At 43.9% G+C, this 144,179-nt stretch overlaps 3 protein-coding genes across 6 annotated transcripts; 2 read left to right on the forward strand and 1 right to left on the reverse strand.

The window, feature by feature from the left end:
* Nucleotides 1-11,390: 11,390 nt before the first annotated feature.
* Nucleotides 11,391-23,809, forward strand: PROK2 (prokineticin 2; the record flags this gene model as incomplete). 3 transcript variants are annotated; one of them, XM_082848058.1, is made up of 4 exons in its annotated part: nucleotides 11,391-11,489; nucleotides 14,922-15,047; nucleotides 22,156-22,218; nucleotides 23,705-23,809. In XM_082848058.1, 4 exons carry the CDS (start codon nucleotides 11,391-11,393, stop codon nucleotides 23,807-23,809), a joined length of 393 nt encoding a protein of 130 aa, XP_082704184.1. The 3 variants fall into 3 exon arrangements, with proteins under 3 accessions (XP_082704184.1, XP_082704185.1, XP_082704186.1); XM_082848059.1 differs by lacking the exon at nucleotides 22,156-22,218; XM_082848060.1 differs by lacking the exons at nucleotides 14,922-15,047; nucleotides 22,156-22,218.
* A 12,163-nt stretch (nucleotides 23,810-35,972) lies between these two features.
* GPR27 (G protein-coupled receptor 27) lies at nucleotides 35,973-37,473 on the reverse strand. Its single transcript, XM_082848511.1, has one exon. The coding sequence runs from the start codon at nucleotides 37,172-37,174 to the stop codon at nucleotides 36,041-36,043; it is 1,134 nt and encodes a 377-aa protein (XP_082704637.1). The 5' UTR covers nucleotides 37,175-37,473; the 3' UTR covers nucleotides 35,973-36,040.
* A 24,536-nt stretch (nucleotides 37,474-62,009) lies between these two features.
* EIF4E3 (eukaryotic translation initiation factor 4E family member 3) lies at nucleotides 62,010-100,776 on the forward strand (the record flags this gene model as incomplete). 2 transcript variants are annotated; one of them, XM_082848512.1, is made up of 7 exons in its annotated part: nucleotides 62,010-62,188; nucleotides 76,841-76,913; nucleotides 86,076-86,170; nucleotides 87,767-87,827; nucleotides 90,434-90,500; nucleotides 94,227-94,382; nucleotides 98,802-100,776. In XM_082848512.1, 7 exons carry the CDS (start codon nucleotides 62,010-62,012, stop codon nucleotides 98,846-98,848), a joined length of 678 nt encoding a protein of 225 aa, XP_082704638.1. In that variant the 3' UTR covers nucleotides 98,849-100,776. The 2 variants fall into 2 exon arrangements, with proteins under 2 accessions (XP_082704638.1, XP_082704639.1); XM_082848513.1 differs by lacking the exon at nucleotides 62,010-62,188 and adding an exon at nucleotides 72,211-72,315 and having other exon boundaries at nucleotides 98,802-98,934.
* Between the last annotated feature and the right edge of the window lie 43,403 nt (nucleotides 100,777-144,179).

The following is a 144,179-nucleotide window of genomic DNA, read 5'->3' on the forward strand; positions in this document are numbered from 1 at the left end:
GACCCTCGGTAAATTTAAGAAAATTGGAATCATATCAAGGATCTTTTCTGACCACAATGTTATGAGATTAGAAATAAATTACAGAGGAAAAAATGTAAAAAACACAAACACATGGAGACTAAACAATATGTCACTAAATAACCAAGAGATCACTGAAGAAATCAAAGAGGAAATCAAAAAATATCTAGAGACAAATGACAACAAAAACACAATGATCCAAAACCTATGGGATGCAGCAAAAGCAGTTCTAAGAGGGAAGTTTATAGCTATACAAGCCTACCTCAAGAAACAAGAAAAATCTCAAATAAACAATGTAACCTTACACCTAAAGGAACTAGAGAACGAAGAACAAACAAAATGCAAAGTTAGTAGAAGGAAAGAAATCATAAAGATCAGAGCAGAAATAAATGAAACAGAAACAAAGAAAACAATAGCAAAGATCAATAAAACTAAAAGCTGGTTCTTTGAGAAGATAAATGAAATTGATAAACCTTTAGCCAGACTCATCAAGAAAAAGAGGGAGAGGACTCAAATCAATAAAATTAGAAATGAAAAAGGAGAAGTTACAACAGACACCGCAGAAATACAAAGCATCCTAAGAGGCTACTACCAGCAACTCTATGCCAATAAAATGGACAACCTGGAAGAAATGGACAAATTCTTAGAAAGGTATAACCTTCCAAGACTGAACGAGGAAGAAAGAGAAAATATGAACAGACCAATGACAGGCACTGAAACTGAAACTGTGATTAAAAATCTTCCAACAAACAAAAGTCCCAGACCAGATGGCTTCACAGGTGAATTCTGTCAAACATTTAGAGAGGAGCTAACACTCATCCTTCTCAAAACTGTCAAAAAATTGCAGAGGAAGGAACACTCCCAAACTCATTCTATGAGGTCACCATCACCCTGATACCAAAACCAGACAAAGATACTACAAAAAAAGAAAATTACAGACCAATATCACTGATGAATATAGATGCAAAAATCCTCAATAAAATACTAGCAAATAGAATCCAACAGCACATTCAAAGGATCATACACCATGATCAAGTGGAATTTATCCCAGGGATGCAAGCGTTCTTCAATATACACAAATCAATTGATGTGAAACACCATATTAACAAACTGAAGAATAAATACCATATGATCATCTCAATAGATACAGAAAAATCTTTTGACAACATTCAACGCCAATTTATGATAAAAACTCTCTAGAAAGTGGGCCTAGAGGGAACCTACCTCAACATAATAAAGGCCATATATGACAAAACCCCAGCAAACATCACTCTCAATGGTGAAAAAATGAAAGCATTTCCTCTAAGATCAGGAACAAGACAAGGGTGTCCGCTCTCGCCACTATTATTCAACATAGTTTTGGAAGTCCTGGCCACGGCAATAAGAGAAGAAAAAGAAATAAAAGGAATACAAATTGGAAAAGAAGAAGTAAAACTGTCACTCTTTGCAGATGACATGATACTATACATAGATAATCCTAAAGATGCAATCAGAAAACTACTAGAGCTAATCAATGAATTTGGCAAAGTTGCAGGATATAAAATTAATGCACAGGGCTTCCCTGGTGGCGCAGTGGTTGAGAGTCCGCCTGCCGATGCAGGGGACACGGGTTCGTGTCCCGGTCCGGGAAGATCCCACATGCCGCAGAGTGGCTGCGCCCGTGAGCCATGGCCGCTGAGCCTACGTGTCCGGAGCCTGTGCTCCGTAACGGGAGAGGCCACAACAGTGAGAGGCTTGCGTACTGCAAAAAAAAAAAAAAAAAATTAATGCACAGAAATCTCTGGCATTTTTATACACTAACAATGAAAGATCAGAAAGAGAAATTAAGGAAACAATTCCATTCACCACTGCAAGAAAAGAATAAAATACCCAGGAAGAAACCTCCCTAAGGAGGTAAAAGACCTGTACTCAGAAAACTAAAAGACACTGATGAAAGAAATCAAAGATGACACAAACAGATGGAAAGATATACCATGTTCTTGGATTGGAAGAATCAGTATTGTGAAAATGACTACACTACCCAAAGACATCTACAAATTCAGTGCAATCCCTATCAAACTACCAATGCCATTTTTTACAGAATGAGAACAAAAAATCTTAAAATTTGTATGCAGACATAAAAGATCATGAATAGCCAAACAATCTTGAGGGAAAGTGGAGCTGGAGGAATCAGACTCCCCGACTTCAGACTATTCTACAAAACTACAGTAATCAAGAGAATATGGTACTCACAGAAAAACAGAAATATAGATCAATGGAACAGGTTAGAAAGCCCAGAGATAAACCCACACACCTGTCATCAACTAATCTATGACAAAGGAGACAAGGATATACAATGGAGAAAAGACAGTCTCTTTAATAAGTGGTGCTGGGAGAACTGGACAGTTACATGTAAAAGAATGAAATTAGAATACTCCCTAACACCGTACGCAAAAATAAACTCAAAATGGATTAAAGACCTAAATGTAAGACCAGACACTATAAAACTCTTAGAGGAAAGCATAGGAAGAACACTCTTTGACATAAATCACAGCAAGATCTTTTTTGACCCACCTTCTAGTGAAATGGAAATGAAAACAAAAATAAATAAATGGGACCTAATGAAAGTTAAAAGATTTTGCCTAGCAAAGGAAACTATAAACAAGACAAAAAGACAACCCTCAGAATGGGAGAAAATATTTGCAAACGAATCAACAGACAAAGGATTAATCTCCAAAATATATAGACAGCTCATGCAGCTCAATATTAAAAAAACAAACAACCTAATCAAATAATGGCCACAAGACCTAAATAGACATTTCTCCAAAGAAGACATACAGGTGGCCAAGAAGCACATGAAAAGCTGCTCAACATCACTAATTATTAGAGAAATGCAAATCAAAACTACAATGAGGTATCACCTCACGCCAGCTAGAATGGACATCATCAGAAAATCTACAAACAGCAAATGCTGGAGAGGGTGTGGAGAAAAGGGAACCCTCTTGCACTGTTGGTGGGAATGTACATTGATACAGCCACTATGGAGGACAGTATGGAGGTTCCTTAAAAAACTAAAAATATAATTACCATATGATCCAGCAATCCCACTACTGGGCATATACCCAGAGAAGACCATAATTCAAAAAGACACAGGCACCCCAATGTTCATTGCAGCACTATTTACAATAGCCAGGTTATGGAAGCAGCTTAAGTGACCATCAACAGACGAATAGATAAAGAAGATGTGGTACATGTATACAGTGGAATATTACTAAGCCATAAAAAGGAATGAAACTGAGTCATTCAGTTTGGATGGACCTAGAGACTGTCCTACAGAGTGAAGTAAGTCAGAAAGAGAAAAACAAATATTGTACATTAACGCATCTATGTGGAATCTACGAAAATGGTACAGATGAACCAGTTTTCAAGGCAGAAATAGAGACACAGATGTAGAGAACAAACCTATGGACACCAAGGAGGGAAGGGGGGGTATAAATTAGGAGATTGGGATTGACTTGTATACACCAATATGTATAAAATAGATAAGTAATAAGAAACTGCTGTATAAAAACTAAAATTCAAAAAAAAATTCCTCTACCCAGATGCCTTATTATTTCACATCCTTTCTGTCAGAAGAAAAATAAATATGATTCACATTTAGGGGAGAAAAACAAATTGCTAAATGAAATTTAGTGTGGGATAATGAATAAATGTTGATCTAGAATAATAAAGAAGTAATGACCTAGCCCTGTCTTTTATCTTTAAAAAAACTCTTTACTATAGGAGACTTTCTCTTTCACTCTGGAAAGTTACCAAATATGCTACAGATGTGCATAAGATCCTTCCCTTTTGATGAAATACATGATATATAAGCTTTAGCCTTAGGCCCCTCTTCAAGCTAAAAGCGAATTTTAAAGACATTCAGCATTATAATGAATAAAACCTAAATATTTTAGAAGCAAATGATCATCCTGACCCCTCATATTATTTCAAATGTATTTTATACTAATTGTTTTAAGAAAACTCTTTCTCCTGGATTAATATTTCAACTATTTAAAAATAGGTAAACTTTATTGTCCATTATCACTTGAATAGACCAAATAATTTTAGTGCCTTCGTAGACAATTGGCTTTCAAATTGAAGCATAGTGATTTAAAAATAAAGAGAAATCATCAGCATTGAAATAGATTAAAATAGATGTCTACTTAGAATTGTAAAAGCAATTCCATTTTTCTTATGTCACATTTAAAGCATGGTTATTATTTTTAAAAGATATTTCAGACGGATATTATGGGTTTATTAACAAGAAAAGCCACCGTGTATAGCACAATGATAAAGGATGAAGGGTGAAAAAACAAGCAGAATACCTATTTTACTTTTTTTGAATGCATCTCAATGAAAATCATTTACACAAAGAAAAATGGGGCCGAGCTATTAAATTATCAGGCCCACCTATTATGCTGTGATAATTAGAAGTCATACGAAGATGATACACAAAAAAAGTAAGTTGTCAAGCAAGTTGGAATCACTTTTAAAAGTAGAACTTCACGTACAAGAGTAATGAAAGTGCTCTTCGTTTATATACGTGAGAAAAGGTTTCAGGCTCCCAGTTCAAGATGGCAGACCAAACACACATTTATTGCCCTTCTACCTCAAATTCTACCGACAAATATATATTGACCACCTACTACGTAACAGGCAACTAAGATGAAATTACATCTAACAAGGTGAACATGGTAGGTGTCCATCAGGAAGGTAGAACTTGGGGAAAATTCCCAAACTCAGGAAGCAGATGAATTAAACTGAAAAAACAGAGAGATCATCAAAAGTACAGCCTATAACAAGCCCAGGAAAATATGGTGGTAATGAATTTGCCCTAAAATAAAAGAAAAAGAAATAAATTTGCCCTGAAGGTCAGTAGAGAAACTCCAGACTCCTCTTCTTTATCACCTAAAGCAGGAGTCAACAGAATCTATAAAGGACCAGATAATAAATGTTTTTAGCTTTGTGGGCCATACAATCTTCCTCTCAAAAGCACTCCACTCTTCCCTTGTAGTCTAAAAGCAGTCACAGACAACACAAAATCGTGGTGTAGCTGTGTTCCAATAAAACATTATTTACAAAAACAGGTAGTAGATCACAGTTTGCCAACCCCTGGCTATATTGTATGAAGTGGACAAATAAAAAATAATTTCAAGGGAATATATCTGGCCAGAATTTTATCTCCAGCCCAGCCTCTTCTCTGCACCCCAGGCCTGTCTGGCTGCCCTTCCCCACATCCGGGTAATTTCCTGCACCCCAGCGTACCTGTTGTTGATCAGGTATACAAGGTGAATCCTGGTGATGAATCTTGACCTTTCCTTTTCCACTGTTCATCTCGATCAATAGTAGGCTCTGCCTGTTCACTGCTTGAGTGAATCAGTTCACTTCTCTCCCTCTTTACTGCCAGTAACAGTAGCAGAAGCCCCTTGGACCACTGCAGTAGCCTCCCATCAGACGCATCTTCATCCACCCATCCATCCATCCGTCCATCCATCTACCCGCCCACCCACCCATCCATCCATCCAATCTCTTCTCCACATTTTCAGTAATTTGTTCACCAAATGTTTATCGAGTGCCTGCCATGTGCCAGCCACTCTTCCAGGCACTGGACTTAAATTGGTGAACAGAAGATATTTTTTTTAAATCCCCAATTTTGTGGAGCTTCTATTCCGGTAATGTGTGAGGCGGGTGGAGCAAGACAGTAAATATAATATATAAGTAAATAACAGCACCAGAAGGTGCTAAGTGCTAGAGGAGAAAGCAAAATGTGAAAAGGAGTAGAGTGGGGGGCAACTGGAGAGCTGGGGCAGTTGCACGTTTATCAGGGTGGTTGGGAGAAGCCTCTGAGGTCAGGGTGGAAGGAGGGAGGGGTTCAGTCATGTTCCTATCATCGTGGGGAAGAGCAGTCCTGACAAAGAGAGCTTTCAGAACAAAGTTCGCAGTGTGGGGGCCTGCCTGTGTGTTTTGGAGCCTCCAGGAGGCTGGTATGCCTGGAGTGGAAGAGCTGAGGCAGCTGGAGGGATGATAGGGTGTAGAGGGCAAGGGTGAAAGGGTGAGGCCAGGGGGCCAGTAAGGAGGCGATGCTAGTCATCCAGGCTGGAGATGATGATGGCTCCAAACAAGAAGGGTGGCCCTGGGCTTCCCTGGTGGTGCAGTGGTTGAGAGTCCGCCTGCCGATGCAGGGGACATGGGTTCGTGCCCCGGTCCGGGAAGATCCCACATGTCGCAGAGCGGCTGGGCCTGTGAGCCATGGCCGCTGAGCCTGCGCGTCAGGAGAGCCCACAACAGTGAGAGGCCCGCGTACCGCCAAAAAGAAAAAAAGAAGAAGAAGAAGGGTGGCCCTGACAAAAGGAAAAGTGGTCAGACTCCAGATGGATTGGACAGGGGGTGTGGGAGAAAGAGAAGGTCAACGGTGGCCCCAAGGTCATCCTCAGAAGGTTGGAGTTGCCTTCACCCAAAGAGCTTCGGGGTAGGGGCACGAGGAGTTTGGTACTGGAAAAGAGTCTCCTTTCCAAAAGCTACTTGCGTCATGCCTGGTCCATCCTTACGTTTTCTCTCTTCCGCAGCCATATTCAGACTAAGATCCTCAGCGTGGCCTACAAAAGGCTGTGTATTGGGTCCCTACCACTGCTCTGGCTTCACATTTGTACCAGACTTCCCTTTAGACTCGTTCTTTGGGCAACACTGGCCTCTCTTCAGCTCCTTGAACACGGATGCTCTTTCCAGTCTCCAGTAAGCAATTCCCCAGCCTGGAATAATGCCCAGCCGCCGCGCATTCCTGCTGCCCGCGTTTATCTCAGTTAAATCCTGTTCAAGCTTCAGATCTCAGCTTTGACACCATTAGCTTAAGGAAACGTCCAGGTCTCCCCATATGCTCTCTCCTAGTGCTCTACATGTTTCCTGCAATTACATAATTGTATGATTATTTGATTCATGTCCTTCTTCCCACTAGACTATAAAGTCCCAGGGCGCTGGATTCACATGCTTTGCTCACCACCATACCTCCAGTGCTTTACACAATATCTGCGTATCGTAAGTACTTAGTAGATATCTGTTGAATAAATGAATTTCAGTTTACCACCCGCCTAAAAGAAAATCGTTTTTACATTTACTTTTTTTCAGAGTCTTCGTATAATTCTAGTATAGGGAATACTGAACTGGAAAAAACACAAAGGAAATAATACATTATCATTTATAATAATTACTAGTATCCTTCAAAGCTCATTATGCTATTACCAAGTCCAAAGTTGTACTGCTTGCCGCACAACAGGTCAATAAATCAAGAGATGCGTTGTTAGGACAAGGAATAGTGACTTTATTCAGAAAGCCAGCACACCGGGAACATGGTGGACTTGTATCCCAAAGAACCCTCTTGCCTGAGTTAGAATTCAGGCTTCTTTTATACTAAGAGGGGAGGGAGTGAAGTCAAACATTTCCTGGTCCCGGTCAGCCTCTGGGAGGGGATGTGTTAATTTCTTCCTCCCTGCAGTCATTCACGGGTGGGTCTGGTCAGGATGTTCCCTGAGAGCTAAACAAAGGTATTTCAGCTTACTGCTCATTACCTGGAAGGCAGGGTTCCCAGATATGGGCCGTCATGGATAATTTAAGCTTATAGGCAACATCCCTTTAGTGATTAACTTGTCATAGAATTCAAAGGTTCTTCCCTATTACGTGCTCATTAAGGAGTCCAAGCCATGAAGGATTCCTTTCCTGTAAAATATGGTGCTGCCCACCAGACTTCTGGTTCTCCTCAGAAACCAGAGTGTATTACAGACTTGCATTGTCTGTCACCTTGAAGACAGACTAAGTCCTTGGACTTCTCCTTGTCCATTAAAACGTGAGCAGAAGTGATAGGTGTCAATTCCAGGCAGAGGCATTTGAGAGCTGGTGTGCAACCCTCCAGCTCCATGCACCTGGATTAGTTTCCTGTGGCTGCCATGAGAATTTACCACCACTGGGGGGCTTAAAACAACAAAAGCTTAATCTCTCACGGTTTGGGAGGTAAAAGTCCAAAGTCAAGGTGTCGACAAGGCCGTGCTGCTTCTGCTTCTTCAGAAGGCTCTAGGGAAGAAGCTTTCCTTGGTTCTTCCCCGTTCTGGTGGTTGCTGGCAATCCTTGGGGCTCCTTGCCTTGTAGATGCATTGCTCCAGTCTCTGCCTCCATCTTCACTTAGCCTTCTGTTTGTGTGTCTTTGTGTCCAAGTATCCCTCTTCTTTCTCTTATAAAGACACCAGTCATTGGATTTAGGCCCACCCTGATTCGGTAGGACCTCGTCTTAAATTGATTACATCTGCAAAGACCCTACTTCCAAATAGGGTCATATTTACAGGTACTGTGGGGTAAGAACTTGAAAACAGCTTTCGGTGGGGACATAATTTAACCCATGACACCACCCTACGCTGGCAATCAGGAAGCACATGTTGAGATGGAGGCTTGGTCAGCCTGAGTCCCAGAGTGACTGTAATCAGAGGTTTATATCTCCTAGTTTGCCTCATTTCAGTCACATGTCCCCCGAGTAGAGTGGCAGGCTGAATCAACTGCCCCAGGTAAAGCATGTATCCTTCTAGTTTTTTGATGAGTAAATTTAATTGATTCATGTAAATTAAATGTGTCCACACTGTATATCTCTTTCTTGTAACCCGTCTCCAGACTGTCGTCCATAGGATATACTCTCAGTGGTCACCAGTTCCCGAGGGCCTGCCAAATGCCTGTGTGCCAAGAGGAGTGTGTGCTAAATTAGACGCGAGAATCCTTAGCCCAGCGAGTGTGTAATCTAGTCTGGTGGGCGAGATAGAAAAGACTATCAGTGTTGGCTGACATTATCAGAGGACACCGAAGGAAGAGACTTAATAAGAGGCAGTGCTTAACAGGGCTCCCAGTATGTTTTAAGGACTGTGCTAAGCACTTGAAGGTATTATAATCTTTAAACCCCATGGAGGTTGTATACCTTGAGGTTGGTATTTTTTTATCCATTTTATAACTAAGAAAACAGAGGCTTTAAAAGAGTTAAGCAACTTGTCCACTGGTCACTGAGAATTCCAGTCCAGGGCAGTCTGATTCACAAACCTGGCATCTGTGGACTTTCCTGTACTGCCCCTTCAATTCAGCTGAGCCTTGATGGTCTGCTAGAACACGGGAGGCTACACTCCGAACTACACAAAGTTGGCTTCTCCTTCTATAGTTATCCCACGGCTGCATTGACATGTGGCACACTTAACAGTAAGGAAGAGAACAGAATAGTTAAACTACTCATCAATTTCTAGTTCGGTAATGGCCTTCCTAGCTGATATTTATGAACTAATTAAACTCAGCCTTTCATCTTTCTAAGATGGAACTACCTTTCAGACTTCAATTTTCTAACTTGGCCATGGATGCAAAGATCTGTCCTATCAGAAGCCTTCATTTCTCCTCTAAAGCATTAAAACAATTAAAAGAAACAGCAGGATCAAAAGAATCAATATGAAACCAAACCAACCCTATTGTTAAGTGTTTCCAACCTTGTTTCAAAACAGCCTCATGAGGATTGTTTTCCAAACAGCAGTGTATGAAGACATCTACTTTTGAAAACTGATTTTCCTATGAATACGCATCTGGTTTTCTATGCTTGGAGAAGCAGGGAATACCCAAGCTGGCGTTCAGTAGTAACAAATATGAAATAGACCATTAAAAAAAAGTTGTAGGAATGTTAAAATCCTTGTTGACTGGTTTTTACGTTTACCCGGCAGCATTCCAATGCTAGCGTTGGCATGGAGACTGGAAAAGGAAACTTTCCATCAATCTGTCACTTGCTACTGTTCCCACTTATTTTACCGTGGATCCAATTTTAACAATTTTTTTAAAACATAAAAAAAAAGTTTGATGCTTTTTTGCTTTCTCTTTCAAGACATTTCTCAAGCATAAAAACACGCATGAAAAAGCTTTTTAAAATCAGTCAAAGATCTAGTTTTCCAAATACTCAGCTGTTTTCATTAGGATAATTGCCTGGTTTTTTTTGTTTTGTTTTTCCACGTTTAGTCTGAATGCTTTACCATGGGGGAGCCCCACAGTCTGAAAGTAACTTTGTCCCCAGTCTCCTCACTGCATTTATTACAGAGGCTGGAAGACGCATCTGCTTTTCAACAGTTTGTGGTCCTTTTGAGACCAGGGAAAGCTGAGGTTTCAGGAAGAAAGCTGGGCTTCCCAAAACTTCGGTGGCAGCAAGTTTGGTATGGTCACACCTAGGATTTCTTGAAATCAATTTCGTTGAGGAAGAACAGTCTGAGATTCTTGGAGCTAGGCTCGAGGTCACAGGTGGAAGGCAAATCTGTCACTGGTCCTCTCGTAGGTGGCCTAGAACCCAGTAGGCACTCAAGTCATGTTGACACAAATGAACGAATCCCAGTACCGCCCTATCGCATCTTACAAAGACTGAAGGGTGATTATCTTGGGCTAGAAAGTAAAAGAGAGAGCTGCCTACCCAGAGCTTAAGGGGCCTCAGGCTGGCATCCGAAGCCTGGCGATCTCATTCCGCTTTGGCATCATTCTGAATTGCTCTGCCTGAAGCTGGCGCGATGTTAAAGAGAGAAAATGCACGCGAGGAAAATCAGAGAGCAGAGGGTCGGGAACAGATGTGAGCAGAAAGGAACAGCATTTGAAATGAAAGAAAGAAATTGGACTCCCACAGCTGGAAGCACAGACCCCCTCAGTGTCGTCAGGGATGTGGGATAATTTTGCCCTCCCGTTGTTCTCCCCCCCGCCCCCCCCCCCCCCCCCCCGTCTTCCAAGTTCCCAGGGCGTTTGTTTTATGTCTTTTTCTGTTCGATTACTGGACCCTAAGGACGGACCGAGGGTCAGTAGGTGACATACAAAAATGAACGAATTGAGCGGTTCTTATCACCTCCCTTGCTCCCCCCCCCCCCGTGTATCCACAGCGCCTAGCACGTAGTAGGCGCTCCTTAAACATCTGGAGAGCAAATGAGCTGCAAGTTTGCGGCGCTGAGCACGTGGAACTGGGGAAACCAGGACAGCAAAGGAGGGTGTCCCCGACCACAAAAGCCATGCGGGCGCGTGCGGAAGGCTGCGGCGGGCGCTGCCTGCGTGGCGCCCGGGGCGGGGGCGCGGGGGCCCGCGGCAGCACGTGCGCCGTGAGGACGCGGGCCGGGCCGGGCCGGGCCGGGTGGGCGCGGGAGGTGTGCCCGCGCCGTGGCCCCCGCGCGTGCGGCTGCCCGGGTGGCGGTGTGAGTCACTGCGGAGCTTGTCTTTAGAGCCGCCGGCAGGCTCGCGCGAGACGCCGGCCCGCCAGCCAGCCGCTCCGCGCTCCAACCCGCGCGCCCCCAACGGCCCCCCAACCGCCGCCCAGGCCCGAGGGCGCCATGAGTAGCCCGCGCTGCGCCCCGCTGCTGCTCCTGCTGCTGCTGCTGCCGCCGCTGCTGCTCAAGCCCCCCGCGGGGGACGCCGCCGTCATCACCGGGGTAAGCGGCCCCCGGTGCACCTGTGCGCCCGGGTCGCGCGCGCCCTAGAGGCACCGGGTGGGGGGCGGGGTGGCGACCCCACGGGAGGCGGGGGCCACCGGGAGGGTCATCCCGGGTGGGGACTCCTGCTCCAGTCGCCCTTTGGCGCACTTGGAAAAGTGCCCTGCTCCCAAAGCCGCGGACGGCCGGGACATCGGGCGCTCCCTGGAAGAAAAAGTGACCACAGTCTCACCTCATCACCTTCATCACCACCGTCTCCCGCTTGCTTCCCCCTCTCTTCTCGTGTTTGGTCTGTTTTTCTCTTAAGCTGAAAGAAGTTTCCTTTCGCGGTTTTCTCAAGCACTTTCCCCAGACGTTCCAGCCTCTATCCTTAAAATTTTAGTGTCCTGAAATGCAGAGGGGCAAGACCAGTACCCCCAAATCCCGGGAGCCTGAATTCTGTAGTCAAGGAGTTTGCTCCCCGAGGCATCTTCCGCAAAAACCCTTGGAAATAACTTGGTCCGAGGACATATGTGCACTTTGAAAAGCAATGTGGACGCTGCCTTCTGGGTTCCAGGTTTTTTGGTTTGTTTGTTTTTGTTTTTCCAGCGTCCCGAGGTTCTCCCTGTAGAAGTTTTCCACTTCCAGTTATTGGTAAAGCACCTCCAGCGCTTTGGCTTAATTCTGGAGTAGGTTGCCATGTAGATGTTGCAGTTTAGAGAGATGTCTTCATCATTTGTACAAGCAGGAACTAGTTCAGGTCTCTTCTGCGTCCAGCAGTTTTCTTTGTGTGGATCCGAAGGATGAGTTTACAGCACAAGATAAAAATGTCTAGTCTACGTCAACAATGCAAAATCGCTACCATTTCCTGATTGTTAAATGCTTTACTCTTCTTTTTTAAGTCTGAAATTATTTTACACCTCCATTAAATTATTTCAGATATGTAAGTGCACACAATAGGGTTTAAATAAAACTTCTGTGTTTGAAATGATGATACGCAGATAATGAAATAACATTTAAATTTAAGGGAAATGTCATCGTCTTGAGAAAATTAAGCTCTATTGTCTCCATGTTGGTTAATAGGCTTATAGCACATTGAAAGTCCTCATACTAGAACAGTATGTGGTTACAGCCAATAGATATTTGGGTGACAGCCAAGAGATGCTTAATTATAAGCATTGTGATATTTATTAGAATAGTTTGTAGAGATTTTTACAAATGTATTTGAATTGCTTTGTCAGTCCCTGTGGTTGAAAAAGAGTTTTTACAGGTCTTTCGAATACATGAGAATTGAAACCTGATGAGTTTTTTCCCCCCCCCTTCCCCTGCTGGCTCATTTTAAATTTCTCCTAATCCTCTGAGTCCCAGATTCCTTTGTGATATAAGTATCTTTTTGTTCCATTCACAAGACAGCACTATTTGAACAGATCAGCAGTGGGTTAAATATGAAGGGCATTAGGAAACAGCTGTCTAATTAAAAATATATAAACCTATGCAATTCTTTGTATGTCTGAGAACTGAAGCTTTTTGTGTTACAAAATGAAATTTTATCACATTGAATGTTTATCTGTTAAGGTTTAGACTGGGCTTATTATATAATTATGTGTGCTGTTTTTCTTGTTGTTTTAAATCAGTGCTACCAAAAAAAAAGAATTTAAAAAATTTCTCTAAAACAACATGGCAATAAAGAAATGTAGTTATGTTTCCATGACAGGAACCATCTGGAGTCAAATAAAAAACTCAATAACTTATCTAGATATGTCATCTCTAGGCTGTTAAACGTCCAAGTGATTGGTTGAATTTTAAGAGATTTTGGCTGAATTTTGATTGTCTTATTAAAAGAGCTAGTGGGGCTTCAGAATTCCTGCTCTTGAGCATCTGTTGAAGTAAAATATTGCCTGAAACCTCCACCTTAAATATTTACTTTTTGGGGGGGGTAGTATATGCAGTTATTTTTAGATTGATTTATATGGCCACATAAATTTGTTAAGGCAGTATTGGAAAAGATCGAGTATTGAACGTCTCATTTATGGAATGTAAAATGGCTACATATGTGTGATTTCTGGCATTCAAATAAAAATTGGAAAAGTGGGAATGTTTATATATTTTCCTATAAATGTTCAAATACCCCAAGATGAAAATTGTAGTTTAAATCCAGATATTTGTTTCAAATAGCTCGAGAAAAAATTCTTACGGAGGAAGGAAAACCAACTCTAAAGCAAGATAGCTGATCACTTTTAACGAAAAACTAGTGAATAAGAGTGTGCCCATATATTTCCATTTTGAGAAGTTATAGCTGTCCGCAAAACCAAGAACTCTGAAGAAGTGTTTTAGTTGTTTCCATGAAATCTACATTTAAAATTTGTGTCTAAATTATACACTTTTTAGCTTCTTACGTATATAGTACAGGTTGCTTTTACCTTATCACTAGCAAAACGTTACTGCACACCATTCAGACAAAGCATCCTATTTATGGTTGGTTTAGGAGAGAAGAATAGTTCTTCAGATCTATTTTCATGCAAGTAAGTTTAGACTTCATTATTTACTTCTACTTAGTCAAGTATGGAAATTCTTCCATAGTTAATTCTTTGGTTATATGTATTTACAATTTTTTATATCAGGAACAACAGTCTTGCGTAATCACTGTAGATAATTGCATCTGTCGCTTGCATTTCTAAATCTGATGGCTCTTATAGGATAGTTCAGGTAATTTTGTAATGTACACATATGTATATCCTAAGCCAATAATTTCCTTTTTGCAGGTTACTCACCCAGAAAAGAGTAGTATAAGGCAAAAAGTCTTGGTCTGTCCATTCTCAACCTGTGAGATTTCTTTCTTTCAAAAGGAAATGGTGAAAATCAAGTCAGTGGTGTGAGAAACATCAAATCTCGTGAACCAAAATGCAAATATTTGAAAGAGAAAATGAGTAGTATTTCAAAAATCGACATCAGTGCCTTTATGGGTCTGGAGCATTTCATGCCAGATTTAGAGACCATTTAAATCCCTTTTTAAAATTGGGCCCAATGTATTCTGCACTTAATAGTTATAAAATCTTGTGATTCGATTTATGGAGTTCCTAATGGCCATGTATGGTAAAAGACTAATATAGACACGTTCTTCAAATTCCAAGCCGGTTCATCCATGAAGCGCAAGAAAGAGAGAGCTCATTTTGTTTTTTAAAAATCTTGTGGTTTAAGATTTTCATAATGTGTGGGCCATTATTTAGGTGATTTTTTTTTTTTAACCCAAGTGGGAAAATCACTCTGGTCAGATTTTGTTGTAAATATGTTCAAGCAAATGAAGATAACAGTTCTTTTTTTATATGTAAGATTCTTAAAATCATAGCGGTTGGATATTAAAAGGGCTTTTTTTTTTTTACTGCTAATTTTAGATCCCCTTAGCCTGAGTCAGTCCTGTTATCTGTATTTATGTGTTTGCTTATTACATTTCAGGCCTGCGACAAGGACCCCCAGTGTGGTGGAGGCATGTGCTGTGCTGTTAGTATCTGGGTTAAGAGCATACGGATTTGCACACCGATGGGCAAAGTGGGAGACAGCTGCCATCCGCTGACTCGTAAAGTTAGTATATATATTTGTGTTCTTGGTGCTTCTCTTACATTGCAGTAACTCAACTCTGAGCAAGGCCTGTGTGACATGAAGCCCAGGGTAACGTGCTAGAAGTTGGGAATCAGAAGTTGAAGTGGAAAACCGCTTCCTCACTCCTTTCCCTTTCCATTTGAGAGAATTGTATCCTTTACCATCCTTATTCTATTAATCATTTACATATCATGCTTCTCGTGGCATTAGAAGCATTTCATGAAAATAATTTCAAACACTTAAATTTGCTTAAAAAATTTTAGGATATATATATATATATATATATATATATATATATATATATATATATATATACTGTTTATGCTTCTTTGCAGAAATCAGAGTATGCACGCTCTTGAAAAGACGTTTAACATCAGACCTGCCCAAAGGCAGAAGTAAATAAGTTTGTGTTTTGGTTTTTGCAGAAAATCATCCATGATGCAGTCACTCTTGTATCTTAACTTGAAAGTCCTCTATTTTGACTCTCTCCGCAGGATGCCTTGTTCACAACCGTGGAGGTTCATGATATTTAACGTGCCAGTTTATTATCTAACAGCTCAATATCACAATGCCCTGAGCACCACTTTCGAAAAGTGATTGCCAAGAAGTGGCAGGACCAATGGCAGGACTGGACAGGGCTTTAGAGGTTGTGTCCCCAGGGGTTGCAGACTCTCCTGACTGCAGGGGTCGGGCAGCTGTACGTGACATCTGGAAGGGGGTGGGTGGCAGGCAGGAGAGAGCAGAGAAGTTTGTGGAGCCCGGAGAATCATTGCCCTTCAGATTCAAAACGTTTGAAATACAGTATGAGTACAGTCAGATCCCCCAGGCATGCCAGGTTGCAGGTGCCTTGCTCTTCTAGTGGTACGTCTTCATTTACCCAACAGTTATGTGGGGTGCAGGGGCAGGGGTGTGTGCTGAAGGACAAGTCCCAGGCCTGGTGGCTCGTTGGCGGCGAGTTCAGTCGCCTGCAGTGTTCTCTCTACACGTGGGATCCTCTCGTCTGAAAATAGGTTGAATGTTTTCAAAGCAAGCTAGATTCCACCTTCTGCTTTTTTTTTTTTTTTTTTTTTTTCCCCACATGCGGCTTAGGGCTTAAAACTGTAGTAGTGCCAAACATCTTCCCCATCCTCCAGAGTTACAGATAACAGCTAGTATTTTGACTCTCTTGGAATGAAATAAGGAAGGACGTATATTGGCTTGGGTTTCGCTCTGTGCGCTGTAGTGGGGACCCTGGTTGATTGGACCCATCTGAAGACGGCATTGGGCTCTCCTGTGGTTTCCTTGAGAAATACTTCCTGTTGTGTTTAGACCTTTCCTCCCCGTGAGCCGGTCTTGTCGTTTGTAAGCATGATATGCACCTTTTATTCTTGGCCATTTTGAGACGGGAAATGTTTTAAACCATTAGTTGTTTGGCTCTGTGCCAGACTCCACCCCTCCACACCCCAGGTGGGGAGGGATGGTGAAGCCCCAGCCACCTTTGACCTTGATCTCAGTTTTTATCATCTGCCTTATCCAACGAGAGTCATCTTTTGTCCATTGGAGTCGCTGTTGCTGAAAAGTTGACTCTTAACTCACCCTCCTTTAAGACTTACGTTGTCTTCGTACAGTGTTAGTATAACCTCACGTGTGCCCCAGGTACAAGAATCTTGGGGCCAGTTTGCTAAAGCGAGTGAAGAGTGACACATTCTGGGGGACTATTTTTGTATGAATCACAGTACTAGTTGCTGCTCGTTGGATGCAGTGGCGTACCAGACACTGGATACTAAGTGTTGTGGATGTGTTTCTCACGGTAGTATTCGCAGGAAGCCTGCGAAGAAAGATTTACTTTTGTCCTATTTTCCGTGCAACAACGTTCAGCTGCAGAGGGGCTCAGTGAGTGGCTGAGGTCCCAAGGTGATAGGTCAGAGGGCAGGCTGTGGATTTCACTTCTGTCTGATGCTCCATTGTCTGTGTGGTCTTAACCACTATATTCTTCTACTTCTGTGAAAGCTGCCGTCGTGTTTAATTTGAACATGTTTTTCAGTGCAGTTAACCCGAACTGGTTTGTGTGGGGAAGATGCTCACTGAGATGAGGGACAGTGGTCCAGAGTTGGCCCCTGTCTCATCCTGTATTTCCGATGAGTTTTCCAAATCTGAGATATTTTGACAAGAGAACCAGATTCTGCCTCCCCGGGTTCGTCTAGTTTCTAGTTGAGGTTTAGTGCAAGGTCAGTTCTGAAAGGAAACAAAGTCATTCTCCTGCCGTAAACCCAGGGACATCTCTGTGCTGTGTTTTTATCACACTTAATAACGAAGCCTATAATAACCGAGTAGGGTTTTCCTAATAGAATTAAGTGATAAAAGAACTGAAGTACTGAAAAAATAAGATTTTAATGTCAGATCTGAACTTACCCCCTTCTCAGATGCCCACTTGAAATGTGTTTCTAGACCTCGATGTTACAGTTTTTCATATTGGTTATTTTTCTGTCTTGAAAACACATTTTCATAGGTCATTTCAATGACCGAGTTCTAGTCCCAGAGTTGTTACTTGTCTTGGGCGAAATTTATCCCGGTGAAAATCTAGTTCTTCCAGAGTATCTTTCAATTATATTCTATTCAGAACAACTCAAGAACAAACATTTTTTAATAAACATATCCTGGTGAAACTCCACTCTGAAGTTTTAGAGCTCATTAGTAGATGGTAAAAACGTAGATAGAAAATTCTTTTTAATGCGATGTGTTTATTACTTTTACCTCCCTGTTTTCTTTTTCTTTGGTTAAAAAATAAAGTGGATTAACTCTGAATGTGGTCCCAGGTATTGGTGCTTTAAAAACACGGGCTATGAATAGGTGAGGACTACACCTACTCAAATTTTAAACTTTCCATTCTGGTTTGGTCTTGACATTAGCCACAGATGTTTGTTTATTTTGATAAAGTGAACAGTATCTGATGAATGAAACTGAGACCTTTAAGTAGAAACTGGTGGCCCCTGAGTTTATTTTACTGTTTTGTTTCTCAGATGTATCAGTTAACTTGTAGAGTTTACAGTCACTGCTAGGCTATGGTTTTGTAATTGTAAAGTTTTTAACTTCACATTTGATAATTCAAAAATAGAATAAAATATGTCTACTTAAAAAGAATGGGATGCCTGTTTTCTAAACACATTTTTAGGCAAATAATAGTTTTACCATGTATTGATTTTTAACAATTGGTTTTTTAACAATTAAGAATGCATTACTAAATCGTATGTCTACTGGGAATACTTTGCTGTTTAAGAAACATTCGTTTCTATTAATACCCACACTTTTAGAGTTTATAAAGATTAGCCATGTCCATCCCATTCTGATTACCCATTGGCTTTGGAAGTTTAGAATTATGTGACTAGTACTTTTATTCTTATTGCTTATTATTTTATCAAAAAATTTTAACAGCTATGTTTCCTTCAAACAATTAATCTTGTTTTTAAATTTCGTTCCATTTTTTATGTTAACATTTTTAGCCCTCATTTTGGTTTTCTATTTTTATTTTTGAGCTGCACTTTAAAACTTGACTAATACATTTTCCTTTCCTGAAGCAAAAAATTTCTGATTAAAACCTGGGTCTTGTTCATGTTAAAAAAAAAAAAAAAGGAAGAATTAAAAAGTTATTAGCTGTTTCTATTTCAGAACCAACTTATGGTGAAACATTATAATTTCCGAATAGAGTATAAATTTTTTTTTAATACCGGCTAAAATATAACTAATATAAGTGCAAAATTTAGCGAAAGATGGGTGGAAGAAACAAAGTATGCTCATTTGCTGTCACAGATGTCAAGAGCCACTGTCTGCATTTGCTCTCTCAGGACAGCTTCATGCCCATGATGACAGGTTCAGATTGGCAGAGAGACTCACAGGACATGAGTATGCTTTAGGTTAATACGGGGTTTCTCAACCTGGGCTCTTTTGACATTTTAGACTGGATGACTCTTTGTTGTAGGAGCTGCCCTGTGCATTGTAGGATGTTTATTAGCAGCAGCTCTGGCCTCTACCCCCCTAGATGACAGTAGCACCCCGTCCCAGTTGTGCCCACCAAAAGTGCTGCCAGACATTGCCACATGTTCCCTGGGCAGGGAGCACGGGGGTGTTGGAGGCGGCTGGAATCACCCCGGTTGAGCACACCTGCCTAATACTTCATTTACTTAGCCTTACAGGACACGACGTAGGAAGTACAGCATCTTCGCCTCCTTGGGAACTCACCAGCTCCCTGAGCACACAGCTCCTTTTGCCCTCTCGTCCACACAGGTGCTGTGGCTGCCATACGTGATTGCCAGGGTGTGTGTGTGTCGGGGGTGTCCTCTTGACTCATAGAAACTACCACTCATTTCTTGCAAATCTTTTATGATCGCCCTAGTTCCAGAGGCTCAAGGCTCCCCCAACTCAAGTGCAGTTTCACCCAACCAGTGAGGCTGACCCACCATCCCCTGCTTTTCTTTACTTTCTCTGGGGACACACTGCCGTGGGAGGCCCAGGCCCATGTCAGGTCGGCCTCCATCAACCCAGGCCCCAGGTTAACCCCCTACTCACAGGATGGGAGCAGATAACGTACTGCATGATTTAGGGTTATGTGAGTATATACCTACTCCAAAAAAATTAGAAGAAACAATTTAGAACGTTACCAAATTAAGATACGGTGGCACTCTGCATAGCTATTAAAACCAGAAGCTGTGGGACTTGTCATTTTTATTTTATGCACTGTTATACCATTTGAATTTTTTGAGCTGTGTACTTCTATTGAAAAAGTTGTAACAAGCCTGGTTTATTAAGATTAAAATTATAATAGGGCCAGTACTCTTTATGTCACGTGACTAGGCTTTTCTGCACGTGTCCCATTATGTTTCCTTCTTTTACACAATTGACTCTGTTTTGAGAGACAGCACGAATAATACTTCTGTTTCATATCAGGACTGCTTTCTCTTTAAAAGTGCTGCGAGTGTATTGGGAATCATGCCTTCTCGAGAGTGCTGAAGGTTCTGCCTCGGTAACTTCTAGAATTTGCTGGTTGGAAACCTAGACTATTAGAAACATTGGCTTGAGTGTATAGTTGATTCTAAAGTAAACCATCAAGTTGGTACTGAGTGATGAGCTCCTTGGCTCTATTTGTACATCTGAAGATGCATCTTCCATGAACACTTTCTCATGCATGTGTGACTGTCAGACACCTATTAGGTTTGTCACACAGTGAATGTAGAAGTAGCAGTGAATGGACCAGTCAAGAAACGGGCAAGTTATCTGTGGGGTGTATCGTGTCAGAAGTCGTGGTCTGTGTGGTTAAGAGCTCATAGATGGAGGAGAAAACTGCTACAGGCTGGTCCAGTGAAGAAGGGCTCAGAGGAAGGAGGGAGAAACACAGACTGGATCTTGAAAAAGCATAAAAATAAGAAAAGGGCATTCAGGTATAAAGGGACCTGCAGGACAATCTAATCATTATGTTAAGTTCAGTTGGAGCAGATCTAGGTTGACGCTTCCACAATCTTGGTGCTCTCAGTAAGAAAAAGAATAACACAAGGATATTTTTGAAGGTTTCACAAAAGCACACGACCTAGTGAGCACGTTGCCAGGGCCCCTCCTAGACCCTGGAGGGACCCTATGTAAGTGAGAGCCTTTGGCTTCCGAGTTTGGTGGCATTGATCAGTGCCAGGCAGGGGGGCTCGGGGTGAAGGGGGAGCTCCAGGACCTGAGAAGGTCACCCCTTTACCTTCAGGGAGGTCACAGCTTGTGGTGGGCACAGGAGATAGGACACACTCGAGAAAATGTTTGTTAAATGCCTGTGTGCCAAGCAGAGTGCTGTGTCCTCAGAGACAAGAGTCCCTTTCTTCCCAGAGCCTGGAGTCTGGGCCTGGTGGTATTTGGAAGAAGATGGAGCTGGGTTTGACTGTGACACGTTCCTTTTCTAGCTGGGTGACCTCAGTCAGGTGCGTTAATTCACCTCAAGAGGAGGCCACTTGGCTTGTGTCAAAGCGAGGCAGAAATCTGGCTCCCGCTTTGGTGTGACATTCATACATGATGCCTTGATGTGGCCCGGCCCGTGGCAGGCCGCCAGCGTTAATTTCTTTTTTCTGCTACTTTTGCTGAGGACGACCTACGTGACAAGCCAAAGAGTGGCCATGGTGTCGAGATGCACAGAGCACCACACTGAAACCAAGAGGACACTTCTTCTGAGTACCTGAAACTATCTTACTGGGTATCTGTCATTAAAATTTAAGTTCCATGAAGGGCAGAGGCCTTTCCTGTTTGGTTCGTCACTGTATCTGCAGCACCTAAAGTCGGGTCTGATATGTTGGTGACACTCAGTAAATGCCTGTTGAATGAATGAATAAAAGACACATGCTTGGCGTTCTCCATGGATACAGTTTGACACCCTTATTACAGTTAGAGCTCACTTGTTCCAGGCTCCTTGGATATCGCCGTCTGTGTTCATTTTTCTCAACCTCAGCACCGTTGACATTTTTTGGACATTTTTTTATACCAGATAATTCTTTGCTGTGGATACTGTCCCCTGAGTTGTGGGATGTTTAGCAACATCCTTGGCCTGTAGCCACTGGGGGCCGGTAGTGCTGCCCCCTCCCCTCATTTGTGACACACAAAAATGTCTCTGGACGTTACCAGATGTCCCCTGGGGGGCTGGGGGCAGAATCACCCCAAATGGAGAACCACTGGTTCGTGTAGTCGTTTGGGGCTCGGTGAAAGGAATCTCTCAGATCTCAGGGTCACGAAAGGATCATAAAGGTCATGAGTTATAGCATCTCATACCGTCCACTTGTAATTGTCCAGGCCATTCCTGCTGCCTCCACCTCCTCTGACATAGTCTCGGGGGCAACAAATGAGCCAGCTATCCGTGGGCCTTTCGACACACACAGTGACAGAACCATTCTAGCACGTGTCTGCATGGAGCCGATGGCCAAGGTGCCCCCGAGTAGACGCTGTCATTAGAGCCTTGAAAATAATGCTCTTGCAAAAAGACAGCGGAACTGGAATGGCTCTGCCTGTCCACCTCATACCTCCCCTGCCGTCCTACTGCTTCCCTTTCTTCCCTGTGTATTTATGATCTCAACCATCTCCCTGGCCCTTCCAGAACCATTTTGGAAATGGAAGGCAGGAAAGAAGAAAGAGGAAGAGAAGAAAAAGGAAAAAGGAGGTAAGAAGAACACGAGCATGGGAGCACCCAAAGATAATGCCCAGAGTAATCAGCCTTGACCGTTGTTGGACACCCATAGAATTGGGTCCATCCAATCAGTGCAACCTAACGATAAGGTTAGAATGGTTCTGCCACTGTCTGCAGACAGCCTTCTGTTTGATGTATAAAGAAGTGATTCAGAGGGCATCTGGAAGATGCATCTCAATTTTCTCCTAAGGACAGATTACTGGTGTGGGGCGGCCTCTTTTGGTGGAAAGAATAGGAAATACGCTAGAATGATACCGAAGAGTTGGGAGGCGGGAAGGATGCATTTCCGTGCCTTGCGGAAACTGTAGAAGGATCCCGGAGGCATGAGTCTGTAAGAGCTGGCCTCTCTCGTATTACCGTGGATCGGGTAATTTGTCATCCCATTTCATTGAATATCCATTGCCTCCAGGCCTGGGGTTAAACTTTCTCCCTATCCCTTGCAAAGCAGGCAGGTTCTCAAGAGAGCACCACCCCTACAGGGGGAAGAATGGATTTTGCTCTTTGCCTCTAGAAAGCATACGTGTTTTGAGGGTCCTCCACTTGCCGTGGCACAGAGAACCACCACCCCAGTTGCTGGTTGACCCTCAACCCAGCTTCACCCAAGACATGAGCAGGGCTCTTAGAAATAGCAATTGAACAGCTCTTGGAATGAAGCTGACCTTTCACTGCTGGTTCTCCCTAAGCCCAGGTTTGCTTTATTGCATTTCTGCAAATCGAGCTTGCCTCCTTCCCTAATTTTACTCTTATTATCCCCTTGCCCCACCCAGAATTTTGACTTCGTCTCACATCTTTTTTTTTGGTGGTGGCAGGGAGGAATGGTTTCTGGGGGTTTTTTTATAGATTTTTTTTTTTTTTTTTTGGGCCGCACTGTGCGGCTTGTGGAATCTCAGTTCCCTGAGCGGGGATTGAACCCAGGCCACAGCAGTGAAAGCACCAAATCCTAACCACTAGACCACCAGGGAACTCCCTCACATATTTGCACAAATGTATGAATTTATATATTTCTCATTATCAGTGAATTTTTATTTGCTCACTGTATACATGTGGTTGTGCCCATAATGTTATGTTCTTCTCAAGGAGCTGCAGTCACAGGACGCTCTAAAAAGAATTAAAATGAGAACAAGTAGAAGGCAGTGTAGCTTGCTGGTTAAAAGCTTGGTCCCTCAGCTCCCCCTGCCAGCCAAGCTTCAAGTTCTGGATATGTGACCTTGGTCAAGCTCCTAATCTCTCTGTGCCTCAGTCTCTTGTCTGTAAAATGGGTAAGTTAAAGTATTTGCCATCTTCACAGAGTGGTCGTAAGGATGGAAAAGGATAATACATAAAAAAATGCTGAGCCTGTTGTTTGATGAATAGTTAATACTCAGTAAACACTAGCTATTATTATTCAAAGAGATTTCTCAACAAAGTTTTTGTTTTTTTAACATTTCCTGCTCTGACTCAGTTTTCTTTTTTATTTTAGGTTCCATTTTTTGGACGGAGAATGCATCACACGTGTCCATGCCTGCCCGGCTTAGCCTGTTCACGGACTTCATTTAACCGATATACTTGTTTAGCCCGAAAGTAACCGCTTTAGAGGAGAAACTTTAAATGTGAACAGCCACACTATGTCCGTAAAGTCTGTTTACCTGTGATTGTGCCAAACAATTAATATGCCAGAAAGAAATGCTATTGCTTCCTCAACTTTCCAAGTAACGTTTTCCTCTTTGATTTTTTTTTTTTTTTTTTTTTTTGCGGTACGCGGGCCTCTCACTGTTGTGGCCTCTCCCTTTGCGGAGCACAGGCTCCGGACACGCAGGCTCAGCGGCCACGGCTCACGGGCCTAGCCGCTCCGCGGAACGTGGGATCTTCCCGGACCGGGGCTCGAACCCGTGTCCCCTGCATCGGCAGGTGGACTCTCAACCACTGCGCCACCAGGGAAGCCCTCCTCTTTGATTTTTAAGTGATGTGTTACTTTTCTTTTTTTTTTAATCGAAAGCAGATTTATGTTTTGAATAGAAATGTAAAGTGCAAGGCATTATGGAGCCAGTTCTCATTCATTTCCCTGTTTGTGTTTTGGTTTGGCTTTTTTTTAATGCCAACAACTTGTCCATTTTCACAGAAGTGTGGAGAATAGGAATTTGATATTTTGGTACAGAAACTTTCTTTTTCTTAAAACACCCCCTGCCCCACTGTGTGCGCACACATGCACGCACACGCGCGCGCGCACGCGCGCGCACACACACACACACACACACCTTGGTCTCTTTCCCTCACTCCTCAGTGAGTTTTAAGACTCTCATTTTATTGTTTGGCATTTCCCTCTGAGCCTCTAGCATTTTAAAGTGGGGATCCACATCCTTGAGCTTCCTGGCAGAATCACTGATGAGAATCAAGCTTTTTGCCTGATACTTAAACAGTGAAAAGAATGTGTAGTTGAACTAGACCCCCCCAAACTTCTCTTATATGGAGTGGAGGCAGGGGTGCTTCTGAACTTTAACTGAACCTGCTTATGCAAGTGGGTTTCAGGTCTGCAGTTTGACTAGTATGAGGACAAAAAGAATGGAAGTCAAATTAATTTAGTCCAGATTCCTAGATTTGGGATTTTTTAAAAGACTTTTCCAGTATAATATTACATTTATTTCTTTTCCTTTTTATAAAGTTGCTTTTTTTTTTTAATGAAAATCTCCTAGTTAGAGATGTTCTAGAAAATGTCACTTGAAGAGGAAGTATTGATTTTAATCCGGCATAACACTAGTTATCATTTTTAAATCGGTATTAAGTTGTCATTTAAACTTTATTTGTAACCCAAAGGTCTGTTGTAATGGATTGCCTGACATCCCGTCATTTGTACCTGTATCAATATTGCTGTGTAAAAATTCTGTATCAGAAGAATGATGGTACTATATATCATTTGATTTATTTTTAATATCATATGCTTATTTTTGTCACAGCTGTCAGTTGGTATTACAAGCGGATTTCTATATAGCCCACATTCTAAAATGGGTAAAGACTCCGAAGTCGGTAATATAGCACTAACAGTGTGTAAGTTTTCATTTTATGTACTGGAAGGTTCTGTTTGCATGAGTTTTAAGGTAGTATAAAAATAATGTGTTAAATCAGTGAGGTTTTGGAGCGTGAAGGAAAATTATGACGTGCAAAGCTGACTGTAATCAGGAATGAACTCACAGGACTTCACTGTCTTGATTCAGCAAATAGTAACAGGGTGTCGATCATGGGTGGTTAGGCAGGGTGCTAGGTGCTGGCCGTACAGCGATGCCAGTGTAGCCTGGCCTTGAAAAACCCACCAAGTATTGTAAATGGATTCAACGTTGCAAATAAACAACTTCTGGAATGTGTTTAACTGACTAAAGTGGCCGTGCTAACCCACTAACAGTTGCAAAAAAAAATTGTCCATTTTGTAATTATTTATTCATCCAGGGCTTACAAATGCACATTATGTGTAACTTTACCTCTGGAGTAACGTGCCCCATAAGTGTATGGGCTTTTGCTGTACTAAGTACCATACTTGGTCATAGAAGGATTAATTTTGGTTCAGTTTAGTTTGGGTTCAAGAAACATTCCTTGGTCAGTTTGTTGGATAAGAAAAATAGACTTCAAGTGGAATTATGGGTAATTTTGCTCAATGCTCTTTTTATATAACGTTCGACGTGTCCTTTTTCATAAGTGGTGAAAATTTGATTGGGTCCATCGTCCGTTTCCCCCCAGGTTAAAAGACGTATAGCTTTTATAAAATTTTGCTTTTATATATATCAACTTAATATTTTAAATCGCTACCTAAAAACTTAGACTACATGTACACAGCCAAGAGAACAAATGTGAAGCTTGTGTAGAAAACTTAGAACTGTACCTACTGACTCACTACGATCCAAAGAAAAACAGAACTTTGTCATTTGTTACCTCTCTCCGTCGTTATTATTTTTACTGAGGAGTGTACCCTTCTATTTGGTTATTATTTTTTAACTTGTTACCAAAGTTAGCACCTATCAAACCATTGTTTCAAAAACCTTGAGATCATGCTTCATGGAGAGCCTTTAAAATAATTCTGTGCAAAGCACACAAAGTCTTGGGCTATAAAGATGGTGGCGCTGTTTCTTCCAGTCCCTGGGACAGTCTCTCACTGAAGCTGGGACTTCGCAGGCCAGAATTTCTAAAAGTAAGGTGAAGTGAGAATTTATGCAAGAAAACTTAAGTCAACTATCTAGTCTGATATAAATATTGTGAATGGATCCCATCCTTTCTAAGGTAGAAATAGACCTTATGCCAGCAGCTACTGACCAAACTCAAATGGACCTTTGGATTTCTTGGCAAACATTGATTTTCATGAAAACCGTCATGTCTGACTTGAGCCTTTTTTTAAGAGCAGCACTTTTTTTAACTGTAGAAAAGTGTGTGCCAAAACTGTGCCCTTCCAAACCCGGTTATCTAACTGAAAACCTTCATCCTTCCCAGCATATCCCTGTGTCTTTTGTTTTACCAAACCAGACCAGTGATAGGTGAAACACATAAACAGACTTTACTCATCATTGGTTCTGTTATCAGAAATCTCACCCGACTCTCTTCTCACTTCATTTTTCACTAGATTATAAAGTCAGGCACCATTTTAATGGTTTTTACAAGTGGTGTTTTCTCACATGACTGGGAACAGGCCTGTTCCCTAGAGACAGTACTGAGGCTGGCATGAGTGTGTGTGGTTCATTCTTCAAAGCAAACAAGCAAAACAATAACTTCTTATGGAAATTTTTAAACATCAACAAAACTAAACCAAATTGTATGAGGAAGCCTCTATCTCCATCGTGCAGCTTTTTATCAATAATTATCTCCATGCCAGTCTTGTTTCACCTCTACCCACCTCCCGCCCCACCCTCAAACCTTCACCTCTCCTGTCTTGGCTCGAATCAAATCAGTTTCATCCCTTCTCCATAGGGTCCACTGTGAGATGGACAGGCACAGCCTTGTGTGTTGGTAGTAACATCAATCCTTCTTTTATGATGGCTCTCTGCTTAGATGTTGCCAAGGCCCTTTCACTGATCAGCCTGTCCTCCTAAACATTTCCTCTTAAGATATATTTTTGAAATCTCAAGTTGGAGTTCAAAATGGAGGAGCAAAATATTTTCAGACCCAGGATGTGCATATATGAATGAATATTTACTCTTGTATAAAATTTTAAAAGAAAATATTTGCTGCTCAAAGTAAGAAATTTTCACAGTAATATTGCTAACTATGTAGTGTGATTGGGTTCTGGGAGTTAAATGTTGTCTGCTATCGTTAGTCCATTGGACAACTGATGTTAAATATTCCCTGTTAATTCTCCTGGATTCGGTTAGGGAGGGGGAAAATGCGAGTGGAAGGTATGGCTGGTAGACTCCAGTTGTCTTCCACAATTCATTCATCCATTCTCAAATTCTCTCTCTCCCCCCGCCCCTCCCCCGTCCCGCTCTCTTTTCTCTCTTTCCTCCCTCCCCCCTCCTCCCTCCTTTCTCCCTTCTTTCTCTCCCTCCCCTTGCCCCTCCCCCAAGAGGTTTTGCCCGGGTACCGGGTCACTCATCTGGACATCTAGAGACTGCATTTACCAGCAACCCTTAGCCAGATGTGACTTAGCAGTGGAGCGTGGGCAGAAGTGATATGCCTCACTGCCTTAAAAGTAAATTGCACTCCCCTTCCTCTCCAGCAGGGAGATGCAGCAATGAATCTGGCTCCTTTGGACCCAGAGAGTGAAGGTAGGGCTAACCCACCAGTGGGTCACTGAACGACTTCCTGAAGCAGTCACCCAGCAGCCCAGAGAAGCAGTTCAGCCACTCCGATTCGAGGGCTCTGTTCAAACACTTCCGCTTCTCCCCTAATCAATATGAACGGAATCATTTTTTCAAAAGTGCATCATTTGGTTAATACCTCTTTCTGTGATCTTAAAAAGTTTGTTCTGGTGTTCTTGCACAGTGAGTGGTTGCCCTGCAGAAGGTGGACTCAACCCCCAACCCCCCAAATTGGTTTGGATGTTGGGACAGATGCTGCCACACACACTGGAAAGACGTGACAACATTGATGACTCACGTCGTGGGATTTTCTGGTGAGAACAGAGCAGGTGCACGTCAGCCCAAAGTGGCAACAGCGAGGCAGTTTGGTTCGTTTTAGCTTTTATTATGGTCAGGAGGCAGGGCTGGGTGAGAATTCCTACCTGCTGGGGTGGGGAAGAACAGAGAGGAGAGTGTGAGGCTGGCGTGTGGTCAGTGCTTAAACATCCAGAATGGAGTTTTCATGTTTATTGCAGTCCTGAAAAACTATCATAATGAGAAACTGATAACCAAATGGAAGAAGAATCTTCAAATCGGAAATGGTTAAATTCACATTCTTTGGTCACAAGAGCATTCCTGTTCCATACACTAGGAAAATGTGTAAATGTATTTTTTTTTAATTTATTTTGGCTGCGTTGGGTCTTTGTTGCTGCGCATGGGCTTTCTCTAGTTGTGGAGATCGGCGGCTACTCTTCGTTGCGGTGCGCGGTGCAGTGGCTTCTCTTGTTGCGGAGCACGGGCTCCAGGCACGTGGGCTTCAGTAGTTGTGGCGCACGGGCTCAGTAGGTGTGGCATGAGGGCTCAGTAACTGTGGCTCGCAGGCTCTAGAGCGCAGGCTCAGTAGCTGTGGCGCACGGGCTTAATTGCTCCGCGGCATGCGGGATCTTCCCGGACCAGGGATCAAGCCTGTGTCCCCTGCCTTGGCAGGCGGATTCCCAACCACTGCACTACCAGGGAAGCCCCTAAATGTATTTCTTGATGCTACTGTTTCAAACTCAAATATGTCATCTACCCACGGATTAAGAAATTTGGGAGACAGAGTCACTGAGGCTCATTACAACCGCACATTTTCTTATGACGTTTACATGAATTTTAATCTCACCAAGAGGTGCTAGGAAAAAAAGAATAAACTTCAAAAGACAGACTTTCAGTGAACGAAGCTGTTTTTCCAACTAGCAAAAAGTAAAGTAACATGCCGTTAGCAGAAGACTAATCACGCCTTTGTATAATTGTGTTCCTTTTAATAGAAGCAGGTATTAAATATATATCTAAAGGTGTTGAATTCTAATATCTTTATAAAACTTATAAAGTAACTTACAAATTAAAAAAAAATCTTTTGTCAGACCACATGTCACCCTACTCATAAAGGATTAGAACAATTATGCAAATCAAATTCTAGAAATAGCTTTGGTATCCCATAATTCCTCAAGATAGATATGCAAATGAACTGGATCGTGACTGTGGGTTAAAAGAATTACACTATACGGTTAAACTCTTTAGTATGTCACTCTCCAGAATGAATACCTGTGACAGGGGTTCTTTCCTATCTGTTCTTCCTTTTTTTTTTTTTAACATGTTCTTTTTTTTCTTCTGCTAAGCACATTGCAATGCAAATTGGTCAGGACTCAGGGACTATGGGGGAAAATATAACGGGGTGGGGGGGGAATAAATATGTTAAATGAAAAAGGCGAGGACAAGTTTCATCCCCTCATGCATTTTAAATTTTATGATCTCTAGAGAATATTTTAATAAGGCATGTATTAAGTCAGCGTTGCAACTTTAATAATTTTTCAAAGCCTTTCAAACTTACAGCACATCTACGTATCTTCAAGAAAGTGAAACCATTTATTGCACCCTCCAGGTTCCAACACAGGTTCTAACCGAAAAACAGTGTGTGCTTCTCAGATATCACATCCTGGCAGAAAGCAAGATTTTCATCCCAGAAAGCTACGCAGACTGGCATAACTCAGGTAATAAAAATATCTCGAGTGATGATTTTAAATATACACTTTCCTACCAGTTTACATCTTCTCTACCCAGAATAGGCTGGCCACTTAAAACTCAATTTGTAAATGACTAAATTATTCCTCCTAGAAGCTAAGTGGTAAAATAGCTTTAATTTACTTGTCTCCTTAATGTTACTGAGAAATAAGACAGTTGCATTTATGCCTTGACGTTGCAGCTTAAAACATTTGTGCATGTTTTCTCTGTGTAATTTGAAGTGACTTTGAGTCTTCAGGCTTTCAGATATAAATTTCAAGCTGTTTATTTATCTTAAATGCCTGCAACCAGTATATAGGGTGAATCGAATACTTACTAAGACTTTTCTTCTCCTTTTCCCTTGAGCAAAAGCTCGAAATACCTTTTTCTGTAGGGTGAGCCTGCTACTCCTCCTTCCTTTGGAAAGAGAGGAGAGTGGTCTCCCGGAGAGCTACCTGTTTGATTTCTGTTCGGTTCTGACATTTCTAATCTGACTTGCTGGCTCTCCCTGCAAAAAGATTTTAGGTAACAAACTTTCTCCATTCAAATGACCACATCCCTTACTGGCACTTGAGCATTCGCATAGAGTTGGAACAGAAAACTTTGAAGAGAGAATTATGTGGTTTTATTTCCCTTAGAAACACTTATTTTGAAAATGGACCCCAGAGTGAGGAGAATATGGGAATCAGAAAGATGGGGAAGGTGGAAACTGGACAATTTTTTGTTCCGTCTTCTGGTTTTTCCTGCTTTCCTCAGTAGGGCAACCAGAGATAGTCTGCCTAAGGGCCCTTTCCGGGCGATCAGCTGTGAGGTCTGTTCTCCTCATCATCCCGAGCTCTTTTTCTCGATCCCTCTTCTGGCGTATCTCATGTTCTGCCTTGATTTATGGTTTGGGGCACATTGGCCAGGTTTCTCCAATTACCTTGCTAACTCATCAGCAAGAGAACTGGACCTTTCTTATCCTCTGTGTTCCCCTGCACTTCCCAACACAGAAACTGGCTTCTTATTCACTTAAATACCTTTGTGACCACCTAGAGGGGTGGGATAGGGAGGGTGGGAGGGAGGGAGACGCAAGAGGGAAGAGATATGGGAACATATGTATATGTATAACTGATTCACTTTGTTATAAAGCAGAAACTAACACACCACTGTAAAGCAATTATACTCCAATAAAGATGTTAAAAAAAAAAAAAGAAAAGAAAAACAAAAAGAATCCTGGCTGCTTCAGTCATTCTTGTAAAACAATAAAATTAAACTTATTAAAAAAAATACCTGTGGATTAGATGGATTCATTCAGGTGGTTTTCCAGATATCTATAACTAAATTTGTCATACTAAAAGCTTAAAAATACACTGATCATGGTAACAGTTTTTATAAAGTGCAATTAAATAGAACCAGCCTTGTAATAGTTATTTTTAAAAATCTTCTCGATTTATTTCAATCTAAGAAATCAAGTCAAATCTATTTTATTATTTTTTTCCAGAGCCAGGTTAATCTGACAGTTAACAGCCGGCTGAATGATCTGATAACTGGAAATGTGAATTGAATTAAATAAGCCTAATTTAAAAAAATTTGTGACTACAGTTCCAGCATATCAGGCATATCTGTCAAGGGAGTGGAGAGGATGGAATTGTTTTAAGTATTGTTGCAGTTAATTGTTGCTTCAAATAACAGGCTTTCTGAATATCAGTGCCTGAAGCAATAGCAGTTTTTATTTCAAGACCAGAAATCTAAAATCTAGAGATATGAGGTTGCATGTTTGGGTAAGTAGATCAACAATGTTAAAACAGATGTCTGCTCTTTTTATCTTTCTGGTCTGCTATTTTCACCATGTTGACAGTATCTCTTCTCATGGTTGCAAGATGGCTGCTGTGGCTCCAAGCATTACAGCCTCATCAAAAATATCCCAAAAGGAAGGAAAAGGGAGGGGAAGAGGGCTCTGTTCTTAGGCTGAGGTAGATCCCAAAAGTCTTGTCCAAGTTGGAGAAAAAGCCTAAAGAACCCCGTGGACTCAGATCAAGTTTGCTTTTAATTTTGTTTACTCGAGAAACAGCTAATAAACAATGCAAAGGATAATGATATGGGTCTAGAATATGGATGGGTGGAGACAGTTTCCCATTACCTCCTTTGCCCCTCACAGAGGGGGTCTTGAAGTCCAGTGGTCTTGGAGGGTCACACAGAGTGGCACGTCTACCAGGTGAATGGAGAACAGTGTTTTGAGTCCACTGCATTTTACAACCTCAGCCATCTCAGTTCACGGACAACTTGAAATGCCAGTAAGCCTGCTACTCAGCCCACCGTGGCACTCAGATCTAATGACTGTGTTTGGAGACTTGGAAATTTTTCAGGACCTGCATGGGGACAATCTCCCCTTCTCTGTAGAGGTTAGTTCACCCTTTATGTCTAAGAGTTCAGCCTGTATGTTTGAAAGCTTAACAGCGGTTGAGTTGGGAAAAGAGGAAGTAAGGACTTTGGACGCAAGAAACAACACAGAAAGGCATGTTGGTGTGACCCAGTATGGTCTGTTCAGGGCACTGCCAGTGACTTGCAGTGGCTGGAGCACAGAGCCTGAGTAGGGAGTGGGAGGATGTGAGACCAGCGCGGGAGCCAGGAGCCCAGGTGTGCACCGTGCGAGCCCAGCAGAGGGGTGACTGGGCCAAGAAGGCCTTCCAGAAGTCTTGGATCTGAGTCCAGCACAAACCTGATATTCAGCTAAGACCCAGGGGTACAGCTGTACAGGTTAGTTATGCCCGTGTCATCCCAGTTATTACATATTGTGAATATTGCCTCTGCTCTAGAGGAGGTGGTGAGGGAGTCCCCAGGCAGAGGAGGGGGACGGGCTTTCCAGGGAGAGCTTATACAAAGGTCACCAGAGAAGGGAGAGGTGGAAATATAAGGGGAAGATGAGGCCAGGGTGGTGGAGGGGCCGGACCATAAAAGGCCTTCTGTGGCAAACCAGAATTTTGCACTTGTATGGGTCATGGAAAGACAGTGAAGGGTAGAACCAATCTTGCCAACCCAGTGATCCATCCTGACTCAGCCCCGAGACCTGGGACCCTGTTCCCTCTTAGGGGCAGGGCGTTTGAAAATGTAGATGGCTGATGGCGAGCCCAAAGCCTTGGCAGAAATGATTGTGTTGTATTTTTTTTCTTTCAAAAAGAGGGAGAAAGAAAGGAAGAAAGAGAGAGGGAAGGAAGAAAATAGAGGAGGAAAGGAGGGAGAGAAGGAATAAGAGAGGGAGGAAGGGAAGAAAGAAGAGGAAAAAGGGAAGAAAGGAAAAGGAAAGAAAAAAGGTAGAAACCAACATGGCAAGACTGACAAGGTCTGGCAAGGCTGAATGGTGCGTATGGAGGTTATTCTTCATCATCATGGTTATTGACTTGTTATTCGCCTCCCCACTTTGAGATATTTCAGTTTGTAAAAAATGAACATGGTCAGGTGGAAATCTAAAAGTAGATATAAGTCTTTCTGCAAAGCGATTTGACATATGGTGTCAAAAGACCTAAAGATGCTCATTTTTGACCCAATAATTCCATGCCAGGACATGCACAGATTTATAGACAAGCAATCTATTTTCTTTTGCTTCAAGTATAGACATAACCCATTAATTTCACCTGGGGAGGAGTGGCGGAGGAGTTGTGCTAAATTAACTTGTCAATGACAGAAAATGAGCTATTTTAATGGAAGTCTTCCCCAAATACATTGTTCCTGTTCTGGTACAAGAAGTAGAGTATTCTGAAATACAAGTAACCTTCTCTTGATGATTCTTTATTAATATAATTAACAATCAAAGTACAGGCTAATAAATTCAGTGATGAAAGTAGCTGTTGAGGTGCCAGGGGAGTTTTGCTCCTGCACAGTATTCCTCTGGACAGCTAGTTCCTCTGCATCTCTTGGTTCTTCTTTTTCCTTTACAGTTGGCCGTCATTTCTCATTACTTGTCACTTGAATTCTCATTAGAAATCTCCCATCCAGTCAGAACAAAGCAAAACAAAAAACAGGAGTTAGCCCTGACAGCCTAGTTCCTATGCCATGGCAGGTGCTACAAATTCTGACCATCACATAGGCTTAGTGACTTCTGTTTTTTGAACCTGGATCACTTGTGGCTGGTGGGGGGATGTTGGATGAGGAGAGATTTACTTCCTTGGCCTGTCTTTAGATAAGCTAAGATTTCCGATGAGTGGCCCTTGGATAATTAACGTCTACCCGGTCGTATGATTTGGGGAGAAACAGGCTGATAGTTACTCGTACTTTCCAAATAGGAGACTGTCTGCATAGACTGATTGACATTTACGGACAAAATAAAATAATGCTGACCATTCTCCTGCAATAAATTGGCCACACCCTCTTATTATGACTTATCCATCTTGGACTGAATATTTAACAGTTTATATTATGCGCAACTCAAATTTCAATATATTTACTGTACCCACTTTAATTATTATTTTATCAAAATGGTTACTTTGCTTACATTCATGTTTTCTATGTTCATAAAAAAGTTTTGAAGCAGTATATATATATACTGCTTCTTCCCTTGAAGAGAAGATCTGCAGATTTTTTATCTTGCGTTTTAAGTTAACAAGCCTCCAAATGTCTTAGAAATTATGGTCAGCCAAACAGCATGCACTAAAAGGATAATAAAAACATGAGTACCTTACTTAGACGCATATTACCACCTGTCACAGTCTCAAACAACAACAGGAACAAAAACCCACTCCAGAATGAAAATACTGGTATATTTATATAATGCAAAGAGAAATACAGATATAAATCCTCAAAACGGAAGATACGTTAATAAAAATGTAGCATTATAAGCGAAAAAATACAGTACTTGCAGAATTTAGTCTTTCAACTTAAGGTTACAACGTGTCTAACAAAGAAATAGTACTTAAAATTATAGTTCTCGTTATTAATTTAAAATAACCATCAGGAGAACAGCACAGCTTAACCTAGCAAACATTTTAAGGAAATGCTTTGTCTCATAGAAGAGTATCATTATATTCCATCCATTTATACCATGAACAAGAGAATAACAATTTTCAAAGTGGCAATTAGTTTCATAAGACAGAATAAAACTGGGCTCTTCAAAGCACAAACTGTTCCCCTAAAATTATTTTAATTTTTATTGGCAAAAATACCTAAACAGTTTTGATTTAGCACTCTGCTTGTCTCTGAGCCCTCCCAATCCGTGAACCACAATCAGTACATACAAAAACATGCAATACTGTATTTTCTCCACACCATTACTAACCAAAACACTTTTTACTCTTTTGAAAGGTACAGTTTTACAGAAATGTTTCCACTCAAGATTGGTATGATACAAAGAGCAGTTGTCGCTGATGGGCATTTCCTAGTAGTATAAAGCAAGGTAGGAAACAAATCTTGTGTTGTTACTGATTAAAAATGACTGCCTTGCTACTCGTTCCCATTTCTGCTCTTTAACTTCAATATCAATACTGAACAAAATTCTCAACGCCTTCAAAGAACCACAGCAGTCCAACTGACCCCACCGATGGCAATTCTGAGGGAACTTGAGACAACTTTCCCTCTTTCTCCTGCTGCCAACAGAAGACCCTCAAGAAATCAAACTTGTGAAGTCCCCCTGGGTTCCTCTACCTCAATGCAAAATGTAATGCCACTTGAGGTTGTCAAAAATAGCTTCTGTAGAAAACTGGCCATGGTCTTTAAGAAAGGTTGCATGAAAAAAATTAGTTTAGCCTTTATTGAAAAAAAAAAAAAAGAGTAACTCATGGAATAAAAGACATCAGTGCCAGTACAAAGACTCCAGGGCCTGCTGTCAGGATGAAAATATATTTAGGAGAACAATCGCAAGGAGCTGGGGTGGGGCTGGGACTTCGAAACCCTCCCCCCAAAAGGAGTCTGTACAATCCTAGTGATGATGCACTTCGAGAGCCGTTTTGAAGGCAGCTCAGAAAATTAAAAAGGGGGCAGAAGGGGGAGAAAAGACGTCACTGTCCAAGCCAAAGGGAGAAGCCGGGTTGCGGTGCAGGTGAAGGGAGAGCCACTTATAAACCGATGCCTTTCAAGTCGCAGGGGAGGGTGGCCTGGGTGGCCTGGGGGCTCTGGCAACAGGGGAACTGGGCTCGGAAGCAGTCCCTGAGCTCTCTGTTGAAGAGGAAGCACACGACGGGGTTGATGCCGGCCTGCGCGAAGGTCAGCCACACGGAGGCCGTCAGGTAGGCCTGGGGGACAGCGCCGGGCCGCACCAGGACCCGCATGTAACTGGCCACGACGTAGGGCCCCCAGAGGAACAGGAAGAGCAGCGTGATGGCATAGAACATCTTGCACAGCCTCTTCTCTGTCTTGAACTCCTCGAGCACGAGGAGGCGGCGCGCGCCACGGCCGGGCCCGGCCGGCCGGATGCCCACGAGCGCGGGCGGCGTGGGCCCGCGGCCGAAGCCCGCCGTCCAGTTGGCGGCCGCCTGGCCGGTGGCACCGGGGCCGTGGAAGGTCCAGTCGTGGCTGACGGCGGGCACGAGGCGCGCGGGCCGCATCTTGCGGCGATCGTGGATGAAGAAGAGCAGGCGGAGGTAGACGAGGTGCGTGGCGCCCACCACCACGGCCAGCAGCAGCAGGAAGCCCAGCGCGCCGGGGGCGCCGTCGGGCCGCTGCTCCAGGGCGCACGGCGCGTCCTCCTCGTCGCCGCCGCCGCCGCCGTCCAGCACGGGCGGGAAGGCCGCGGCCAGCGCCAGCGCCCAGGCGGCGCACACCAGCATGGCGGCGCACGGCCAGCCGGCCAGGCGCTCGGCGTAGAAGCGGTGGTGCGCTATGGCCAGGTAGCGGGTGACGCCCACGCCGAGCAGCAGGAAGGCGGCGTGGAAGCAGAAGAGCGCGGCCAGGAAGGCGAGCAGCTTGCAGCCCAGCGCGCCCGGCGGCGCCCCCGCGGCGGCCGCTGCCCGCCGCGCCGCCAGCATGACGGCCGGGAGGCAGGCGAGCGCGCGCAGCCCGTCGGCCAGGCACAGGTCGAGCAGCAGGTAGTACGGGGCGCGGTGCAGGCTGCGCTCCCGCACGATCAGCAGCGCGAACAGCACGTTGCCCGCGAGGCTAACGCACAGCAGTAGGCTGAGCGTGGCCAGCTTGAGGCCCAGGGCGGCCGCCTCGCCGCCGCCGCCGCCGCCCGGCTCGCTCGCGTTCGCCATCGCGGCCTCCCCGGGCCGGGCGCCGCGCTCCGCTCCGGGGCCGACCCCGGCCTCGCCGCTCCGCAGGCCTGCCGGCCGGCCGGAACTCAACCAAGCGCGCGGGTCTCCGGCGAGCTCCCGGGCCGGCGGGGCTCAGCCCGCGCCCGGGTGACCCCTCCTCGGCTCCCCGAGCTGCCGCCGCGTCGCCGCCATCTCAGGAATGGTGCGCGCAGGAGGCGACGGCCACTCCCTGCGCCTCGGGCGCCGCGGGCTTCACTGCGGACCGGGCCGCGCCACCGCCCGCAGCCCCTGCATCCTCCTCCTCCTCCTCTTCCTCCGCCGCCGCCGCCGCTGCGCCTCTGGGCTCTGCCCCCCGCCGGGTCAGCCGCCGCCGCCGCTGCTGCCGCTGCTGCCGCCGCCGCCGCCGCCGCCGCGGAGCCCCCTCCCCTCCGCCGGAGCGCGCCGCGTGGCCGCCGCCGCCAGCCCCGCCGAGGCTTCCCGCGCCGCCCGGGCCGGGCTGGGCTGGGGGCGCCGCCGCAGCAGCTGCGGGGCCGGGAGGCGGCCGGGAGGGAGGCAGGGTCCAGGACGCGAGGTGGCGGCAGGTCGCGTTTGGCCCCAGGTAACGGGGGTCCGGCGGCGGTGCCCGGCGCCCGCCCTGGGGTCACTGAGGTGGCCGTGCGCGGGGGGGAGGTTGCCTGGGATGGCAGAGTCGGGAGGCCTCGGGGCGTGGGGCCGGGGTGTGGGACCGGAGGGTCTGGGATGAGCCCTCTGCCCGCAAGCTCATAGTAATTCACAGTCATCGTCGTGATCACAGCCTTGTAACCTCTAGTATTCAGGTCAGCACTGATGTGGGCGGCAGTGTTCTGGGGAGCTTTACGCCCTCAGCGTTCACAGAAATGACAAAGTTGGTTCTATGCTTAAACCCGCTTTATATCTGAGGAAGCAGAGGCTTGGAGGTCAAGGGAGTTGAGAGCCGGTAAGCGGTAGAGCTGAGATTCAAATTTCACTCGGTCTGATTTCCACGGCTGGACTCACCAGCGACCCTGAAGCATACCCTGCTCTCTGCCCCATTCGTGGTCCCAGTGAAGGCATATGTCAGGGAAAAGAAATTCAGCATTTTCCCTTGATTTGGAAGGTGAATCCCATGCCACCTTCCTCCCAGGGTGTCAGTCTTCTGGGAAGCCCAAAAGGGCAGCCCCTGTTCTGATCCTCAGCTGCACCAGATTCTCTCCAGGCTTTGCGTAGTAGGCTGTTCCCTCTGCCTGGACCAGCCCCTCAACGGGCTCCCCATCCTCTGGGCCACTCTTCTGACCAGTCTAGCTTACTCTGTACCATTGCCCATTCATTTCCTTCTTAGCACTTAATATTTGGTATTATGTATTTTTATTGCTTTTGAAGATCCTGTCGTTTCAACTGATCTCTAAGCTCCAGGAAGGCAAGCGACTGTGTCTGGTTTTTCCTAACCCTGTATCCCCATGCCTAGGATGGAGAAGCCAGAATTAAGAAATATGTTCTTTCTCAGGTACACTCATGTTTTGCTTTGTTTTATGCAGAATATTATTTATTGGCATGGCAGGCACTGTGATGGGCATTTTTAGGATGACGCAAGATCACAGAAAGCCTTGTCAGACTGAGGAGTCTAAACTTTAGTCTATAGGCAGTCAGGAGCCCTTGGAGGTTTTTGAGGAAAGTGCTGTGATTAGAAAACGACTGATGTGCGTCAGGAAGATTATTTTGACAGTAGTGTTTAAGAGAAATGACAGGGCAGAGTCTGGAAGTCTAGTCCAGAGCCTTAGCCTTTAACGTGCCCAGAAATCACTGGGGATCCTGATTCAGTAGGTCTGGATGGGGCTGGAGATGATGCCTTTCTAGTAATTTCTTAGGTGACACTAATGCCTCTGGTCTACAGACCACACTTGGAATAGCAAGGACCTTGAGGGCATTTGGACATTTTGTAAAAATCTAAGTGATGGCCAATGAGGGCCTGACTTAGGGCCCCTAAGTGGCCAGGGACAAGTGGCTGACCAGGCAAGTCTACAGATATTTGTTGACAGAAAAGAGAAGTAGATTTTGGAGAGTGTTTTGGTCAGGAATTGCATTTTGATAATGGTAGCTCAAAAATGTACATGAGTTTCTTTTCTTCATAAAACAAGAAGTCTGGAGGTTAATGGCATGGAATTATTGGCTGTAAGTCTGAGTCTCTGAAAATCTTTTAGCCCTTTCCTCGTGATCAGTAGGCTGCTGACACCCCAGCCATTACCTCGGCATTCCAGGCAGAAAGAAGGAAAAGAAAAGAAGAGCAAAAGCGTCCTTGCCATCTAAGTGGGCCTCCTCTGAAGAGTTTTCTAGAAGGCCTACATGATAACAGACACATATTCATTGGGTACCACTATCAGCAAAGGATATTGGGGAGTGATTTCTTACTTTGATATTTTAGAGCCAGGCACATAGCCACAGACAGTGAGTTCCAGCCTTGATGTGGACCTTAGCACTTGGGCTGCTTCTGCCCAGAGGAAGGGAGGCCTTCTTTTAACTCACACAGAGATACCAACTCTGGTTCCTTTACGACACTGTTAAGGGCAGCCTGTGTTCGCTGAGCACTTGCTATGTGCCAGGCGGTGTGCTGAATACTTGACATGTGTTATCTCGTTTCATCATTCTAAGGGCCTTATGGGGTGGGTACTGTTATAATTTCCATTTTGCAGATGAGGCAGAGAGGTTAATTTGTTCAGGCTTTCACCAAAAGTAAGTGTGAGAGCTGGGATTGCAAGGCAGAAAGTCTGACTCTAGAGCCCACGCTCACAACCACCATACGTATTGCACCTTCACCATAACTGCAAAAAAAAGGTGCTACCTTTGTAAAAACAAAGAACCAAACACTACTGATGTTCACAGAATTAAAGCCGCTTCAAAGAGGGGAGAGATTTCAAAAGCATCTCATCCAGTGCTTTCATTCTGTGAACTCATACATGGCTGAGTGGGCAGTAGAATCTAGGTCTTCTCACTCCTAGGTCAGTACCCTTACCACTTAGATGAAATCTTCATATTATTTGTTCTAATGATCACTTGACATTTCGCTTAACCTCTTGGAATCTCAAATATTCCCATTTACAAAAGGAGAAATTGGGCCAAATGATTTCAGAGGGTCCTCACCTCTGAGGTTCACTTTGTATATGAGAAAATGAAAGGTAAATGGTTATACAATCCCGAATGGGGAGAGATTTATTCTGCATAAAAAGACCCATAAGGAGAGACATTAGTTCCTTATGATTTAGGTTTCTCTGAGGTTTCTACTTCTCTCCATGACTCAGTACGCTTCTCTTTGGGATTTGGTTTAGTCATCTTCTCAGGATCAAATAGCAGAAGCAGCAATAGAAAATATATAAATCACGGCTCTCACAGCAGTTATATGCCTGCTTCTTTCATTGTCACCATTTGTTCAGAAGATTAATACTTAAGGAAAAACTATTAACATTTCATTCCAGAATCAACTTATTTTCCCTTTATTGTTTCTAGGGAGCTTCACTGAAGAATTTAAAATAGTTTCTTAGGCACCAATTTGAGTGCTAGCATCTCAAAGCATAACAGCTCGGTGGGATTCTTCCCTCTAAGAAAAATTGCTTCCTTTTGCACATAGATAGAAAAGTTGGGGTTTCCACCCCAAATTAGTTCTGTTACTTCTTTGCTGCACATGTAGGTGATGTGAATGGTAATGGAAGTCTGCTGTTTGGAAGACTGGTTGACAGACCTTGACAGATTCAATCAAGGCCATGGTCCCCATCATCACGGGAGACAGTTTGGCTGATGTCTCCTGTCCAGCCTCAGGCTTCTGGCTAGTCATCTGCCAATGGGCATGTTGAGCATCAAGTTAGAGGAGGTTGGTTTGACTTAGTCTCATCCCAACTCTTAGAAAACAAAATCTATGTCCAATGGATGCTGAGTTATCAAAGGATATTACTTAGATTGGCCTCTCCATGGGAGGGAGTCATAACTTCAGGACTGCAAATGGACTTGGAGTTAAATATATCTCAGTTCATATCCGAGTCCCATCAATTACTAACATGTATCCTTAGCCAAGTCCTTTACCTCCTCTGAACCTCTGAGCCTCAAAGGCCTTTTGCGAGGAAGATTCCATTAAATTCGATCCATTTACAAAAAAAGAGTGTAACGCAAGGTGTGCACCCAGGTGGTGTGTAATAAATGGTAAATACATTTTTTGCTCTTACTAGACTATAAATGCCTTGGCTAACCATGGCTTGATTGACTTTTATATTCTCAGCCTAGCCTAGGAGGATGCCATACACACACACAGACACACACACGGACACACACACACACACACACACATATGTGTATATATATATGTCTCAATATTTGTGTGGCAGGTGTGAATGTCAGTCTATAAAATCAAGGGTGCCAGAAATATAACTGCTTCGTAGAAACTTAATTTCTGACTGAGTTGCCATTTTGCATTGATGGTGAAGAAAAACATGTAAACTTGGTGCTTCTGGCGTTTCATCATGGACCTTTGCTTCTTTGGGATGTGCTGTAATTCCAGGCTAGTGCCCAGATGGCCCGGCACACAGTCATTCAGGGTAGTGTGTGCGTGTGTATGGGAGGTCAGTGATGTTTGGTCAGTTGTAGCCATGTTTTTTCTGTCCTTATAAGCCATTGTGGTTTGGTGATTCTTAGCTGTCTCATGCCAGACTTGGGGTGTGAGAATAGGGGCTGAGAATATATATCGTATTAGGTGTCTCTCAGCTGTATGTCTGGGAAACCCAGTGCAGATCCCCTCTCTCAGTACCCTCTCGCTCCTCCCTTCTGCCTTCGTCTCTGGGGACTCCCTGTCTACTCCAGCATTGGGGAATACTGTTCTTTCTGTTCTTCTGGATAGTGTAACTGGTCAGTTCTCCTGGGAATCGGTGGTCCCAGAATTTAGGTGTTTGGGAGAACAAAAGTCAGGAAGCTACCTTCCGTAAACCTCTCCTTGGCGAGGAAGCCTGGACCCTGCTATCTGCTTCAGTGTGGGGAAGGAAAGGGAAAAACAGGAAGAAAAATGATCAGGTCATATCTCAAAATATTGTCCTTGCTGTATATGTTTGTTGAATGAGTGACTGAATATGTCATTCATGTGTACACGCATGGCATACTGTCACACTTCTAATAAGCAAAATATGGTTTAGTGAAAACTCTTTTAACAGTTTTCTCCATGTGCAAAAAAATGAAGTTGGACCCTTACCTCACAAATATAATGTACAAAAATTAACTCAAAATGTATCCTAGACATAAATGTAAGGGCTAAAACTGTAAAACTTAGAAGAAAACATAGGAGTGAATTTTCATAACTTTAGATTAGGCAATAGTTTCTTAGATATGACACCAAAAGGATGAGCAAAAAATGGAAAAGATAGATACATTGGATTTTATTAAATTTTTAAAGTTTGCACTTCAAAGAACACCTTCAATAAAGTGAAAAGACAACCTACAGAATGCGAGAAGGTATTTTCACGTTATATATCTGATGAGGGAATTGTGTCTAGAATATATAAAGAATGCCTATGAATCAACAGTAAAAAGCCAAACAGTCCAATTTAAAATTGGGCAAAGGATTTGAATAGGCATTTCTTCAAAAAGATACACAAATGGCCAATAAATACATGGAAAGATGCTTACCATCGTTAAACATTAGAAAGATGCAAATCAAAACCATAGTGAGATACCACTTCACACCTAGTGGGATGGCTGTTATCAAAAAAATAGACAATAGCAAGTGTTGACGATGATGTGGAGAAATTAGAACCTCATACAATGCTGGTGTATAAATATAAAACGATGCAGCTGTTTTGGAAAATAGTTAGGAAATTTGTCATAAGTTAAACATAGAGTTACCTATGACCCAGCAGTGTATACCACTCCTAGGTATATACCCAAGAGAAATAAAAACATGTCCACATAAAATTTAGACACAGATGTTTATAGCAGCATTTCTCATACTAGCCAAGGGGGGAGTAATCCAATTGTCAGTGGATGAGTGGATAAACAAAATGTGAATTCTCCACGTAGTGGAATATTACACACTCATAAAAGGGAATGAAGTACTGACATATGCTGCAACATGGACGAACCTTGAAAACATTATGCTAAGTGGAAGAAGTCAAATGCAAAAGACCATGTATTGTACACTTGCATTTCTATAAAATGGCCAGAGTTGGCACATCTGTGGAGACAGAAAGCACATTGGTAGTTGCCAGGGACTTGAGGTAGAGGGGATTGAAGAGTGACTGCAAATGGGTATTGGAGCATTTGTTTTGGGGGTGATGAAGTTGTTCTAAAATTAGGTAGTGATAGTTGCACAACTCTGGATGTCCTAAGCAAGTAAAATAATTGTGAAAAAAACCCATATTTCATATTAAAGTCAGGTCACCTCTGTAACCTTAGGAAGTATCCTTATCGAAAGAGTGCTGCCGGCCTAGAATGTGACATGGACTCCTCATTGCTTCCTGAGTGAATGTAAGCCTTTAAGGTGTGAACTTTCGGGCCCTTCCCTGGGGTTGGTCACAGAAATCAGTATGTCTTGCCATAAGGTTATGTGTACAAGGGTTGTGTTTTTGGTTTGCTTCCGTATTTACATGCTTTGATGCTGAAATGAACTTGGGAGGAGGGATTAAGAAATTCTTATTCAGTCACTAGCTTTACAGTACAGTGTCTACCCATTGGGAAAGATTTTTTTTTTTTTTTAGATCCATTAGTGCGCCAAGGTGTTTTGCATACACTGTCTAGTTTACTTCTACAAAACCCTGTACCCCCATTTTACAGATGAGGAACCTTGAGTCTTATGTTAATTACAGCAGTTAATTACATAGTCTATAGTGGTAAAGCCAGGTTAAAGTCTGGTCTACCTGGCCTGAAAGCCTGAATTCTTAATAAGTACACATACAGGGCTGCGTTGACTAATACATAATTGAGGGGAAAAAAACCTATCAACATCTTATAAATAAATACTAAACTGAAGGTTGTATTACTTGGTACAGAATTGAGACAAACCATTATGCTATAGGCGGTATTTTAATCGTTTGAAAATGAACACTTCTAACATTTAGAAGAAACAAAAATATACACTTGTCACCACTTAAAATCTCATTTTTGATATTTTGGTACTATATTTTTTTCAAAGAGTTACAGCCATGGCTGCAAGTGAGAAAAAAGCCTTTTATATGGCCCCTCTCTTTTCTATTATATAATGTTTAATAGCCGCTTCAACTCCCTCTAGGGTTAAATCATGTTGTGATCCTAAATTTTGCTTTCGAAAGATGGAATGCAACTATCAGGACAAGGGTGCTACTGTGAGTGCCAAAGATGATAGGATCAAACCTGTTGCTTAAACGTCCTCTTCCTGTGTGTGGAATCATGATATAATTAGTAGATATCAGAGCTACTACTTCTATAATCCTCTCCTCCCCCTCCTCTCTTATTTACTCAAAAGTCAAATAGTGCATTGATTGTTGTTATTTTCTATTCTAGAGAATTATAGAGACTATAATTTTTAAGATACAGATTTTTGGAGTACATCCTTATCTAATGGTCTAAGCTATGGTACTGAGGCCCATAAGACACACCTTTAGGGATGTACCTACTCTTTCTTGATTTTCTGTTTTGCCAGTTATCCAATAACTTTCTTGTAATGAAAAATGAACGTTTAACTCTTTAAAATACCCACCCTCTATACACATTTGCATCCACACACATAAATTCTTCCTCCGCCCGCCCCAAGCTTTGCACTGGGTTTTGATTTAGATGAAGTATAGAATCTTTCACTGGCCAGAATTCTTACCACTGTTAGGGAGAGTATCTGCAAAAATAAAAGGGGCTTACCTCGGAGACCAGGCAGACCGATTTTGATGGTGAAACAAGCCACATAAAAGGTATGACTTTGGCACATTTCTCCTTAGACTTCCACGTGATTTTAGGAAGGTCTGATTTCAGTGTCACAGACATTATGAGTTAACAGCTGCATTTCTCAGAGCCACCCCACCCCCTGTTCCCACCCTTCTGCCACTCTCCTAACAGACATAGAACTCTAATGAATACTAGTTAGTTAGAGTCAACTTGGCATCAGTGAGCTGTGGAATTGTAAAATTCCATCCTGTGTAGTGTAGTTCACAGCTGAATCATACATGATAACTACATTTTGTGAATTGTACACCTTTTTTGTTTTCCTTAGAGCTAATGATTGTGGTTTTTCCTCCCTGTAAAGTGATGTGTGCCTGTAATCCACTCAATTTTTTTTTTTTTTTTTTTTTTTTTTTGCGGTACGCGGGCCTCTCACTATTGTGGCCTCTCCCATTGCGGAGCACAGGCTCCGGACGCGCAGGCTCAGCGGCCATGGCTCACGGGCGCAGCCGCTCCGCGGCATGTGGGATCTTACCGGACCGGGGCACGAACCCGTGTCGCCTGCATCGGCAGGCGGACTCTCAACCACTGTGCCACCAGGGAAACCCCCACTCAAACTTTTTGACAGACCCATACAGTTTCACTCACTACAGCCAAACTCATCATCCAATCAGGTGGTTGTATTTTTGTCCTTGGAGACATCTCTCCTGGAACCTGCATTCTCTTCAATCTGATCTGAACAGCCGTCTGCACGACTGTTGCTCTGGCACTTCCCTTCAACATCATGTTTGTCTCTTCACTACCTTCCTATGTCAGAGCTCCTGTTTCCTGTAGCCCACATCTTTTTCTTCTTCTTTCCTTCTCTTTCTTTCTTTTTTCATTTCTTTATTTATAAATTTATTTATTTTTTGGCTGTGTTGCGTCTTCGTTGCTGTGCGAGGACTTTCTCCAGTTGCGGCGAGCGGGGGCCACTCTTCATCGCGGCGCGCGGGCCTCTCACTGTCGTGGCCTCTCTTGTTGCGGAGCACAGGCTCCAGACGCGCAGGCTCAGTAGCTGTGGCTCACGGGCCCAGCTGCTCCGTGGCATGTGGGATCCTCCCAGATCAGGGCTTGAACCCGTGTCCCCCGCATTGGCAGGCAGATTCTCAACCACTGCACCACCAGGGAAGCCCTTTTTTCATTTATTTTTATGTGGTGTATATATCTCAGTAAGATTTTGCATATCTGAAACCGCACTTTTTTTAACCTTCATACTTGATTGATAGTTTGGCTGGGAATAGAATTCTCCTAGGTTGGAAATAATGGCTAATGATGTTGAGCATCTTCTCATGTGCTTATCTGCCATCTCTGTATCTTCTTTGCCGATAAATCTGTTCAACTTTTTGCCCTTTTTTCATGATACCATTTGTATATATTTTTATTATTGAGTTTTGAAAGTTTTAAGAATATATTCTGGAGTCAAGTTCTTTCTCAGATATATGATTCACAAATATTTTCTCTTGGTCTGTGGCTTCTCTTTTTATTCTTTTAATAGTATCTTTTGACAAGCACAAGATTTTGATTTTCACCAAGTCCAGTTTATCATTTTGAATTATTTTATGCATCTGATTTTGCTGTCATATCTAAGACATCTTTGCCTAAGTCAGGGTTACAAAGATTTTCTTCTGCGTTTTCTTCTAGAGGTTTTATTTTCTTAAAATTTTATGTTTCATATTAAGCTAAGTCTTATAAACGGTATGAGGTATGGGAGGTATGGATTGAAGTTCTTTTTTTTTTTGCATATGGATAGCCAATTGTTCCATCCCTCTCTTGAAAAACTACTATTGTTCACACAATTGCCTTTGCATTTTTGTCAAAAATCAATTGTTCATAGATATGTGTGTTTGTTTCTGGACTCGCTATTCTGTTCAGTTTATCTATATCTGTCTTGAGGGCAATACTACACTGTATTGATTAATGTGGCTTTTCAATAAGCTTTTAAAATCAGGGAGTGTTATTTCTCCAAATTTGTTCTTCTTTTTCAGAATGTTTTGGCTATTCTGAGTTATTAGCATTTATATATAGATCTTAGAATCAGTTTGTCAAATTCTACAAAAAAGCCTGTTGGGATTTTAATTGGGATTGTGTATAGATCAATTTGGGGAGAATTGAAATCTTAACAATACTCCATCTTCCTATACATGATCAACATATATTTCTCCATTTATTTAGGTCTTTAATTTCTTTCAGCAATATTTTGTAGTTATCAGTGTACAGTTTTTACACATCTTTCATCACATTTATCCATAAGTATTTCATATTTTTGATACTATTATAAATGGTATTTGTAAAAACTTCCATTTCTCATTCTTCAATCCTAGTATATAAACATATTATTGAGTTTTGTATTGATCTTGTATCCTGAGATTTTATTAAACTCACTTATTAATTCTAGTAGCTTTTTGGGGTAAATTCCATGAGGTTTTGTACATAGATGATTGTGTTGTCTGTGAATAAGGACAGTTTTACTTTTTCTTTTCCAATGCTTTTTATTTCTTTTTCTTGCCTTGTTGCACTGGCAATAAGTACAATGTTAAATAGAAGTGATGAGAATGGACCTCATTAGTCTCTTCCCCCATATTAGAGGAAAAGCGTTCAGTTTTTCACCATTAAGCATGATATTAGCTGTGGGTTTTTGTAGATACCTGTAGATGAGGAAGTTCCCTTCTATCTGTACTTCCCTGAGAGTTTTTTTTTTTTTAATCAGGAATGAATGTTGGATTGGCAAATGCTTTTTCTGCATCTTTTGAGGTGATTTACTATTTCAGTTTGTTAAATGATGAATTATATTAATTGACTCCCAAGTGTTAAACCAATGTGCATTCCTGTGAGAACCTCTAGTTAGTCATGATGTATTATCCTTTTTATGTTTTCTTATATTCTACTTGCTATTTTGTTTGAGATTTTTGCATCTGTATTCATGAAGGTTATTGGTTTCTAATTTTCTCCTCTTGTACTGGTTTGTCTGTTTTTTGCTTCAGAGTGGGGCTGGCCTAATAGAATGAGTTGGAAAGTATTCTCTCCTTTCCAGTTTTTGTGTGTGTGTGTGTGTGTGTGTGTAGTTTGTGTAGAAGAAGAATTTATGTAGTTGGTATTATTTTTTCCTTAAATATTTGGTAGAATTCACGAGTGAAGCCATTTGAGCCTTGAATTTCCTTTGTGGGAAGGTATTTAACTACGTATTACATTTCTTTTATAGATATATGGCTATTCAAGTTAGTATCTATTTCTTGAGTAAACTTTGGTAGTTTGTGTCTTTCAGGGAATTTTTCCATCTCCAGTGTTAATTCATTTTCAGAGACTTATTAATCAGCCCTTTGTTTTCTTTAGAATTCCCTTGCTATCTGTAGAGTCTGCTTGATATCGTCTATCTCATTCCTGATTTTGGTAGTTTGTTTCTTCTCGATTTTTTCCTGAACAGTCTGACTAGAGGTTTGTCAGTTTTTTTTAATCTCAAAGAACTATATTTTGGTTTCATTAATTTTCTCTGTTGTTTTTCTGTTTTCCACTTTATTGGTTTCTACTCTGATCTTTACTATTTCCTTTCTTTTACTTAATTTGAGTCCAGTTTTCTCTTTCCAGTTTCTTAACATGAAGCTGAGTTCATTGATTTGAGACCACTATTCTAAGTATTCTTATTATAAAATTTTCCCTCAGTACTATTTTAGCAGCCTCCCACAAATTTGATGTATGTGTTTTCATACTTATTCATTTGAAAATACTTTCTAATTTCCCTTTTGATTGCTTTTTTGAACCATGGGTTATATAGACGTGTGTTATTAACATATATATTTGGAGATTCCCAGGGATATTGCTGTTATTAATTTTTAATTTAATTCCATTGTATCAGAGAACATACGCATGTGACTTGAATTCTATTAAATTTATTGTGATTTGTTTTATGGCCCAGAATATGGTCTGTCTTACTTAAATGCTCCTTGTGTACTTGAAAAGAATGTGTATTGTGTGGTTGTTAAATAGAATGTTCTATAAATGTCCGGCCAAGTCAGTCGATAATGTTGTTGAAATATTTTATACTCTTAGTGATTTTCCGTCTACTTGTTCTATCAGTTATTGAGAGAGGGGTGTTGAAATCTCAGACTATAATTATGGATTTTCATATTTCTCTTAGCACTTCTAACGGTTTTTTCTTCATGTATTTTAGAGTTCTGTTATCGTCAGGAGCAACATGTTTAGAATTGCTGTGTCCTCTTGATGAAGTAACTCCTTTATATTATTAATTGACCTGGTAATATTCTTTGCTCTGAAATTTAATTAGTGTGATAATAATATAAACACTCCAGTTTTCTTTTGATTAGAAGTGGCACAGTATATCTTTTATCTACTCTTATTTTTTTATTTAAAAAATTATTTCATGGTAGGATATGCTCATAAAATCAAGCTAAGGATCAATGTAATGTCTAATTTTGCTTAACAGTCTATGCCAGGGATTTCAGGATGTCTGCTTGTATGTGTGTGTTTACGTGTGTACATGGGTGTGTGGTTTCGAATGAATTCTTGAAGTTCTTTTATTTTCTTAACAGTTTTTCTCATATAGTCTTGGTTCATGGGAGGTGCTCAGTAAATATTTGTTAAATTGAAAGTTTTTGTGTATTACCTGCAGAAAGAAAAATAGACTTTCTATCCTTTTTACTTTTAACCTTCTTCTGTCCTGTTGCCTTTCTGCTCTTTTTGTTGTTGTTGTTAAGTTTTGTTTTATGTCCAGGATGTAATCTATATTAGTGAACATTCTAGAGCATTTGAAAAAAATGCGTATTCTGCTAAAGTGCGGTGTATCTCAGTTAGGTATTGTTGACTGATTTTGTTGTTCATTTCTTCTTTACCCGTGCTGATGTTCTGTCTCATAGTTCTATCAATTGCTGAGAGTGGAGTGTTTAAGTCTTCAACTATAATTGTGGATGGCCTTTCTCCTGTCTGCTCTTTCAGGGTCTGCTTTGTGTATTTTGAGGCTCTTTTGTTTGGTGCACACGTATTTGGAGTCATTATGTCTTCCTGGTGGGTTGATCCTTTCATCCTTAGGTAACGTCGTTCGTCTCTAGTAAACTTTGCTCTGAAATCTATTTTATCTGATATTAGGAGAGCCGCTCTTACTTCTTTGTTTTAGATTCATATTTACATGGTATATCTTTTTCCATCCTTTTCCTTTCCATTTAACCATGTTGTATTTGAAGTGAGTTTTTTGTATATATAGGATATTGTAGGATCACGGGGGTTTTGCTCGTGTCATTGTTTGTTGGATCCACTCTGCCTGGTGAAGGTAGAAGCCTAAGCTCCACTCCTGGCCTTGCTGGCTTGGGTAGAGGTAGGGTCACAGTCTTTCCCATGGTGTTTGGTTGGTGTAGAGTAGTTCTTGTCTAAAAGTTTTTATCTTGCTTGGCTACTCCTTTCCGTGTCCTTTGGTTAGGGAGAAAGGCTTTTGTTGGGGCTTTTCTTGTCTGTACCCATTGTCATTTCCAGGTTGTCAGCTTTTCCAGCTCCAAATCTGGGATATACATGGCCAAAAAAAAAAAGAAGAAAAAAAATCCCAAGGAACTCACCATCATGTCATTCCTTGGGTCCCAAGGTCCCTAGCTGGTGTGCCACCTTCTTTAAACGTTCTGTTTGTTTCATATATAATGTTTAGGAGTTTTCACTGTACTCTGTGAGAAAAACTGAGGAAAGCATTTCTACTCCATCTTGCTGGAAGCATATTTCTTCTCCATTGTCTCTGAAAAGATGTGTTACTGGACACAGAATTCTAAGATGACATTTTTTAAATTTCAGCACTTTGAAGAGATTGCTCCACTATCCTCTTGCTTGTATTATTTCCCATGAAAACTCTTCTCTAATCCTTATTTTTGTTTCTCTGTTCATAGCGTATCTTTTTCCTGGTATCGAACAATTGGATTATGCTCTGCTTTGGTGTGATTTTCTTCATGTTTTTGGTGTTTGGAGTTCATTGAGATTCTTGGATCTGTTGGTTTATATCTCTTAAACAGTCCCTCTCTGGAAGCAGATGGTTCGACCAAATTTACAGCCAGTGCAAAAACAGCTGTTAGTTTGTAGTTGAACTCTGATGTTTACTAGTCCTGTATTGTTTATTTAATAAGCATCTATAGTCTTTGTACACTTTTTCCACAGTGTTCTGTTTTTAGCATTTGGGAGCATAATTCGAATCCTTCCCTAAGTCAAAGGCCGAGCTCACTTTTCATATGACAGAGAGACGTCTTCAGGGAGGTGAAACTTGTCCTCAAGAGAAGAGTTTGTACATGTTAGGAGCACAGGCTTGGAACCAGACTGACTTGGGTTTCAACTCTGTACGTCTTGCTGTGTAATTGTGGGAATGTTCTTTAACCATTTTGAGCCTCCAGTGTGTAAAACGGAGATGATAATTGTATCTACCTCATAGGGTTGATATGTGGAATAGCTGAGATAAGTAAATGTGGAACATAGTCAAGCAGTCGTGCAATTGTAGCTATTATTGCTGTTGGTATTTTTTTTAAAGTAGTCTGTATTTTTTAGTGCAGCTTTAGGTTGGCAGTAAAATTGAGCAGAAGGTACAGAGACTTCCGTTACTCCTATTACCCTACATATGCACTTCCTCCCCTACTGTCAAAATCCCACCCAGAGAGGTCCATTTGTTACAATCCATGAACCTACATTGACACATCATTGTCATCCAAAGTCTGTCGTTTACATTAGGATTCAGTCTTGGTGCTGTACATTCACTGGGTTTGGGCAAATGTATAATGACATGTATCTGCGATTAGAGTACCATACAGAGTAGTTTCACTGCCCTAAAATTCCTCTTTTCCTTGTCTATTCCTCCCTCCCTCCCCGCTAACTCCTGGCAAATACTGATCCTTTTACCGTCTGGCATGTTTTTCCGTTTTCCAGAGTGTCATATAGTCGGAATCATATAGTACGTAGCCTTTTCAGATTGACTTCTGTCACTTAGTAATATGCACTTAAGCTTCCTCATGTCTTTTCATGGCTTGATAGTTCATTTCTTTTTATCCTTGAATAATATTCTAGTTAATCGTTGTACCATAGTTTATTTATCCATTCACCTGCTGAAGGACATCTTGGGTGCTTCCAGGTTTTGGCAATTATGAATCAAGTTGCTATAAACATTTATCTGCAGATTTTTGTGTGAACATATTTTCAACTACAGTACTTTGGCTAAATATCAAATAATACGATGGCTGGATCGTATGGTAAGAGTATGTTTAGGTTTGTAAGAAATCGCCACTGTCTTCCAAAATGGCTGTACCATTTGCATTACCACCAGCCATGAAAGAGAGTTCCTGTTGCTCCACGTCTTCATCAGCATTTGGTGTTGTCAGTGTTTTGGATTTTGGCCATTCTAATCAGTGTGTACTCACATCTTGTTGTTGTTTTGATGCGTAATTCCCTAATGACACGTGATGTTGAGCATATTTTCATATGCTTATTTGCCATCTGTATATCTTCTTTGGTAAGTTGTCTGTTCAGGTCTTTGCCCATTTTTAAATCAGGTTGTTCATTTTCTTATTGTTGAGTTTTAAGAGTTCTTTGTATATTTTGGAACTGTTGGCATTTTAGTTTGAATGATCATTGTCTTAAGTGCTTGGACAAAGGCTTTGTTGAGACCTCAGCATTCCAGGCTGCAAAACATGAAAAATCTTTTTTTTTCATCTTTTGGAAGGAGGTAGAGAAATTATCTTCACCTGAAAGATATTACAGGATGTTCCCAAAGGAACATCTTGATCAAAAAGAATTTCCAGCTACCTCTTAGATGTATTGTGACTTCATGGGCCTTCCATGCTGTGAATCTTTCCCCACAAAATTAGCTTGTACCATGTGTTTCTTGATGATTGCCTTAGTAAGTAGTGGGAAATGACTGCTCATCACAGCCTTGCCTTTCTTCTGTGTCTTTCTTACATGCATGTCACTTAACAAGGGCCTGTGCTGTAATCAGCAGCAGTGACAGTACACCTGTTAACAAATCACCCCAACTTCCAGAGAACTGGCCTAGATCATTCTGTAAAACATAGTCACTAATGCTATAGAAGAAAAATATGTCCTATTGTTAATGAAGGTGGTATTATATTGTCTGATTTCCATCCTTCACCCCTTCACTGTGCGTCAGTAGATTTATATCATGGGATTCATTTTCATTTTATGCCTTTTATTTACGCCCCAGTTCTTTTGCAAGTAATTTTAATTCTCCCTTTTATGAGAGTGAGGCTCTGTGTCTTTGTAGTTCTATATAAAATAAAGGGAGTGATTGTTTTTAATGCAGATTTGAAAGAAATATAATGGATTTCAGCTACAACAATTTCTCCCCATTTAGAGGAGATGAACACCTAGTTAGATGAAGAACGTCATTCCTAGTATAATTTGAATACATCCTGTTTCCATGACAACTTGTACTTACCAGCTTGCCTGCAAGAGAAGTGTTTACACTGGGGTTCCATTTCTTTTAATTCCAATAATTTCATTCCAGTTTGGGGCTATTTTTTTTTTTTTTTTGACATGGGCTGCTTCTCAGGGAAAGAAACCTAAAGACCATTTTGGAGGTAACTTCACCTTCAGAATAAAAGGAGGGGATGCACAGGGCAAATGTTAATGAGCATGGGAAATGAAGATATTTCTGCAGGTCATACTCATTTTCTCCTATCTTCCAGTTAAATTAAATCAACAGAGATGATGCAACAACTTATTAAGATGCTAGTTGATTGGACAGAGAATGATTCAGTTATTCATTTCCATCTGGACATTATACTCATTAGGCTTGTTTCCTTACTGCTAATATATGTCTTGCCTTTATAGACGGTTTGTGCCCTCTTACTGCTAAATTTCGATTCTTGCAAAGAATATGGTCTTATTAATGGTTTTCCCTCAGAATGAAAGATAGGAGATTATTTGCATCATTGACTATGCTTTTGCAACATATGAAAGAAATGATACTGTATTTTCTTGACATGATTATGTTTCATACAATATAAAAGATGACCCTTGGGTATTTAGGAATGATAGAGAATCAACTCAAAGTTAGGATAATTCAGAGTTTAGTTCTGAGGGATCTAGAAGGTTTTGAAAGGACAAAAATGATTCTTAATTATCTCCAAGATCATTGTCAACATAGTAAATATTTATGACACATGCAAGGTGATCTGTGGGCTACCATGTTGCTCATAACTCCCACTAGGGACCACATTTTGTAACACACTTTGTGTAAGTAATATGTGCATATCCTTCACTTCCCAGAAAAAGACACCATCTTACCATAAAAACCAAGAAACTGTTAAAGAAATACCGTAACGTGCAAATTAACATTATCTACAGAATATGTAACAAATGAAAATCAACAGGAAAGAAGTAAAAAACTGACAATATCTTTCTTTATTGGGAGCATGCAGTTCCTGCTGATGGTAAGAGATTGACTGTGTAAGGTTTCATTGGCCTAAAATGCTGTTTGAAAGCATCTTCGTGATTCCTAATGTAGCACTTTGCACACCGTAGTTATTGTTCTAAGAATTTTATGCGATTACAGGTTTTGGGGGTTTTTTTAGAAAATAAGTAATGTGGTTTCATTTCAAAAATTGCTTATTTTCCTTTTCTGATCGCCCATCAGTTGATAATAGCTTCTCAAATTTTAGACCACTCAGCTCTTAAGAAGTACATGACTTATAAAACATTTCATGAATGTTTTAATCACACAGGGATTCATCATCCCAATATTTATTGAGTATACGCTACACGAGCCATCTGTTCTGTGGAGACCACAAAGGTAGGCTTCCCACCCTCAAGGAACTTAGGCTAATATGGAAAATAAGGTACAGGTGGTCATTGCATAACATGGCTCATCACTTCCTAATAGTTTGCTGAGGAAGTTGATATTTTCTATATCAGGATTTCTTAAGCCATAGAATGATGTGATTATTTAAGTTTAAACATAAAGCTATAGAAAGCACGATGCCCTTCCTCAGAATACTGGCTTGCAGAATGCTCCCCTTAGTGATATCTGAGCCATAATTGACAGCTCAAAACGAAATCTTATCCATAAAGCAGTGAGCTTCTTAGCCGTGAAGAAGTGACCAGCTGCTTGCTGGTCACTCTACCAGCAATACACTCCCACTATGCCAGCAAGTTTCAGCCGCTGTGGGGACTGGAGGCCTCCATGATGGACGTGGCAAGCCACGTGCAACAGCCCGTGCTCCGTGGACGTGCCCCTAGCAAGACCAACCGCCCCGGTTTGCCGAGGACCAAGGAGGGGTTTTCCAGGACTTTCCGTGCCCCAGTCCCAGGCAAACCAGGACAGTCGGTTGCTCTACACATTCTTCTCTAACTCTCCAGAGTGCAAAGGAGAACACCTGTGTTCAAACAGGCACAGGAGGTGTGCGGCGCTCCCCGCCAGGAACGGTCATCAGGAAACAGTGCCCAGCACTCGCCGGGCACTTTAAGGGCTCACGCAGAGCCTCGCCTCCAGGCAGCACTGCGAGGCAGGGACTAGCGGGGCACTCACTGTTCAAGTGAGAAAAAAGGAGATGCAGAGAGCTTGACTCAGTTTTCCAAAATCACCCAGCTGTTAAGTGTGGGCAGCTCACCTTGCCTCTCTACTGTGCATCTTTTCCTCTCCTTTAAAAACTTCCAAAGACCATGTGGAAGCCTACTGGCCTTCCTCTTCAGGTCCCGTTTCTCATCTGAGTCATCCTCACCTCTCTGGCTGATTGATGGGCCTGGGGGAGCATTAATAACTAGTCTTCGATAAGGAGTCAGTGGTTTGCAGAGTATATTTATTGCAGGGAGGGGAGGGCACATAGTGGACACAAACCTTGGTAACAAATTAAATGCCCAACAGTAGGAGTTGCTTTTTAGGAAAACTAATGTGCTATCCCCAGAAGGATACACTGACCGGGGAGAAAGTCTAGAAACTGGGAGATGAATGCACAGACTGTTCCTTTCAAGCAGTAGCTGTTGTATACCCAGTTCATTTACTGAACAGCTTCTGGTGATGTGTCATATATATGGCCGGCCGTGGGCACAGAGCAGAGCAGAACAGGGGCCTGGCCCTCTGGGACCGGATGTTCTGGTGTGGGATGCGCTAGGTCAGTGTGGCTGGGACACATGCTGGGAAGGAAAGGATCAGGGGTGGAGGTGACTTGCTGTAGAGGAGGAGGCTGGGGAAGAGGCTGCCCGGGAGGCCTGCATGGGAGAAGGGACAGCTGTGCAGAACAGAGGGGCTGGAGGTTCAGGAGAGGAACCAACAGGGGCTGATGCCTCAATGCTGCCACGGACTTGAAAAGGCAGGAAGGATCCAGAAGATGCTGAGCCCTGGTGCCCGCCGGAAAGAGTCTGAGCTTTCTCCCAAGAGCTGTAAGAAGCCAGTGGAAAACTTCAGACATGGCCAAATGGGTGTTTGGGGACCATTGCTCAGGCTGCTGTCCCACAGTGGGTGGGAGGGAGGCTGGTGCCGGAAGCAGGGAGACTAGTGTGCTTGGCTGGACCTCAGCAGGTGAGGGCCGGGGGCGGGTGCCACCCCTGGGAATAAAGAGGAAGAGCAGTGCAAGGGCGGGAAGACAGGACAAGGACTCTGGGGCTGATGGGTGAGCAGGGAGGTGGAAGGTGGGACAACCGAACCTCAGTGCCACAATTTCCAAGCCCAGTGACTGGGAGGACTGCCGTCTCCTCATCACAAGGGCTTTAATAAGTGCTCTTTCCCTTAGCCCTCTCTCTTCCACTTGCAACCCTGAACCAGACCTTCAGGGGTCTTTTAGATTCTATAACATTGCTTGAGCTTTTTCGATGTACAGCTTGCAAGGTGCCTTAGACATGTTTTCTCATGCATGCCTCAAAGCAGCAACAAGAGGGAGCTCTTGTTATTACCTCTTTGTTCCACAGGAATAATCTGGAGCTCAGCAAGGTGAATAAAACTTCCCTGGGTCACACAGCTTACCTGGGGCAACGTCTTGGTGAAGGCAGGATTCAGTCTCACTAAAGCAATCACTCTCACACCACACTACAGTCTCCCCTTACACCCCCAGTGTCCCAGAGGCGTTTCTAGTCTCCCCCACTCCTCCTAGCCTTGCCCTGGGATGGACCAACCGCAGCCCTTGCCTTTGCTGGAAGTGTCTGTCAGGGTCTGTGCCCCTGGCCTGTGCCTCCAGGCCCAGTATCTGGGGAGACAGGTCTGCCATCTAGTGGCCACTGCCTTCCTTTTTCCTCCGAGCTTTTAAAAGAAAGGAAAACGTCGGGAGTTTCCACATACAAGACAGGCCTGCATATTTATAGCATCACACCCTGTAAACAGGAAACTTTTCAGTCTTAGAGAAGGAGCCCAGTAACATAAACATAGCATATTGCCAATGAGTTTCTCCACCCATTCAACAAACAAATAGATATATGTATTGTGCGTGTGTGTGTGTATCAAATATTCATTCCACTGCAAAGTGTGCTTCCTGAAATAGGGATTTCTTTTGTCTGTGTTGCTCGCTAATGAATCTCAAGACCCTAGAACAGTGGCATTTACATAGCAGACATGCCACAAATATTTACTGAAAGTGGAATAAATGACTGCTTAATATTTACTGCATCTTTACTGTATGTATACCAGGCGCTTGATGTGTACGTTTTCTCATTTAATCCTAATGACATCTCGAGAGGTAGGGACTATCAGGAGACCCATTTCTTAGATGTGGAGACAGAGGTGCAGAGGGATAAGAAGCTTTCCAGGTTTGGGGAGAACTGGCTTTTGACTCAGATGTTCTGACTTTAGAGACCCTGTGTTTCATACTGTGCGGAGTGCCCCTTGTGTGCCAGGCCTCGTGTGCAGAATTGCCACCGTTTAGACGAGCGGTAGAAATACCTCCTGGGGACCACTTGCCATTCCCCTGCCACGTTTTGTCTTTACTGAGTGAAGCTTCCCTTTCCACAGTGCTGTGACAGCAGTAAACGGAGTGAATTCAGGAAAGGCTGGCTGTCCAACGAGTCCCTGTCACTAGCTAGCTCTGTGGCTGTGTCACCTTGTACAGTGGCCCTGAACCTCAGTCAAAGGAGGAGACTGAGTTCGGATCCCTGCCTTCCCTTCCAGCTCCAACATTCAACTGTTCCTGTGACTCCCAGGGAGCCGGATGTGAGTGGAAGACAGAGGACCACTTGTTACTAGGCAACCAGTACCCACCTCACCCATGTTGCCATGGTGATGATGAAAGTCTGGCCGATGGGATTACCATCTCCTGTTAATTGCATATGAAAGCTGAAGGTCTCCGTCTCTTTCTTGCTTGCTCTCTCCATCTTACTTTCTTGTTCTTCTAGGAACTGTGGAGAGATCTCCCCTCCTCCATCTGCAATGTCCCTGAGGCAGCCATAGTGCAATGGAAAGCAACTAGAAATGGAGACTGGCTGTGCCTCTGAGTAGCTGTGTGACCTTGGGCAGGTTACTCGGCTTCTCTGGGCCTCTATTTACCCATTTGGAAAATGAAGGTGTTGGAGTAGTGGTCCCTGTCTAAGGCTCTTTCCGGCTCTCAAATCCTTTTTGATGCCTAGGGAGCATGTCAGGGGAGCAGACCACACTGTTACTAGGCAACCAGCAGGCACCCTGCCCAAGTTGCCTTGGTGACTGGATGCTGGAAGGGAGGGGAGTAGCTGCTGCAGCTCACTGCTTAATTATTTATGAGTGCCTCAAGTCTTTTTTGTTGCTTTCATTGCTAGGGGCTGTGGGGTCACCTTCTCTTCCTCCCTCCTGCCGCCCCAAGCTGTCTGAGTTGCGTGTTACGCAGTGGGAGAGCACATTGGCCTGGATCTCAAGCTACCCACGTTCTAGTCCTGCCTGTGTTATTTCCTAGAGCTGTGGCCTCGGGTAAGTCACCTCACCTCTCTGGGCCTCAGCTTCTCCATTTGTAATATGATGGGTGTGCGTAGGTAATCTCCAAGTTCCCTTTCTACCCTGAAATTATTGGAATTCCTGCTGCCCAGTTGCAAAGTGGGAAAGATGAGGGGAATTTTCCTCATTTCTTATCTTCTAAGGGTGATTCTGAAGAGTGATAGCAAGAGTTAAGTCTCTTACACATTTCAGACAGGAAGGGAACGAAAGTAATGCCCATTGTTCCCTCCTTGCTTCTCACCTTAGTCATGTTGCCTGACTTCTTTTATTAATCTTAAGGTGATTTAAATTTTATATTTTTTGTATATCACCTGCTTCCAAAATAGATTTGAGGGGTTCACGGTATAAGATGCACACGTGCAACTGGATCATTAACATAAAATAGGAATATATTAACATAAAAATAGTGATGCTTTTTCATTGGTTAATATTGATGTTGTGATGGAACAGCAGACGTAATTTCGAGCATCCTGGAAGCCAAAGCAAAAAGAGAGGGAGGTACATAATTGATATTCAATAAAGACAAATTGCCTTACTGTTCCTAGTTCTAAATTCTGAAAGTAATTTATCATGTGGTGCATACTGTCTTTTAGAAACTGCAGATAAAACTTTTAAAATATTCCTTTCTTGCTGAGAGTATTGTCACAGAACATAAGGGAGAAGCTAAACTTGACAGTTTGACTAGTTCTAATCAATAGAAAGCAAAAACTCCCTTTCTACCAATGCCTTAGAATTTTATATAAAGATTAAAGATGTCACTAAGTAAATATAAAATTTCAGAATCAGCCATTATTTATAAATCAATGATATATAAATGCATGTAACCATTTGCATGGTAATTTAGCAATGTAATTTAGCAATTTTAGACACAGGCAAAAATTCTTCTTCTCCAAACTTATTCTGAAATAAACTTGTGCAGTTGAGGAAAGACATTAAACATAAAAATGCTTATGGTAGCATTATTTATCAAAGAAAATGACTGCAAACCAAATAAATCTTGAGGGCTAGTGAATTAAATTACATTACTTCTTTAGAATGGATTACTTTGCAGTCCTTAAAAAGAAGTAGATTTATATGTTTTGATATGAAAGTCTTCAAATGTATAATGTCAGTTAAGATAAGGAGGTGCAGCAGTGGTATAAAATGCTTCTATTTCTTTATAAAAGATATAGGTAGTAGGTGTACAATTTATATTTGTAGATATATGCCTTTACAGGCATACTTGCATTTTTCCGGAAGGAAACTGTTAACAGTGGTTTCCTCTGGGCAAGAAGACTGATAGCCTTGGGAGGGAAGGAGACTTAATATTCATTTTCTTATTTTTACTATGTGGACCTGTTAGTTTTCCAGCTAGAGAGGCAGTAGAGACTGGCAGTTAGAAGCCTAGACTCTGGAGCCTGAATATGTATGTTCCAATCCTGGCTCTCTCACTAACTGGGTGACCTTGGGGTTAATTTAACTTCTCCACTTCTCATCTATTAAATGTGCTAATAATAGTATCTTCCTCATTGGATTTTGTGAGGATTAAATGAGTTAATAAGGATAAAGTGCTCAGAATAGCTGAAACACTGCCATATATGCATTTTCTGGAAAAAAATAAAAGGAGAAATTAACCAACCCCAAAAATGCATCTAACCGAAAGCGCCCCTTGTATCTCAGAGGTGCAAGGGCTTTTAAACATGTCACTGCTTGCAGCATCATACGTCGTATAAAAATTATGTTCGAAGCAGGGATAGCAAAGCAGCGGTTTTGTTTTCATTGTGGTCATTTTAGCAGACCTTGAATACCTTTTAGGGAAGGCACCTACCCTGGGACTCATAACAGGTGTTTACAATGCCTGTGAAACCCCCGAACCCATCTAGTTTTGTAGCTCCTCTTCTAGTCCATCCCAGAGTTGCTCAGGTTAAGAGCGGAATGTATGCTAGGCCACGGAGAAAATCTTTGAGGAGACAGAACTCTACATCCACAGTTGGTAAAGGCCAGAGAGGCACTATCCAGAAATTCAAGCTTAAGGAGGGTGTCCATGTCCACGCCAGTTATGACATGTGTGTTCACATGCCCTCATGCGTCTCCTTTTCTTTTGAAAGAGAGAATGATAGACACTTGCCAAGGGGCGGTGCTAGGAGGCTCAGGAATCTTAATGGCCATAGGGGCTTCCTCCGTATTCAAAGGTGCAGAAAGCGGAGGGCTGGGTTCCTGATGCTCAGTTTCCTCCTCCTTCCTTGTGGGTGCTTTGGGGCAAGTGTGGAGACCTTGGGCTGATTTTGGTCACCCTCATTTAAAGTTGGTCACACTCTGGGCACCTGGTGGCCCCTTCAAATCAGCTGAGTTAGGAAACATGCAAAACTGACCTGTAACAACTTCATCCCCCGGTCAGTGGTCCTGGTTCTGTCTGTCTGACCCTTTCTTTCTGCACTCTTGGGCACTCCAGTCTCTATTCATTTGGCCAGCGGTTCCCCGGGCATCTGTCTTTCACATCCAACTGTGCTTCCATCTGCCCTTCCATCCCTCCACCCCTCCTCCTACCATCTGCCAGCTTTCCCACCCATCCTTCAGACTGCTGGTATGTCTGTCCACCCCTCCTCCCCTCCCACCATGTGGGTCTGAGACTCCATCCACTGGACCATCCATCCCTCCATCCCTCCATCTTTCTGTAGCCCACCCATACGTCTTGCTCACCGCCTGTCTGGCTGCAGAACCCACCGCTTGACCCTTCCTCTGTTCCTCCCACCCCTGTAGCCTGGAATCCGTCCCCGCCGCTGCTCTGCCCTCCCCCAGACCCGCGAGTCCGTCAGTCCCCGCACGCTGGGTCGGTGCCTGCGCCGAATCGGCCCCCCACTCGCGTGGGCAGTGCTTTTGTTCGGCGGCCCCAGGCGGCCCGGGCCCGGGCGGCCCGGCGGCGCGGCTCCAAGGCCCGGCGGGCGAAGGGCCGGGCCAGGGCGGGGCGCGCGCGGGGCGGGGCGGGGCGGCCGCGGCGGGGCGGGCGGGGGCCTGGGTGACTCAGCCGCTGCTCGCCCCGCGGTCCGTGCGTCCGCCGGTCTCGCAGGCGGGGCGGAGAAAATGGCGTTGCCCCCGGCCGCCGCGCCCCCCTCCGGGGCCCGGGCACCGCCGGGGCCCCGCGCCGCCGCCGCCGCCGCCGCCGCCACCGCGCCGCCGCTGGGCCTGCAGAAGCTCTCGGAGCTGCGACCCGAGCCGGGTGGGATCCCGCTGCACTCGCCCTGGACCTTCTGGCTCGACAGGTGAGTGGGTCGCGGGGCTCGCCACCGCCGCCGTGCGCCCGCCGGGCCTGCGCCGCCGCTTTGTCTCGGGGCCCACCTCCCCTGCCCCGCGCCGGGTGAGCTCGGGCGGCCCGGCCCCCAGCCCCGGGCCCTGGGCGCCGGCCCCGCCGCGCGAGCTCGCGCAGAGCCGGCTCGGAAGCCGAGGGTTTTGGGCCGACGCGAGCGGCTGTCGGGCGGCCTCGCCTCACGACCGGGAGAGAAAACACGCAGTCGCCAAAGTTTCGGCAGCACTTTTCCTCTTTCTTTCCTTCCGTAGAAGAAACGCCTGCGGGCGGGTATCCTGGCTGGGCAGTGGGAGATGCTGGGCCTGGCGGGGGTGATCGGTCCTCGCTGTAAAGTGAGGCGAGTGATGCTGTCCTGGTCACCCCCCACGGGGCTCTTGGGGAACTCGGGACACGACCCTCGCCGTGACAGCGCTCGGGAAAGTCGACCAGCCCCCTGGGAAGTGTGCGGAGGTGGTATTACTATGGCACAGCGGGCGCCTACCCCCGTCCACCGATGCAGCCTTTGAATTCTTTCTCATCCACTGGGCGGCTGTTTCTTGAGCACTTACTGTGGACCCACACGCCTGCTAGGCGCTGGGGATTCAGTGGTGAGCCATGCCTCACCTTGTTGGTAAAGTGGGGACAATTATAGCTTTCTCAGGGGACAGCTCAGGTACCTTCTCAGAAATGCCTATATGACTGCCGCATCTAAGTTAGCACCCCTCCTCCCTCCCTTCACTCATGTCCTCCCTGTTTTTCTTCATAAAGTTCATAATGCTTCTGAGTTGTGCTGTGTAGGAAACTGTTTATTTTTCCATCTGTCTCAATCCCTCAACATTTTCCCCTCTGTTACGGGCCAGTGAGCAGGAACTTGTGTCTGGCACCTAGTAGGAGCGCAAGAAATTTTTGACAGATGAATAAATGGATGAATTGCAAAGTCCCTTCGTAGTATCTGTCACCCAGCCGGTGCCCAAGGATGACACTTCAGGGTTGTCCCAAGAGCTTATGGAACTTTTGATGACACTGTAACTCAATGGTTAATTGTTAGGGAGGCATGGGTGTGTCCGTTTGCTGTGAAATTTACTCAGTAGACGCAAATCTGTTTTTTGTTTGTTTGTTTTGGGGTGGTTTTTTTTTGTTTTTTTGTGTTGTTTTTTTTTGCCTTACACGGGCTTCTCACTGTTGTGGCCTCTGCCGTTGCGGAGCACAGGCTCCGGACGCACAGGCTCAGCGGCCATGGCGCACGGGCCCAGCCGCTCCGCGGCATGTGGGATCCTCCTGGACCGGGGCACGAACCCGTGTTCCCTGCATCGGCAGGCGGACTCTCAACCACTGCGCCACCAGGGAAGCCCGCAAATCTGGTTTTTAAAAGCCTTGCGTAAAATACCTGCAAGAATTTTAAAAAGTGATATTCATCTTTTCTTAGGGAGACAAGCTCATTCCTTTCTTCCTGTTGGAATTAGCACCCATCTACAAGAACTGACACTTGGAGTCATTGTCTTTTCTGGGGACACAGAGAAGTTGGGGGGTGGGTAAGATACAGTGAGTCTGTTGGGTTTTTTTTATTTTTAATATTTTCACTTTCGTTATGAGATGCTAAGAGCGTTTTACTGTCAAAACAAGAATGGTTTTGGCAAATTGTAGCAGAATGAAATCATGTGTGTCTTTGTTTTCAAAGGTGTGTTGTAATTGCTATTACCTGGTATCTGTTTTCAAGGTGTTAAATCTGGACCTCTGGACCATTGGATACTGGTGGGCTGCTGGAAACAGTATCAACAGAATGTGTTTATAAACGGGTCAAAAATTAATCTCCTTACAGGCACAACATTTTTGAGAATGGTCTAAGATACTAATACTATATAGCAACACAACTTTTAAAGAATATCTGGTATCTTTTTTTCGGAAGCATAGTTGATGTACAATATTATGTAAGTTACACAGTGTACAATATAGTGATTCATAATTTTTAAAGGTTATACTCCATTTATAGTTATTATAAAATCTTGACTCTATTCCCTGTGTTGTAAATATATCTTAACACAACTTTTAAAGAATATCTAATATCTTTTAAGTTAAAACCACGGTAACTCCAGTGAAGACAGACTGTAGCCTTCCTACTGTGTGTTTGCACATTTTTGTTCTCTGAAAGCCAGTAATCAAATGAAACATGTTCCTGCCACCATGTCCAAATCTTCAACAGAAGTGGCTGTATTAATTTCGAAATAATATTTAGTTCCAGCATTGCACATATGAGTTCATTTTTCCTGACCCGTCATCCCATAGCTGCTATTGAACTTTCTCCACGTCTCTGGAGATGCAGGGTGCCCCTCTTTCCCTCGGAGTTGTGAGCACATTGTGTTCTAGAGGTTCCCCTGTATCTTTTTTCCCCCCCAGAGAAATAAGATTGTAGAGAGGGTGGTAAGGCTCTCAGGAGAGCCCTCCAAGGGCAGCCTTCACCTCAGGTAGCTGCTGTCTGCCGCCGATGACGTCAGTCTTGAGAACCACACCATCCAAAGGTCTCCTGCTACTTGAAAGTCTTTGGCACCTGCCTCTTGGCCCGTCCTACCTTCCAGCCTACTCTGTGACGGTGAACAAATGTTCTAGCCTCACTAGGCCTCACTTGCATGGTTTGTGAAATGGGAATAAATAATCATAGGATATTCTGAGGGCTACATGAGTGCTATGAATGTAAAATACCAACAAGTGTCCTAGCATAGAATACGTGTACAGTAAATGCTGACTACTGAAATTATTATCCAGTGCTCCCGAATTACCACCCGTTCGCCCATCAGTGGTTCCCCAGAGCAACTTGTCTGAATTCAGTGTGAGGAAGCCAGCATCCTAATTTATTCCCGTCATGGATGAATTTGAGAGTCCCCCCAGTAGAGTTATTTGCAGTTTCAGTAGTAAACTCCAGTAAGTCTGTATTTGTTGTTTTGTTTTTTAATTAGACTTTATGGCTAAGGATCCAAACATTTGGGGGATAATTTTGGCTGGGGGTGTAGGATGAAGAGTGTTCCTCCCCTTTTCTGGCTGTGTAAAACTCGGACCTGTCTTGATTCTTGGAGGCCACTCTTGTTTGTGTGCCTCTGACTGCTTTGTTTTCATCTCATGATGACCCTCCCCTGTCCTCTTAAGTTTTATCCATGGGCTCAGTGCTCAGGCCTCTTCTCTTGTTCCCATCCACACCAGTGATCTCATCCAGTCACAAGGCTTTCAGCTGCGTCTGTACACTGGTGATTCCCAAAACCTTGCACTCACACATCCAGCTCCTCCTCTCCGTCTCCATGTGGATGTCTAATACAAATCCTTACTCAACACGTGCCAAACCACTTCCTCGGCTGCCCTCCCCACCTTGTCTCCTTCGTCTGTGTCATCTCAGACCAGAGCAGTTTACAGCCACCCCATCCCTCCAGTTGTTCATCGCCCCCGCCCCAAATCTTGGAGTCATCTGTGATTCTCTTCCTCTTCCTCCTTACCTCCCCCCCTTTTCTATCCCCTTCCCCATCCTTCTTCCTCCTGCTACATCCGTTAACAACAAATGCTATTGATTCTACGCTCAAAATGCATCTAGCATCCAATGTATTCTCACCACCTGCATCCCAGACCCTGGACCACACCACATCTGTCACCTGGATGAAGGCAAGAGCATCCTAACTGCTCTCCCTGCTTCTGCTCTTGCCCCATACAGTTCATTCCCATCACAGCAGCCAGAGCGGTCCCTTTAAATACCACAGTTCAAACATGTCACTTCTCTGCTCCCGGGTCCTCTGCGAGCAAAAGCCAGAGTGCTTATCGTGGCCCGTGAGACTCTGCAGCATGTCCTGCCCCCGCCTGGTACACCTTTCTCCTGCTGTCTCTCTGTCACTCTCCCTACTGCACATGCCCTTGTGGCTTGCTGGACCCCTTGCTCTTTCTCCATCATCCTAAGCATGGGCCTTTGCCACTGGGGGTCCTTCCTCCTGGGATGCTCTTCCCTCAGTCATCTGCTAGGTCTGCGCTTCCCTTACTTCCAGTCTCTGCTTGAATGTCATCGTCTCAGCGAGACCTTCCCTGACCATTGATAGAAAATGACCCGCATCTCCTGACACATTCCCTGAGGCCCTGCTTCTGCTTTGTTGTCTCTGTAGGGTTAGCACTGTTCGTCTGTCTTCTCTCACCAGAATGTACACTTCCCAGGGTTCTTTTCCCCGCCACTCTGTCCTCAGCTCCTAGATCAGAGCCTAGGACAGCTCAGCCCACACTAAATATTTAGGGGGCTCTTGAATTCTACCCACAGTGACTTTCCCTTCTCCTGTGGCGGCTGATTTTACTCTAATTATCAGTTGCAAATCTGCATCCTAGCCCTGACCTCTCTCCTGAGTTTTGGACACACATCACCTACCCTGTTACGGTCAACACCACCACCATCCTACCTGGAATCCCCTTCTGTCTCACGTACCCTTCCCCGTCCAGCTCTGTACTTGACGTTGCTCCAAGGCTAAGCCGTCCTGTCCTCTCCGTGTCCCTCCCTCTGCACATCCTGGGCCCCTCCAGCCCCAGTCACACTCTCTAGCGTCCTGCTCCCAAGCTTGTCTCTCCCCAAGCCTCCCCGACCTGGGCTCACAGCTTAGCCTTCTACACTACGCCTGGTCTCGTCGTTCCAAAACTCCCCTGTCCCTCTCCTCTGCCACGGCAGTGGATTTTGACTCTGTCTCTCACCACCTAAGGGTGCCTCTGTTGTGGGGTTGTGTGCTCCAGCCAGGTGGAATTGTGGGTCTGCACCCCTACCTTTACCAGCAGCTCTGACTGACTTTTGTGGTAGAAACTTCTGTATTGCTCTTTTTAATCTGAAACCCACCTCCTTTTCAGCTTCATCACCTATGTCTCCCCAACTCCATTATACCGCTCAGTCGGCCCATTCTCTCTGGTAACAACAGCAAACGCCTGGCCCTTCTGTTGGATAAACCATGGACTTGCCAGCCTCTGAGATTTGTCTTGTGAAGTTCCTTCTTCTCGGGTTGCCCTCCTCCCCTTCGTCTGCCTAAAAAGCTGCCACACATCCTTCAAGGCCTTCTTGAGTTGCCACCTCTATAATTGTCCTTCAAAGCGCTTGGCCCAGGCATGATTAAGCCCACCTCCTTTGTGGTCCTACCGCGTTTTTATAGCCTGTATTTGTATTAAGGATCGTTAATTCCTCCTCCCTCGCTCATGACTACGAGACACATAACTGCCTCGTGTCTGCTCCCGGAGTGCGCCTTGGTGTGCAGAGGAGGTACCTAGTGAGTATTTGTGCTCTCATGTTTTGAATCGCAAAGGTGGGCCCTCACTACATCGCCCACCGACCCCACCCCATCAGGACTTAGCTCCGCCCGGTCAACGTTAAAAAATACAGGCTCCTGTCCCTGCCCCAGACCTGCTCCATCAGACCTCTGGGGTACAACGTGCATTTGTAACAAATGCCTCAGGTGCCAAAACTTCACAGTTACTGCTCTGCTTGTTGGTGAGATTAACGGAACATATTAGTTGCCAGTCACTGTTGTAGGTGCTGAGAGTGCAAAGATGACAACATGGGCCTGGGCCTCCCAGGAGGTTACACACCATCTGCTTCAGTGGCATCAGTGAAGAGTTCAGCCAGGTACTGCATTCTAGAGGGACCCGCCTTCCAGGGTGGAGTACGTTCAAGTGTGTTCCAATGGTGTCTCCATAAGAACGCGTCTCATGGAGGCGGGGTGGGACCAGGCTTGACAAAGAGGATCCGCAAATCATCCTTGTTCATCCCAGAGCGGCCTGCTGGGTCTAGGTGAGGGCAGGGGGCTGCATGGAAGGCCGTAGGTGACAGGGAGAAAGTGGCTGGAGTTTCGACTTTTCCTATCCTTTTTCCCCATTCTTGCCTTTCTGCACCCACAAGCTCTCTTAATGGCCAGGATTTTGTTTTTTGTAAGAGGCAAAGGGGTTCTGGCTATTTCAGGCAGGGAAAGGCCCTGACCTAGGGGATTCCAGCCTGTCCAACTGTGGGTCAGTAGCTACTTCCTACAGACAGGCCTAAAGGTCCTAAACGTCCTCACGCAGAAAGCTTCCTAGTCCTTACCTGGTACTAGCTTCTCAAAAATATATTTTCCTGCTTTCAGGATTACAGAGGCCATTTCCTTATTTCCAAACCTAAGACAGCTGGCAAGACCTGGCCCTTCTTAGTTCCGTTGTCAGCTCTGGAACACTGTTAACACTTCTCTTTCACCCAGCCTCCGTGTACTAAAGGATTAATTAGATATCGAGATGAAAAGAGTCCCAGTTGCTACCGGCAAGGAGCTCACAGGCCAGGAGTGACAATAGACAAGAGAAGGGAAAAAAATTCAAAATCAAATAAACCTGCAAAAATAAAGCATTTAGACAGTTTCAATAGATGCACTATTAAATGTTATGAATAGGCCCTGGCCCGTTTTTGCAGGTGAGCCTTTCTCAAACAGGAAGCTGGCGTAGCCACAAGCCACAGATCTATTTAAAAGTGATTAAAATGAAATCATCTTTAATGGCGTGACTGATATACAAGGCACCCCCTTCATCAAGTATCTGGGCTTGTGCAGATTTTCTCTGTGGCAGCTGAGCCTGATGTTAGTAAATTCAAGAAGACGACGGGCTTTTAGGAGACGTATCCCTGGCTTTAAAATTTTCCCCGTTTAGGTTATTCTCTTGGCTGAAATGAACTGATCTCTCATATAAGGTGAAGTCATCATTCGTTTTTTCACCAAACGTTTATTGTGTGCATGTGCCCTGGGCATGTCTATCCATAACTTGGCTATCCTGTAACATATGTGAAGTTTTAAACATTTTTTTTTCACTTTAACCTATTAATGTTCACAGCTGTTTACTTCAGTGCACCGGGCACTAGACTGGAGCTGTACGTAATTATCCACAGAATCCTCACAGTACTGAAGTAGGCTGCACCAGCAACATTTTACACATGAGACAGTTGAGGCGCAGACAGGTAACTGGCCTGAGGTCACACAGCTAACACAGAACAGAAACGGGATTTGGAGTAAGGACTGTGTGACCCCAAAAAGCACTGGCATCCCTCACCCCAGTGAACACTGCTTCCCCGTGCATATGAACAGTGTATGGGACACAGTTCTCCCGTATTTCATATCCTCAAATATGGGAGCTGGGCAGGACTTGAGAGGTCATCTGGACCTGCCACTGAATTTCTCAAATAAGGAAACTAGGGGCCAGTGTCACAGGAGATAATTAAGCCAAGGACTCCCTGCTTTCAAATTGGCAGAAAAAAAGAGAGCCCCGCCTAAAACCCATGTTTAAGTGCCTTTATAGGATTGTCCTTCACATTTAATGATAACCCCATCTTAATCATCTCTTTGGGTGATGAAAAAAATGCATCTGTGAAAATGATTTTTTTTACATTTTTCTGATGATGCTGTCTATATTCCATTAGCTCTTATTTCCCATTTCTTATGGTGATTTGCTTTACGTGATATAAATCAACAAACCTCAAACTTTAAGGTATAGACAAATCACCTGGGATTCAGCAGGTGTCAGGCGTGGCCTGGAGACTCTGCAGGTCTAACAAGCTCCCAGGTAATGCTGCTGGTTGGTGGAATATAAGTGGCAGGGATGTGGGCAGGGTTTGGGGAAGCCTTTTCACCTTCTTTCCTTTGTAGGAAGCATCTCCAGAAATCCAGGTCCCTGGTAAGTGTTGCTGTGGTCTGCTAAGGAATGGTTAAGATAATTTCTGAGGTACTGACAAAGGCATCTGTACCCAGGAATTTTATTCCTGAGCTTAGCCTGCAGCACCCAGATGAGGTTTAATGGAGAAGGCACGTTTGGACTGCTGGGAAGTCAGGGTTGAGGGTTGCAAGGTGCAGGCGAGCTGAGAATGTATTTGGGGCCGCGTTGTGTTCGCAGCACCAAGCAGGGTAGGGCGTCCTGCTGGAAGTGGTTAGTTCAGGCTCCTGACAAAGAGCCAGGCTGCCAGGGACCCTTGGTTCAAGTACCAGCTCTCCTGTTAGCCAACTGTGAGCCTTTGGGCAAGTCGCCACCCTGAGACTTAGTTTGCTTATCTGCAGAGTGGGGTTGCAACCGTTATTTACCTGACGGTGTTTGATTAACGATGCATGCATGTAGCCCACGCTGTGTGATCTTTTCACCTACTGGGAGCACAGTAAGTATCTCTTGAATAAGAGAGAGGATAAAAATGCTTTGAAGCATCTCAGACTCAAATTGAGCTAAATGAGTTCTGTCTTGGCAAGATTCTCAGGAACCTGCTTTAATGAACAGATAAAGATGATTTGTAAACAACACATTGAATTATTGCATGCAAATGGTGGTTACGTGCCTGGAAACCGTTTAAGTTGAATAGTTGGTCCAACTTATTGAACTTCCTGCCTTCTCCTAATTCCCCAAATGAAAAGGGATTGTAACCAGTTTTGCATAGAGAATCTTAAGATGCATTTGCTCTAATTCCGTGATTAAATTGAAGACACACGGGGGGAACTATAAAGCTGGACTTGGGGATTTTGTAACATTAAGAGTTCCCCTGACATCTTACACTAATCATCTACTTGGCAGACCTCGGAGGATCCCTCCCCACTCCTGCCTTAACCATAACAGCTTCTGGATTCGCCAGGTCCAAATGGAAGCAGCTCCTGGAAGCTGTGGCCTTAAGCCCAGAGAGACTGGCACCGGATGCGCTTTCTTTCCTAAGGATGGACCCAGGGGTTTCTCAGCGCTGTGTCACTTTCACAGACTTCTTGGGATTTTTGCCCTTGGTCCCACAGATTAGAAAATGTGCTCGGTGTCTCTTAGTTGTGATGGCTTTCCCCTCTGTTCCTCTTGTGCTCTTGCTGCTGCCGCTGGTGACGACAGCCCCTGTTGCTTGTTAGATGCCAGTTGCTGTGTAAATACTTTATGCGCCTTAGCTCTTGCAGTCTAAGTAGCAGTCTAAGTAGGGATAGAGACCATTCTCAGAAAGGGGAAGCGAGGGTCAGGAGAGTCAGGCTTGTCACACAGCGGGTGGCTGGCAGAGCTGGAACTCAGTTCTGTCGATTTCAAAGACCATCCTCTCAAGCCCTCTGCTTTCCTGCCTTCCTGCCACAGCCCAGCTTGGCTTTTGTTTGGTAAATTATCTTCCTCTCATGTCCAGCCTCAGAAAATGATGACCTGTAAATGCGTTCTTCCCGAATTGTGTTCCTTGTATCACGTTTTGGGGTATCATTATTGCCAAGGGTTCTGGTGGCGTCTAACCCTGTCCCGCGTCTCTGCTTCTCCCCCCCAGCCCCTGCCCCCCCCCAGGCAGTGTGGCTAAATGGGTGGTGGTGGTGGAGGAGAGAGTGAGTGGCAAGGGCAGTGGGTGGGCCCAAGGATGGAGTAGATAACCTAAGAAGGGCTGAGAGGGGGATTTGGCGGAAGATGTGCTGTCTGTGACCACCCATGCTCACAGTGACTGCTTGGTGTTTTACTGAGAAGCGTCCTCATTCCAAGAGGAAGATCGTGGGCATCAGAGCCAGAGAGACCAAGGAAAGAACCCAGATCTGCTCCTCAAAAACACGCTCACTGAGTTTGTTTCCTAGTCTGTAAATGGAGATAATGATACCAACCTGGCAAGCTTGCTGTAAGGATTAGAGATCTATATGCAAACCCCTCTCATATAGTACGTGCTCAGTAAAAGGAAGCCATTACTATATTGCTATCATTAAATCAGAGGGGAAACTCCTAGTGGAACAATTCAAACTCCTTAACCTGATCCACCAGGAGGCGTTTCTTGTTCCACTGCTGTGTTCCCAGCTCCAGCTGTGTCCTGTGAGAGGGTGACATAGTATTCAAAGAATGTGAAAGTAGGTCCTGATTCCTTGGTTCTGTGATTGTCCACAGCTTTGGCCGTATAGCCTTCCAGGAATGGACACATTCAATGTTATATTACTGGTATATTCCTCCCTCAACTTTCTTTCACACTCCCTGCCTCCCAGGCCAACAAAGAGGAACCTAAACATTGTTTCTTTGCCTTCAGGAATCTGGGAAATTCAGAGAGGCAGGGGTGCCAGTTCTAGAGCATACGCTTCATGAGGACAAGGGCTTCGTCTCGAATGAACACTGCTGTCTCCTCGTCAGCTAAAAGAGGTGTGCAATGAATCTTTGGTGGTTAAATAGACTATAGGTCTTCTTAGGCTGTTTGTTGCACGTAAACGGCAGGGTTTCTCAGCATGGACTCTTGCCATTTTGGACCTGATCACCCTCTGTTGCGGGTGCTATCCTGTCCAGCCCTGGCTTCTGCCCACTCGATGCCAGCAGCACCCCTCAAGTGGTGATAACCAGAAATGTCTCTGGATATTGCCAGATGTCTTCTCCTCAGAGGCCCCATCACCTCTACCTAGATGAGCACCCTTGGTCTGCAGGGAGAGGGTTTGGTTAGGGTTCCGTTGAGAGGTTTGGGTTTGTAACATGAAGGAAGTCAAAAGATTTTTTTAAAGATGTGAGAATGTACTGTATGTATGATACCAGTAAAAAAAAAAAAAAAAAAAACAAGTCTCTTTCATTGAAATCCACTACACACACTTCCCTCCCAGTTGCTGCAAGTATCTGTTAGAGGAACAGGGAAGAGAGGGTTGCCGGCTGTCTGCTTCCCGGGGCTGCAGCTTTGCCAGCAGCTGCCCACACTGCTACTTTAAGAAACAGTAACTGTAGATGGTACAGTTCACTGTTGAATCAGCAAGTCCAGTACAGACTGACCTGTTTACAAGGCAGATCACTTACGAATCTCGGCTTGTTTTCCCTTTTAAAATCGATTTTGTGGATATGGCCCAGTTCTGTTTGCTAAGGATGGCTGAGGTTCAGGCACGAGGTATAGGCTTTTTAATGTTTTCTAGTGACTGTCTGGATCACATTTGGCTTGCAGGAGAATGGCTTTCCTTGCGCTGGCCAAGCCAGCCAACGATTCACTACTGTCAGAAGTTCCAACAGTATTTTTCTTATTTTGACACCTGGATATACATAAAACTGTCCAGCATCTGGAAGGAACCTTGAAAATTAGAGAATCCAACCTCCTTCATTAAGAAATGAGGCAACTCATGGCACAGGGAGATCACCTTGGTGCTTTGCGACCACCTAGAGGAGTGGGCTAAGGAGGGTGGGAGGGAGGGAGATGCAAGAGGGAGGAGATATGAGGATATATGTATATGTATAGCTGATTTACTTTGTTATGCAGCAGAAACTAACACAACACTGTAAAGCAATTATACTCCAATAAAGATGTTAAAAAAAAAAAGAAATTAGGCAAGTCATTTTCCATAGAAGCTGACACATTTCCTTTCAAACACCAATACATCAGCATCCTAAGATGTTAAGCAGAATAGAGCTATTGTTGAGCGTGATCCTGTTGGTTTTAGTGAGGACCTTCTCTGCCTTGATCTGATGGAAAGACTATTCGAAGAACATAACGTGGACACAATCTTGTATTAAAAGTAGGATTCAGCAAAAACGGCCACCTTGATGAGAACACACCAAGAGTCAATTATAAAACTCCATTAAAAAATGTAAGTGTATAGGGGCTTCCCTGCTGGTGCAGTGGTTAAGAATCCGCCTGCCAACGCAAGGGACACGGGTTCGAGCCCTGGTCCGGGAAGATCCCACATGCCGCAGAGCAACTAACCCCGTGCGTCACAACTACTGAGCCTGCGCTCTAGAGCCAGCAAGCCACAACTACTGAAGCCTGTGCGCCTAGAGCCTGCGCTGTGCAACAAGAGAAGCCACCGCAATGAGAAGCCCACACACTGCAATGAAGAGTAACCCCCCGCTCGCCGCAACTAGAGGAAGCCTGCGTGCAGCAACAAAGACCCAACGCAGCCAAAAATAAATGAATAAATAAATAAATTTATTTTTTTTAAAAAGTGTGTATATGGCTTGACTGGACAGTTTAGCAGTGAGGGGTAAAGAGCAGGAAGTCTCAGGTCACCTGTATGCAAATCAGGTTTTTGTGTCCTGAGGCCACACCTTATCAAACCTCTTTAGGCACTGGGCTGCTCGGCTGTAAAATGGTAAGAAGTAATAATGACATCAGAATACGCAGGCTTGCGAGGATTCAGTGCTGTGATGAAGGTGACTTGCTGAGCACACAAGCAAGAATTCAGTCCATGCACGTCAGCCCCTGGCAATGTTGTCCTACGAAGCGCTGCCTCCTTGTTACATGCTAGAACCCTTCTTGGACTCTGGAGACTACAGAGGTTTCTTCAGAAACCTAGAGCAGTGAAACTGAACAGACCTAAATGACTTTGTATAATTATCTGCTGCACTAGAATATGAGTAAAAGACCAGAACGTGGAGACAGAGGCATTTAAAAAGAGGCATATAAAGCAAAGATTTATCAGTGATATTTTTTTCTGGGTGAAATGGTGGTATTCTCATGTTTTATTTGCTTAAATTGACATGTTGTATGAGGTGAACACAAATTATACTCATGCTAAACCGTCATAAATTGAATGGTAGCTTTAAAAATTAGTAAAAATTCGGGCTTCCATGGTGGCACAGTGGTTGAGAGTCCACCTGCCGGTGCAGGGGACATGGGTTTGTGCCCCGGTCTGGGGGGATCCCACATGCCGCGGAGCGGCTGGGCCCGTGAGCCATGGCCGCTGAGCCTATGCGTCCGGAGCCTGTGCTCCGCAACGGGAGAGGCCACAGCGGTGAGAGGCCCACATACCGCAAAAAAAACAATTAGTAAAAATTCAAAATACACAGTTTTAAAAATGAAAAAGTGCAACGGACATTTCCTACCTTTGGATCCTTATACCACCCTGTCCCCCAACCCCATTAGGGAAAGAACCCTGTCTATATTCTGCTATATGCTTTGGGCAGCCAGGGGTATATCTTCTGGGCATATTTGGTGGAGAGTCAGCTAAACTCTTCAAAGGAAGAAAAGTCGGTATTAGCATAAATGCCAGTAGATTTTCATATAAAGGCAATAGACAGTGCATGTGAAAACCTACTCAGAAAAGGTTAAGGTTTGGGGTTTTTTTTGTTTAGTTTTTTTCCCCAATCCTTTTGTAATTTAAAGCCCCCAGACAGCGTAAAACCTGTATCAAATAGCAAATTAGTATTTATGTAAGTCAATACTGTAGTTCCCGGGGCAGTCCAGAGAGAGCGACGGATGCATCGTGGGTCAGACGCCACTGTCGCAGGTGCTGACCCAGCACCTCGCTCTTCCTCACGTTCTGCAACGTAGCTACTTGAGGCTTCAGGTCTGGCGGCAGAATGCAGTCATGGTGGTTATTGTGGGTTTGCGTTTGTCAGACAACGTCCGGCACACTCATAATAACTAGAAAAGAGTTGTAAACCTGGTGCTTTGGGGAAGATTGATTTATCAGACTCCACCTGCTTGTTTGCCTCCACACTAGTCCGTAATTATGCTTCCTTGTGACCTTCAGGCTAGGGAGCGGTGTTCAGAAATGGGTTTTTTATATCAGGTTCGACACCCACGTCCATAATGCCGGGACTGTAGTCTGCAGAGCTCTGCCCCTGGTGTCTGACGCTTGCCCCACACCTGGGCCTAGCCCTCTGCGCTGCCATCCCCTCCACCTCTGAGCTGGCTCAGTTTTGTGCACATCTCTTGCCAGGAAGCTCACCATCTTGAGGTCCCCTGGGGACTGTGTCTCGGAGGGTCAGGGGCTGGTAGAGAGCATTCCTTTTACAGATTCCAGACCCTGGTGGGTCAGCTGTGAGCTGGTGCTTGCCGCTCACCGCCAGCCTCTTAGTTCTTACAGCCAGACGTGGGGCTGTCAAGCATGACTTGAGTTTTTCAACCTGAGGCCTGATGTAGCTGGACCCCAACATTCCTGAGCAAGACCTGCTAATTCAGTATAGGGAGAAAGGAAAGGTAGCAAGGATGCAGAGGCTTCACTTCTGCAGATTGAAGACACCACGTCCTGTTACCCCCAGACCCAGGACATGGTGCTGGGTGAAGCCATTCTCAGTGGATGGCTCTTCTGGTGAATGAGCTGGTAGTATGTTGCCATCTAGTGGAACATATGGCAAACTAAAGATTAATGTACTCTGACCGCAAAGTTCAGCAGAGCTAATTAAATCAGCCCGAGAAAATAACTGAAAGTATTTTCTAAAGGCAGGTGATTTGGAAACACGTGCAAATTCAAGTGAGGCAAACGGTGACTTTTAGTAATCATGTTTTCTTAAAGTTTGCAAAAGGTCACCCAAGAGTTCTTGAATATTTACCACCAAGGAAGTAACAAATTTTTCAAACATATAACCAGGTCAAGGCCCTGCATTGTCATTGTCATCTATACAACAGGCCCAGTTTCCTATCCAGGGTCCTAGGCCCCAAAGGCTTGGCTATCACATGGTTATTTGTGTATTTTTTAAAATGTGATTTTAAGGTTTCCAATGTCTTTCTTACATTTCCAGTTTTCCTGTTAAACTTCCACAGGATAAATATGCTTATTTTTAGGAGACACGAGCACCTGACTTGACAAAGTAGGAGTTTCCCATTTTAAATTCTAGCTAGCATCCCAGAAGTGTCCACTTCTGTGGTTTCAGACCTGACTTGTGTGAAGACCTGCAGACTTACATTACACTGTGGAATGTTTCACGAACACTGAAACATTTTCCTTGTTTCTTTGCTCTTTTGCTTCTGTTTGCTTAGATCCCTCCCTGGTGCCACAGCAGCTGAGTGCGCGTCAAATCTGAAGAAAATCTACACAGTACAAACGGTACAGGTAAGATCAAGAAACCTGCTGTTCGTGGGACAGTTAATCATCCAACCTGAGACCTGTGCTGTGCTGGCAGCGCCCACCCGGGGCTGTGCCCTGACCTCAGCTCACATGCCCACTCTGGCAGAGCAGCCCTCAGCCACATCTACCCCAAAGGCCAACTGAGCACATGCCCGAATGGCCTGCTCTTCTCTTGGTGACGTGTGGAACCTTATCGTCTCCCAGACCCGCGTGACTCTGGTGTGGTTTTGACGATATCACTGTGTGTCCTCATTGAAGCACCAGCTTGGCCGCTCCCTCTCTGGGCTCTGTTTGCCGTTGGTGAGAGGCCCTGGTACCACCTGCAAGCTTACTGCAAGTCACAGGGCAGGATAGTGTTGAGCCTGAAAGTGGAAGGTCTCGGACCCATGTCCTGCTCCACGTTCAAATTCCATCATCCTAAACTGGGCAGGGATCAGCCCTTTAATTTGTGTAAGACTGGTATGATGGTAGCACCTGCCTCCATGGGTGGGTATGAGGACCGAACGAGATGATGTCTTTATCAGGCTTAGCAGGAGACCTGATACATGGTAGGTTGCCAGCAAATGTAAGCTCTTAGATCTCTTAGTTCTTTCTCTACCCAACTCTTAGGATGAACGTTAAAAAAACAAAACAAAACAAAAAAAAAACCTGGTTTATTTAGTTGATCACATTACTGTTTTCTTCCAAAGCAAATTCTATCAAGTTTCTTCCCCTCCATTGTTGTATACACGATAAGCCTGTTAAGGCTGCTTCATACTTGCATTGACTGTGTGTCCTGAATTTTCCAGAAGGGCCAGTTTTAAATTGTGTGTTCTGCCCTTAAGTCTTTTAATGTGTTAGAAATTCCAACAGATCGGTGTCTCTTCGGCAGCCTCTCACTTGCACAGGAGTTGCACAGAGATCTTTTTTCAGACACTTCTCCCAGTATCTGGTTCAGGAAATTTAGTACTCAGGGTTATGCAGCCCCAGGAATCTGATTGTCAAGTGCCTCGTGTGGCCACAGAGGGCCCTAAGCCGGGTGTAAAGACGCAGTCCCTACCACAGGCTGTCTCTGAACTATTTGAGAAAATGACCTAAGCGTGTGGAGAGCAGAATAACAGTGCTGTTGTAAATAAGCAGTCAGTGCCAAGTACAAGCAGTGTCACAAGACAGCACGTGGGCCACCGTCCAGAGGGACAGATGCTCTCAGAGTCCGGGAACGGGTCCCCTTCACTTCTCCCCGTGGTGACATTATGGACCTTGTTACCTCTTCCCAGCACCGCTGTGTAAACCTCAGAGCGCTTGATTCTAAAGCCTGTCCTCACGTAGAAGTTCTTAGAGCCCACTGATTTTTTTTTTTTTTTTGAGGTCCTCATTAGACTTTTCCCATGCTATTGTGACATTGGATCCACATCACAACTGTGCCTGGGTTTCCAGGAAGACGTTGGTAAAGTTACACCGAGGGATTGGTTTGTTTCCCTGCCCCTGTGTGATGACAACAGAGCATTGGCTGAGCCTTGGTATCTGGCAGCAAGTGACATAGGGTCTTCAGGGACCAATTTAAAGTACCCAGGCCGGCACATACTAGGAAATACCTTCTTCAAAACTTCATTGGGATATAATTTTTTCAGTAAATGCAGGTCTCTTAAGTGTAGAAGTTTAATAAATTTTGGCAAAGATACACAAACGTGTAACTATCACCCGATCAAGATTTTAAAATTCCATCCTGTCAGGAAGGTTTTCTTCATGCCCTTTTCCTACCAGTCCTTTACCGGAAGCAACCACTGTTCACATTTCTGTCACCATGCATTGGCTTTGTCTTTTATTGAACCTCATATAAATGGAGTACTGTATTGTGCCTGGTTCCTTTCACTCCATAAATACTGAAGGATCAAATGCATGAATGAGAAATTAATAAATGAACCACTTTTCTGTCACAGCAGACTGCTCACATAATGATCTGTTAAGCTGTAACCACACATTCTCAATGGCGGCAAAAATTGATTCTTGGTGTGGCCAAAAAAAATCATGATGTTTTTATGTAGAAAGCACAGATAGGCATACGGTACGTAAATAGATATACAGTCTCTTGGTGGTATTAAAGTTTCACAAGAAAGTGAGTAGGAAAAGGGCTCCTTCAACATAGGGGGGTGATAATGAAACACTGCCCCAAGGGGTCAGGAAGTTCTGTCGTATCTCCGATGAGTCTGTCCTCCTCCGTTTCTTCATCTGTAAAACAGATAGTAGCAGTTCCTCCTCCCAGGGTTGAGTGAGGGTTAAATGAGATCGCATAGTTCTTAGTAGTACTTGGTACTTAGTAAGCCCTCAGCTGTTGGCAGCTTTTACAGAAGGTTGCATTCCACACTTCAGCTTCCTCGGTTGACCGGGGAGGATGTGGGCCTGGGTGTAGGGTGGTCACACCGCCTGGGTTGGTGTCTCACATCTGCTACTTAGTAGCTCAGGCAAGTTGCTTAACTTCTCTGTATCTGTTTGCTCGTCTCTAAGATGGGAGTAATTGTGATACCAACTGCATCGTGAGGTTGTGAGAGTGAAATGGCACAAGGACGTAAAAAGCACCCAGTAAGTGCTGGAGAATAATAATGAATGCGTCTGCCGTTACTTGCCTACTTCTACTGGAACATCTTCTTGTACATTCTTCAGTCATGGTTTAAATCACAAAACTGTGTACCACTACTTCTAGATGATTTATTTCAAGCAGTTATTCCCCAGATTATACCACTGTGAATACCTCTACTTATGAAAATGTATTTAACTTGTCGATGAGTTTGGGGATTTCAGGCTGTGTCCTTAATACCTGTGAATAGTCCTTAGTATTTGAGAACTAGCCTGGGTGCTGATTTTAAAGTCATTTGAGGATATGCCTTTGCCCCACTGTCTTTTCATTTTGTGGTTATATGTGGATTCTTGAACTCTCGCTCCGTCAGCACTAAAAAATTACGTCCCTAATCGTGTCTGTTTTTCCGTCATCTGTGTTTAGATGCAGTGTAGTTATCATGTGGTATTAATGATTGTTTTCCATAAGGACACATTGAATAATATGTCTTTTTGTACTTTGAGGCCCTCAGCAAATCAGAGATGCTGATGGGGGTGGCAGAGGAATTGTTATCCCCATTTATTAGCTGGAGGGGCTGAGGCTGGGAGGTAAGTGGCCCGAAAAGTGGCAGAAACAGCCAATCGCGCTGTGCTCTGGGACCGGAACTCCCTCCTTTTCTAGGTCCATTCTCTTGCTTTTGGTCCACCCTGACGGAGGAGTGAGGGAGGCCTGTGTCTCCAGCCGGCCCACTGACCCCTGCTGAGGACAGTCTCATCACAGCCACCAGTAATGCCCTCTGGTTGGAGTTAAATTTGTTCCCTACTTACCTGCCTTTCTTGGAAAATTCCATGTTTCATCTAGATGTGTTTTCCAGGCACTTACTGATTCCTTTTACTCTTTTGTAAACATTTCAAAGTTTTCCACATTTCTTCTGTGTTTTTATGTCCTAAATGCATGCAGCGTGGAATAGAACACAGCTTCTGACCAAGCCTGATTTTACCTGTGGCAGAAGGGAGTTACCGGCCAGGTAACGATTTGCAGGGGATCCTCCCTTGCTACCACAAGACCAAAATTCCAGCCCTGAAAACTCATTCCTGTGTAGCATTCTAACCCACCTCAGGTATCACGTTCAAGGTTTTGCCACACTGTGTCCTGTTGTTCTATGTCCTATGCAGTGGTCCCATAAATTGACCGACTTTTTACTTAAATTTACGGAAAACAGAAGCTTCATATTTCTTCTGTAAATGGATATCCAGCATCATTTATCATAAACAGAAGGTCTTCAGAGAAACATAGATACAATCTCTTAAAATGAAGAGAATCTTCCTTCTATACTTGTGTATGGCCGGTGATATCAAGGCATCATCCCTTATCAGAAGGTTGTGGAGCTCCTGTGCTCTTGCAGGTCATTAAGGTAGGGCAGCAGATTGCTTTGCAAATCATTGGGAAAGGAGGGCTGTCCCTTTTGGGAGGAGAGGTTTTATAGGTCAGGACCGATAATGGAGAATGATAGAAAGATTGATTCAAAGTCGTCACTGCCCTGGAACACAGCAGGGCAGCCCACGGTGGGTGGCATCCTGCAATAGAATGACCTGCAGTGAACCATTTGGGTGAAGGGACAGGGTCCAGGGAAGAAAGAGAGAAACTCCCTCCTGAAAAAAGAGAGGGAAAGCCCTGCAGGCAGGTCTACTTCATAGTTCTGTTTAGTGAAGGTTAGTATCGAGAATAACAGGATTATGTAGCTGTCATTTAATTTATTCATGGGGTACGTGATGGGATCATCATTATAGTCACAGCCCAGTTGTGCAGAAACAGAAATGAAGTCCAAGTACCTGGATCCTGTCTGCTGGCATGTTGGCAGTGGAAGCCGCTGTGCAGGTGGGGTGGGAGATTAAATCTGGTAAACTGAAAGTGATTCAGTCACTTCAGATGTAAAACTTGGTCTCTCAAGGGGGATCAGAATATGCCACCCCAAAAACGGCACTTGAGCTTAAGAATTACTTTGAACTCAAGGCAGTTGAAAAACAGCAGAGCCAGGAGGAGCTCTCTGACCTCCTCTATCTGCCTGAAGTCAGGGCATAAATTACCCTTTTAAAGGTGACATAAATTTACATTTGTAAAGGTATCCCTTTTTCTTACCCCTTGAGTCTGCATAACAAACCTACTAAGCGAATACTAAGCTGTATTTCCTCAGCACAGTCACACCATATACCACCTCTAGGGGCCCCAGACCCCCTTTCCTTTGTCTGGTCACTCCACAATTTATCATTTTTTGTTAAAATGGTGTATAAGCTTCTGAGTCCAATCACGTCTTTGGGTTTTCACCAAAGTGAAAGCCCTGTGCACTGAAAAATATTAACATCAATAAACATATACCTATGGGCCTTACCCAGGAAGCCGAATACACACTGCTCTGCTGTTTCCCCCAGCTTTTCTCCTGTTCTCTCAATGTGTGAACCCCACTTAGCTCCCTGACTCAGACTTTGTTTTTCATTCATTGACTTAACTGCGTGGTGAGAAATTGCCCACTCCCCTATCAGTCCTCCAAACTTTTAAGACCTTTGGAATGCAAAGCAAAACCCATTTCTCTCTCCACTACCTGGCTCTCCCAGGTCAGAAACACTTTGCTTTCAGCCTGTTGTATCTGCTGTGAATTTAAAAACATCCATTAAGCTCTTCAGTTGCCTTTCTTCTGGGCTCTGCCCTTCCCATAAACCATTGATTTACTTGGTGGGATGCAAGCCCCAGCCAATTAGAAATACCTAAGGAATGAAAATGTTTGTTTAAAATTTCAGAAATACTTTCAAAGATTTATATGCTGTGACCTGCAGAAGAAATGCTGGATTTGTTGGGTTTTTTGGAGGTGTATTTGCTGCATGTTTTTCTTTTCTTTCTTTCTTTCTTTTTTCTTTTTTTTTTTTAACACCATGTTGTCTGTCACCACATGGCATCTTTTCTTCTCAAGTATTTTCAAGTATATTCTCTTTTTTTTTTTTTCCTTCAAAGCATTTAGTAAAAAATGAGGAAATTTGCCAGTTTGCCTGGTAATGATTGATTATCTATTTGGCAAAGGACTGTTGGGAGGAGCATAATTGCTTCAGTCAGGACTAGTAGGTTGGGGATTTGTTAAGTGGACACCATTGTCTAGTGAATCTAAGCACACCTGGGACTCACCACAGCGCCCTGCCCTCCTTGGTGTCCACACATGTTGACTGAATAAGTGATGCCTGACTTCCCTCCCTCTCCTCGGGTTGTCATTAAGGCTTTTGAAAAAAACACTTCATTATTATTAATAAACATTGTGCTTCGCTTTACTGCAATCTACTGTTTGCAGACCACTTAGAATTAATTATAAGTCTAAGGGCTTTTGAAATCTATTTGCAAGGTTCTATCTGTAGTAAAATTTAGATGATTTAACAAACATAAAAGTATGTTACAGAGAATATGACCAAGAATTATCAAGTTCCCAGTGAAACAGCGCTTTCGCTTCCGCAGGGGAGGAAGAAGGTCCAAAGACTGTGTGATGCCGGGTTCCTTCCTTCAGTTCTTTTGCCATCATACATGCTTGACGAGTATTCTACACACTGCGTGAGGTTTGCAATATGGAAACAGACCGACTTAGTGCCACGGACTTTAATGGGGGTCTTTTCCATGAGGTCACCGCATATTTCACTCTCATTTTGTGTTCATGCAGAAACATGCAGATATGCACTTGAATGAGTACATTAGGTCAGGGTGAAGTCTCTCACTGTACCTTCTTGGGCTGTAATCTCCTCCTCTCACATTTGCCAAGACTAACAAAATCAGTTGTCTGTGTTTTCAAGAGAAACTTCTAAAGCTACACACTGTAGCACGATCCTTAGTGTGATGTTCTCACCTTTGGAACGGGAGAAGCATTTTGTTGTGTTTTCCAAGGTGCTTCAAACACTGGGTGAAAAGTTAGGATTTGAGAACTTTGGCAAGGGTGTGAGGGCAGGTGCTCTGGCCTTTTAGGAGACTTGAAGTTTGCTGGCACCAAAGTCCTCTTGGTGGAAGCAGGGATGTATATTCTAGCATAAGTGTGTCCATAAATTCTGCACAGGTCATTGCCACATCATTGCAGAAGTCCTAGGCTAGAGCTAAGGCAGTGGCATAGTCAGTGTGATGAAGGGCACGTGCTGGTGGGAAAACATCTTCAACAGGTGCCCCTCACTCTGTGACCTCGTCCATGACCTCGTGACCTGGTCCATGGCTTCTAGGACTGGAGAAAGATGTGCCTAAAATATGTAGTAATATCTGCAGAGGAAATAGCTTAGTGGTTAAGGGTACAGGTTTTGGAATCCAACTGCCTGGCCTCAGATTCCAGCTCTGCCTATTCACACCCATACCACAGGCTATAACTGAAATATTGGAGTAATCTTATTATTTGCACTGATAGCAAACCATTTATAAGGCGGGTATCTCCACAAAGACAGATGTCTGAGCATCTACTGTTACTACAGAGCTATTTTCAGTTACTTCCTACATTAGCACCATTTTAGTATAAGGGACCCCAGGTATTCTTTTTGTTTGTTTATTTTTTTGTTTTTTCCTAGCATTTAAAAAAATTTTTTCTCCTCATATCCTTTTTTTAAATAACTTTTATTGGAGTATAGTTGATTTACAAGTGTTAGTTTCAGGTGTACAGCAAAGTGAATCAGTTATACATATATCCACTTTTTTTTTTATATCCAGTTTTTTTTTTTAAGATTCTTTTCCCGTGTAGGCCATTACAGAGTATTGAGTAGAGTTCCCCGTACTATGTGGCAGGTTCTTACAAGGTATTCTTAATAAATCTATTGTCAGGTGGTTTTTGTGGTTTTCTTCTGCCTTCAGTTTCATCTTATCATTCCCTGTTGCTGGCCTTGCAGTTAATTTGGCTCCAGTTTTCATACAACGTGGGCTCAAACAACCCATAAGGATTCTCATTCAACATCGATAAAATTTCATTCCACCTATGCCGCTCTGTTCATGATGCCCTTGGATTCATGTTTCTAATTGTCCTATTGCTTGTTCTGTTCTCCTCAGATCCACTAGGAGACCCAGACAACCACCCTTGACTTACTTCACCACACATAGTGATATTTTTCATTTGTATAGTAATTCTGTGCATAGAGTTGGTAGCGTAGAGATTCCTGGTACCGTTCCAAACAAGCTGGGAAGGGTTTTTCTTCTTTGTAAAAACTCATTTCTTGTCCTAATCCTCGTGGTCATAGCACACAGTGATGCTTGGGAGGATTAGTCCGTGTGCCTCAGTTTCCTTATCTATAAAACAAGAATAATAATTGTACCTCTTAGTTAGGTTGTCATTAAGATAAATTGCATAAACATGTAAAAGTCAGAGACCAGGGCTTCCCTGGTGGCGCGGTGGTTGAGAGTCCGCCTGCCGATGCAGGGGACACAGGTTCGTGCCCCGGTCCGGGAGGATCCCACATGCCGCGGAGCGGCTGGGCCCGTGAGCCATGGCCGCTGAGCCTGCGCGTCCGGAGCCTGTGCTCTGCAATGGGAGAGGCCACAACAGTGAGAGGCCCGCGTACCGCAAAAAAAAAAAAAAAAAAGTCAGAGACCAAATCCTGGCCCTATTACTGTTGCTGCTGTTACTCTCATTGTTACTATTACTCTATTATTTTTATGTAATCTGTTTCTGGCTACCAGCCACCCTGTGTCTTAGTTCCAGCTGTTATAACAGAATACCATAGACTGGGTGGCTTCAGCAACAAACATTGATGTCTCACAGTTCTGCAGGCTGCAAGTTCAAGATCAGGGGTGCCAGAATGGTCAAGTCCTGGTGAAGGCAGTCTTCCTGGGCTTATAGACAGATAGGCGTCTTCTCATTATATCCACACGTGGTGGACAGAGAGGGCTAACTCTCTTCCTTTTCTTATTGGGACACTAATCCCATCATTGGGGGGGGGGGGTGTTCCATCCTTATGGCCTAATTATGCCCGAAGACCCCACCTCCTAATTCCATCCTATTGGGGGCTTGGGTTTCACTATATGAGTTTGGAGAACACACAATCATGGAATTCCTAACACTGTGCATCTTGGGCAACTTGTGGCTTTGGCGGCTGAGCTATTTCCTTTTCCTCCTGGGAGAGGAAAGGAAGGGGGACAGAGCACATGAGGTGATTCCTCTTTGCCTCCTCTGTACCCCATCCCCCAATCCAAAGTGTAACAGACTCTTTCTAGGCTTAGAAAGAAGACAGAGTCAGTGTCATGAGGCAATATGGTTCAGTACACATATTCAGCACTATAGGCTTTTATTGGATGCCATATACCTGTCAGAAAAATCATTAGCAAGATCCTTACCCTGTTTTATGTGGAGATACATTGCATAGGAAGGTTTGCTAAACCATAGCTTCCTGAAGCATACAACTTAGCCTGACTTCAGAAAAGAACATTCTTTAATGTTATGTTACATTTTCTAGCAGAAAATTAGGAAGAATACTAAGAAAAATCTAGTTTGAATGGGTAGGACTTAATGAGATCTGATTTATTTTCTTTAATGCATGAATTTTATAAGCTTTAATGCATTAATTTTATAAGCACAGTAAGTCAATACTGGGTGTATTAAACAAAGTGTTTTTCTTTTAAAGATATTCTGGAGTGTGTACAATAATATTCCTCCTGTGACTAGCCTGCCTTTGAGATGTAGTTATCATTTAATGAGAGGAGAGAGGCGGCCACTTTGGTAAGTGTCTTCTGTATAGTTTGAGGTTAAGGTGGGAGGGAAATGGTTGTGAACTTAATAAAATAACATCATGCCAAATTGGAATGCCAAAGTAATTTTCTCCTGGTGGTGTCGCACAGTCATTTTAGCCATGATTTAATTTTGAAATAGACCCCTTCCCTCTACCCCTTTCCCCTTGTGCTCCAGAGTGATGAGCAGGTGTCTCAGCGTCCGCCCATGGAGGACCCCATTGCAGTCTCACAATACATAGGTCTTCATTAGCTCACTGAAGGTGCCGTGCAGGTCTTTGTATCGGGGTGTGGCATCATTTGGGTTTGTTCTTTCACTTGTTCAATAATGACCTGGACAGTGGAGTGAAAAAGCTTATAGGCTGGAGGGGAGATGAGGGAACAGATGTGGTACCCACATCTATTATATGAACAAAGATCATATAACCTCAGACATACCTCATGTGTAGAAAGCGTATGATACTGATCACGGCCCAGGGTTGAGGGGAAGGTGTCTTTCTTCTTTAATAGCTGGAGTAGTGTTGAGGGTGGAGGACAGTAAGCCAATTTGCCTAGGCTGGAGTCCCAACTAGTAGTAAATCCTTGCATCATGTCCCTCAACTGATCTAAGCCATTTACTCATTAATAAAATGGGAATATATCTTAGCTCTTTGGTAGCAAATGGCAGAAATGTAAACTGAGCCCAAAAAAGGAATCTTTTGGCTTCTGTAACTGAAACAGTCTACTGGTAGGGCTGATTTCAGGCAGATCTGGGTGCTCAGTTCTTCTTAGGAATCTGACACTCTCCGTCAGACTTGCTTTGCTTTTCTCTGCCTTGGCTTAATTTTCAGGCAGGTTTTCCCATTTGTGGTGACAAAATGGCTTTTATAAGCTCCAGTCTTAAGCCCTACAAGTTTGTCAGTGTCAGCATTCACCAGCTCCAGTAAAATGCCAGGGCAGGCTCTCATCGGCCCAGCGTGGGTTGCCTTTCCATCCTGGCCAATCATAAAGACTACGAAGTCATAAGTGTCTGGGTCCTAAGCCCACCTTTAAAGCTAGGATATGGAATCAGCCATATCAGAAAGGGTCTGGCATAAGAGTAGGGGACAAGTAGCTCCTTAAAGGGAAATTGGGGTGCTCTTGCCAGAAGAGGGAGCAGTTACTACACAGGGAGACAGCAGATGTCCTCTACCGGGGCTGAGTCCCCTATTAGGCTTATGACACAAGACTGAAATGCGAATCAGATGAGGCGATGTCAAGAGCATGACATTGAAATGTAAAGGCCTTCTCACATGTGAAGCACTTGTATTAGTTTGTCCACCCCAGGGGGTCTAGGGAACCTCTCCTCACCAGCTCCTTGAGGATGAGAACCTGGTAGCCCATCACCTTCCCTACCCTTTTGGCCACTGAATCCCACCTTCTTCCCTCCCCATCTCCATCCCCTTCCTTTTTCTTTCATCTGCTTCTGTTTCTAGTAAAACGAGCCGGGGAGAGTTTATTGCAGAATGCTCCATTGTTTTTTGTTTTTATTGTCATCCATTGTTGAACTAGATGTATGTAGAGCTACTTAATCCATGAGTGTAACTGTGAACATTGGTCTTTGATCCAGGGAAGAGGAGAGTAATGCAAAGGGTGGCGTATGGAAGATGAAAGTTCCCAAGGACAGCACGGTAGGTTTGCTCTCATCCTTTTCTAGAAGCTAAGTTCGGGGTTGTTGACAGCTTATGATGAACCTCTTGTGCGTTCTAGACAGTCCGCCTGGTAGAGTCAGAATGGGACTGGGGGTGAGAAGTTCTATTCTGACCTTGGGGGTTTTCTGCCTTACACTGTCACCTTGAAAATGCATTGTGAGTCTCTGTAGAAATGGTGTAAGAGTGTGACTGTATCATATAGTTCTGAACAGCTACATGCCTATAAACTTTACAGAAAAGCTGATTAGGGCTATCATGTCCTCCACAGCCATGACTGACATGTGGAAGTGGGTCTACGTAGTGAGAAGCAGGATCCTTCCCAGCAAAGGCTCGTCCCTTCCCCACTGGGGCGACAAGCACTTCTGAGAATGACCCTGGCACAGAGAGTGGGGATGTGTGGGAGGCCTTGCATCTCACCGCCCTTTGGGGTTTCATGCGAGGCCGTGTCCAGTCTCCCTCTGGGGCTGATGAAACCCTGGTTAATGGCACAGCCTGCTCGGCCGCTGGTTGGCAGTGGTCAAGCCTCAGAAACCTGGGTTTCCCGGGAGTGGGCTCTAATTCATTGTACCGACTGAAAAGAGCATTCAAATCTATTCTTAAGCCGCCTTTGAAAATGGATGAAAGGACACATGCTCCCGAGTCTCACCTTTTCATGGTTTCTTTCACGTGGACGAGCTCAAAAGATTGAAACATCTCCAGGGACCCATAGGCTTGACCTTGCATTGTTTCCTGATGAGCACACACCGAAAGATATGACCCAGTTTGTTTGTTAAAGGTGCAAACTATCGTTAAGATGCATAGCTGCGAGATTTGGCTAGTATTTGGCATCTATAATTTTTAAAACGTCAGGGGAGCAAACAAAAAAACAAGCAAGGCCTGTGAAGCTCTTCCTGCCCCCCTGAAAGGAGAGAAAGTTGTTTTGAATTTCCATAAGGACACCTTTTCCTTGCCATGTTCTGTATTTACTTGCAGTAGACATTGACTTCTGGTAGAAACAATCATGACGTCAGCGTTGGATGAAAGGTAGCTGAAAGACAAGTTTGTCCTCCCTCCTTGTCAGCTCACTTGACCACATTCAGTCGCAAATAATAACGCTTTCACATCTGCACAAGTGTCCTCATCCCAAGCAGCTCAGCCCTCTCTTTGTTGCTGACCGGTGGGAACCCGGTGGGTCAGCCTCCTCTGAATTCACAACAGGAGAGGGAACATCCCCTCCCCCTAACTTCCTCTCAACACCCTCATCTTTGTTCCTAATAGCGTAAGAGACTGCAGATGAGACAGATAAAAAACAGAAGGGATGGTTTCTAGGTGGGAGACAGGTAGACCAGACGGAGGGTCTAGGAAAGAGAAAAGAAAACCCTCCTTGAGAGTGAAAAGCCATGATGGTTGACTGCTGTGGTCTTGGTTAAAAATTCAGTGAGGCTGCTTTCAGCTCATTAGAACATGATAATACACACTCTCATTATAGTTAATACATTAGTGGGCGCCTGGTCCAGAGCAAACACGCAGCTGTTTATGGAATGGATCTTAAATCTCCAGTGCTGTTGGTGCAATCACAGTACGGAGCCCGTCGAACGCAACATTTGTTGACTAATTTCATGGTCACAACAGCCCTGGGAGGTCGGTCCTATTATTATTCCCTGTTCACTGAAGGAAACTGATGCTCAGAGAGGCTAATAAGCCTGCCCGGGGTACAGCTTTAAGCCGGCTGTCAGGAATCAAACCCGGTTCTGGTGGAGTTCAGGGCCTGTGAACCAAGACACGGAAGAGATACGGAACCAAGAACTTTTCGAGGAAGAGGAACTGGAAAGAACTTGGAGACCTCCAGTTACCTGTGCGTGGATGCTGGCTGTTGATTGGATGGCATTAGGGGGTCTTCAGCAGAAGAGGCTCCAGGTTTTCTCATAGGGAAGAGGTGGACTAGAGCGTGCACTGATTCTTCCAGGGAAATGCACATGTGCACGCACACGCACACGCACACACACCACAGTTCAGTCACTTAGCAGAAACAAAATGCCTTCAAGTGAATGGAGATCTGCAAGTCTCTGGTAGTCAGTAAACCAGAAATTTCCTTAAGTGTTCTTCACTTGTGTAACCTTGGAAGTACCTTATAAACTGCTGGAAAAGCAGGAAAGGGTATTGAAGAGAAGGATGGTCCTAATAGCATTCACTTATAACCAGCTGATACATTTTGAATCAGTGAGAGGCAAAGAAATTGGAAAAGTGTAGGTCGTTTGAGTGCATTTTCCCCACGCTGCTCTCAACTTCGTCAGAGGTGGCACTAGAGATTAGCTCTGTAGCTTCGGACCCCACAGCTTTGTGGACACAGAGTTTGTGACTTGGGATCCCTTGTATCTCTCTGTGCAAAGCGATGTGTAAAACAGTACAAACATACGCCACCACGTGGGTGTTTACGCCTGTGATTCAGCGATGTCTGCGGGCTCCAGATACGGGCGTGGAAAGGGCGTGAGAGGTTAAAGAAACTGTGACTTGGGTAGCTCCTGCAGATAATTGTTTAAAAATGTATATGTGTTCCTTTTCTTTGGTTTTCTTTTGCTTTGCTTTTTGTTCTTTTCCCACACCAGTCCACAGTCTGGAAAGAGTTGTTGTTAGCGACTATCGGGGAACAGTTCACAGACTGTGCCGTCGCAGGTAATGAGACCCTCAGCTCTGGCGTCCCCGCTCGCGCGTGCTTGGCTTCTGCTTGTTCCTTGCTGAGCCTTGTTTCTGTGTGTTTGCCTTTTTTACATATTTTGGAGTTGCTTCTTTTGTAACTATGAAGTTACTTAGCTTTTTCATGTGCTCGTGGCATTTTCATGTTACATGTGTATGTGCATATGTATACTGACATATGTGTATATTACGTGGATATACATATGTGTATACGCCTATATATTTTTTTGCACTTATAGCTCATCTTCATAGTGTCCGTGACCATCTGTCTAAAATAAATAGGCAGAAAAAAAGGAAAACTATTTTTTTTTAATTGAAGTATAATTGACATACAGCCTTATTATATATGTTCCAGAAGAAAATGAAATTTGACATTGGGCTTCTAACACCACTGGTGGTGGGCTTCCTTCGTCAGTTCCAGTTCTTCCAGAAGAGCCCAGTGGCTTAGTTGTCACCTGAAGTTTGTAGTTAGGTCGGCACAGTCCTTTCTGCCCCTCTCAATTACTCGCCCCTTCCTCCTGTCCCTCTCTTGGTCCCTTCTACTCCGAGTGAGAGATAAAGGGGAGGTGGGGATGAATCCCCATTAGCGTCTGTGATCTGACAACTGGGGCCGAAATGTAAAGTCTTCAGGACTTGACTTTGAAGACTTTACTTGAAGACTCACTCAGTTTTCAAATACTGAGTGAGTTTCTGAGAGCCCTGTGAATACATTTTTATTTTGCTTTTTTTGTTTGTTTGTTTAATTAAAGTATAGCTGATGTACAAAACCCATACGTTACAGGTACACAACATAAAGAGTCACAATTTTCAAAGATTACACTCCATCTGTAGTCATTACAAAATATTGACTCTGTTCCCCAGGCTGCGCGACACGTCCCCGTAGCTTATTTTATACCTAATAGTTGGTACCTGGTAATTCCTTAGCCCATTTTTATTTTGCTTTGTTTTTGTCGTGAAACCACTGAGAGAGGAAAATTGAATTGCTCGTTTAAAGTTTTGTTTTTTCTTCTTGGGTAGTTCCTTCTGAATGCTTCTGAGGTAACATTTAGAATCACATTTTTCCTGTTCAGCTTTCATTTTTTTTTTAACTCTTTGGTGTTGACTGATTTGCCCTCAGGCATCTTAACTGGTTCTGTCTTTCGGAACCCTTATAGGCCTAGCCGGTGCCAAGCAGGTTTCAGATTTACCTCACTAACAATTTCAGTCATTCTACTTTTGTTTTCCTTAATTCTTACACGTCTTTTTATTCACTGAAGACAGAACCTGGGTTAAGATGAAATTATCTTAAAAGTACAGATCCCTTCCGTTTAAATAGGGGGTAGGTAGCAACTTTACAATATGTAGTCAGAAATGCATCTTCGGTATAATTATAAACAAGTAAATCCCCGGGAGAGGAAGTTTTCTGTATGAATTATTCCTGTTTCCAGAACCAGGGAAAATAGTCTAAGTAATAATAAATAGGCAGGATTGAGCAAAGAAGACCTATTGTTCCGTGGTTGACTTTGGAACGAGAGCACCATTAAGTATTAACTGTTTGCTCTTAATTAACCCAGCTCCACCACTACAGCAGGTCAGCTCATCTCTCTGGTCCTCACTTCCCCCATCTTCAAACAGTGGCTCCTCCTAGCTCTGACGTCTTGTGCTGCCAGTACCCTAAAATAATCAGCGTTTTTGCTGGTTGATTCTGCTTATGAATATTACATGTTTGCTGATGGATCTCCTTTGCATACGGGCTGCAGCCTTTTTACCATGCCCTTTCTGAAAGTGCTGTGCTAGGAGGTTACACGTAGGTACCAAAAGCCAGACGAGACTGAAATATTGACAGTTCAGCATTTTCAGCACCCGTAAAGCTACAGTACCCTCTGCCCAATAGTGTAGAAATGGGCAAAACAAAAAGACTGGAAAATACTGCTCTTTTCCTGAAAGGCTGAGCTAGTGTCTTCACGACTGTTCTTGAAAGTGGTGAATGCCAAAGCTTCCCTCTTCACTTGATGATTTTTTGTTCACATAGAATTTAACATTGAGCTCTAGCAAATATACTTTGAAGGTAAATGAGAAAACAAGAAACACGTACATAAGACACATTTCTTGAGGGGATAATAAGTTTCTGTGGGTAGCCGTGATCAGGTACTGTTTACTCTTTTGGAAATTTTTGTTTAAATGTGACATGTATACAGAAAAGGACACAAACTGTTATGTGTGTACCTTAATATTCTCAAAGTAAACAGATCCCTGTAACTGGCACCCAGATCGAGGAACAGAATGTTACTGGCCTCCAGAATCTCTCCACACCCTCCCTTCCCCCAGAGGTGGCCACAAGCCCAACTTCTGACACCTTCGACTGATTTTGTCTGCTTTCAAACACTTCTATACGTGGAATTATTTAGTGTCACGTCATACACATTTAGCCAGAGTCAAGTTTATTTACAAAGGAAAGAAGGGAGAGAGGGAAAAAGGGAATGAAGGAGAGAAGGGAAGGACGGAGGAAAGAAAGGAATTATTTTACTGAAGATGAACTCCTTTAGTAATTGGACAGGTCCTCATTTAAATTGTATCTAAATGCTGGAACGTTTTAACCTCCAGAAGACACACGGGAAAACTGATAGCAGAACTATTGAGATGTACAGATTTATAGTAAATAAGGAAAATTAAGCAAAACATATTAACTAAAGCAAAATTTCCTAACTTTGATAATGCTCATCTTTCACATTTCACTCGTCGATGCTGAGTGTGCAAGGGCAGAGGGGTGACCCTACTTCAGTAATACGCTGCAAACATGTATACCAGGAGTCAAGTCTTTACTCCTGTCATTTTGCTGCAAATGACTGTACACAAAGTGGCTCCAGAGGACAGTACACAATCCTGCTTATCCAGCCACCATTCTCGAATGCCTACAGAGCAACCCCAAATCCAGAATTCAGTTAAAAAAAAAAAAAAAAAGACCTACATTAATCAAAGTAGATAAATGCTTTCCTGCCCATTTGCCGAAGTGCTCTAAGGACACGGCCACACTTAGAAGATACTTACTTTATACACAGAGCTAACAGATGGTCATTGATTCTCTAGCCTACAGTTAAAATGCCCAAACCAGAAGGGGGATGGCTAGGGAGAAACAGGCAAGAGCAGGGATGATTAATAAGAAAGGAGCAGACAAGCAAAACCACAGAAAGCAGAATGAGCAACTCGGAACACACAGTCTGGGTCCAGTTAGTGTTGGGGCCTGGAGCACTAACCACCCCGAGATCTCTGAATGGTTGGCGGGAAGTCGGGAGAAATACTTGCTGTTCTTCACAAAGACAGCCCAGCATCGAGGAAAAAGTTCATGTGAGTTCAGTTGGCTTTGGGGGGGCCGATCATTATGCACCTTGAAAAAGTCGTATCAAAACAGAGTAAGAAATAGTCCAGAGCTTCGGTAACATGTTAAGAAGGGTAACTCACTTGTCTGGAAAATTTGTTTGGCCGGGACACTCTGTTTACCTAAGTCGCCGGATAAATGTGATGTGACTGCTGCAGCTTTTGCCCACTAACTTGCTTTTTGTCCAACGATCCCCCTTAGAAACAGTATTTATCACGGGTTCTCTCGTGCCACCTTGTCTTGATCATCTTCTCTACAACTTACAGATAAAATGATAAGTGCTAAAAAACCGGCTCCCAGCGGACTTGAAATTATCACTCATTTCTTTCTTCCCCCTTCCTTCCGCTCAGATGACGAAGTAATAGGAGTTAGTGTCAGTGTCCGGGACCGGGAAGACGTCGTCCAAGTCTGGAATGTAAATGCCGCCGTAGTGGGGGAAGCCACCGTTTTAGAAAAGATCTATGAACTCCTGCCCCACATATCTTTTAAAGCCGTATTTTATAAACGTAAGTGCTTCATTTCCAGTTACTACTTTCTAGCTTATTCTATCATACTTTTAAAGACAGAAACCGTGTTGCCAATGAGGTGCAGGGAGAATCGCTTGAAATTCTATAATCCAATAAGTAATTCAATAAAATACATTTTAAGGGTGTTTTAAAAAAACTTTAGCCTCAGAAATTGAAGTGAGATTTCAGTTGTCGCCTAACCACACGGATCAGAAAAGGAGATACTTACTGTTTTTGTTATTTCAAAAATTCAAACCTGATCTCAAACTTGTCATTCTCAGAAAAAATTACCTTCTATTCGAAGCAACAATAACAAAAAAAGTTATTATATGAGCTGGCAGGTAGATTTTCAATCATCCCTTCATAAACAGGGATTTATAATGTATAACATCTGTATCCGTGGAGGAACTCGTTCTGCGCACAGGCAAGATTGAATGTTCTACTGAAATGGTAATACGTCCTCATTACGGATGACTGTGACACAGAAGAGAATGCACGCATAGTGGTGAAATGTTAACAGTATGAATAGGTGTGTGGACCCATTGTTTCCATTATGATTCATGTTCATTGCTTTTGTGTGCTCTTTTGAAAAAGTCATCTTTTTCATAATGAAAACAGCTTAGTGCTATTAAACCAATGTTTGGTAGATCAAACTGCGGGTTACAGTTTTAACAGTGAGTTAGAGCAAAGGATTGACAGCCCTACACGTATATGGTGAATTTCCTATTCCCCAGACTGTTCCAAGAGTCAGTAACCCAATTTTTTTAAACCACGGTATTTCATTGACTCTAAGATGCTCTTGATGATAAGTATTATTTTAGTATTTTACTAAGAAAGAAACATACAAGGCTCCTAATTAACCTATGGCACGTTCTTGATTCCGGGATCTTCATATGTGCAGTGGGGAGGCGGGGTGGGGAGTGCATCTTAGCATTGGTGAAATATACTCTATTACCGTTTCACTTTTCCCAACCCCTCGTCAAAAAGGGAAGAAAAAAAGTCAGATTTTGCTTTGTGATTGTCTTACTGTGATATGAAGACTAAGCCTCCCTCTAGGCACTCATATAGTCACAGGCCCAGTGATTTAGATTTTAAGCAGTGGGACAGATCTGCTGCTGCAGATACTCAGGAGATGCTTAGCGTCTGAAGTTTAAATGAAAGTTTCAGTAAAAGAGACAGAGGATGGCACTGCAGAAGGCACTTATTGATTGTGCCGTGCGGAAGTCGCACATTTCTAGATGCAGTTTTGCCTCCATAGGGAACATTAATTGTATTTTCAGCCCAGATATTCATTGAAAGTTCGCCGAGGGTCTTTTTTTTTGGTACTCCACGAGACTCACTCCAGCAGAAACTCTCCAAAAGGAAGTATGTTTCGCCGCCATTTATGAACGGGGCGAACATGTTCTTTACCTCCTTAGGACCTTCTCCACATTTGACTCCAAAGAGTAGAGAAGCGATTTGGAATGGTCAAGTCAGGCAGTCTGGACTTTTGTCCCACTTCAACACTGTGACCTCGAGCAAGTCGCGGTGTCTCCTCCTTCCACTTCCCCATCTGACTATTGAGAAGGTTGGTCTTAAATGATCTCCAAGGTCCCTTCTGCTTCAAAATTCTAACACGTAGGGTAGCAGCAGGCTCAACACATGATAGGAGTGTTTAGGCCACAGAGGTAATCGGGCCACTGAGCGGTTAGGCTAGTTTTTAGGCCAGTGGCAATAATGAGGTAAGACTAAGGTAAGACTAAGTGGCAATAATGAGGTAAGACTAAGCAAGGATGAGTCATCACTTCGTGATGGCTGGGGTTGGGGGAGGGTGGGGGGAGAAAAAAGCCAGACAGAGGAGGGGACGCTGCAGCTCCCCAGATCAGGCGCCCTTTAGGGCGTCTACATTTATGTGGAGGCCACAGTGACGTTCGTGAGTCAGGCAGAACTGGCTGTGGGTCTTAGTAGAAATGCATATTTTAAGGGCATAAACTGACATTTAAAAATTCAAAGATTATTCAAATAAAAATTGGAATTGGAAAAAACAAGCAATTGTCTTTATTTTATATAAAGCAGGCAGTCCTTTACTCAGTAGGGTTATACACCACGTGCTGCAGAATTGATTTGGAAAAATGAGGTTTTGGGCAGAAATGTTACTCACAGCTTGATAAAGAACAGGCAGGGTGTTAGGTAGGTAGGTAAAGAACAGGTAGGGTGGTAGGTAGGTAGGTAAAGAACAGGTAGGGTGGTAGGGTGAACTAGGTCAGAAATGGCCAACTCCATGGCTCTTCCTCAGTCTTGTTACAGGAGCCACGTGACAGGGGAGATTTTCCCGCATAGAAAGAGCCCTAATGAATCTGGGCAGGGCCTCCAGGCAGGTGGCTGAGGGTCAGGCTGTTGATAAGTTATCTGTGGGTTAGATACAGTTTGGTTACTTGACTGAGAAACTTAAATGAATGGAGACCCCCTCCCCCCGCCAAATTCTGTTGGGCTCTTCGGAGCAGCTGAATGACAAATGTCTTCTAATGTGAGAATTGTTTAGAGCAGAGTTTGGCAAACTACACTGTCCAGCCAAATCTGCCCCCTTCCCACCTGTTTTTGTATGGGCTGCAGCTAAGAATGGCTTTCACATTTTTCAATGGTTGGAAAAAAATCAAAAGAAGAACTACGCTTTGTAACATATGAACATTGTATGAAATCCAAATTCCAGTATTTATATATAAAGCGTATTGGTACCTAGCAATGCCTGTTTGGGTATATCTCATCTGTGGCTGCTTTAACGTAACAAGGGTAGGGTTAATAGTTGAGACAGAGACCCTGTGACCCACAGAGCCTAAGATGTTTATCCTCTGCCCCTTTCCAGAAAAAAGTTTGCTGACTCCTGGCTTTGACCTTTTCTATATTCCCTTTCAACCAAGGCTAACCCAAGGCCCACAGAACTTTTCCCTGTTCCCCAGAACTCTCCCGATTCTGAATGTTCTGTTCCCATCTCCATGACCCATCAGGATTGCACTGTCTTAACTATGACTGCCCCAAACTGTCCCTCCCACTGAGAAGTAATAAAAATCCATGGACAGTTCCTATCTCTTGATTTATCTTTTGGGGTCCAGCATCGCTAAGAGGTCTGTGCCCCCCCCCCCACTTGACCCAGTAGCAATGCTATACTTCATTGAAGAGCAGGCCACGTTTTGTTTGATGTCTGTCCTAAAAATCTTTCTTAAAAAGAAAAAAAAAACATACAAAGTGAAATATTTATAAAGTTCTACATGTGAGAAATGTTCAATTAAGTCAGCTTGGATTCCTGGCCACCCTTGGGAATTGGGCCAACCTGCGGTAACCCCGGGAGCTGCAAAGTGTGCTTCTCTCAATGTTTTATCCAAGTGAAGAGCAGGTTTGGGTGAATAACCATGATGATCCTAAAGGGCAAATGGTCCAGTTCCCCGCCTCACCCCTACCACACACTAGTCTGAAGAATTTAGTCCATCTTAAAAATACAGACTTAGGAGGGGCTTAGCAGGGGAGATGGGCCAGCCCATGTCTGCCCTCCTACGACATCCTTCCTAGGGGGGAGGGGGGATGGACAAAGCATGGGGGATCCTGAGTGGCCTTTGGCTTTTTCAGCCCTAAGTCAGTAACTTTTCCATTTGAGGGAAGAGGATCTGCCCTTGCTTCATGATGATGGTTTAACCAAGTCCAGGAAGTGGATTTTCAAACTGGGTCTTTCGCCTTGGAGGAAATATTTTATATTTCACAGGTCTCCCAATTCCCACCTCCACTTTATAAAAACTTAAGTCTTTGGAAAATATTTTTCATAGCATCATTTTTTTATTCTGAAGTTCCTAATTTTAATTAGTCATTTTGCAAGCCAGACAGTAGGGCTGGAAAAAAAGAAGAAAGAAAAAAAAACAAAACGTGATTGGGAAAAATAAAAGACCCATCCATTTAATGAAACTTCATTTCCCACAGAGGGTGTTTAAAGGTAGGGGAGGACCTAAGAGAATTGCTGTCCTCCTGGTGGTGTTCTCAGTTTTGTTTTACTTTTGTTTTGTTTTATTTTTGAAGATGAGCTTGTGAATGGCCCTGTCTTGGTTCTGTGAGGCCCCTCCCCAGCACTGCATTCTGCGGGGCGCATTTCCCTACAGAATTTGCTGGCAGCCCAGTGTATCCTCTTCATCAGCTTGCTGGGATTACTCATCCTCTCCGGCACAGCAAGAAGGAACAGGCAGCATGCCCATTGCTTGTTTATTCCTTGTTTTAATTTTCATTATTACGTTTCTCAGGAAATGCACGCCTTAGCTAACAGTTAGTGGCACACAAAGGTATTTGAGTTCTTGCCAACATTTGGGGAAACTGAATGAGATGCCTTAGAGGAGGGTTGCCCCATCCTTTGCTTAAAGTTTTCTTTCCTTTTTTTCTTTTTTGTTTTTTTCTGTCCTTTAGCCCATGAAGAGCATCATGCTTTTGAAGGTGGACGTGGAAAACACTAATTGCACTCTGTAAAGAATTCTTTGTCCTTTGCTGATTGGTTTTGGAAACGGTCTTAACAGGAGGGAGAGTGAAGAGAAGACTTGCCGAAGCCCGATGCTGGTCCATTTAGAGTGGGTTTCTGCCCTTGCAGATTGAGCAATTAGGATTCAAAGTGGCAGGTGGGGTGGAGGGAGATTGTGTGGGTTTTTACCGTCACATTACTTGCTTTTTTTTTTTGCTTTCTGAATTCTCTGTTCTTTTCACTCCAATTTTTTTTTTTTTTTTTGCCCTTTTAAACTCCTCATTCAGTCTAATTATTGTTTTCTATACTCCCCTTTCATTGAGGCACAAGAAATTGGTTTCCCTTTAAGTAGCTCTGCTGTACCTAGTTAATGAGAATATGCATAATCGTGACAATACTGCTTTTGAAAACCACACTGTCCTCGGAGGAATACTAGCTGGGTGAAACCTGTCTTTTGATTATTTGTTGTGACACATTCCTACATACTGTGCACTGGGCATTGTTTTTTCTGTCCCAGGGAAAAGAAAAACCTTACTTAATCTGATTTTTCACTGAGAGCACACACATCTTTTATTTTTCCTTTTTAAGAATTTTTTTTTTCCGAGATGAAAGGAAAGGAATAGTTGGGTTGCCAAACATGAAAACTATAACCACAGTTGAGTATCAGTATATAAATCAAACTGTAGATCTTTGGACCCTCGGTGGAAATCCTTTCCAACCAGAATTTCAATTTGGCCTTTTCAAAGGGAGGCGCTTGGAGTGGTAGCAAGGGGTTTGTCTCAATAGGAAACCTTATAATTTCTGATCTAAAGAGGAGGTGATATTTTAAGTGTTTGAATTAAGCTGCTTCTAAATTTTGGGTGTGTGTACCCACTTAGGGCTTTCCAAATGAATTCAGACACATTTTGTTAAATGATCCCCTTTTACCGTTCACATTGTGTGTCGTTTCCAATAATCAATCATTCTCCGGTGTGGGCAGCTTTCCCCTGCCTTTTTCATTTAGGAGCAGAAGTTAAATCTCATTTCCAGGATGAATGTGAACATTCACAAAGTTGAACTCTGAATGCATTCTGTTCACATTAATTTTTAGAATTGTTGAGATACATCGTATTACGTTACCAAATAAATACCGGTTTTAGTAGAAGGAAATGACCACCCTCTGGAACACTCAGAATGTTCTGATTTCCCTCCGTCGACTCTGCCAAGCCTCCTACTGCGTCTACCTGAAAAAGGCAGGGCCATTTGGAGACGCTTCCTCCTGCTGGCTTTTTTTTCTGGACTCAGGGGAGCTAAGGCATGCTTACACTTTTCACAAAAGGGCGGTGCATCCCAACTTCATTGCACCCAGGATTTTTAATTCCTCTTGCAGTACTGACCAGCAGAGAGAGGTGGGGCTCCTTGCAGCCCAACCTGTGTTTGTAAATAAAATCCTCCATTCAAACATTTTAAAGGATTTGAAACAATATCTTTTTACAAAAGTCATGCCCTTCACTTGCATCACTAACCACATCAACCATAATAACAATGATCATGGCTTTTCTTTTTTTTTTTTAATGCTTTGTTTCTAAACTTGAGTTTCTCCAGTGATTTCAAAATGAGGTATAAGGATATCAGACCCATTTTTCAAAAGCCTGGAACTTTTATTTTTTTAAACATTGTACTAACATCCAACTTGTTTTTAAATTATTGATCAAGGATTTAAAAAAAATATTCTGGGCATGAATTTAAATTCTTTTTTATAATATAAGTATTTTTCTGATAGAGTAGAAAAAAGGATATAATTGACTTATCTTCATTATAATTGTCATATATATTTCCACAAGTAAATGTTGAAGTATTTTTATTTTTGAACTTTATTTAAAGCATTGTGATGACATGTTCAACTTTTGCATGTATGTAGCTTTTGAAGTAAAAAAATAAAAGGAATAGGCATGTTAGGCTCCCATTAATGTTTTCTAGTTTCTATTGTTTATGATCACGAAACATGGTTTAACACACAAAGTAGGTTTTTTTGTCCCAGAGAACTTGTGCCACTCTTTCTGACCCTGTGGAAAATACCAGCTGTGAGAAGGGTTTAATTTGCCCAAGTTAAAAACCTATCATCTAAATTACCCTAAGAGAGGATTTTGTCAGATTTTGCTTTGGAAATTGTTTTAATTGACTATTTAGTTCTTAAGAGACAGTATATGAACTAAGCTGATGTAATCAGTTTAAAAAGCTCTCATTACCTTTTTGGATTAAAGAAGCTAATACTCTGGAGATACAAGGAAATGTTTTGTGGGGCACGTGACTTTAGTGTTAGGGTGGCATCCCCCCCTCGGCCATTGCTGGGTAAAGGGGGTACTTGCAGTAGAATCCGGGTGTCTTTCAGTGAAGTCTTTGCAGGTGTAGCCTGGACCCTCTGCATAGAGCCATCCAGAAGCCAGAGAGCTTGCTCTCTGGTCTTTGTCATTCCTATTAAATAAGGACAGATGGTACTCATTGAAAGTAACTTGTCTGTATTTCGGTTCTCTTTTGTAAGCGCTTTCTGAATGCCAGCTCACTCCATTTTAATATTCCTCCCACCCACAATGTTTCTGCATTTCTGAAGTGAGGGTGTAGTTTACAGAGGACACGTCCATTTAATATGACGTGCCTGTTAAATTGAGGGATACAGTTGATGGAGAAAAAACATGGAAAGGAAAACACAGTTCTGGTAAACTTCGAGTTTAACTTGACTCTGACCTTCACTTTCTTGAAGTTAGCCGATGTCTAGATCATACATATAGTCACAAGACTTTGTACTTGAAAGAAATTTTGAACATAATTGGGCCCACTAGACATAGTGTATAATCTACCCACAGAGAGATTGTCCTTTGTGAAAGGACAGGGGACTAGCCAGCGTGATAGAGCTGGGCATTGAAGTCTGCAGGCTACACCGCAGTCCAGGCTTCCGTAAACAGGGAACACTCCAAGTCTGTCCCCCAAATGCCAAAACATGTCACCCCGATCACGCACTAAATATCTGATCCAACCTGGCCATCGATACACCGATACATAATCAGATACCCCTGTTATAAGCAGCTCTCGTTCTCTGCCTGTCACACTCAGTGACCGAAGCAGTGTCACAGTGTGGTGTTAGAAAATAACCTTATTATCCCAGGAGGCGGGCATTTTGCTGCACGATGCCCAACTCTGAGAGGATCCCAACTTTTGTATTTACACAAAGCTGACAACGTTTGGAGCGACCACATGGTGGCGCTGCTTTCCCGCCAGCGGTTCTGCCTCAGCCGCATCGTGTAATCCAGCTCTGTTTGTATAATCGTTTTAAGGTTCCACTGCCTGTTGCTCTTGTGGTTTTATAAAAATTTGATGAGGTACTACCAGTAGAAGTTTAGCTCTCCTACACCTAGTAAAAATGTGTCAAAGATAGAGCACTCCGGATGTGCTTTAAAAAAAAAAAATCTCAAATCTTAGGCTCTCATTGAGCCTATAAGCGGTTAGGAAGAGAAGGAATGAAATAAACTAACATATAGGAAATACCAGAAATATTTCATCAAAGTGGGCAAATCTTGTGCCCAAAGGGAGAAGTAAAGTTAGAGTTTGATTCTTTTTTCTTTTTAAATATGAAACTCCCCTTTAAAAATGTATGTCTGCTGTTCACCTTTCCTAGATTGATGTTTCTGTCACGTTTCGCTCGTTACAAATGAAAGTAGAGGACTGCCTGTAGACAGTTTATTTCTTAAAAGAGGATATTCAGACCGATGACAAGTTACTTAAGAGTTTGGTGAGTCACGATGGTCAATGCCTGGAGAACTAACTGCTGCAACAGCAGAGAGGGGTCAGAAGGTGAGGAGGAAAAGGATAGGAATGGAAGTGCAGTGAAAGCCCCCTTGGGGTCTCTTCTCCTATGCAGCAGTTAGAGTGGGCTCTTCCTCTCCATCTCCCATGAGGACAAAAGCCCAAATAGATGCCTCACACATCTGATGATACTGTTCTGTTTTTGTTTTCTGCTTTTACATATGCATCGAAATCTAACAGCACTTCTTATTTAGGTTAACCCATTCAGCTCCGAGTCACTGTCTTATAGATCTGGCTGATATAACTCTACTCCTAAAACTCACAGACTCTTAGAATTTTAGAGTGGAAGGGACCTTTGAGATCATCTACCAGGGCTTCTCATCCCTTAGCATGCAGCGGAATTTACTGGGGTGCTTCCTTTCTCGACCCCGAACCTAGAGTTTCTGATTCAGATACCTGCCTTTTTAGCAAGCGCCCCAGGGATTCTAATGTGGATGGTCTTCAGACCCCCACTTTGCAAACCCCTGATTATATCCAACCCCTTGATGTTTCAAATGGGGAGAGCCACCGCCGCACCCCCCACCCCACCCCACCCCACCCCACCCCCGCAAGCTCTCTCAGGTGACCTGATTTGTGTGTACAATACCAACAACCTTCTGAAGGCTGGAGAAAGCCATTATTACTTAGACTTGAGAAGGTGATGTTCGTAAATAAGAACTTTATGGCTAGGACCACAAGCAGTAATAGGTAGCCCACCTCCGGAAGTCCATAATATAAAACCTTTAATACAGAATGGTGGCTTTTCTCTTTTCTAGATACCATTTCAGCCTGTTAAGAGAAAAGAAATTAATGTTCAGAAAAAGTAGGTACCCCATATGTGCAGTAACTCCTTTTCCATAATGTCTTATGGCATCTGGGGTTCAGCATCATTGAACGAGATTAAATGAACGTTACAGAGCTATAAAATTGCATGTAAAATAACTCAGAAGTGTTCAAATGACTATCAAAGTAGTCTGGGAGTGAATTTCCACTCAAATTAATTGTCACTCCTAGATGTGGCTTAGCAAAGCTGTTACTAAATTGGAAGGATCCTTTGATACGTGGAAGTATCCAAAAAAATCAAAGTATTCCCTAAACCACGTGAATGATAAGCAAAAGTCATTGTGAAGTCAGTATTATTTTGTTCATCATTGCTACGAAAATTGAGAGTCCCATTGTATATGTGTGTGTTGAATGTACCTTACTAGAATATCCAATACAACAGCCTTTTGGATATTCTATGCTCTTGTGTCCTTCGGAAATCGCAAGGTTGAAGAAACCTGTCTTAAATGGCTTTGTTTTGGTTGCTGCCTGAGAAAAGTGATCAACTCACTTAATGAAACGCACGATCTCTTTATGACAGTTTCAACTTAGGTTGAAGTCAGAGAATTTTTCTGAAACTTCTATGTGGGAACAAGTGTTTGAGATTTATTAACCTGGCAACTTTGCATGAGAGAAACAAACGAGGTAAATATTAGCATTTCTGAGTTCTCTATAGAACTTTTTTTTTTTTTTTTTACAAACAAAGAAGCGACTTTTGATGAAGGTTTAGGAGGTGAAAATTTTAATTTTAGCAGTTTACATAAGTGATGAATGGGGAATATTAAAGGACTTCGAGCATTTTAATTAAGTTACAGTGTTTCTAGTTTCAATTAGAGCTATTAGCTTCGTGAGTATACATTAAATCACCGCCCCCCCAAAGAAAAATTTCTCAGCCCTCAATCAGGTAATATGGCTGACAGCCACTGTATGGTTTTTCAAAAAGTCTTAACTATCTTCTCAGTAATTGGGTAATAACAAGTCACCATCCGTTTGCATGTCCCCCCACCGAGATTTCAGTTTCATTGACATTGTTACACAAAAGGATTTCTGAGCTTAAACTAGTGGGCACACTTGACCTTGGCACCGCCAGTACCCTTTGTCCCAAATGTAAAATCTTATCACTCGCATTCACAGTTATTCATTCTTTTGAACCGTGTTACCTGTGTAACTTGAAGCCGGTTTATTTGCCTGATGTTTTGGATCTGCCTGTGCCCCCTCCTCCCCGTGGTATACCATCTGTGCCCTGTGCGTTGGGGGCCCTTTCACATATGGCTACAAGCTGGTGTAATGCCCTTCCTTTTGATCTGGCTTCATCTCGTGATTTGCTCAGTATTTTTAAGGTCAGACTGAAAAGTTTTCTGTTCCAGTTATTTTTGATTTTATATTGTGTGTTGTGTTTGATGTTCAGATACATGTGAAAGTTGCTTCTCTAAGTCAGTAATTTTTATTCCAGCCTTTGGCAGCCATCAGGTAAGACTAGACTGTACTTTTCTTACTTGAAAAAACATAGTGATTTATGTGTTTAGTGCACATGTTTGGACTTTTCATGCAAAAGTTCTTGCCGTTTTCTGATTTGGGACTGTATTGCTGTGAGTTGGTGCTCCTTCCTTTTCTTAAGTTAGAACTTCGTGGGGTTTGTTTAAGTGTTCATTAATCTGTAGAGCTTTAGGTTGAGATCTTTCCTAATCTGTTGCCATGGATTCTCACGCTGTAACTGGGTTCTATAGCATAGAAATGTCGTTCTACTCCCTCAGGTTTAGAATTTCATGCAATGTTAGAAACCACACTGCTTCATCTTAATAAGGTTCCAGGTATATATATGTGTGGTGACTGTCAAACCCTGTTTATTCCGGCACCTACTGAAACTTTCTGTCCACCTGTTTGGATGCGTGTGAAGCTCCTAGCATGGTGTCTGACACCTAGTAGGTTGCTGTGCGTCCTCCGGCAGGAAGCAGCTATTCCTGTTTCTTCTGCTCCCTTCTTTTTTTTTTGCTGTACGCGGGCCTCTCACTGTTGTGGCCTCTCCCGTTGCGGAGCACAGGCTCCGGACGCGCAGGCTCAGTGGCCATGGCTCACGGGCCCAGCCGCTCCACGGCATGTGGGATCCTCCTGGACCGGGGCACGAACCCATGTCCCCCGCATCGGCAGGCAGACTCTCAACTACTGCGCCACCAGGGAAGCCCTCTTCTGCTCCCTTCTTGAATGTATTTGGTGATAGGGCTCACGTTGGTGTCTTAGAAAACACATTTTATTTTCATTCTTTTTCTTTACCCTTTACTAAGAATGGTTTCATTTTAGAGTAAGCCAATCATGCTTGTTTCTCTTTTGTCCCCCAATTTGCCCGTAAGATTCAGTTACCCCTTATGTAGCCACATAAAGTCGATTTACTCTTGCCTTCTAGCTAACATATGCCTTTAGAAACAAGCAAAATGCCAGCACTCTTATTTCTCCCATTCATCCGCAGACTCTTCCTAACTCTCCCTGTAAAAGCAGTCAGTTCAGGATTGTGTATATGATGCTCAATTAATTTTAACACAGTGAATTAAATGAAATTAATTAATTAAATGAGGAGCAGGGCATAACGCTGTGAAGGCTTTAAGATTTCCTAGTATCTCCTCCACCCATTTGAGTCTGATGACTGCAGCCGTGTATTCAGTGTGTACTTTATCACCTAGAGGTTATCCGTGCACTTTTGGAATGTGTTCTTGGTGGTTTTATAAGCATAGGCTCTGCCTCCCCACCTCAAATTCAGTTTTTTCGAGGCCAGCTGGTGACTCTTAGTGTAGTAACCGCTGTTAGAGAACTTTTCACTGCTTTCACTAATGAATGTATTTTTTAAACCTCTCTGGAATTCTGCAGGAAGTTAGGTCTTTTGTTATAAAAAGAAAACAGTAGCATTTACAAGGCTCCGCAAGCCTTAAAATGTGTATCATTGAAATATGTATCTATTTCCCATCATCTGGCTCGGCCATGGTGCTGACTAGCGTATTTCTTGCCAGAGAAAATAAGTTTAAATCATAAGCATATTTAACTAGCGAGCATAAATCATAAGCCTTTCCAGTCATATGCACGCTGAACTCTGGTACCGTTTGTACAGATGGTATGGTTAGTGCGTGTGCTCCGCCCAGCCTCAAAGATGTGGACAAGTTTTTACTCCCCGATTTCCTCTTTCACTGGGGAAACTTAAATCATTTGTTTTCGGTGCACATAGAATTCTAGAGAGCACAGACCTAGAGGAGGTTTCAGGTCCTAGGAAAGTTTTGGGTTTTGTGACTTACTGGAGAATGAAGGAAGGGAAGGCTCAATACTAAAGCAATAATGCCCCCTTTTAAGGCAAACATAATTGGTGTTGCGTGAAGATAGTCAAGTTCTGAAGGGCAAGACTTTGATTTTCAGAGTGTATCTTTAAAAAAAAAAAATCACGGACTCAGAAATAAAATTTTAACAGAAGTCCCTTGGCTTTCAAAGAGTGTTCCCCAGGTGGCTGGTTCTACAGAAATACTTCTGGATACTGCAAACAAAGCTCCTATTGTAAAATACATTTTTAAAAGTCTAGTAAAACGATAGCACATCCATACTGACGTGCGTTGCGTGGCAAAACGTTAACATTTTGGAAGCCAGTAAGCGTAATTTACGTGCTCATTGATTTTGTTTTATGAAACACTTTTAAGACCTTTTTATTATAAAATAAAACCAAGATATAGAAAAACCACCCAAAACAAACGTGTAGCTTAGTGAATTGTTATACGGGGAAGATTCTTAGAACAGCACCCAGGTCGAGGACTGGTGCCCACTACCCCAGGAGCCCCGTTCATGAGTCCCCTCCTGGTCACAGCCCCACCTTCCCCATTAAAATAACCTTTATCCTAACTTAACAGTAAGCACTTCCTTGCATTTCCTTTTGGTTTTATCACTCGAGTGATAAACCTCACTTTTATCTTTTTATGTAGAAGCTCCTCTACTTATGAACGTTGAGGTCAGAAAAATCATTTATGAGCCCTTTCAATGCTAAGTGCAGAGTGACCGTCTATAAACAGTTGCTATCCCCCCAAGTCAACAACTGGACAGGCTCTGATGTGCTTCTGCTGGGGTTTGCTGCTCTGGTCACAGCTATATTATTAACAGTAATAGCTGATGTGTATGGAGTTCCATGCCCTCTAAGCACGTGGAATGATTAATGTACTTCTCTCCAAAGCTCCAGGAGGTAGATCCTCTCATTGTTGTCCCCACTTTCTGTGTGTGCAAACTGAGGTTCAGAGAGGTGAAATAACGTGTCCGAGGTCACACAGTCAGTCTGTCTCAGAGCCAAGTTATATCCAAGGTAATGGCTCCAGCCCGTTCTCCCAATGCTGTGCTGCCTTGATGGAAGTTGAAGATTCCGAAGCACAAGGATTTTGAGATTCCATGTAAGAGTTTACTTCTAAAGGAGAGGATCTACAGCTTTAAGAAACAGATGGAAAAATTGCTGTCCTAGATCACCTTTTTTCCTTTTACAGATGAAAAAATGACCCAGAGAATATAAAGAATTTGTCTAAAGTCACACAAACAGTCGGTGGCAAAGTTACAGACAGATCCCCAAACCTTCCAGCTGTTAAAATCAATGATCTCTCCTTCATTCCATACCTTATGTGGAAAAAAAGACATTTTCTATTCTGCTTTTTTGCATCATTTCCACAGGGCAGAGTTGACTTGAAACCAGTTTATAACTAGGCCGCACCACCCACTTGCTTATTTTCTCAAGGTTTTAACTGGGAATTAAAAAATTTGTATTTGAAGTTTGCTTCCCTGCGGCACTGACTGAGTGCCCAGCCTGTGGATGCACGTGCCTCACTTCTTCTCCAAAGAATGTACAAGAATAACACATTTGACTGTTGTGGATGGCAGGTGAAAAAGAATTACTGGTATAGTGTAGGCCCTTCAGCACATTCACGGCCAATTCTGGATTATCCCAGCACAGATGGATTGTGCAAAATCCCTCTTCTGCTTCTTACTGGTGACCTTTAACTATTTGTGTTTGCAAATGCTTCTACCAGAGATTGCAAAGGAGGAGAGCAGAGAAGATGGAATTTGGTTCCATGACCAGAAGGTTAGGCATCCTGGTAAAAGGTTGGGAGGTTTTGGTGGCAGACTGTGGGATCCTGTCTGGGTTGAACCTCTCTGGGATGCCTGACTTAGCCTTGCGTGCAAACCTTCAGAAGGGAGGCAAACTGGGCATCATGCGCGGAGCTTAGTTTGAAATTTGTGTTACTGCGTGGAAATCCTGTTAGCTTGTGCCTTGAGCAAATCACCCAGCTTCTCTGAGCCCCGGTCTCCTCATCTTTAGGAGGGAAGAAGGTGGAGCTGCTTCAAGGCAAACAGCATACGTAGGCACCCAGCTCAGTACTTTGCTCATGCAAAGCGTTAGTAAATGGTACTTCCACGGGTTGACCGTATCCGTGAGGTAGGTCCGGTAAAGAGAATGAGCCGATCCAGTGAAACTCTGGCACTTTCCTCGTGAGGGATTGGCCCAGCTTCAGCTGTTTGAAGTCCTGCAAGTTGTTGGTGGCAACACTGGCCAAACCCGCTAGTCTCCTAACTGCTTGTTTACCGGTCTTTCCGCCTCATCACACCATATTGGGGAAAACAAAGCTACCTGCTTCACCTGTGCTCTATGTACCTGGCTTCTGAGTCCATTTGCCACGAACCAGTTTAATACCTGAATGAACCTTCCAGTTAATTATTTTTTAAGGACATGACTGCCATCATTACTCAGGAATATGTATTAAGAAGGAAGTTCGGGGGCTTCCCTGGTGGCGCAGTGGTTGAGAGTCCGCCTGCCGATGCAGGGGACATGGGTTCGTGCCCCGGTCCGGGAAGATCCCACGTGCCGCGGAGCGGCTGGGCCCGTGAGCCATGGCCGCTGAGCCTGCGCGTCCGGAGCCTGTGCTCCACCACGGGAGAGGCCACAGCAGTGAGAGGCCCGCGTACCGCAAAAAAAAAAAAGGAAGTTTGGTAGATGAAAATATTTCCAGGCCGAGCAAATTAGTGTTGAAGCATGAGTCCCGTGTTGTGCAACATGGATTGCAGGCACGTAAACATGACACTGGACGAAGATTGTAGCAGGCTCCCAAGAATTGCCTGAGTTATAGGCATATTCTTTGAATCCTGGGTACCTTAAAGGAACGTTGATAGGCATTAATATAGCTGAGATAAGGATTATATGGGATACTGACTCATTCAGCAAGTATGTATTGAATCTTAGTTAAAGTAAGTATTGCATCCTAGTTAAGATGTGCCGGGCACTGGCACATATAAACAAGACATCATCCCTTCTTCGTGTAGCTTACGATTCAGGGGATTGGTAAATACCATAGAACTTCTGAACTACTCCACAGTAAGAAAGACAGGAAGTAGATCTTAAACATCTCTGAGTTCCAAATGCCTACACATACTGCAGACTCAATGCAGGTTTGAATGAAGGAATGTTTACACGTTACCCTAAGCAGAGGTGGTTTTTTTAATCAAAATATCCTTAGATTTCTAAAGCTGAGTGTTTTCACTAATCTCAGTATTGTTTTAGAATTCTCTGGTAATAGTTTTGACAATGAATTCAGTAACCACAAAGGCTGTTTATAATTTGTTGGTGCTTTTCAAACATCTTTCAAAGGCAAGCGAGCCCCTGACTTTTGCTCAGTAATTCACTGTGTCTTTCTGTCTCTACCTGAGGGGTAACCGTCATAAAACGGCCTGTGCACCAACATGTTAAATATGGGCATTCTTACACTGTGGAATGTCTAAGGATTGCTTACTCTGTCATTTTTAAAAGCCCTGTAATTCCTTATAAAGCATATATAGCATCTGAACAAGAAATATGACACTAAGTCTAGGATTAAATAATATCTTGGGGCTGCTACCTTATGCATTTTCAGCAGTTTGGGAACTCCACTAAGTGCAGGTTAACAAGACCAGAGCATCATAAATGAGCATCTGTCCCATGACCCAGCTGGAGACCCCTCCGATTATTCATTCCAGAAGCACGTGCTGACACCGAGTTCAGCCCTCTCGGCTCTCCCACTCTTAGTGGTCTTTTAAGATTGGCAGGAGGTCAAATCCTTCCAGCCCCACGCTTTGTGGCATGGTTAAATGTTCTCTGGGTGTTGCATTGTAGCCCTGATGACTCAATTTTCAAAATTAAAGTAAACAAAAGGAGACCCTGGCCAGGGAGCAATCCAACCCTGAACGTTTACGTGGAAAAGGCTGTGTGTGTGTGTGTGTGTGTGTGTGTGTGTGTGTGTGTGTGTGTTTTAAGTGTTTTAAATGAGAACAGGCAGCTCTGCGGAGAAGAATGTGTTCGATTGGGCACCACTGCTGTTTTGCCCGCTGACCCGGGCTTTCGCAAGCCCAAGTTCATCCTTCCACTTCAAAGGCCTGGCTCTGAGCGGATCACACATTTTCCTTGATGACAAATTAATCAAACTTGATTTCTTGTATGAGATGGATACAAAAGAACGACAACTCCCCAAGGCCCGAAAGTCAATAAAGCCCTTCTGGCTCTGATTAGAGTAACAAAAGGATATCTGAGAGGCATCTTCCTCCTGCTGGAGGCTGTGGGATGGGGCTGGAAGCAAGCCGGGCTTGTAAAGGAGAAAGGCCTTATTAAAACACATTTCAGCTGCGACTGAGTGCATGGCGAGCCCTCCTGACAGAGAAAATTACTTCTTAGTACATGCTCACCTTTACTCAAGAGCAAAGTTTCCGCTTAGAAGGACTGAGAGGAAGTAGTATATTATGAATCTGAAATGTTTATAGATCTCTCCTTTTATGTTTCTGCTGTGAAGATGAAGTTAGAAAAAAAGAAAAAGAAATCGCTCTGTGATATCTGGCAAGCGTTAGAGATAGCCCTGAGTTTGGATAAGGAAATTGACTTCTACCTGGCTAAAAAGGGAATTCCCCGAGTGCAGGGGATTTACCTGTGAAGGCAGGCCTAGCACAAGGTGAAGGAATGGGCTTCCAAATGCAATTGCTGTGGGTCTGCGCCGACAGCGCACTCAAAGGAGAGAGTGAGAGAAGCCTTCTGCTAAATCGGGGAGCAGAGGATTGCAACGCAGAACCCTCTTAGCAGCTCTGTCATCTGCCGGTTCTGTGGGGCATCCGAGGACAGTTTGCATCCTTGTGATGGCTCTGCCTTCTAAATTGAGAAGAATTGCTGGTGCATGAAATATGGTCCCCTAACTGTCCCGGGCGAGCTTTACGCTTGTCCCAAAACGCCTTCACAAAGGGAATGGTTCATACCTTGAGATCACAATTTTGGAAAGAAGTCCCGGAAGGTTTTTTTCTTCCCCTTTAATAATGTAGGCAAAACACGCACGACTACACACTGTGGGGTCCGCTTCCGTAATTTTGTAGGGTCCGCTTGCCCAGAGCCCCTCCCGCCACCCAACGACTGGTGGCTGGTAAACGTGGGTGGAGGGAAGTGGGGTCACGGGTTTGAAGATCCCTCCTCCAAGTATCTTTCTGACCCTGACAGGTAGGTTTCAAAATGTCTGTGGCATTCCAGGACCCTTAATAATTTAAAGCTGTCGTTTAGATTCCAGCAACGGGCAAACTATACTGAGGGTTCTGCCGCCCCCCGTGAGCTGGAGCCGTCCTCAGCCCTGCTCTCTGACATGCAGGCTCCAAGCTGCCAAACCCTCCGCCCCCACCCCTCCCTGCTCACCCCTTTCTGGTGCTCTGGGGGGTGAGCCCAGGCCCCCTCCCCCATCGAGCCTGTTCTGAGCTTTGCAGCTTGAGCGGAGCCCTCCTCTCTCGGAATCTAGGTGACACTCGAGCCTCTTTAACTCCGCACACACCGCCCCCCGCCCCCCCCCCCCCGTGGCCCTCGGTTCATCCTGGTGTGCGTGTTCGTTTGTCAGGCGTCCCCGGGCCTTGCCACACTCCACCTCACCTGGGTCACAGGAAGGATGAACGCCCCCATCACTGGGTGGGAAGAGTAAACGAGAAAATTATGCATGAAGGCCCACTACCAACTGTGAAGCGTTGCTCTTCTGTAGGTTTTGCTGTTAATGCCTCATGGTACTGCAGTGTTCCGGTCAAGGTAGGCCTGGGTGTTTTGTTTTGTTTGGGGGTTTTATTTTGTTTTGGTTTTTAGGTATTTGGCTAATTGTTTTAAAATCACATTCTAAAGTAGAGTCCAGAAACCCTTTATTTTTATGAAAATTCGTGTTTTTAGGATAAAAGTAGTACATGCTCATTTAAGCAAATGTGAACAATAATAATAGTAGCTGGCCGCCTCCCCATCACCTTTTTTATTCCTAAATGATTAGTAGGAAGTAACAGTGTTTATGAATATTTGAAGATATGCAAGAAAATTGGGCTGCTTCAGGCCAGGGTTGGGGCGAGGGGAGAATGCAGGTGTAAAGGAAGTAAGGGATACTGAGTAGGAAAAAGGAGGGACCAAAGGAATGCAGTGAGCCTGGTGAAGAGGCACCGCCTTACCTCAGGTGGTACAAGAAAGAAAGTTATTAGCAACACCTGTCTCTTCCCCGTGTTTAAGAACGTCATTAAAGGAAGCCTAGCTCCACCTCTTAACTCTGTTCCCGGAGGGGAGGTTTGAAGGCAGAGAGAACCTGCAAGAGCCCCCTTGCACTTTCAAGGGTTTAGAAGGCCCCCGAATTAGAAATTAAGTCGTCACTCCCACCGATCGACAAATACGCACCATCTTGCCACCAAGAGGCAGAAATTTTGGGCCCTGCAGAAACTCCAGTGGAGGTTTGTGGTCTTTAATTCTTTTTCTTGTCAGTGTTGTATCTTGTCTTTAAGAATGGCTTGTGCCCCTTGTGTTTATGTTGCTGAATTCTAGTCCCCATGACACGAGTTGTGCGCTGTAAATGGTTTCTGCTGGACGGTTGGTTAGAGTTGGAGAGTGTGTCAGATTCTAAGAGGATGAAAATGGGAGTTACTTTGGTCTTCTTGTTTGGTTTGCCTCAGTGGGTTGTTACGTCTCTTTGCCCACATGGAGCCCCCAGACAGAGCAGCCCTGGAATGTCATTCAGATGAGGTGGCAGAGGCTGCAGTGGTGTGAGGACTTTGCCAGGACGGCGTGTTTGTGTGTGTCTTTGTGCCTTGGGAGCTGAGAAGATGCCTTCTGCCTGTGGAAAGGCATCAGTGACTCCTGGTTATAACATACCCTTGTTCTGACAAAGCTCAGTAGCCATTTCACATATCCGTTTCATTTTGTATATTTCATTTTTTTTACAAAATTTTAAATCTTGTCTTGGAGACAGAAACACCTAATGAGTTCCTAGATTGAGCTGTTGGAGGACAAAATGTGTTTACCTGGGACAGAACACAGGTTTTGAAAGCAATTTGCGTTCAGAGTCTGTTACAGTGACTGGTTTCTTTATCTTCAGTTCTTAGGGATACTTTCTTCATTGAATGAAGTTCAAAGTAGATCAAAAGTATCTTTTTTTTTTTTTTTACGGTACACGGGCCTCTCACTGTCGCGGCCCCTCCCGTTGCGGAGCACAGGCTCCGGACGCGCAGGCTCAGCGGCCATGGCTCACGGGCCCAGCCGCTCCGCGGCACGTGGGATCTTCCCGGACCGGGGCACGAGCCCACGTACCCTGCATCGGCAGGCGGACTCTCAACCCCTGCGCCACCAGGGAGGCCCAAAAGTATCTATTTTTAAAAGCTGCAGAAATTCTAAGGTTAATTTTTAGCCGAATAGGTAAACAAAGCACTCAGCTCATCAGATGGTTTCAAATTCACTACCCGTGTGTAACCCGCCAGCGTCAACCTTGATAAACTAACCAGTGTGGTTTTCCTGTGATCCTTGCGAGATTCCTCCCAATTAGCTAGAGGGAGTCATCAAGAGACAACAAAGACCAGCTGTGCCTTGGAAACTCGTGGTGAGGGTTCGTTCTAGAGAGATTCCACTGTGGTGGAAGGTGAGCCCAGGAAAGTCGTCTCTCTCCGTCGGTTAGGTGGTAAGGTGTGGTCTCCTGCGCCCAGTAGGACTCAGGCAGGTTGGAGACCCTCTCCCAGGGTTGCCATTGCAGATTTCCAAGATCCAGTTCGTTAGGTCCTCCGGGGTTGTCAGTTACATAATCCCACCTCTGTGAGCTCAAGCACAATGAGGAACCTTTCTCAGCTGCACCTGCCAGACACAGGTGTGGACCTTGTTGGAAGGAAGAGAAGCTGCCATTTACCTTTGGATATGAATCCATGCTGGTCATCCTTTGATGATTCAAGAGCAGTCACTGACCTGAACCAGGGTCCCATCTAGTGACACTCCCTTCTTTCAGATGAGGGTGCTGAAGCTCAGAGCAGAACGGTCCCTTGTCCAAGGTCACAGAGCTAGTGAGCCTCAGAGCAGGATCTGGACCTCACTCCCCATATTCCACACACAGTTTCCTTTTCTCTAGGTGACTATAACTTTGCAGTTGTTTAAATCACACATCCCTGTTCTCTATTCTGCCTTTATTTTCTGAATTCTGTCCATTCCAAGCCTGAAGTTTTCACTGAGGAAAATACATGTTTTAAAAGTAAGAATTAGGGGGCTTCCCTGGTGGCACAGTGGTTGAGAGTCCGCCTGCCGATGCAGGGGACGCGGGTTCGTGCCCTGGTCCGGGAGGATCCCACGTGCCGCGGAGCGGCTGGGCCCGTGAGCCATGGCCGCTGAGCCTGCGCGTCCGGAGCCTGTGCTCCGCAACGGGAGAGGCCACAGCAGTGAGAGGCCCGCGTACCACCAAAAAAAAAAAAAAAGTAAGAATTAAGCAAAACACCAAATTAACTTCAGTAGTTTAAAACATTAGGGTACAATGAGAGAGGGTCACCATAATCACCATTGCATTAGGGCTACTGCATTCCAAGTGACAGAAAAACCAACCGAGACTGTCTTAAAGAAAAAAACAAATTATGAATGACATAACTGAAAAGTTGTGGAGGAATGGCTTTAGGCAGAGTCTGATCCGGAGACCCGTTGTCTTGGTTCTTAGTTTTCTTTTGTCTTCATCTTCCAGGTCTAAACCTATATCCCCCCAGTTTTAAGTGCAAAAATACAGATTTTTTTCTCTCCTTCTCTCTCCGGAGTCCTAGTAAGTTCCAAGGTTGTGTACCATTGACTCTAACTAGTTCTCATTCTTATTCCTGAGCCAGTTACTGTGGACACAGTAACACAGTGGACACAGGGCACAGCCATGCGGTGACAGGGCAGGCTTAAGTCACATACCCATCCCTAATGCAGGAGTGAAGTCATGGTGGTGGTCCGCAGACAAGGGGGTATTGATACTGGGTGACGGAACTGGCGCATAGCAGGTGTTCAAAGGATCTTTGGAATGTAAAACAACCAGGGGTGAGCCCTAGGCCAGCCGATGGGGCATCTCCCAGGTGAAGACCTGGTTGGTCCTGAGGGTTTGCTGCCCGGTGGATGAGGGGGTTTCGTGCTGACCTGTAGCTGTGGTCATCACCCCAGGTCTAGGCCGCTTGCCTTGCACGGGCTCCTATAGATGCCCAAGGAGAGTGAGCTGGTTACGGAGTGGGTGCCCTCAGCCCCGTACCATCCCACCGTTGGAACAAACCCCGGGGCCCTGCCTGCACAGACTCTTAACAGTCCATGTCCAGTTTTATAGGCCAGGTTATTTTGTAATAAATTCTTGTTTTCAAAGGATGAGCTGCTGCCTGATTCAAAAAGCAGATTTTAATCCACCAAAGAACTTTCCTGAAAGTCAAGATTTACTTTCTGTGCTAAAGCGTTAGAGCTGCTCAAAGTAAAAATGTCTCTGACTCTATGTTAAGGGAATTTGGCTTTGGTAGGAGAATCAAAAATGTCAAAGAAACAGAAATTTGGAAATAACACGATGGTTGATAGGACCCACCCTCTGCCGGCTGCCCCCTCCCCCTTCTCAAGTAGAAGAGCCTACTGTTCTTCCCACGGGGGTGGCAGTTTTCAGGGACGGTCTTGCCAAAGGTGAGGTAGGGAATATAATTCTTTCCAGTCAGGTTGGGTTTTGACTGTTCACAGGCTAGAAATACTTCCTTGCTGTAAATGCTGGAGGTGAGCGAAAGGATTAGACCCCAGCTGCAAACGCATGCCGTATGTCTTAGAAATGAATCTGGGCACTGTGCTCGTCAGCTCGGCTTGCACGCCTGCTTCCCTCTCTTTCTGCCGCCAAATTTCCTCTCGTGGAGTTGGTCTCTCTCTTACTGGAGTATTTCCCATGTGTTTGCTAAAGGGAAATCACCACCAAGACATCTGCAAAGTCTCCAGGCTTTGAAGTACCCACAGGAAACTCGGCAAAGAGAAACCCAGAGTTACTTTGAGTCTCCCGGGTGGGTGGACCTACTGTTTGTTTGGTTTTGGTTTGGTTTGAGAGCTGCTGGGGGTGAAGCCCAAATCCAGGGCGCTGGCACCAGCGGAAATTAAAGTGTCTTCATTCTTCTCCTACCTGAGACAGGAGCTTTAAAGAAAACTTTTTTTTTTTTATTCAAAGCAATGAAAAATAAAAGCACGCATAGAAAGTGTTTAGTTTCCCCTTGTTCAAATGACAATTCAGACCCGCGTGTGCTTTGAAAGCCTGTGTTTTGAATTCATAACCGTTGCAATGTATGTAGCATGTAAGAGTTGACAAAGGGCGTTTGTGTACATTAGCTCAGGTCACCTTTGTGACAAATCAAGGTGGTTAGCGTATCACCATTATTTTGGTGATGAGTTGACTGAGAGGAAGATGGAAAGACTTGCCTGGCATCACTTTGCCAGTGAGTGGCAGCCCGCGGTCCCTCTGATTCCAGAGGGAGTGCTGTCCAGCTGAGAGACTCTTACTCTAATTACTGGGGGAAAGTGGCCTGACACTGAGCTGTTCTCCCCTCCACATCGCCCTCAAATTGTGGAGTCATCTCTTCTTTCTTTGGGGGTGGAGGCCAGTCTTCATGGCTCCCCAGATAAAATTAAAGAAATTAAACAATAATCACAGTATGATTAATAACATTTCTCGAGCTCTGTGCCCAAATCTGTTGTCAATTACATCTGTGAATTGGTTGGGCCTCACAGGAACCTTCCGTATACGGTGAGGTCAGGTGACCTGCCTGCCTGAGGTCAGCTGGCTCGAGGTAGTAAGCCAGGATTCAAATGCAGGCGGTCCCCCAGCAGGCTCCTCCTCTTAACCCCGTCTCTGTATAACCCATACTGAGCACCTACTAGTGCCAGGCCCTTTGTCTGCACTATCTCATTGGCTCATCACCATCCCCATTTTATAGACGACGAAACAGAGCTTCAGTGCGATTAAGTGACCTGCCCAGGTCCTGAGACTTAGGAAGAATTGGAGTCAAGAGCTGAGCCAGGCTGTTAATCCCCAAAGCCGATCTCAGAGCCTCCGCTCCATTCCCAGCCCCAACAGAATACCATTGACACTGCAACGCGTAAAACATGAGAAGAGCCCACCGCGGGGGTAGACGCCAGAGGCTGTGCTACCCAGTACAGCAAGAGGGTCCCAGCTTAGAGCCCTGCCCCAAGCAGACGGTGTGTCAGCGAGGCAGCAGACAGACAGGGATGCTGAGGCCCAAGGAGGCTCGTTCCCTTGCACAAAGACACTTCCACGTGTCTTACGGGGGGCTGCCACCAGGATCTGAATACAAGATGGGTGCTGAGGGCCCTGGTCTAGGCAGTGGTGACTTTGACAACGTTGAACTTGAGAGCACTGTCCCGGAGAATGGGGTTCGGGAGCCTGGCTTCCATTTCTGCCCCGTCCCCCTTACCCCCGCCCCTTCAGCCTCCCTCCATGTCACCCCTCTCCTCCAGAAATGTAGAGAAACTACCACCCACCTTCTTCCCAGGAATTTTGCAAAGAGTAACTGGATCGTTTCAGAATAGTTCTTTGAGCGGCATGTAGGAAAGTTGCCATCCAGAAGAAGAAAGTAAAATAACAATAATAATTATTCAATTTAAATGTATTTAAGGAAATCTCCCTGGGGGCAGTGAAGAGGAGACCGACTTATACTTGTGGAAAATTCACAAGTTGGTGAAATGCCCGCGTCCCTGAGAGGCCACTGGGTCGCTGGTGGAGTGACAGGGTCGTGGCACCGGATCTAAAGTCCCGGCACGAAGGGGTGGAAGCTTCTGAGCCAGAACTACCCAGGCTTCTGTACAAAAATAACTTGCCTGCCCATCTCAGAGGCCCACAGGGACGGCGCTTTGCATGACCCCAGACTGGTTAGTGCCAAGTGCTCACCCAGCTTTTTTCAAAAACTACATTCCCTTGTCATCCGCAAAAGGGGACTTCAGCGTCTGCCCTGTAATTAATTCCTGCCCATTTACCACACGGATCGCTGGGGCTTCTCCCCACCTGCTCGTAGAACCTGTGTTTGTCTTTAGTGGTAAGCCTGGCAGATAATGAGGTTTTGATGCCACCGAGCTGTTGTGGCAAGTTTATTCTGGGCTCTCCAGAGCCCTTGGCTCCTGCCATCTGGTCTGTTCAGATGTTGCCCTCTCTCCATTCGGAGGGCCTGGGTTTGGTGGGCAAGCTGTTCTCTTTACAGTGGACGTGGCTTTGATCTTGGAGACTGGCTTTCCCACTCAAACACCTGGTCGTGCTTAGGCTCTGCACAAGTCCACGCTCCTGCACAGCGTTCCTCTTCTCTTGATATACAGATGGCCACCATGCTGTGTGCAGCCGCAGGGACGGCCTGCTCAGCCTCCCACAGCAGAGGTTTTTCCCCTCCAGTTGATGCAGACAAGATAACCTCGTAGGCAAACACTTGGGTACTTTCCCATCTCTTACAGCTCCATTCCCTGCTCCACGCCACTCCTGTACCCACTCCTCTCCACCCAGTGTGAGCAGAGACTGGACCCCCTAGAGCAGGGCTTCTCGAAGTGTCTGGGCATCTGATCAGAATAGTGATTCTGATCCGTGAACTGGGGGTGGGCCTCAGATTCTGACGGGCTCCCAGGTGATGTCCATGCTGTTGGTCCGTGAATCACATGTTGAGCAGCAGAGTCTTCCATTACTTCTGGAATAATCTCCACTCTGGCCTCCCCCCACCCCCCAGTAATGTTCCTATCTCTCCTCCTTTCTCTTAATAAAACTTCACTGCCTTAAGTGCTATTCCTGTAGAAGCACCCTCCTGTCCCCAGGTGACTATTTCATACTCAAGTGATAACAGCTGATAGATAAGCAGGCTGTAGAACCAGAAGCCTGTATCTTGAGAGCAGGGTATAGATTTACGCTGTGATGACTCTATGCGAATCACATGTGCGGTTGGTGAGCGTTAACTGTTTTTCATGTATCCTGACAGTATTCTATCTCAATAAGAATTTTTAGAAAATCACTTCATTGACAGTATAAAATTAGGTATTTTAATCTTTTTAATGCATTTTCTCCCTCCATCCTCAAAAACGCAGAGAAGCACAGAAGAACAACTCAGCAGTCACTCAGAGTACCCAAATATAAGAGTAGCGTCGCATCACTTGTGGTTGAAAAGGCTAGCTGTGTGCTTGTTACACTCGGTTCCCCAGCTGAGATCAGTCTGTTCCATTCAGGCTGGAGAAAAGCAGTTTCCATGTAAGAAGTCTGATAATATAATTAAAACATTGTCATTACAACTGGATTCAGGCTTCCCTTTTATCAAATCCTCAAGGATGACATTCAAAATGAGCGTGGACATTTGAAATCTAGCTGAAGCAATGGCTTTCTCTAGGAGGGAAGCTCTTTTATACCATCTTTAAAGGGGCTCTTAGGATTCTTCAGCTGATACGTCGTGGTCAACAGATGTGGAGCTGAGAGTTCAAGTCACCTAGACGCGTATCCTGGTTCCTTGGTTTTCCCTATGTTACTGAACCTTGTTTAGCCTAGCTTTCCGCATCGGTATAATAGGCACAGCTATCGTTATCGTTGATGGGTGGCTTGTCATGTGATAGGTTCTCTAGACTCCACCCTTTTCCCTAGGACAGCCCTGGAAAGCTATCTAATGACTGATGGGCACGGATACCCACCAATGAGAGCAAACCAGCCTGTATCACTGGAGAGGTCCTAGTGGCTCTGCTGTGCCCGCATGTCTCTTTAGTTCCTGGATTGCAGAGTGGCCCACAGTGGATGGGGAGGTTCCCTGTGGGGGGCTGGTGCAGCCAGGACCGTGGGAGGGTTTGGGCTCTGGGGTTTGAAGGCGCTGCTCTGGATGGTCTGGTATGAAAAGATGTCAGTATCTAACTGGTCCGTCCCCACTTTGCCAATGAGAATCCTGAGGATTAGATGAGGCAAGTTGCCCAAGACAACACAGCCAGTGAGTGGTGGGCCAGGGCAGTGTCACTCTGGCTCCCATGGCCTTACCCACTGAGCAGCCTTCCTCGATAGGACATGAAATAAGGCACATGAAAGTGTCTGCTACAGTCTCCGGCGTGTGGTTGGTGGGTACTCAGTAAATCTTAGTGTCCCTTGCCCTTTGTCTGCACTCAATTCCTGCCCGGTTCTCCGTGGAATCCAGTGCTGTCCTCCTGTTTGGGGCTGGCTGGGGTCGGTAGATATGGCTTCCTCCTTTGACCTCTCCGTTACCCAGCAGGGCCTGGTCGGTGCTGTGACGCATGGTTTCCAGCTCTCCCAGGTGCACCACTGTGCACGGGAGTTTGCTCGCTACAGGTTGGTGAAGTATTCCAGGGCAGGATGTTTACATCCCCTGGAGGAATGGGCACAGAATCAAGTCAGCCCTTGCTTGGCAACCCCTGGCTGTTCTTTGCAGCCTAAGGCGCCCTGCCAAACCAGCTCAGGAGAGGCAAACATAACAAGTGCTGATGCGCTTGTATTTTATAGAGAACATAATAAAAGTTTTCAGGATGATTTATTGTCCTAAACAAGAAAATACAATGGACGCCATCCATTATTCAACATGCTAATGATAAGCTTTACTCTCTTGTCGAGGATGATCTAAGGTAGCGTTTGGTGGAAGTACAAAGAATACGCAGGGAACGCGCACACACACACACACACAATCCCACGACATTCCATGCTGTGACAGTTGGAAAATTAATGTGGAACGAAGGGATTTAAAACCAAGTGGAAAGGTAGGTTTCCACGTTTGCAACTTTGCGAGTGTCATTAAAATAAAATTAAAGGGGTTTCTTTAATTTTAGGTGATTGACTTGGAAGTGTCCCCCACGCAAAGTGAGTTTTGAGACCTCATTGAAAGCTTTCTTGTGATGTTGTTTTTTGCTTTCTTGTAATTTTTATGAAGTATATTTCTTGCAACTGACATTATTCCAGCCACATGGAGAAGAGGGCCCAGAATTAGATCATTGCTCAAGATCGTCATTCATGGACCAGTTAACACTTAGGCGTCGGGGGTCGGGGAGATGACTTGGCGTACCGTTGTTCCCTTTTAAGGGGAGAAACTGAGTGCTTTTTCCCCTGAGAATGACGGTTGACTGGAAAATAGAAAAGTTTGTTTTGGTTCCATGCGAGTTTGATAGAGTTGGCAGAATCTTCCGTTGCTGACGCAGGAGGACTTTTTCCCAAGTCAAGAGGAAATGGTAATCAAAGTTATTTCCCCCGTATTTAGTGATGCTCTGTATGTTTCAGTGGATATCAATAAAAGGTAAATCAGTACAGACAGGTGCTTTAGATGCACACCATAACTCAAGTATTGATACCACCAGAGAGAAGGACATTTCTGAATTTCTCTCCTTGAAGCTTTTTCACTAGTTTGTGGACCAAAATAGTCTTCTAATGGAGAGGAGAGCCTGGAGAGAGTTGAGAGCTGAGCCTAGGCTGCCTGTTCCTGTCTTTCAGGAGACTATTAAAGACATTTAAAAAAATAAACAAAAGCAAAAGCTTTTGCTGATTCCCTTAAATGGTTTTTTGGCTATGAAAATGGAAGCATCCCTAAAAAATCTTAATGTCCTCAGCAATTCTCCAAAACTTTCCTCCATCATGATTTTCAGATTTATGAGTAATAATAGAAGGCAGCATTTCTCAATTCTGAATCAGAGCAGAACAGGCTGTGTTGGGAGCAGTCAGGACTTGGGCTCCAGAGTAGGTTGGATGGGTGACCTAGACAAGGTGGTTAACCTCAGCCAGGTTATAATTCCACTGTTGTAACATCCGAAAGATTGTTGGTCATTATAAGGTTGAAATAAAGCAATGTAGGTAAAGTATTTAGTATGGTACCTAACACAAAGGAATCCTTCAAGAAATATTGCCCTTCCACTTCCCTCCCTCAAAAGGAAAAAAGATTGCTTAAATATATGTCAAAGTCAAAAAATAAAATTGAGAATTTAAGGAAACTTCCCCAAATAAGACATAGTCATATACTTAGTATTAACAAAAGAGAGTCTGTTTTTATTCTTTCATCCCTTTAGTAAATGTTGATTGAATGCCTGTCATGTGTAGGTGCTAGGAACAATTTCCTTCTACTCAGAAGCTGGTGAAACCCAGCTACGCAAGCAGTCAAGTCAAATTTTAAAGGTTTTTCCAGGAGGTAAAAGTGACTAGGGGCGATGCTACTAAAACCAACTGGATATAAAGTTGAACCACCGGGTCTCATTCTAGAGTTTTCCAAAAGATAGCTCTTAAACTATGTTCTTCTTCATTGAGGGGCTTCTAAAAGTCTTTAGGCTTCTCTCCACCACTGCCTACTTGCAATATCATGTTTAGGATTATTCTGAAGGATTCTGAGACTTTCCACAACTATGTCTATTTCAAGTCTTTTCTCAGAAGATGGAACTCCACAGAAGGCAGTTCACGTGATTTTTAGTCCGAATCTATAAATAATTGGTGTATCCATTTTAGCCCCCCAAACTCCCATCTGGTTCTCTGTTCACATGAGACACTAGGCCAACAACTTGGAAGGGTAATAATATCTCGCGATGCGTGGACGTCGTAGGATAATTGCAATGATAGTAGATGCTCCTCGCTTCTGATTTTTTGAGGACTGGAACCTGGGCTTTCCCAAGGTAATTAGCACAAGATCAGCAGGCTGGATGGGGGAAATAAATCACTTGGAGGAAGGCATTTATTACATCTTCCCTGTTCACTTGTCCTGCGTGCTTGCAGTCATCGAGACTCCTGGTTCAGGATCAGAAGGCCTGACCTGGTCCCTGCTCCTATGCAGACTTTTTCTAATTCCTGCATGTGAGAGAGGCAGAAGACCGCAGCTTGTTTGGGGGATCCCAGATGGAGTTTGCAGGATGGAGATAAGAAAATGCATCTCTTTTGACTGGTACACTGAGAAATTTAAATTGGAACAGCAATGAAAAAACCATACATGGTGGGGGGTGGGGTCGGGGTGAGGCAACCCATGATGTTGCTTTTGCATCTGTAAAGAGTCATTTTGTAGCATCATCTGCACTTTAAGAATTCCTAATGGGTACAGGCAGTTTAGACTCTGAGCTCAGTGTGTTGGAGTCTCTGATCATGTTCTTCTGATTGGGGGGCGGGGGGGAGGGCGGGAAGGGGAAACAATAAGAGACACACAAACACACACTCAACAAAAGATGGGGAAAATGTGAGCACCAGGCGTGTCCCTGCTGATTTGGGGATGACAGTTGAAGAGAGAAGAACATTTCAAGTGCAGGGAGTGAAGCAAGAATAGCCCCCCCTGCCAGGAGAGGGCAGAAGGGTCAGCAAAGGTAAGTTTATGAGCCAAAGAGAGTTGGGGGAGGGGAGGGGGTGGAAGGGGGGATGGGCTTAGAGAATCAGGGGAGCGGAAACCCAGCACATGAAACGCGCCATGATGTGTTGGAGATGTTTAATTTGAAACTGTGATCCCTACAATTACTGAAAATGGAGAAGTTAAAAAGGAAAGCAGTTCCACTGTGACAGGGCAGGAAGAACCCGAGACACATTGGACGTTTGAATGCCTTTAATAAAAAAAAAAAAATGCCTTTTTGACAAAGTTCTCCTTTTAGATCTGGTGAAATGCGTATTAATTTTGCCTCCTTCCTCATGAATCACTGTGTGCTCTGTATCTTCTTCATGGAGAGTAAAGAAGCATCCAGAGATGGAAAGCTGCCTGGCGCCAGCAGCTCAGACTTTTCCTCTGGATCCTATAGGAATGATGAGCAAATAAGTGAGGCGGTCTGGGAGGGAGATGGGATGTGAACAAAGGATTCTGGAGTGTGAGAGTTGGAGGTGGATCACTGTGTTAGGTCTTAGACTTCTTGTCATTAAAGAGGATAGGACATGACTTTAGTAAAACCCTCACTACCACGCCAGATCTCCCCCATCCCCATCCCCTTCCATGAACCCACCTGGAATGGGAGAGCCCCCTCTCCTCCCACCAAACCAACCTGGAATTGAAACCGTCTTTTCCCTTGCACCCTCCTGAGAGTGACTGGCCGTGGAAGCCACAGAACTGCCAAGTTCTGATGAAGGCGTTCAGTTCAGGTCCATTCACGATGTACATTCACTTTGTGGGTGGAAAGAAACCTGGAGAAGACAGAGGAAACACAGCTTAAAGCCTCCAGAAACTGGCAGGCAGACTTCCAGAAGGAGGCTCCTCCCAGGAATCTTCTCCTCGAATTAAACCTGGGTCTGAAACACATTTGCAAATGATCAGGCTTAAAAGTGGGATTGGGTTTCCTTGTGTCTTGCTGATAGGGGCCCAGAGACTTTTGTGGGTTGTTTTTTTTGAAGATGAGAGGGAAGAAATAAGGCACCATGAGAATGCAGAGCTGAAAATTCCGGGCAGCAAATCACTAACTTAGACCAGCCTCTTCCTCTGATAAATGCTTCCCAAATACATCATGGCCTTCATGGAAAATACTGCTTCCTAATGTCAGATTATGCAGTAATAGTCGCTGAATGAGAACATAAATGCGTTTAAAAGAAATTCATCAGTGGGCTCTAAGGCTCGTGTGGCTGCTTACTTATTCTCTGCAGTGTTCAGCATTAGCAGACCGCAATGAAACAGCTTTTTATTTACAGACCTCCGTTTATGATACATTTACCTGGTGTGATTAATTAAAGATAATTTTTCACCCCATATCTTTCTTTAAAACGCTGAAGAGGCAGTCCAGAGTTTTTCCATCCATAAATGGTGGTCATAAACTACCATAAGATGGCACTGTAACATAAATTATGGGAAGAGTCAGCTATATGGTGTAAGGACTGAAAGAATGAAAAGTCGAGCGCCAGATTTGCAGGTGAGCAGACGGGTATTATTCCCAAAGAGCTGCATTAACTAGGAAACGTGCTAAAAGCATGTTATACTCACACTGGATTTTAATCAGGGAGACGCTGTCCAGGAATTCAATGCAGACAAGCCCTTCTACATTTTCAGAGAAAATGAATTCCAATATAACGTGAAAGAAAAGATTTCAAAAATACTAAGAGAAATCAGGCTGCAATTGCGGGTACAAAAAAAAAATGGGAAGGTGTTTTCCACTCTGGGTTATGTCTCAGGAATATAATAACTGAGATCAGAATGAAAAGATTGTTGAACCATTTTCCCATTCTTCTGACTTCCCTGTCATCCCGGGAGGGGGAGAGAGGCAATCTTAGAAAAATGGCCAACCCCACAGGGCCTGGCTGTGGTGTCTCAATGTCGGTGCCAGCACATTTATCCCCTCGGTTTTGTTGTTGTTTTGTGTTTTTTGGTTCTGTTTTTTTAACAAAGCAAGCATTGCCTTTTACAGATGGGCACTGGGGAGTAAAAGTATTTTGGGATACTGATGCAGTAGGCATCTTTGGTTGCTTTTTTTTTTTTTTTTTTTTTTTTTTTTTTTGCCATGCTCTGTTCGAGAGGGGCCCAGACAGTGCTGCCTCTGCCAAAGTGGCCCTGGTTTAGTGGCCCTGGTTTAGTGGCAATCCCTTAGAGATTATAGAGGAAAGGGGCAGAAACGTCATCCAGATTCCTTTGTAGGGGCTCCATAGCTTCGGGTGCAGTGGAAAACAGCAGTCTCACCAGTGTGTTCTCTGGCTTCATAGAAAAGCTCTTTAAAAAAAAAAAAAAAAATCAGTTTCTTGGAGATCTTAAGCTATTGTGATACCAAGTGGGTACTGTCTTTGGCTTGGCATAAAAGCAGGTACGTGCTCTTCTCTGCTTAGCAAGCAGGTATCCAGGCCCTGTTCAATACCGTACACTCGGGAGAGGTGCTGGATGCTGCTGCAGCCATGAGATGGCTTTTGGAAGCACTTAGCCTCCCTGCAAACAGCGGACTACGCTTGGCTAAGAAGAGGTCTTTGGGGAGCCTGGCTTTATGTAGAACATCAGGCTCCTTTTCTTAATGATATTTAACCCCCATCGCTCCAGTAGAGAAAATAGGGGGAATGTCAGGCAACTGACAATGCTGGTCAAAGACCAATCAGAGATGCATCGCGGGGGATGTTGTAGCCTAGAAAGCCCACGCCTGGTAACGTGGCCTCGGAAGCCCACAGAGCCCAACTTCTAGCTGATGCAAAAACCGATGGGTTTTCTCTCTGGTGGGTTAAGCCTCCATTTGGGGGAAGACAGTCTTGGCTGGTCTCTGGCGAGTAAGCCCCATGCCGGAGAGTCTATGGCACACACGTGGAGTCATCACCCATCTCACTCTGTTGAGTAGACTTGACCATTGCAACCTCTCAGCTCCCGTTGTAAAATCACTGTGGTATTAAGATGTCTGTTTCTCAGAGAACATTAAGTGGAGGTCTGTCTGGGGGTGGAGCAAAGGGAAAAGACTTGCTTCTTAATACACCGGTGTCCTCTGCTTCTGTTGGCAGAAACCTGTTGTGAAATCTCATACCTGCTTTGTTCCTCTGATTACCTGCTTGCTTAAGAATACTGAATTGCCCCTCCCAACTCTTGCTAATTGTCTTCATAAATGTTATTTTGAAAATACTGTTTTAGACACCCCCGAGACATTTTTTTCTCAAATGGACAAAGTTGTATCTTTGTTCATAGGTGTGTGAAAGTTGATACTTCAGGATCCCAATCCCTTTCCTGAGACTCTTAGTGCCAGAATATAGAATCGGGGGGATTTTATAAAGGCACGATGGTGCATGGACCATGCGTCATGTACCCTGTAACTGGTACTTTAATATTTCTGCAGTGAAATGTGTGAATGTTCAGGTTAATGGTCCAAGTAACGTCTATAGAGATCCAGTATCAGGTCAGGTCTTGCCAACATTGAGTTAATTAGAAAAATAAACAAAACTTTGAATTTCTGAATTATGAATAAGGGAATGTTTTTATATTGTATAAGTGTTTATATTTTAGAAGAACTATGGTGTTGAAGTTACATTCAAGATCTGTGGATTATGTAGAAAGGTAGACTTGGAGGTCTGGCTCTGAAGTTGCCTCTAATCATAATTTCTTATATATCCATCACTTTCTACTTTTTATTTCTTGCTGACTAATTAGAACCTCCAGCCACGAGGTTGCAAACTCGTGTGTTTAAGGAGACCAGAAAGATCCTGTGAACTGGGTGGTAGACAACAGGGAATGCTGAGGATCAGGGCAAAGGAGAAACCCGCAGTGTCCAGAGGAGGCGCCCACAACCAGGCAGTTCCTGATGTCTGCTGCCACATGGGAGAATATCCCAGGTCATGTCCTCATCAAGATAAATCAGAAAAAAAATTATTTGAAATACTCTCAACTTTTAAATCTTAGTAAATAATTCAATTTTTTAAACATTCCGTGCAAAGCATATCACCTGTGATGTTTTCATTAGCACTCAAAACCATTTATATACCAAAAGAAGAAAAAAACACCAAAGCCCCCCATACACACACACACACACACACACACACACACACACACACACACACACACACACACACACACACACACACACACACACACACACACACACACACACACACACCCCACCTTATCATCCTCACCTTCCCCCAAGCAGATTCTCCCTGCTTTCTTGTGGTCGCTGTCATTTCCACTCTGGCTTTGATGGCCTCCCTAGTCAACCTTGACACCCATGGCTGTGTATTTAAACTGTGCGTTGGATATAATAGAATGACCCCCTTTAGCCTAGACCTGGCATTATTCCTGTTATCCCACTAATGAGATGTGGAGGGCCTCAGTCCTAGGATGCCCGTATGCACCCCTGTTTTCTCCTTTCCTACACTTGCCTGTCTCTCCAAAGAGCCACACAGATTATGCCTCTGTGTATTGTCCCGTCTCCTCATTCACGTTTTTTAAATTGAAGTATAATTGACATGTAATATTATATTAGTTTTAGGTGTACAACACGATTCGATGTTTGGGCATATTGCAAAATGATCACTACAGTAAGTCTAGTTACCATGTGTCGCCATACATAGTTATAAAATATTTTTTCTTATGGTCACTTTTAAGATACACTCTCTTAACATTTCAAATATGTAATATGGTATTATTAACTATAGTCACTATGCTGTACATTACACCCCCATGATTTATTTATTTTGTAACTGGAAATTTATACCTTTTGACTCCCTTTCCCCGTTTTGCTCAGTCCTGATCCCCTGCTACTGGCAACCACCAGTCGGTTCTCTGTATCTATAAGCTTGTTGTTGTTTTTTTCTCCTTTTTCTAATTCGAGATATGAGTGAGATCATATGGTATTTGTCTTTCTCTGTCTCACTTATTTCACTTAGCATAATGCCCTCAAAGTCCATCCATGTTGCTGAAAATGGCAAGATTTCTTCCTTTTTTATGGCTGAGTAACATTGCATTGTATATATGTACCACATCTCCTTTATTCACCTGTTGATGGAGACTTGCGCTGTTTCCATCTCTTGGCCATCATAAGTAACGCTGCAGTAAACACTGAGGTGCATGTATCTTTTCAAATTAAAGTTTTTATTTTCTTCAGCTGAGAATCCAGAAGTGGAATTGCTGGATCCTTTGGTAGTCTATTTTTAATTTTTGAAGGAAACTCCCTACTATTTTCCATAGTGGCTGCACCAATTTACATTTCCACCAACACGGCACAAGGGTGCCTTTTCTCCACATCCTTGACAACGCTTGTTATCTCTTGTCTTTTTTGAGAGTAGGCATTCTAACAGGTGTGAGATGGTATCTCCTTGCAGTTTTAATTTGTTTTTCCCTGATGATTAGTGATGTTGAGATCGTTTCATGAAGCTGTTGGCCATCTGTACGTCCTCTTTGGGAAAATGTCTACTTATATCTTCCTGTTTTTTAATCGAGTTGTTTTTTTTGCTATTGAGTTGTATTAGTTCTTTATATGTGTTGGATATTAGCCCCTTAACAGGTAAATGATTTGCATATATTGTCTCCATTCAGTAGGTTGTCTTTTCATTTCGTTGGTGGTTTCCTTTGCTGTGCAGAATCCTCATCCACTTTCAATCTGACCCAATAGAGATAAACCAGTTCCCTAATTAACAAATCCTATGGGCTTTTCCTCTGTTTTCTTTGTTTGTTTGTTTGTTGAGTTAAAAAGAAAACTGTATGATACAGTTTAAAATTGTATCGTTGATATACAATGTTGTGTTAGTTTCAGGTGTACAGCAAAGTGAATCAATTATGCATTTACATATACCCACTCTTTTTTAGATTCTTTTCCTATATAGGCCATTACAGAGTCTTGAGTAGAGTTCCCTGTGCTCTACAGTAGGTCCTTATTAGTTATCTATTTTATATATACGAGTGTGTATATGTCAATCCCAATCTCCCAATTTATCCCCTGCCCCCCCCCCCGCACTTAGCTCTTTCTGTGTTTTCTTGAACTAACTTGAATTGTTTACACCTTTTGAAAGTCCCTGTTCCCTGTTGTCTATGTCATTACGTGCCTTGGGTTTCCTCCTTTTTTCCCCATCTTTTCACTCACCATACTCCAGCTTCGTCCTACCAGGTTCTGGCTTCAGCTTCCTTCCTCCCTGTACTCACAGCCACTTTATTCTTTGGACGTAACGACCATCTCGGCCATTACACAATCTAGACTTGTAGGTGTGGCTTCTCTCTTCAGAGACAAGACCTCAGCTTCCAGTTGGATATTCCACAGGCTACTCACACTCAACCTCTCCAGAATGGAGCCTTGCACATTCCTGTCTAATCCAGATCTGCTTCCTCGTCTCCATTCTCCTGTTCACGAATTAAAATCAGTCATCTGTGACCTAACACACTTCCCATCCCAGCAGTCAGTGAAACCAGTAGGGTCCATCTCCCTCGTGGTTCTTTTTCATCCTCACTGTCAGAGCCTTTCTTACTCTTATTACTACTGTCCCTATTCTCGGGGTCTTAACCCACCAGCCTGTCCTGTGAAATTGGAGAGTATAGTTCCTAAATCCCAACAACCACCATGTTTTCACCTGATTGTCCAATGGCTCCTCCACATTAAGTCGATTCTCATTTCTAAGCTGTTAAGACTATCAGTAACCCTAATCTACCTGATTTTCAGTCTGATTGACCATGAGTCCCATTTATACCCCGTATAAATTTGATAAACCTGACTACATTTTGAAACGTTCTCTTTCCTCTGGAAGGAAACGTGCGCTTCCTTATCTAAATTGAAGGCTTGCTTGCTGCCCAGAGACTCAGGTGCAGTTGCCGTAGTTTGACCAATTCATACATTGTGCCACATAATGAAAATTGTTTGACCATCTTCACTTAGACTTCCTTCAACATCTTGTGGCTTATATGTACTCCCAGTGGTAAAATAGAAGAGCAGTTCGTGGCCTCTGAATATATTTAAAGCCCTTTTTATTGCACTATTTCCTGAGCAAGTGCTAAATGGCTGTGCAACTTGCCCAAATAAAAATAACCTGTATGGCTGAGAGTCAACAGATTAGTAATAGAGTATGACATACACTGAGGCATGGCAGCAGGAAAAGTGAAGTTTAAATTTCCTGCTAATAATGGTCATCATCAGCATCTAATAGGGCCATGATAACTAACTTAAAAATAGTTTAAAATAGGACACATTATTATTATTATTATTTGCGGCTCGCGGGCGTCTCACTGTTGCAGCCTCTCCCGTTGCGGAGCACAGGCTCCGGACGTGGCTCACGGGCCCAGCCGCTCTGCGGCATGTGGAATCCTCCCGGGCTGGGGCACGCACCCGTGTCCCCTGCATCGGCAGGCAGACTTTCAACCACTGCGCCACCAGGGAAGCCCTAGTATGGTCATTTTTTTTCCCCATCTTGAGTCCAAATTCAGGTGCCGTTGCGGAGCGCAGGCTCAGCGGCCATGGCTCACGGGCCCAGCCGCTCCGCGGCGTGTGGGATCTTCCCGGACCGGGGCACGAACCTGCGTCCCCTGCATCGGCAGGCGGACTCTCAACCACTGCGCCACCAGGGAAGCCCGAGGACACATTATTGAAATAGGGTTTTACATTAAATATACAGTTCATTCAAAAACCCCAAGGCGAGTGAACTTTTATTTCTTTCGGAAAATATTTCTGGCTCTAGGTTTTGCGGTGGAATTTGTTAGAAAATGCTCTTGGTGCATTGCGAGAGACATGCTAGTTTTTTTTTCATTGGCTCTCACTAGAAATGCAAGTCCCTTTATTTTGTCAACGCTCAGGCACAGGAATTTAAGCATTTCTTTGGTTCTTAAATCTCTTCACGATACAATAACAGTGAAAATGTTTTGTTTCTGTCATCCCTGGGGACAGATGAAGGCTCATGTACCCCAAGGAAGTTTTATGTCTGGCGGAGCGTAGTGACACCACATAGCACTAGGTTAAGAAAGCTTCTGTGGAATCCATCCTGAGTATCTTGTTCTACTCCAAAGAGAGGATGTGGAGAAATACTTCTTCCTTTCTCCTCTGAGCTCATCAGGAATGTCCAAACCCAATGATAAAATTGGGCGGAGGAGGTAAATTCATCTTTGCCAGTACAACTGGAGTTGGATAACCAGCCTTATAAACTGAATAGGTTCTCTTTTTTTTCAAAGTGGGCAAACGTATCCTAGCTTTCAAAGTTCAGATTCCAACTCAAGGAATTGGAAATTCTCATATGCCCTCCAGAAGCTAATTGGTTTCTTAACATATTACTAATGCCATATTCAGATACTTTAGCATCCACCAAAACAACCACTGTAAATTGAGAAGGTATGATGACTGAGAGAAAACACCAATGTGTTTTCACTTCCCAGTGAAACACTGACACTGGGGTCTGTGAACGCTTGCCTGTCTTGTACTGCTCTGCGTTGAGTTTCGCAGCCTGGATTACGCTAACATTTCAATTTAACTTCAGGGCCGTAGCCGTGGCACTAGTGGATGACTAAGCTATGGTTAATTATACAGGTGATGGAAGTAAGTGTCAAGAGAATGTAATCAACAGCTGAGGCTTTTGAAATCTTCCCATACCAAGTTTATATCCTCAAATTTCTGCACTTACGGCAGTGTGGCTGGAGAAGATGATTCCAACATTATTATGTAAAGATAAATCCCAGGACCTCCACACCCCGAGGATGTATGACACGCCTTGACATGCCCAAGGGTTGCTGCACCCTAAGGAACAGCAGCTCTTAAATGCCTGCATGTGACTGAGATTATCAAGATCTGGCGCTTGAAGATTATTCTATGTAGAAGACATTTGCTGGCTGAAGATAAATTGCTCTCTGAATCCCATCTTGGTAGCCAACATTTTACCTTTTTCCACGATCACATTTTTCGAACATCACCAGGGTAATGTGAATAGAGGTTGGAGGTTTTGAAACACACTTCAAATGCCTGGTTTTAGACAGGACCTCTTTTGCTTTCCAAGCTCATTGATCCTTGCTGTGACACACCACATCTGGTCGTGTCTCTCCCGGTCTGTTTATGTAACATAGCGTGGTGTCAAGTGGTACTGGGTTCTGGCACGGTCATCAGCCAAAGAGATCAGAAAATCAAATGTTATTTCTGAAAACTGCAATAGCAGTGCCAATGTATTTTTAAATTTGTTCAGACTCTTTTTTTTTTCCCCAAGAAATAGAGGTGTTGATTTTAAGGGCTTGTACTTTTAAAATTTCTTGTTCAAAGAATCGTTGTGCCCACAAACTGGAGGGCAAAGCGTTTAGTTGCTCAAGTGAGCAAATATTTATTGAATGGTTACTTTATGCCAGGCACTCTGTCTGGCACCATATTCATTTTCTGAGCTGCACAGGAGTGAGAGAAACTAAGTCAGACATTGAGCTCAATAAAAGGGAATTGTGCGCTGACTACTCCACATGCTGATGGCTCCCCAATTTATGACTCTAGCTCTCCTTTCTCCCTTCCACCCCAGAATCAGTGTGTCTGACTACCTTCCAGTATCTTCAGCGGCATGTCCAGTAGGCATCTTACACTTACGTGTCCACTAGAGACAGGAGGTAGAACAGAGATGACCAGGGCCTGGGGGGAGGAGAAATGGGGAGTTGGTGTTGAATGGGTACAGAGTTTGTGTTTGGAATGATGGGTAAGTTTGGGAACTGGACAGTGGTGATGGCCACAGCATTGTGAATGTACTTCATACGACTAAATTGAACACTTAAAGATGAGTGCAGTGGTAAATGTTATGTTTGTGTATTTTGCTGCAATAAGAACAGTACACATCCAACGCTAACCTCAGTCTCCACTCCCCACACCTGTTCTTCCTGCCATCATCTTTATCGCGGATAATGACACCTCTACTCATTTTTAGGATCATGTTAAAAACTTGGTGTCATCACCATTGATTTTCTCACATCCAACATTGGCTCCATTCTTTTCTTGTTGTTGTTGATTTATTGTTTGTATTGACAAGGTTTATAGGAACAAATTAAATATTTAAAATCAAATGCCAGTTATTAAGTCTCATTTAGTTGTTTATTCCATTAATTTGTATTAAGTATACCTTTCTCTAATGTCTTAATAACTTTATCAAGAAACAAGTGAGGGCTTCCCTGGTGGCACAGTGGTTAAGAATCTGCCTACCAATGCAAGGAACACAGGTTCGATCCCTGGTCCAGGAAGATCCCACATGCCGCGGAGCAGCTAAGCCTGTGAGCCACAACTACTGAGCCTGAGCTCTAGAGCCCGTGAGCCACAACAGCTGAGCCCACGTGCCACAACTACTGAAGCCTGCGCCCCTAGAGCCCGTGTTCCGCAACAAGAGAAAGCCACGACAATGAGAAGCCCACGCACCGCAACGAAGGGTAGTCCCTGCTCACCACAACTAGAGAAAGCCCGCACGCAGCAACGAAGACCCAACACAGCCAAAAATAAAGAAATAAATAAAAAAGAAAAGAAACAAGTCAAACCTGTGAAAACACCTGTTTACAGTCAACGTATATCATTTTTATATATTTCTGTTCTATGATGCAAAGATATTTTAAACACTCAACGGTTTATCAAAGGCCTTATTCTTGCATAAGCAGCATGTTTTATTTTAAAATTAAGAGATCATCTAATAAACTCATTAAGACAGTTAATTTAAAAGACATAGTTAGTCTCGTTCAGTAGTGGTCCACATGTTGATCCCCTAGAATCCTGTATTGGCTCCATTCTTAAAACCAGGTCGGCAGCTCTACCTTCAACATACATCTAGAATCCACTTCTCATGATCCCCACCTCAATTGCTTGATCCACATCATCTTTTGCCTGGACCTCAGTGGCCTCTTAACTAGTCTCTTTCATTCTTGCCCTTCTTTAGTTCATTCTCCACACATAACTAGAGTGATGCTTTTCACATGTATGTTCAATCGTGCTGTTCTTCTGCCCACTCGCACCATTGCTTTCCCATCATAGCACAGTCAAACTCAGAGTCTCTCTGGCCCCAAAAGGACCCACATGGTCTAGACTCTGGCTACCTTGCTGAACTCATCTCCTGTCACTGTGCCCCTCACTTTGTTCCAGCCACGCTGGCCTCCTTGGTGGAACATGTGAAGCACATCCCTGCCTCAGGGTCCCTAACTAGATGTTCCCTCTGCCTACAGTATGCTTCTCCAGCTAGCACCAGTATCAGCTCAAATGTCACTTCCTCGGTGATTTTCCGGGCCATCGTCTAAAATAGCATCACCTCCTACACCATTTTCTCTCACTTTGCCCTGCTTTGTTTATCTACGTGTCCTGTTGATTTTCTTTTCCTCTTCTACCAGGATATAAGTTCCATGAGGGCAGGAATTTTTTTTCTGACCTTAATTCCTCCTCTCTCCTTAGGTGCAAAATGGACCTGAGATTCAGGTCTGCCAAACAAATGCCTTTTGTTTACTGCCTTATCCCCAGTAGCCTGGGACTTGTGGCTTTTCAGTAAATATTATATAATCTGCAGGGCACATACTTATTTTTTCCTGTCATTCTTAGTACATTAGTTGGGCTATTACAGAGAATTGAGTTATCAAATAAATTCCCGCTTGGGAATGAATTACATTTTCACTCTTGCTATGCTAAAACCTTTAACTTCCGGGCAAAGGAATTTTAGGGCGTGAAGTTTCTAAAATGTAACGTTAAAAAAAATAGTAAATTTTAGGCAATTTGATGAAGATTTGGGAGAACACAAGAGCAGCTCAGGGCAAATAAATGTATTCCAAAACACATGGTTGAGTCGATGGTGTTCCTCTCGGTTCTCTGGATTAGGAGATTCAGAGATGTTTCAACAAAAGGGAGATTCTGTCTTACTTTCTCGCCTCAAAGTCCAAGGCACAGACCTGAGGTATGGCTGCATGCAGGTGATGGAAAGAACTTTTCTTTCTTCTGTCTGTTTCTCAGCAGCTCTGCCTCCTCTGGCGTTGGCTTTATTCTCAGGCAGCGCTAGGATTCTTTCTTCCTTGTGGCTGGTACTCCCAAGGGAAAGAGGGCTTCTTCATATCATGAGTCCAGCAGAAGCCCCAGGACTCAGATGAGACCATTCAGTGGCCAACCTTGAACCCATATTGTATCCAGGGAGATGGAAGGCGTTCGTTTGGCAGACCTGAATCACAGGCCCATTTTGCACCTAAGAAGTGAGGAGGAATTAGGGTCAGCAATTAAGCCACGTAGACCAAGCACCAGGAAGGGCTTATTCAAGGGGGCAGCAAAAGAAGGTGAAATGGGTGCGTAAGGGCAAAAACATCTGCTGTTCACTAGATCAAGAGAAGAAAAAAGATTGCACTTGGCTCTGTGATGTCATACACTGCTCTTTTTCTTTCTTAACAATTTTTTTTAAATTTATTTTTAAATTTATTTCTTTTTGGCTGCATTGGGTCTTCGTTGCTGCGTGTGGGCTTTCTCTAGTTGGGGCGAGTGGGGGCTACTCTTCATTGCGGTGCGCAGGTTTCTCATTGCGGTGGCTTCTGTTACTGCGGAGCTCGGGCTCTAGGTGCGCAGGCTTCAGTAGTTGTGGCTCGCGGGCTCTAGAGCGCAGGCTCAGTAGTTGTGGCCCACAGGCTTAGTTGCTCCGTGTCATGTGGGATCTTCCCGGAGCAGGGCTCGAACCCATGTCCCCTGAATTGGTAGGCGGATTCTCAACCACTGCGCCACCAGGGAAGCCCATACACTGCTCTTTGATTTAAATATTTTCGGTTGGTCTTCGCAAATGGTAGTGGGTTTTAAGTTGATTGTGAATGGATTCATACGGAGTGTAAAACATGAGAGGGCTGTCCTTAGGACAGAAGAGGTCGCATGTGTCTGTCACCCTATGAGGGACTTGAGCACGGAAGCTAGGGGAATTGGGACAGTTCAGCCAATCCTTTGAACCTGTATTGACTCAAACAATATTTCTCCTGAAATGAGGAAATTTCTGTTTAACTGAAAAAGTTATTGAATAATGCAGAGTGTACAATAACGTATTTGGTGGTTGTCTGCATCCCTTGAACTAGTTTAACCCACATGACACTCAGCTTCCATTCACTTTTTCTATTTCCTTTTGCCCAAGCTCTAGCAACTGGATTTCTCAGCCCTGCCAGTGAGCCAAGCCCCCAGTCCATTGGAGACTGTGGGCTACAATGGTGGGAGCAATTGCTTTGGTCTCAGGAAGATGTAATTTTCAGTCCTAATTATGCCACTCCCTCTACTGATGTTCTTGGGCAACTTACTTAATCTCCTTGAGCCTTAATTTTCTCATCTGCAAAGTGGGTATGATACTTTGATAATTGTTGTGTATTGTGAATCTTGAAAAGAAAAATCTGGGAAAGACTTATTATAGCTCCAAGCTCATAAAGGCACTCGGTGAATGATGTCTGTGGAATAAATGAGTGCTCCATGTCAGTGGCTTTGCCTAACCTTAGGTCCTAAGCTTTCAGCACCGATCTGTGTCCCTGTAATTAAATCTTCCGGGTCTAGCCATGTCATGAATGGTACAAACATGCCACTTAGAATGCAGGGTGATTTGGTGGGCAATACAAACCAACTCTGGTGCAGTTAAGCAAAAAGGGAATTTATTTGTGGGTTAGGGGTAATCTCAGAGAACTGAAGGGAAAGCTGGACCTGAAAAGCACAGGGTCAGGTCTAGGATAGAGGTAGCAGCCCTTCTAAGGCACCATGGTCAGGATGAATCAGCTCCAAAAGCTTCTATTCCTGCATGATTCCATTCATATTCCCGGGAGAGCATGATCTGTCTAGAGGAAACGCACAACCAGGCTTGACTAATCAGGACACAGCTGTTGTAGAAAACATCACGTTAGTATATTACACATCATATGCTTTGTTCCTTTGTCCTTCAACTATTTGTTGAGCATCTAACCTGTGTCCTGGGCTAGGATTTGAGATGGATAAAACCAGTGCCTGCCCTTGTGTAGTTCATAGTCCAACAATGACTGAATAGATAGGATCTTTTGGTCCTAGAGTTTAAGGTAGTCTCCTTTGTCCCACCAAAACAGTGTGCAGAAGGGAATAGTGATTCTCCAAAGGGAAACTGAGACCTACGAGCAGAAGAAGGAGAATGGCTGTTGGCAGGAAAAAGCAAGAGCTGTTCCACTACACCTCATTAGTATAATTACTCCAATTTTCAGAGCCTTCGTTTCCTCATCTGTAAAATGGGGGGAATAATGATACCCACCGCACAGGATTATTTTAAAGATTAAATGGGTTAACATATGTAAGGTTCTGAGAGTAACACCTAGAACATAAAATGTGGTCTGTAAATGTTACCCCCATCACCGTTGTTACCATCCCGAGCGCTTGATTGCCCGTCCCTCGTTACATGCCGTTTTCATAATGCAGCCTGGAGACGTGGGAAATGCTGGCTGTGCCCCAACCCCCCCAAACAATAGGACTTTTTGAGTAGTAATAAAAAAGAAGAGGGAGAAATTTGTCAGATTCTCCTTCCGCAGTCACATAGCCACTGCCTTCTGCGGTTTCCCCTTTGACTGGGGGTCTGCAGCCTGTACGTGTCGATTTAAAGTGAACTCTCTAAAATGGTAACTTGTGCAGGCGCCTCAGGCCGTGCAGACAGAGCCCTTCTCTGCAGAAGGTTCCAGGCCGGTGGCTTCTTTCCAGCCCCAACCCTGCACATACTCATAACCCAAAACCGACTGAAAGTGATTGAAATGCGAGTTTTTGTTGAGCTGAGATGCTAAATTCAGGATTGGGAGCATATGGCCCGCTCCATATTTGTTTTCTGCGTATCTGATGTTAGCAATTTAGAACATCACTGGGACGCTCCCTAGAGGATTTCAGTTCTGTAAATGAAACAATTATTTTGGCAGTTTGGGAAAGATATATTCATAACTTTCATGGTATTTAAAGGGGAAATACACCTTCCCCGAGTCCCTTTTTCCCTTGCCAGACACGAAGAATGAAATCAGAGTGCAGAGGGAATAGATGGCATAAAAAGAAAAATTGACAGTCAGTGTGCTGCTTTCACAATTGGACTTCTAGGATTGACAGCGAGACAGGAAGTAAAAGGGTTTCTCCAAATCTGGGCACAGGGAAGTTGTAGAGAACACCATGCCTGGGGCATTATGTTCATTCATTCCATCATCAGCTGTCTTACAAGCACCTCCTATGGGCTCTTGGTAAAGTCTTAGATTAAAATGCCCAGTGCTTGCCCTTGGTAGCTGTTGACAGTCTATAGTACTTTGGTTGCAAGCAACAGAAAGCAACTTACAACAAGCTTAAGTGAAAAAGAGAAAATTATTGTAATGATGCAGGGGTGTCTTGTGGAACCCAAGTCAGGGAACTCCTAGAGGTATCAATAGGACCTGGACCCAGGAATTAAAAGCTGCAGGACCCGGGCGGTCTGTGTCCTGTCTGTGTCCCTCATTCTGCATACTTGCTCAGTTTTTCTCTGCCTCCTGGTCTTTCATTTGTCTCCATCCACATAGCAGAAAACGGCTATCCGACAGCTTGTGAGTTTTCCGATCTGTCCACATTTGAGAGATCATCCCAGAAGGAAGAGAATCTCTATCTCAAAGCGAAATGTCTGGAATGGAAGCTGATCGGCTCAGTTTGGTGAGGTGTTTACTCCACGTCCAGTGAGCTATGGTCTGTGGGTGGAGCTATAGACAACCTGTCACTCAAAGTGCGGCCCCTACGTCAGCAACGTTGGTGTCATCACAACACTGCGTTAGTGATGTGGACCCTTGGACCACCTCGGACCTGTCACATCTCCACGTTTGCAGGATCCCCAGATCATTGGTGTGCACCCTGAGCTTTGAGAAGCTTCGGCATCTAGCGTACGGTGGCTGCCCACGGTCACTCTGTGTAGGAGGAGGGCAGATAGGACGGTTGCTGTGACCTGAGCAGACAGCCCAGATTATTTCTACAAGAGTAACGTAAAAATGCTCAGCTCTGGAGGCTACTTCCTGAAACATTAGCTCTTAAGAATAGCTGTAGAGGAGAGTGACTTAGGCATTTATCCTGATACAAATGAAATGTCCCATGTCTATGTGATAGTTCTAAATAATTGCTTGATTGTCTCTTCTCTCCTCTGGAGCTGTGGCAGCCTTCTCAGAGGCCTTTTCTGATCTCAGATGAAGTCTGGACTGTTCACGCTCCCCAAGCTGGCCGTGGGGTTGGTCAGTGAACACGGGTAGCTCTGTAACTATGGTTGATCATGATCTTGTAGGAAATGCCCTCGGACACGAGCCACGAAGACCTGGATTCCTGGCCTGGAATTGCCGCAGTGGGTAGCAGGGCAGGGGAGAAGCGCAAGCTTTTACTTTGAGTCTTAGAGTGCTAACGTAGAAGAAGACCACGCCCGTCTTCTTGAGACTCTCTCTTTGCCCGACACCACTTGCACTCCAGCACAACCCCTGTCACGGATCCTTGAGTGGCAGGCTTGCGGTCAGCATTTTAGTCTCAGCTTCTCACGACGTGAGTTGTGTTTAGGACCATAGACGTCATCTTGTAGTTTTTTCCTGTCCCTAGGGCACCCAGTAGGTGCTCACCGCATGCTTGAGAACACTCAGAGCATCGCATCTTGAATGAAAATGGATACTGACAAGGGTCCCTTTGCTGTGCATTTGCAAAGCCGTCTACTTATGCTCAACCAGGCTCGCCCAGCTGCTTTCACTGGAGGTCTGAGACAAGCATTGGGTGCTGAGCGCTCTGAGCTCTGGACAGTGGAGGAGAATCAAGGCAACAGGTCTAACTTCCCTCCCTATTTATATCCCAACTTTATGTTCATCCCAGAATTGTTTGCACACCTTAAAACAGAAAACATTAGAACCATAGTACATGTGTGTAGACAAGTATATAAACATGGGGATTGCATGTTCAGAATTTTTTTTTTCTGATAAGGATGTTGGGTTAGAAAGTCTTGAGACCCCTAGTTTAGGGCTATAGTTGAAAAAAAATTTAAAGGCAGCATAAAACTTGCTTGACTTAAACCCATATGTAGTTTGCCACATGCCAGACACCGTTCTGCGTGCACTACAAATATTAATGTGTTTAGGCTTCATAACCAGTCCACGAGAGTAGGTGCTGTTCAGATCTCATTTGTGGAAACTGAAGCCCAGAGAGGCTAGGTCAACCGGCAAGAAAGTGGAAGCTGGGAAACACACCCAGCTGCCTGGCTCCAGAGTTCAGACTCTCACACGCTAATTAGGCTGTTCCTTGAAACAAACTCTGAGGTAGAACCAAATGCACAAAACAAGCAAACAGAGTGGAGAGAAGCTTCTCGGCCTTCCCCTCAACCCTTTCCTTCCTCCTCTCCTCAAACCTTTTCCCCGTTTCCCTGAGGTGCAAAGTTCCCCCAGGGAGCAGTTTGGGAACCTAAGCCAACCTGTTCATTTTATGAATTGGGACTCACCTCTCTGGTGGTCAAGTGGTGCTGTGTTTTACTCTAGGTCAGCCAGCTTCTGAATGGCCAAACTGGGAGAATCTCACTTGGAATTCAGGGGTCTTTCTGCCTCCCCAGATGACACACGTAGGGGCTGAGTTAAGTCAACCTTTCTCCAGAGTCTGTATCTTCAGGAAAAGCTCCCTTCCCACCACCTCCTTTTTAGAAAAGCACATTTAGAATGCATGGGTATCCTTGCCGGGTTATAGTTCTTCCTTTCTTTATCCTTGTTGAGTGTTGCATGATTTACCTTCCCGGTAATCCTTTTTTGCTCAATTCATTGATTTCACCAAGTTTCAGATTCGAGCTTACTTCAGGCAGCTCCATTTTGAAGAGGCCAGAGTGGGCTGTAACGAGACGCAGTTGTGAGGCTGAGGGTCCTCTCGGGCTGAGCTGGCCCCTCGTAGCTACTCCTGCTGACCTGGCGGAGCTGGGAACGGCACAGCGCGCACCGGATCCTAGTCGCCCACGTGGAGGGACCAGTTGGACCTGGTTGCACACACTGTGACAGCCCACTTAAAAGAATTATTTGTGATTTGCGCTTGGCTATCAGTGGAGACTGAGAGCATTGATCCCAACTGATTGCCGAGGACCAAAATAAAGTGAGAGGGTAATTGACTGCCGTGTCCCCCATCGATCGACTGCCGCAGTTCATCACCACTGAAATTATTTTCAAGTACTTTGGTTTATCATTCCTAATAAATATAGAAATTGAGTAATCAAAATGACTTACATTCACATCGAACCAAAGCTTTTAAGGAAGTGTCTATGTTTAAGTGAGTCCATATTCTATGCTGGTTTTCCAGTCAGGCCCCCAGGGTCCATCCTGACAGCGCCGGGAAAAAGCCGGGCTTTAGAAAAAAGTAAAGCGTCATGTCTCAGAAGCAGGAATCCCAGTCACCGGCACTTTTCCAGTGACGTCATGTAATCGTGGCCCCTGAGATTTTAAGGAAGTGCTCTCTTATGTAGTCACACTGTCCATCTTATCCTGGACAAGCAAAAAAAAACGCTTTCCCCAAGGCAGCGAGACTTCTTATTTATTTCACTCCCCTGGCACTGTTCATAAAAGCACAACGGTTGTTTTCACATTTACAGCGAAGTTAGCAGTCATGTTATGAAAGTAATCATTAGCCTTGTTCGTATAGGTTCTATGACATTTGCCCCTACAGTACCTTAGAATCATATTGCGTTGTTTTTTTTTTTTAAAGATTGCTTTAAAGGAAGATCCGGCACCCTGTGAAGCAGGTGTCTTAAGGGTAGGACTGAGAGGCTAGTGTTTGCTTTGGGAACCGAGGTTCTGTAGCACAGCCCCGTCCAATAGAGATACAGCCATAGACGTTACTGAAAAATACCATGAGATGTAAAATCTTGCAATAAAAACTGCAGGACTTAGAGAGAAAGTGGGGTGAGGGGCATAACACTAAAAAGTTTGTCAGTGACACATTAAAAAAAAAAAGTAGTAAAAACAGCCCAGTTTTGCATATGTTCACTGATTAAGATTGCATGAGTACTAAACTACATATTGCATTTTACCTTGGAAAAGAACTGGCATTTGCTTGGGAAAGTGGCGTCCACAAGCAGTGGGTGGCTGCCTGTGAGTTATGGTAAGTGGTGGAAGGAGGGTTATCTAAAATTGGATGGAAAGTTGTAGTACCAGATGTGGGTGCGTGTGATGTGTAATCCATGTGGTGAACTGAAGTAGCTGGGAGATGTTTGAGGTCTGTGCATGTGTGAGCGTTTTGTGTGTTCCCAAGCCACGCAGTTCAGCTGGGGGCAGTTTTCTGAATTCACCTCGTGTTCCTTGCAGACATAAGTAGACACCTTATTTGTGTTATGCTAAAATCACTTCTCAACATATCAGTCGCGTTGGAACAAATTCACATTTTCAACATAAGTGTAACTTACTTTGTGTAAGTTATATACAAAAGAACAATACATATATATACTTATATTGTATGTAAATATATGTACTGTATATGTAACAATATAACTACTAGAACCGACTCTATAATAGGAGACACAAATATGAGCCATATATGATTTAAAATTTCCTTTTAGCTACATTTTAAAAAGTAAAAAGTAACAGGTGAAATTAATTTTAATAAGATTTTATTTAACCCAATATACTCAGCATAGCGTTATTTCAGTGTGTAATCAACATAAAAAAACTAATGAGATACATTGTATTCTTTTTTATACTAAATCTTGGAAGTTGTGTTTGCCTTTTGCACTTACAAGCACATCTCGATTCAGACTAGTCCCATTTCAAGGGCTCCGTAACCACATATGGCTCGTGGCTACCATATTGGACGGTGAAAGTATAGAGTATGAAAGTATTGGACCGCGAGGCTGTAGAGAATGAAATGAATCTGCAGTGTAAAGTGGAAATGCCTTGTAGGGTGTAGGAGCTCCCTCTTTTTAAAAAAAGTTTATTGAAGTATAGTTGATTTACAATGTTGTGTGCTGATTTCTACTGTACAGCAAAGTGACTCAGTTATACATATATATACATTCTTTTTCATATTCTTTTCCGTTGTGGTTCATCACAGGATATTAAATATAGTTCCGTGTGCTGTACAGTGGGACCTTGTTGTTTATAGGATCTCCCTCTTTCTGTTGACCAAAGCTGAAGATAAGGCCCGTACTCCAGAA

The sequence above is a fragment of the Leucopleurus acutus genome (assembly GCF_964270905.1).
Source record: "Leucopleurus acutus genome assembly, chromosome: 10".
In the NCBI taxonomy this organism is placed as follows: Eukaryota; Metazoa; Chordata; class Mammalia; order Artiodactyla; family Delphinidae; genus Leucopleurus; species Leucopleurus acutus.

Bases quoted from the DNA above. Each gene is read 5' to 3' on its own strand.
- GPR27 (XM_082848511.1), bottom strand. From the start codon at position 37,174: ATGGCGAACGCGAGCGAGCCGGGCGGCGGCGGCGGCGGCGAGGCGGCC.